At 40.1% G+C, this 144,179-nt stretch overlaps 1 long non-coding RNA gene across 1 annotated transcript; it reads right to left on the bottom strand.

Annotated features, from left to right (window-relative positions):
- Positions 1-36,282: 36,282 nt before the first annotated feature.
- Positions 36,283-138,299, bottom strand: LOC140574461 (uncharacterized). The gene is made up of 5 exons (XR_011980738.1): positions 138,254-138,299; positions 132,773-132,871; positions 132,315-132,409; positions 54,457-54,517; positions 36,283-36,772 (listed from the first exon to the last, which is right to left on the bottom strand). It is a non-coding gene; the product is annotated as an uncharacterized lncRNA (long non-coding RNA).
- Between the last annotated feature and the right edge of the window lie 5,880 nt (positions 138,300-144,179).

Genomic DNA, 144,179 nt, shown 5'->3' with positions numbered 1-144,179 from the left:
GTTGTGTATGGTACATATACCTCGGGTCATTCAAGTTTGTAGCAAACCTTAGGAGCAGTATGGTGTACAACATTCAAATCCAGAAGATGAGCCGAGGATTTCTCAGAGGCTCAATATTTCTATGTAGAGTAGCCTGTAGCCTACAAATGTGTTATGAACATGTAGCTCCTGTAGTAAACTTGCATTACTCCACCTCTCCATGTAAAACCAATCGAGCCCCATGCAAATGTTTGGGCCCTTTAAGTTCTCTATTTTGAAGCTTTCTGTGAAACTGCATGAAAGATAAAAAAAAATTCAAAACAAATCTCTGTTTGACTGCTAAGAAAAAGTGGTGATGCACTATTCTACTGTGCAGAAACACGTGCAGAAATAGAATATTCATTTAAGACAATCAAAATTTTTTCTTTGCTGCATTCTCACCACAAAATACAATGTATTTAAAAGAACACCTAATAAAATAAAAAACTAAAATGAAACTGAAAGAAGGGTGACTTTTACAGTAGGATAATGATCCAAAACACACCTTAATATCCACAACAGACTACCTGAAGAAGCGTTGCTGAAGCTTTTGCCACGGCCCTCACAGTCCTCTAACCAAAACATCATCAAAAAAACAATACATACAAGAAAGCCCAGGAATCTCACAGAACCAGAAACGTCTTGCAAAGAAGAATGAGGGAAAATCCCCCAAACAAGAACTGAATTCACATAAAGGAAAAAAAGATATGGACTTGGGTTGGTGTGACAGAAATGTATGTCCAGTTAACACTACATGTGTAACTAACCTGTTGTTAAACAGTGTCATTAACAGAGAAGATACTTAGCACTGGGTGATGTCAATGAATCACAGACTTTATGAGATATGCAGCAAAGTACTACACATGACTGCTTTAATTTGTCCATCACTGATATGTTACAAATACGATGCTCTAAAATGAACTGTGTAAAAACGTGTTTGTAATTTTAAAGTGGTAGAACCAAAACAAGCACCCTTAAATTCAAGTCTAGAATGCGCACTTCAATAATGTCTGATTGTTTTAATTTGAAATTCTAAATTGTGGAGTAGAGGGGCACATCAAGGAAAATATTTGTCCCAGAAATTTTAAAGTTAACAATATCATGCAAACATTAACATTAATGAAGCTGAATAGTTAAATAAGCCAGTCACAACACTGTCATGATGTGGGATTTTCATTTTTTGAATTCTAGATGAGAGCAAGACTTCTAATGCAACACTTGCTCATAAATCAAGGTAAAATCAAGGTGTTCAAAAATGTTTGCATACATTCTTAATGCTTATCTTATCAGGGTTGTAGAAGCAGTGTGAAAATTAAAAATGCAATCATAACCTGTGCCACTGACAAAAGAAGAGCAAACACACACTGACTGCTGTTTAATGCATCTTTACATGTATATAAGAATATTGCTGAAGAAATGCAAGCAGTGTTTTTTACGGAATCAGAAAACTCATTCCCTGCACTTGATCCCTGTGTGCCTGGGAATATGTTGTAGCTCATGTTGGATTTCTAAGTCACACGTCCAGCCCTGTGTGCCACTTCAAAAATAATTTCTTCAAACTCGGCCATGGAAGAATTTGGCAAGAGGCAATGCAGTTAGTGACGCATGCTGTTAAATGCAGCATGCCCTTTTTTTTCTTTGCAGAACCAGCCATGCATGTTGCGTTGCTTTCTCAGTCACTCTCAAAGCACTACCAGCCTGTTTCAGTTCAGTGCAACACCAACCCGCATGTAAGCCTAGCTTGGCCTTTGCTGGAAGCAGAAAAAGCATGGAGGACTAAACTAAGAGAAATGAGGACAGATCCGACCAATCTCTGGCTTGTTTTTTCTTTTTCTTTTTTTTTTTTTGCAGAGCAGAACAAAGCTTATCTTGTTCTCGTCAGGAGGACGGCAATAGTGCTTTGCAGCACAATGCCCATTGCGCTTAATTGTAGAGGCTGGATTCCCATGGTATTAGTTCCTCTGGAGTGTGTTGTTTGCCAGCGAAGGTCCTGTAGTGTGCCATCAGGCTGTGAGAGCTCCCCTCCCTCCGCTGAAGGACAAAGACGCAGGTCAGGGAGGCAGAGCGGCTGGGCCTTTCAGCAGGCTGAGCACCCTGGGACGCGCTGTCTTTCCCATGCCAAGACAAAAGCATTAAAGGCAGAGGTGCACATATCATTTACAATCTTAACCAGCGGCTTACAAGTAGAGCTTCGATCAGAAATGCTAAAGGCCGAGTTAGAGTTATGAAAACGAGATGATGCTAACTGACTCCGCTTCTTGGCCATGATAGAGGGTTGTGGTAAAGGCAGTGACGTTGTGGGAATGAGGCTCAAATGTTGAAACGCTTACTTGCAGATGACTTAAAAGCATCTTCATCTCCAGCAACATCTGTATATGAGAGCATCATCCAGTGAAAGATGGAGAGATGCTTGTATTCCTAGCATATGCTTAAAGATCCAACTGAGGTCTTGAGAAACTTGTAGGCCCCTATCTGCCTCTGGGCCTTGGCCGAGGACCCCCTGCAATCTGGCTGCAGAACAAAGTGAGACTCGGCTCCCTGGCGTCCTGTAATCATCCTGCATCACCGAGGCGGAACTGCTCAGTCCTCCCTGTTCAGCGAGCTGATAGCCACTCTGACCTAGAGATACCATCTCGTCCAAGAGATAGCATCTCATGCAGGCCCCACAAAACCTCTTCCACCAACAACCCTGCCTCCCTCCCCTTCAAAACAATGTGGCTAATTTGTCCGGAGCACGTTCTCTTCTACAGTTTCGTATGTAGTATGTCAAGTGTTTTGTCAGTGAGATGGCGGATACTGCAATTTGTTGTCAAACACCCTGCTCTTCCCTGTCCTCTGTCAGACGTCTTTATGTTGGAGAGACAAATTCAAGCTTTCCGGCATGTCTGTGTGGCTGTCATTGCTCTCTTGCAAGTAGCTCTAGGGTGCTGAACAGGAATTGTGTCTGTGTGTGTGTGTGTGTGTGTGTGTGTGTGCGGTGTGTTTAGCTGACAGATGTCTAAAAGGATGAGTAAGTGTAGATGAGCATGCAGCGCTCCAAAGTTGCCTATTATTAAAGAAAACATTCCAAGGTTGCCATAGAAACTCTGAGTGCTGACAGGTCTTTGTCAAGGCAGAATTCCTCCCTGCTGATCTCTCCTCTCTCTCACCTAGGACAGGTACCAGCAGGTAGGACAGCCTCAAGTTTCATGACCCGCCCTTGCCTCCCACTTCCTATTGCACGTACGCTTTACCTTCTATAAAACTTGTACCTGATCTGGTCTGTATAAACATTACCTACACAGAGCCTTATTCCACCTCATCTTCATGTTCATGTTAAAGCACAAGGATTTCATCCACCTCAGAAGAACTTGTTAACTTGACCTTTGATTGCTTTTCAAAAGGGCTGCGTGGGATTTCAACAAATCCTCTGTTTGTTCTTCTCATTTAGGAGAAGTGGATGCTGGGGCAGCCCCAGTTCCTGTTCCTTGATCAGGACTCCAGCGCAGTGACAAACAATCAACCTGACAACTGCAACTGTGCAGTAGCTTGTCCCTTTTGCTTCCGGCTCATGCTCTTGCATGATTTGCATGACTCAGATTTTCATATTAATGCGCACTGGGCACACAGATAGAGTACAATGTTCCCACAACCAAATAGGACATGGAAAAAATGCCAATGATGTCACGGAATAAAATAAAGATTTTCAGCGTGTGGCCTATTCCAAGAACCTGGATGACATCAGAGCATGGCAGTGTGCTCAAACTGTTTGCGCACTTGTGTTTTTGTGTGCTTTTGGAACTTCTCTCCAAAAAGCCGAAACCAAAACACCCTGCGAGAATATGCAGTCTACACTGTCATTTACATCACATTAATGGACTGGTCACTTCCAAGATTGCACCTAAATGCCAGTCTAATACAGGCTGTACCAGAGAGGGCAGAGAGAGAATAAGACTGGTCTCCTCTCCTTTCCTTGGAACACACTTTCTTGGAAAACATGACGTGGGCAGCGTAACATGTGGTTACAGTTAAGAATAATAAAAAAAAAAAACTGGATTAAGATTTGAACAGGAGTGGCAATGTGATATTAAAGGCCCTTGTCTTGGCAAGTGTCCATGGATGTTTGGGGCACTTTGTGGACTCTTGTAAATGTAGTGGGTACATGCGTAAGGCGGAGAACGTAGTAAAAGAACGTGCTGCACTGCCCATTTAGAACAAACTGTCCTGTCATACAGACATCATACAGACATCGACAGGAAAACGTACCCTCATAGTTCCAGTGGGGTATGAATATCTTTCCAAAAGTATTCAGACACCTCTTTAAACGTGCACTCACATCTTGTATAACCCCTATAGAAAACCACTGCCAATAGAAGGAGCAGCCGCTCATGAGCCAATGTCCGATGCCAGGCATTGGCTAGAAGGGTTTAAAGGTCATTGGGCTGTGGAGAAGTGAAGCTGTGTTGTCTGAAGTGGTGGGGCACCACTGAACCATTAAATACCTTTGGGTTGAGTTGGACTGAGGTTTGTGATCCAGAACTAAATCAATCATTCAACATCAGAATCAGACCTCACCAACACTTTTGTGCCTCAATGCAATCAAATCCTCACATCAGTGTCCCAACAATTAGTGTAAAGCCTTCCCAAAGGGGTAGGGGTTGTTGTGGTAAAAAAAGAGGGAGTGAATGATTGATGACAATGTGACAGTGAGAGAATGAACTACAGGCACACTGTAAATATACGTGCACAGCAAGAGAGCAAAAAGAGACTAAATATTTATTTCGCCTGGCTACACCACACATCCAAGATCAGTTTGGAACACCAGTACGACTGCTATGAGTGACACAGAGCAGGGCTACCATTCACAGAGCCAGAGTTGGTAAACACTGACACACCTCACAGACTCCCAGTGAAAGACATGGGTATGCCTATATTAATCGACCTGTTCCATGAACCAAGAACACGCCTGGCTCGCGAAACATATGTGTGTATTTAAACTTCTATGAGCACACGTGTTTCTCTTGGTTCAGTTTATTGTGGTTTATACGCATAGAATTATGATTATACGAATATGAGATGGCAGGACTGTTTCTATATTAGTACACATTGGTCCAAAACTTCAAATATCCCTTAACGGGACATTTCAGTAATCAAAATGGTTCCATGTTGGTCCCAATGACCGAAATAAAAAAATCAGGTATCATTTGATTTAAAGTTGTTTGCTTTGGAACTGAAGACAACTTTTTGACTTTTTAGCTTCTCCAATCAGAACTTTAAATCTCTCAAATTTATTTCTGTCTGGCCATGTGGAAGACTTACTCAGGTAGAACAACTGCCAATATTGCCCTTACTCTTAGAATCCTGCTGAGATTCTGTCAGGCATGGTAAGACTGCAATGCACCTTGTCCTGCAGACAGATGTTGATATACCAATAAAAGGAACTGCTTTAGAGGGTGCTGCTGAAGAGCCTCCCCAGACTGGTGGAAGGGGCAGGAGGGTGTTCACTGATTCATTTTCCAATGATGTGAAATCATCACCAATGTGCTTTTACAAGGAGAATATTACAATAAAAGAGAAGCTGGTCCAAGGCAAAGTCTTTCATCTAGATTTTGCTCCACTGCTTAATTTGGAATCTGTGCTGTAAAGTGGCTGGTAAGCACTGGAAAGAACTGAAAACCAACGACAGATTTATGGAGATTTTAGGAAGGTGGCTTTTGCGGCGCGCACAATGAAATCGTTACATTTGCGCGATGCACGTCTCCTGTTTGGAAGCGGAGTCAGGTCCAATCAGTTAACAAGCTTCAACTGTCAAAATACTCATGGAGATTGAGCAGCGCTGCTTGAGGCTCTGCCAGCAGCTGCTTGCACACTCTCCACTGCCATGCATTCACACACACGTGCACGTGCGCACAGGCATATAAACATACAAACCACTCACAGTCGACCAAAGCATAGCCACTTCGACCTCTCTTGTATATAGAGAGCCCTCATACTCATACACCCACACATCCATTACACGGTCACACAAATCAGTCAGTCAAAGTACAGTGCAGATATTCCTGATTCAAGCATAACGACAGCATTACCAGTGCCCCTGGAAAGATATGATGGCAAAATTGGAGGAAAGCAAACAAGCCTCTGCAGCACATAATGAAACACCTCTCATTATGCGCCGCCTGGGGCTGCACACATGGCAGGTAGCAGCTCGCTGGAAGGGGAAACCTGGGTTTGTGTGCCCAGTACGGTGGCAGGGCAGAAAACCACCTTGTACCCCTCCCTCCCCAAAGCACCTTCATTACTTCATACAAAGGCAATCTATCCACTGCAAAAACGAAATACATTCTTCTGAGAAGATCAGGTAATTAGTAAAATCATATTCTGCCAAATAGAGAGAACCAATGAGAATTACCAACGTCATCCAAAGCAAATCTTGTAAAATTACATTTACTGTTGATGCTGTATTTGTTAGATTGAAACTTGCAGAACAATCTAGATGAAGCCATTTACTTTATTTAAGGTACTCGGCTGATGCTCTTGCCCATAACATTATGTAGCATTAGGCGTCCTTCCCAGGACTTTGATTGGTGCAGATTGGTGCCCTAGTCGGACATGGAGGCAGTGTTGTTACCCGCCATGCTACACCAGCCACAACTGAAGCTGATGTCAAGAGAGAGATTTTGTTTTCAGAATCTTCTCTACCACCCCAAGGGCAGTAAAGGGCAAAAATTCTTTTAGCCTCAAACCAACAGTATGAAGTAATCACTACTGTGTACAGCTTGTTCATGCAGAAATGTGAGGTTTCCCTTGAGTGCACACATACCTGTAGCCCTTGGCTGCAGACACATAACTCACATAAAAATATTTTACACTATGCTCAAAAGAATTAAGACATCCTTCTAATTAGTGAACTTAAATACTTGAAGGGGCACCCATTGCTTCCAATGTATTAATAACTTATCTAATCTAAACAAATTAGCATTGCTGATAGAATAGGATGGTCTGAAGAAGTCATACATGAGCCTAATATCAAGTACTGGCTACATGGGTACAAAGCCTCTATATTTTGAGCTGTAAAGGAGTGAACTTCTTAGTCATCACAGCACATGTTCCAACGTATAGTGTAAAGCTTTCCCAGAAGAGTAGGGGCTGTTGCTGCAGCAAAGCAGGGGACAAACACCCTAATGATACCCTTGATTTAGAAAGAAATGTAAGATGAGCAGAACATGAGCAGTCTACAAACATTTGGATACAGTGCATGAATGTGTTAATCTCCTTGGCCTGGTGATGCAGTGCCCATTCAACCCCAGCACATGGATGTTAGCATCCATTTAAACGCTGTCCTCCATCTGAACCACAATCTTTGAGCTGACAAATCTGAGAGGGGGAGGAACGGCCCTCATGGCTCCAGGACAGGTAAAACTGCAGAGGGAGACAAGGTGCTGTTTGTTTAAGACAGAAACATAACACCTTTTAACACAGGAAGTCTTGTCTATCGAAATAAAGAATTAAAGCCACAAAAGGAGAAGCCTTAAAGAAAAAAACACTGGCACCTCTTTGTCTGGGTGTCAAAACTCTGGACTGACGAAGCGAAGACCAAGTATGAGCACACTAGCGAGCAAAAGTTTGGGCATCCCTGCTCAAAATCTCTGCTTTTGTGAGTAGAAGATGAACTGATCTCCGAAAGGCATTTTCATAATTTGAATCCTCTACGTAGCTGCACAGCACTATGAAAATTAATATAATTGATGTCCACAAAGCAGGAGGAGGATATAAGAGGACAACAAAGCGCATTCAGGTAGCAGTTTCCTAATTTCTTAATGTAATTAATTAATAGCAGTTAACAGGAATGTCAAGGGTCACATTGAGGTCTGGAGGACCAAATAAACTTTGGGAGAGCTGCTCGTTGGATTGCTAAAAAGGCAAATCTAAACCCCCGTTTAGATTAGCTGACACTGGGGCGGTGGTGCACTGTTCTACTGTGCAGCAACATCTACATATATGACCTTCATTACAAGAAATGTTTGTGTTTGTGCTAAGTGCACAGTAGGGATACATGCCCATTTGCTTGCTTTGTGAAGCACGTCAACGGCAAAAACTGTACTTCCCTTTGAACTTAATCCAGCTAATCCTGGAGCTTAGTGTTTTTTTTCCATCTGTGCACTGCAGATTGCACAAGAATCCCTATGCAAGATTTATTGCAACCAAGATTGCCACCAAGTTCCTGAAGCAAGGAATACCTTTGACTTGCTTCACATGGCTAAGAATAAATGGAAGTTTGTGGTGACCAGGTAGCAATTCACAGTGTTAGCATGACCTTCTGCTCCTTCATTTTTTAAATAAATATATATATTTTAGTTTACCAGTAATACACAGTATAAAGTAAGCAAGTGATTACAAGACCAGTAATTAGCAGCATCTGTATCATTTTACTTGGATGGTCCATTATAGATGCCTCATAGCTTAATGCCTTGGACAACTGAAAATGTATTAGACAGACTCTAAGATGAATGTAAATGATTGAATGTAACCCTGCCCCTAGCCCTAACCCTAATCTTACCCTTGAATCAACCCTAAACCTTAAATCTAACCCTAACCTTCACTTAAACCCTAAATCTAACCCTAAACTGTAGAGTCCAGTTGCATTTAAGAGACATTTAGTTGAATGTTAGTTGAATGAATGTCAGGTGAGCATCTATAATGGACCAAGTAAAGTAATACTGAAGTATCATATTTCCATACTTCCAGTCATTATTAGCAATGTCAGTGTTTTGAGTGCAATATTCCTTTAGTCAAGGCCGAACATCCTGAGGAAGAATTCTCACACATTATGCCCTGGTTGCTTTGGGCATAATGCCATGACCTTCGCCATGCTTGCCTGGAAAACTCTGGCACTGGCAATGGCATCACTTCACTATTGCGGTCTCTCGCTATGGACAGTCCAGGAAAGCCAAACGGAGGGCTGAGCATGTAGGTGGGCTGGCATCCCAGAAGCATGTGGTCTGGTTTCAAGTAGTTGTGGTTGTCTGACAAAATGAAAGAAACATACCTATATCTATTCAGGCGGATAACATGGGTTTTCATTGGAAATTATCACCTTTGCTCAGGGCCTGAATGACTAGTGTGTCTAAACTCAGTCACAAGTGAGCAGTCCTTACTCGACTAGAGGAGATGCAGAACAGAGAATGAGAGATTCAGCAGGTACCAATATGAGTAACCTTGTGGAAGCCATTCAAGGCAGGCTTCCCAAAAAGCTGCTAAGGAAGCTCTCTCAGACTAGGTCTGGTTTTCAGTCTCACTGTGCTGAATACCTATGCAGCTGATGAAGCAGACTGCAGCAGCCAAGCCTGCTAACTTATACCAGGTGCTCCTACCCAGGCTGTAAACAGCAGGCCCACCTAGACACCCCAGCCTCAGGTTTCACCCCAAAAACCACAGCCTCCCTTAGTGATCCATCCATTCATTTTAAGAACTTTCTGGAGTGGCTTCCAGAGATACACTCCACAAGAGCTCCAGGAGTGATTCTCATGATCACTCCTCTATATTTTATTCATAATGACCAAAGAGAGGGAAAAGGGAGAAGGCCCATGTTGTTTGGTTTTTAAGACTGCTGTAAGCTTCACAGAAAGAAACTTGCACAATGTCATCTGCCAACTGCTTGGACAGTAAACAGAAGATTAAGGGAGTGAAGCCAAACATGAAACCAAGCAGTCTTTTCGAAGCTATTAATCTCAGTTTTCCATTCATGTAGCATTTGAAGAGATTCACCCCCACTTTCATCTGTGAAATCGGCGAGATCAGATCTGTACTGTAACTAAACTCTGTTCTGTAAATACAGGGAAGGGATGATGGATGAACGATGAAACCATCTGTCAGCACAAACCATTACCACCAAATATGTATACAGTATTTAAGCATTGAGAATGAGGAACATAAAAAAGCCAAGAAGTGTCATGCATGAGTGCAGTCAATGACAAATCAAGTTTGGCCTTGATATGTATTTTTAATACATTTAAATTTTTTATGCAAGTTTTTAAAAAAAAAAAGTAATTAAAAAAAGAAGAACAAGAAAAAACAGGCTAGCCTAGTTCTGCTGGATCCCCCCACTGGCTGCATAAAATCGTCAATGGCATTTCAACAATGGGGAGTTTGGGACCAACATATCTGCTCTTTATTTTATTTTATGTGACCCTGTCTGGTAAATGTCACAATCCTCTCCCTCAGGTCCTGGAGATGTAGACCACATACTTATGAACACGGCTTGTAACTAACGCCATGTTAGTGATGCTGGCGAGGCCGACAGTTCGCAGTAGTGATGTTAAGCAAAGCAGGCGTTCACCATGATAGAAACAATATCACTGCTGCTGTAGCAATGCCAAAGCCACGGTACTCATGCTGGGCCAGCCAACGCCCTGCTAATGCTAAGACAACATGCTATCTCTACAGACTTTGACACACACATTAATGCCACAGTATGTTTTTGTACCACTTCCCTTTACAATAATATTTCAAGCAAGGAGACACAACCTTAGCTTACCTAATATTATATACATAATATTATAAAAATATAGCATCTTTTTTCAACTCTGAATCTAATAACACATATACTTAACTATTTAAAACATATTGGTCAATCTCAGGCAGCTTTATTTCATTATTTGCAAAGTTTCTTTCTTTCTTTATTTATTTATTTATTTTATTTTTTTAATAATCAGGTAACAGGAATATATATTAGGGCTTTGGGTTTGTTTCTTCAACAGAATCTGTAATTCTTGGATTTGCTTCTGAAGATTCTTTTGAAGGTTTTTTGTCTTCTTCTCTGCCCATGATTGTGTTGCCTTGAACACACATGTGTAGGTGCAACACATTAAAGTTGTTCAAATGTGCTGTTACATTATCCCTGTGACTTGATAAGCAAAAATACATACTGCAATGCAATCATGTCTATTCCTATTAGCTACTTTCTAAATACATTCTAACATTTGGTTGTTGCACAACTTAGGGTTGCAAAATTTAAAATTTAAAGTTCGGAACTTTCCACAGGAATTAACTGGAACAAACTAGAAATTTGCCAAGTTACAGATTAACCATTTAATGTAGTTTAATTCCTCCCCTGCAGTGTTCATTCCTCCATCACATGCACAGATCATTTATAATCAACTATAATCAGCTACAGTACAGATTATACTGTATAGTTACAGTAAAACCATGTAAAAATAGTTTTAAAAAGGTGAATAGTATTACACTGACTAATATTCACATGAATAGATCAATAAAGAATCTACCCACTCCTGTTACTGGCACTCATATAAAGAGTAACAGGACTGAGAATGAGCAAATGAGCAAGCATAGAATGAGCAAAAACATGATCTAACTACATGGCAGTAAATTTTGCATGTTAAAAATGAACATATATCATCTAAGAATTAATTTAGGTAACAAAATGTTGAGATTGACCTCCTCAGTCATAGTTACAACATGATCAAATATACAGAATAAAAAAGGAGGGAACTTACTTTTGGTCTTCCCATGGCCTTCAGAAGATCCAACTGATGCAACTTCCTGTCGAACAGTTAGATGGGGTAATGTGTTATTAAAAGGCTGTTAAATGGTAAAGTGGATAGTCAGAGAACAGGGCAGGTAACAAATGCTATTTTTCAGTGTTCTAGGTAGTTTCTATTAATGTTTTTAATTATATATCTTAAATTTGCAATTAGGCCAATGCACAAGACACTGTGCTTAATAATAAAATGTATTTTACAATTGTTTTTTATGCACATTTATGCATGTAATTTCCTAGGGACAGAAATGGCATTCAGCCAGTCATTCAGGCAGTCAGTAGGTCTCTTGTTTGCCGTAATACAGTTGTGTTCCTAAAAAGAACTATCAACAGAATGATGCAAAAATATTGGACAGCTACTGTAAGTCTATAGATAGACATTGAATTTTTTTTTTTTTAGAGATTATTGATTTTAGCAAAAGTTATCAAGAACACTTATGAGAAGTTCCATAAAAATTCCTTTTGACAGAACCTCTACGGCTGTTGGATTGTTGGATGTATGCCAGCAGGCTGTGCAGGAGGGACGTGAGGAAGGTGGCTGTACACACAGGCAGGTAAGGGACCAACTGGGTAGCTACGTGCCTGCTGAGAGGTAGCAAAAGGGGCCCAGGATGAGGGGAACAGTGGAGGAGAAGAAGAAGAAAAAGAAATAGAATGGAGGTATGCACCTTTAGGAAGCCTCCAAAAGGGGACCTCATGAAGCAGAGTCATGCTCCCATGCTTCACGTCTCTTTACCACACACTGTTCTGTACACTAGATCTAGATCACCCATCCCCCCTCCCTATAACTCTGCAATAACCCCCCACCTCCCCTCTCCAAAAGCCCCCTTATCAGCCTCCTTATCACCCCCCTGCTCAAAACCCAGCCAGAGGGTCCAGATTCTCTCTCCTCCTGCCCTATGACATAATTGTTTCCAACACAGCTATCGCCATTCTTACCCACAAGCCTTTGCGGCGAGGTGATTATCTAGGAATAATGCCTGTGATTAGTTGCGCCCAGGCTGCTCTTTCACAAACCTTCACCAGCAAGCTTAAGGGCCTCGAGGAAAGCACCATGTTCAGACATGCCCAGGCTCTTGGCAGCATGGCAAGGCTAGTCGAAATCAGCGTATACGGCGTGAATTTAACGAACATGTCACCTCATTTTCTGGAGCCAATTAAACATCATGAATAAAAAAGGGTGACCACTGTCAGTGCTATCAACAGCCACAGACAAAACGGTCTGCTAATGCTTTTTTCAATGCTCTTGTAAGTCAGGATGACCCTTGCCAACCTCTCACCACCCTTGTAAGCTCAAATGACCCACATAACTCACCACTGAGACACACATATGCACATTCAAACACCACAAAGTCCTCCGATTCAAACCTAGATACTTTTCCATGCATGAGCACAATTTCCGATCCTGACGTATGCTTATCGGAACATTGTAAAAACATCTGATCTAAGATCTCTTCCTTCCGTCTCGTTCTCTCCTTTAACTTCACGTTTTGCCTGACGAACAGGCTAGGGACTTGATGAAGTCATCTTGATCATAAGTTGAGATGTGTTTTTTCCCTCTTTTCTCTGCTTCAATGACCTCACTTTGTTACTCTACCAGTAGTTGCATTATTTATTCAGTGTTATTCTTTCAGACCTGAGAACCCACATGTAGACAAGATACTTGTCAGTGCAGGCAAATGACATCATAGCTGAAGATTTTACAACCTGTGGCTGCCGTACAGTAGAAAAAAACACAATGGTGGGCCCCTGCTTTGGAAACTGTACACTAAACTAAACTTTACACAAAACAGAGAAAAACAAACAAATGAAGAAACATAGAAGAACGGACATTTAAGTATTTGGACTAAACTATCCACAGTTCGTTGGTATGAGCTGGTCAAACAACTATTTGGACGCCGAACGTTCATTTGATCTCTATTGTAGAATGACAAGTCCATCACAATCTAAGGGAGACATCTTTTGTTTTTATGATAAAGTGAGACGAAACTGCCTGGTGATGTTGATGAAGCACAACAAGCACCAGACACTTTGATCTGCAAAAACCTGTTTAACAGAGGACAAATGTGTTGTTTTGTTGTTTTTGCAGCTTTTTATTGACCACATAAATAAAGAAATACATGCTTCTCAAAAACTCAAAAACTATTACTATAAATTCTATTTATTTGTATTACTTTTGCCTAATGCAAACATTTAGTCATCCCTGTTCAAATGACAAATGTGTCTCTGAAAATGTGAAATAAGTCAATACATTTTCTACAAGAACAAACTTAAATGAAAAACAAAAACTAAAATAAAATCTGTACATTTTATTCTATTTATCTATAGAATGCATTCTATTCTATTCTATTCTATTCTATTCTATTCTATTCTATTCTATGTACTTACAGTAACACACTCAAATGCTATTCCAAAGTCATTTTGTTTTTGAATGTGCAGGAGGGTTTTCTGTTGTGGACACAAACCAAAGCACATTTCCTCTTTGATCAGCAAACTTGATTTGTAGATGAATACAAACACAGTAAAAATAGTTACATGCAGATATTTTAGCACATTCAACAAATCTAAACATTATTTTACCAGGCTGCCCAAACTTTTGCATAAGACTGAATATCTTCTTACTGTGCAGCTGTACATGGAAACTTCCATAAGGACACCTATGCAAGAACATAGCTCTCACTATTAATTATATTTGTAATTGAGTAATATACTTATAGCCCTATCCACTTATAGTTCTATTCCTGTCTTGTGCTCAATGATTCCATGTGTACTTCGGAACCAGTGTCACCCTGACCAGGAAGAAGTGGATAAAAAGATAAATGACTGAATAAATATGTTGATTTATACGTACTTCAAATGCCAAACAAAAGAACTGATTGTGGGGTGACAGAAAATGGCTTTGTTATAAGCAAACAATGTATCTTATATTATATGCAAGCAAATATCTGATATTGTTTGTGTACATATCTGCCAATACGAAGCAGATCCAGGGGCCTGGGGTTGTGGGTCTGGTAAAAACACACTATAGGTGAATTGGCCACGCTAAATTGCCTTAGTAAATGTATATATGTGATACTCTGCAATGGACTAGTGCCCTGACAAGATGCATGGATGGATATCTGCCGATGTACAAACTGAGACTAAATCCACCTTAACCATTCACATTTATTTGTAGACAAAGGCAAATGTAGATTTTAAAATGGAGATACTTCAGTTGATTAGAAGATTGATGTGAACTATGGACCTATGAACTAGGTCTGATGTTGATTTAATAAGGTTAAGCAAATTCCTGTCAATATTACTATGATTCCAATATCATCATAAAGTCCTCATTTTTTACAATAGCATCGGAGAATGTGTGTGTGTGTGTGTGTTTACATACATGGACAAAATTGTTGGTACCCCTCAGTTAATGAAAGAAAAACCCAGTGACCAATGGTCACAGAAATACCTTGAATCTGACAAAAGTAATAATAAATACAAATTCCATGAAAATTCAAAATGAAATTTTGAATCATGCTTCAACAGAATTATTTTAAAAAGTAAACTCATTAAACAGACCTGGACAAAAATGATGGTACCCCATCATTGTCCCAAAGGGACATATTAAATAAGGTAAGGGTGCATGTATTTGTCACTGTACAGTGTACAGCGAAATGTGTCCTCCGCATTTAACCCATCTGGCAGTGAGTACACACACACACACACACACACACACACACACACACACACAGAGTGGGGGGCAGACAACTCCAGCACCCGGGGAGCAGAGAGGGTAAAGGGCCTTGCCAACAGTGGCAGCTTGCCAAGCCTGGGATTCGAACCCACAACCCTGTTATCAATATGCCGGCGCTCTAACCGCTGAGCCACCACTGCCCACTCAAGGTGTGTCCACTAATTAGCATCACAGTTGCCTACAATCTTGTAATCAGTCAGGGCTACAGGTAGTCACTGTGCTGTTTGGTGACATGGTGTGTACCACACTCAACATGGACCAGAGGAAGCGAAGGAAAGAGTTGTCTCAAGAGATTAGAAAGAAAATTATAGACAAGCATGTTAAAAGTAAAGGTTATAAGACCATATCCAAGCAGCTTGATGTTCCTGTGACTACAGTTGAACATATTATTCAGAAATTTAAGATCCATGGGACTGTATCCAACCTCCCTGGACATGACCGCAGGAGGAAAATTTTTGACAAATCAAAGACGGATAATACGAATGGTAACAAAAGAGCTCAGAAAAACTTCTAAAGAGATTAAAGGTGAACTTCAAGCTCAAGGGACATCAGTGTCAGATTGCACCATCCATCATTGTTTGAGCCAAAGTGGACTTCATGGGAGATGACCAAGGAGGACACCATTGTTGAAAACAAATCATAAAAAAGCCAGACTGGAATTTGCCAAACTACATGTTGACAAGCCCCAAAGCTTCTGAGAGAATCCTATGGACAGATGAGACACAAATATAACTTTTTGCCAAGGCACATCAGCTCTATGTTCACAGATGCAACAATGAAGCATATCAAGAAAAGAACACTGTCCCTACTGTGAAACATGGAGGAGGCTCTGTTATCTTCTGGGACTGCTTTGCTGCATCTGGCACAGGGTGTCTTGAATCTGTGCAGGGTACAATAAAATCTCAAGACTATCAAGGGATTCTAGAGAGAAATGTGCCGCCCAATGTCAGAGAGCTTGGTCTCACTCGCAAGTCATGGGTCTTGCAACAGCATAATGACCCAAAACACAACTAAAAACACCCAAGAATGACTAAGAGGAAACATTGGACTATTCTGAAGTGGCCTTCTACGAGCCCTGACCTAATTCCTATTGAGCATCATGTAAGGAGCTGAAACAGGCTGTCTGGAAAAGGCACCCTTCAAACCTGAGACAACTGGAGCAGTTTGCTCATGAGGAGTGGGCCAAAATACCTGCTGAGAGGTGCAGAAGTCTCATTGACAGTTACAGGATTCGTTTGATTGCAGTGATTGCCTCAAAAGGTTGTGCAACAAAATATTAAGTTATGGTACCATCATTTCTGTCCAGGCCTGTTTCATGAGTTTATTTTTTTAAATAATTCTGTCAAAGCATGGTTGAATAGCAATGTTTGACTTTCATTGGTTAATTTAATAGCATTTTTATTTATTATTACTTTTTTACCAGATTTTTTCTTTCTTTCATTAACCGAGGGGTACAGACAATTTTGTCCACATGTGTAGATCTGCAACAAGCGTTGCAGTGACAGTAGCTTACTCTTTCATGATGAGGTGAGTGCATTTTCTGACAGACCTGATATGAAGGCAAAGAATGAAACTGAACCCGAAAAACAAGCCACCTCACCCGCTGCGTGGCCCTTTCACCCTGCCTCAGCACTACGGTACTCTTCTCCTCGTAGGCCTTGGACAAACACACCTAGTGCCTCCCACACAGTTCAAAGGATGAGCGTGTGTGCTTGCTTCTTAGCATGTAAAGGGGCGTGTGTATGCTGTAAGCTAGCTGTATACAGAAATGAGCAAAGCAGGGTTGGCTGTTTGCTCACATAAAGTGTGTGTAAAGTGAATGCAAGTGTGAATAACTCAGGCATAGCTTACATACAGTGCGTATGTATCAGTGAGCACTAGTGAGGAAAGCTTGTCATCTGGACTTGTTCTTCTGTGTTTATGTGTCATCTCAAGTGTGTGCATAGGGACAATGTCCATTTACATTTGTAGGCATGTGTGTGTGTGTGTGCGGGAGGGTCTGCTGGTGTGCAGGTGCAGAAGTGATTGGAGAGGTGGAAGTGGAGGGCAGATAATCCTAGGCTTTAGCAGTAAGCTGGGCGCATGCTGGGGTTATGTGTGAGCGTGTGTCTGTATGGGGGGGGGGGGTATAGTGGTGCTTGCCTGTGGCAGTCTCCAGCCGGGAGCATGCCACCTGACTAGCCTGGAATGAGACTACAGCCAGTCCTGGCCACCCAGCCGTCTGAGGCTACAGCAGAAAGCTTAGTTTTGAGACCATTTCACCAACTGGTTCGCATTATACATTTTCACTACGGTCTAATGTGAATTTTACATCTAGCTGGGAGAAAGCATAAAGTAAAATTCTAGAAATTGTCCAGGCTATAGTTGCAGCTTTAACTCTTTAAAGCCCAGTAATTCATAAATAATACACATTTGTGTTGAGACCTCTGCAACATCAGTAGGGCTGCCACAATTAATCGGTGTAATAGAATAAAATGTAATAAAAATGCATCGACATCAATATTTTAAACAGATGCATTGTTTTATTATTATCATCATATTTTGTAACAAATTTAGCTTTTTTACGTTGTGAAATGCTTCAATTCAATTAAAAATGTTTCTTCTTAACACCATTAATTGCTGCATGTATGACTTCAGGCCCCAGGCATGGTCAACTTCATTTAAAGCTAATGGTGGCTGCAATAGAAGCTGACTCGGTTATGAAAGGGGTTTGTAAAATTTTCCAAAAGAACCAAGGTGTTGGACGTATGGGAGTGCTTAAGATTAGAGTGAAACAAAAAGGTAGTTGTACAAGTGTCGATGGCCTACCACAGCAGCACTAGTTTTTTGCACAGTCACCTAAGGAGAAAACACACAGGCGCTATTTTGGACAAAACCACTGTAAGTGTTGTCTAGTCATGTTTAGTAACCATTAGCATGGAAGCTTTTTAAAATCTCTTAAAATACACTCATTACATACACGCCAGTCTGCTATCTGAGAATGTTTATTGAAAAAGGCTAAAATCTGGGCTTCTTCATTGATTGACCAGTGTGTACCAGTGTGTGTGTGTGTTCATGTGCTTGATGGAACACGTAACTTATCTATCTTTATTTATTTCTGCCAATGATTTAAGTAAACATTGTGTGGGGAATGCCTTACATACAATGGATCACATATATATGGGGCATACACAGAAAATGCTTTATAATCAGTGTTCATCACGCATCATTTACGAGTTTAAACCTACAGTTTAGAATGTGTACATCATATGATGAACATACACTTTTAATTTTAATGTTCCTTTGACTTTTGGGAGTAAAAATGAATTGTTTAAAAATAATAGAAACGACAACTAACAGTAGAAAAAGTATTGTTTTTTGAGGCAACCCTAAACATCATTGTGATAATTAAGAGTATTATCTCATATCCTATGTCTTATTAAGACATTAATATTTAAATAAGACATAAATAAGAGAATAATAACTAAGATGCATGTTTTTGCATTCCTGGTGGATTATCTCTAACTATTAAATCATTTTAAAGGGTTAAACAAGCTAGTTGAAAAAGTGGATGTGTGAGATATGTGTGAGTGTGTGGGGTGTGTGATCAGTCTCTGAATGTTAAGAGGTGTAATGGCTTGGAAAAGAAGCTGCTGCAGAGTCTGGAACTGATGGCTCCGGTATTTTCTGCCAGACAGTCAAAAAGAGTTTTTGTGAAACATGGGTTGGGAAAGAAGAGAGACCCTGACAATTTCCAAAACAGACAGTGATGTAGCTAATCAGAGTGCTGTCTACAGTTCCTCTGTAAAACATGGTGAGGATGGGAAGGGTGAGATGAGCTTTCCTCAGTTTCCATAGGAGGTGGAGACACTGCTGGGTGTTCTTGGTTGTGTATCAGCATTACATGATTAGCTACCTATGGTAAAAACATTTTTCAGAATGGCTGAAAAATTGGACGATATTATCTCTTATTAGATTATTTCTATCGGTTGTTTCATCATTAAATTAAAGTTTGCAGACAATAACCAAGCTCCTCTAAGCTGCTGGCTGAGAAGCAGCGCCTACTAAACAGGAGCAGGCAAGAAAAAGATCAATAAGTTTCAAACAAATATGTTTCTGTTTCAGGTAAACATGTACATTCAAATTTTCCCTTTTTCAGTATATGTGTAAGTACACACTGAAATGATAGTAACAAAAGCTACAGTACACAAGAGTACACAAGAGATCTCTAAACTTACTAAAAGCCAGGCAGATACTCAACCCCAGATCCCAACATCTTTAACTAGTCATGTTTTTATGGACTATTTTAATAATAAAATAGAAAATATTAGACAACAAATCCAACCCTGCTTATTAAATCAAACATGGCCGTCACCTGATGTAGTTGCTTTAGAACAAAACTTAGTTGTAGAACAAAGGCCGGAAGCCTTCTACCCACTTCCACAGCCTGAACTAGAAAAAATTATATCCTCAGCTAATTGTACAACATGTACACTCGACCCGATTCCCTCTAAATTGCTAAAAGAAATTCTCCCAATTATAATCGGACCTCTTTTAACAATTGTAAATTCATCCCTTAGCCTTGGGCATGTACCCCAAACCCTTAAAATAGCAGTTATAAAACCTTTAATCAAAAAACCAAATCTTGATCCTAGCGTATTATCTAATTATAGACCCATCTCCAACTTAACATTCGTATCTAAGATATTAGAAAAAGCTGCGGCCCAACAACTCTGCTTATACCTGAGTAAGAATGACATGTATGAGAAATTCCAGTCTGGATTTAGACTCAATCACAGCACAGAGACAGCCCTAGTGAAGATTACGAATGATCTCCTTCTTGCCTCTGATCAAGGCTACGTATCTTTATTAGTCCTACTAGACCTTAGTGCAGCCTTTGATACAATAGATCATTCTATATTACTAGAAAGATTAGAGAAAATGGTTGGAATCACAGGGACAGCCCTATCATGGTTCCAATCATATCTAACGGGACGCTTCCAATTTGTAAAGATAAATGATTTATCTTCAAACTACGCAGAAGTAAGATATGGAGTTCCGCAAGGCTCCATTTTAGGACCACTATTATTTATACTATACATGTTACCACTGGGCTCAGTTATAAGCAGACATGGCGTTAATTTCCATTTCTATGCAGATGACACACAGCTCTATATATCAGCCAAACCTGACGATAAATTTAGACTACAGAAAATGGAGGACTGTGCAAAGGATATAAAACTCTGGATGTCACATAACTTCCTTCTCCTTAACAGTGACAAAACCGAAGTTCTCCTTTTAGGTCCAAAAGACTCTAGAAATAAACTATCAGACTTAATGTTAGACTTGGCAGATTCTCCCATCATTCCTGGTTTAGCAGCTAAAAATCTTGGCGTCACATTCGACTCAGATTTATCATTTGAGCAACATATAGCTAATATTAGTAGAACAGCCTTTATGCAGCTTAGGAACATCTCCAAACTAAGAAACTCCTTATCACTACAAGACGCAGAAAAGCTAGTACATGCTTTTATTACCTCAAGGCTAGATTACTGTAATGCATTACTGTCAGGTTGTTCCAGCAGGAACCTCAATAAACTTCAGCTGGTGCAAAATGCTGCAGCCAGGGTCCTTACTAAAACTAGAAAATTTGACCATATCAGTCCAGTTCTATCAGCACTTCATTGGCTCCCAGTTAAATTCCGTATTGAATACAAAATTCTTTTATTAACATATAAAGCCCTACATGGCCTCGCTCCTGAGTACCTGCAGGATCTTATAGTATATTACGAACCATCAAGACTACTTAGATCTCAGGGTGCTGGCCTCTTACGCGTTCCCAAAATTCAGAAAACCTCAGCAGGGGGAAGAGCCTTTTCATATAAAGCCCCCCAGCTCTGGAATAACCTTCCAGATAATGTTCGGGACTCAGACACAGTCTCAATCTTTAAATCTAAGCTGAAAACTTATATGTTTAGTTTAGCTTTTGGTAATTAATGTTTCTTAGATAAGGGCTGCAGGTCCAGGGGTTCGCGGACCCAGGGAATTGTAGTACTCTGAGATGCTGGAGCTGTCGTCTCGCTGCTTACACGCGATCACTCAGGTTTGTTGACGGTGGAGCAGATAGATGCTGGTGTTCTCAGGGTACGCCCGTGTCCGTGTTACCTTCTGGCTCTCTCCTTTTAATTATGCTGTGATAATCAGACCTGCCGGAGTCATCAGACATACCCAGATGCTGATGATCAACATTCTCTGCACTCCATAAAATTCCTCTTAGAACTAACTTCTCTCTCTTTACCTTCCCCGAGTAAATGGCCACCCAGCCCGATCTGCAGGAAGATTGCCCGCTGAGGTCCCCTCTACCTGCATCTAACCAGCTGCCACCTATCAGTCCGGCCAGCGGGTCCCCCCCAACCCGCCACCACCCATGGCTCTCCCGCCTGCCGCTGCTGCCTGTTTGGTGGCCGTGCTGAAACCTAGATGGACTCGTGCCTGTCTGACACTATTAATATTGCCACTATTAACTTTCTGTTGTATCTGCTTTGGTAATTTTTATCATTAATGTTTAAAACAGTCTGGCCAGAGGAGGATGGGTCCCCCTTGTGAGCCTTGGTTCCTCCTAAGGTTTCTTCCTTCAGCTCTGAGGGAGTTTTTCCTTGCCACTGTCGCCGTTGGCTTGCTCACGGGGGTCTTTGACGCTTCATGTTATTCCTTCTTTCTTCTCTGTCTCTGTTCTTTATTAAGTACTAATTATGTAAAGCTGCTTTGTGACGACAACAGTTGTAAAAAGCGCTATACAAATAAATTTGACTTGACTTGACTTGACACTTCCAGCTAAAAGCCATCAAAATTGTGTGTCAAACTGAGAATCAAAATGTTGAAATGAAGACACAAGAAGAAGGAAGAAGTGTGAAAGAATCAATATACAAAAAATAAGGTACTTTTTTAAAGAAGGTGCCATCTAAGTACTTTCCTCTTAGTTTTGGATTTAGTTCTGGTTTAAGAAAGCACATTAGATTTGGTGGGAAAAAGTCTTCAAAATTTAACTGAGAGGAACTCCAGACAACATAGATTTTTTTTAAGGAAATGACATTTGCTAACAAGGCTGACGTTTGGTGTATAAAGATTAACAGTTGTAACTCAAGTTTGACCTCTTTATAGTGTTTGAGAAACATATGTGCCTAAAAAGAAATTCCTAATTTTGCTATTTCTAAAATCTGTTACAATGAAGATGATTGATGATTAACACAGCTTGATAAATGACACACACTGAGATTATTCTTTAACAAAGACCCAGCATCTTAGTCAAACATGCCTAGAGTGTTAAGCGCAAATAAATGTGGTGAGTTAAACGTTAAGAGAGTTCAGTGTTGCAGGGGCTACTGAGGAGGATGAGGTTAGGCCTCTTAGGGGACTCATGGCATGTACAGTGGTATGAAAGTTGAGTTTGGGCCCCCCAATCACCCGTAACTGTGATAAGCAGGGGTGATGAAAAGTTGGCATGACACTGTATGTCTCGAAACACCCTTTAAATTTCCTCACTTTAATTGCTACCTCAGAAGCAGTTTTGTGCTTTGTCATTTTTGACACCCAACGAAACCTGTCCCGGGAATCGAACCCACAACCCTGTAATCGATAGCCCAGCTCTCTAACCGTTGAGCCACCACTGCCCCATTTATTATTATTAACGTTTAGCAAAAAAAAAAAAAGCACCAGTCCTTTTGAGTTCCCTGGTGCAGTTCACAAACAGGGTTGCAGCCTCATCTGCAGCAGCTGGAGCTGATCCATGCAGCACTGAGCTCTCCTCTTCAAATCAGTCAATGTACAACCACTGCTCCTATCCAACCAGATCTCACAGTCTCCTCACTCTCTCATGTTCAGTGCTACTGCATGAGACCAGATGTTTCCTGACCAGAAGGCTGAAAGGGACAGACAATGATGCAACTAGATCTCCTTGAATCATGCACTCATCAAAATGTGATCTTTTGGAAGTCTGAAGATCTGGTCATTTTATTTCATGATTGTTTTTGTTTTGGGTGATCTAACAAAGCTAGACCAGTTAACACAATTCAAAAGGATTAGTTTGTCTGCTGCTTTAATGTGTGTGGTGCTGGATCTCCAAAAGCAGATAGAACAGGGCTACATTATATGTCACCATGTTAGTGTCAATGCAGTGCTGAGAATGACCCACCAGCCAAATGATACCTGCTCTGTGGTGGTCCTGACTATTGAGGAACTGAAGGCTGAAAAACTACAGATGGGCTACAGTCTGTAATTACAGAACTACTAAAATATAAACCAGCGGTGGTCATAATATTTTAGATATGACTATATAATGCATTTACAACCTACATTTTGTTTTATTACACAGTGTAGTTTTTATTTTTGCCTCTCTTTCCCATACAGTTTTTGGTCTGGCGTTTCAACAGCAAGACGTTTTTTTTCATTCAGAAACAAAAATAGACCCATTTGAGTACCTAAAGTACCTCAATGACATTAAGAGGTGCCAATTGTTTTTTGAGATACTAAGTGAGCTTTATTTAGGCCACACCAAGCACCCAGAATTGCAGTCTCGCCCAAATCAGTCTCCCTGTTGCATGTTTCTGTTGTATATTAAAAATGAAATGACGGGCTTTATGCTGCCAACAGTAAGTGCACTGAAACCCTTAGATCCATCACTGCGGCTGTTAGTGGAACGCTAACGATTACACTTGGAGCATCTTGGAACACATTCAGAACCCATGACTTCACATAAAGTGATCGTGTCTTTTCCACCATCGCCACAGATGTCGTCAGCAGGGGCTCATGGTCGTAAACACGCAAACAAGAGCATGCATATTTGTCCGTCTTGATCGTCGCTCTCTAGACACCGCTTGGGCCGACTATCGCTTCTCTGTACTTGTGAACCTTCCCTGATGGGTCTGTTCAGCGTCTAGATGTTCTCCAGACTGCACCACAGCTCACTATCACTTCTCCCTTTCATATGAATCCGACAGGAGCCAGTGCTTTACTCTGTTCAGGCCCCTCTGGGGACTTTCCCCACTCAATTCCCCGACAAGAAAAAGAGGGGAATGTGATCTCCATGCAATACATGAAGAAGAGTACTGAGAGAGGCTTTATATTTTCATCTTGTGGAGTGGCTGCCAGTCCAAATCTTATTAAGAGATGGTGGTCAGGTGGTAGGTAAGTTTGAGGTCACTTTAAGCAAGTTCATGCTGGCCTTCAGTCTTTAAACCTCAAAATGCTATTGTTGATCATAGAGATGGTGTCAATTCAATACCCTGAGTACTTGATGAGTAGGATATGAGAGTAAAAATATATGATTCTGGAAAAAAATGGTTATATGTCTGTCAGGGTTGGTTTTATTATATATGGTATGTTTTATACTAGAATTAGATACTGTACTAGAAACCATAACTTTATGTGAAGCATTACTTTTGTGTGCATGTGTGTCAGGAGTGTGAACTCTTTAGACGAATGTCGGATAAAGATTACACTAAAAAAAACATCAGATTAGGCCACTATCTGCTGTGTGAACGTAGCCTTATTTTCTTCATTTAAGGGTCATGTATTTTTTGAGAAGTACAGAAAATGTATAGAAACAATTGTGTATGGAAATGGGTGTAACTGCAATCACTGATTATTCTCACAGGTATTAACCACTTATCTTAACAGGTGACACATTCAGATTACTTGTGGCCATAATCTTAAACCTTCCCACAAATTTAGTATTATAATGGATCAATAATGGAGTGTGTTAAGGTAAAGCACCAGCATGAGACGTTAAAAAGAAGATAATAATAATAATGAGTGCCCTAAAAAGTCTTATAGATTCTCACACATAGCTCTGTGCTATACTTCATTGTACTAGATTGGATTTACAGAATGTGATTTTAACCTTTATCACAGCACAGGCTAGACAGTTCCCATCCAAGACACTGTGCAGGTCTTTGCTGTGCGTGTCCTGCCAGAGCCGTCGTCCACTGAGCTCTGTCCAATAGTAGGAAACTGTTCTAGTACAGCCACGCACACACTCCTAGCTCTCCCACATAAAAAACAAGAAGTCTCTAGGGGCTGAATTTGCAGCACTGCCATACGGAAAATCTTGCAGGAGTCAAAACTGAGTCATTTCAGTCGTCCACACATCTCAAAGCACTTAATGTCACCAGTTAATATGCTCTCAGACCACCCCCTCCCCAATCAGCGCATGCTCCTGCATACAGGCCGCATTTATAAGTTGAAAAAAGAACATTCATATTCATAAAAGTGGTCCTCTGGGTGAATAAAAACTTTATTATACAGTAGTAATTTGTCAGTCAAACTGGTGCGACAAGCCATGTCCAGTGTGCTTCCTGTATTCTTGGCTTAGATTCGGTCCACGTTGCGTCCACGACGCATCACACATTTCTGCTGGCAAACGGTGGCATTCCTTCGAGCTTGTCTTCCTAACGTCTGGACAATGTCCGTGCCAATGCTTCTGTAGCACCCAAATCAAATTCAGTATAAGTGAATTCATACATGTGTCTCTGCACACTAAAATGCACCCAGGGGAGCAGGTTAGCGCAATTACCGTGTTGTTTTAGCAAATGGATTTGCTGAGCAAATGGATTCGCTGAGACTTGTCCAGCAGGCTTCTCCTTGTTCAGCACAGACCTGGCATTATGTTAATGCGCTCTAATGGAGTGTTCACAAAATGAATCATAATTTGGACTTTTGCAAAATTATCCTGCTTGGGTTATATTCCATGAACGTGCCACATTTGCACAGACCCCTAATTTGATACATCGTTTTCCTCTTCCTCAATAGCTGGTTATCCATATGAATAGGCTAATTTGACAGGGACCTAACTTGTAAATTGTTCTGGGTCCTCACTTCATTCCCATGGTGCTCTTGTCCCAAGGAGTATGTTTCTTTCTCAAAAGAAAATTGTACTGTTAAAAATATGATGCATCTTTAAGGCAAGGGGTACAAAATGTAGAGGATTGTGATCCATATGCCTTCATATGATGGTTTAAGAAATAATGAGTTTAACTGTAGAGTGAAAAAAACGAATTTATTTGACTTATAACTTCCATATCTCTCTTTCAGTTCTGTTTACAGCACTTTCATTTACCTAGATGGAAGTGTGCATATTTGCTTCCCTTGCCTTAAATAATGCCAATCTTAAAGCAAACAAGTCTGAGGGCGCAAAAGAAAAGACAAGACAGTCTCATAAGGTGGTCTAGAGAGTATCACTTTGAATACTCTTTTTAACAGATAAGATGATCTTCACAGTACAGTGTGTTTGGGGAAACAGGGCCTAGACTAGTTCAGCACTGGCGCAAAGCCCTCCATTGTCTTGCCCTTCTTGCCCATCATCATAATTACCTGTCAGGACAGCGATATCCGTTTCATCTAGTCATTTCAATATCATTTAACTGGAATACGTCTCACAGGGATGGGGGATGTGGTAAATAAGGTGAAAAAGTTGAAAGGTAGCTCTTAAAAAAAAGGAAAAAAATTATTAAACATTCAGTATAGCTCAGATTTCTAATAAGCAGCAAGCAGCGGAGAATTCAAGATGGAGAAACAACACAAACAGGGCAATTCTGGGGTTTGCTGATAACAATCGCACGGCATCAACTTTCTGGGCGACATTTCAAGTAGGTTGCACTGGAGGACAAAGATCCCTTTGAACACGGGCAGAGGGGGATGTGGTGGATGGCTGTGGGGGGGGAGAAAAAACCCTGAGTTGTCATTATTTTAATAAGGCTCTTCTGTGAGATAGAGGAGTTGCTAGAAGGATGTACTCAGTAGGATAGAACAAAAGTCATTGTCATAATAATGCTGTCATCACTGTTATTCAACTGCTATATCCAACTGGTCTTCCAGATCCTCACAATTAATCCACACAGTTGGCAGAATCATGTTGACCAAAGATTATCCCAAATGGCTCATTTGCACATTGCATCCTTTGGTAACATCAGTACTGCAAAGTCCTTACTTATACTGTAAAAGTGGTTCAATTCAGTATCAAAAAAATACATAATATAGACAAGTATTGGGACACATAATCATTAATCATTTAACTCAGGTGTTTCATTCAGTCTCATTGCCTCTAGTATATAAATTAAGCACCCAGCCACGTAGTCTATCTTTGCAAATATTTGTGAAAGAATGGATTGTTCTAAAGAGCGCAATGAATTCCAGTGTGGTGCTAAAAGAGGATGCTGTTGTTGCACAATAGTCAATTTGTGAAATTTCATCTCTCTGTTATTAAAAACTGGAACCACAGCAACTCGTAAAGGTGTAAAGCGGGGTCGCTAAGACTCATAGTGCATAAAAGTCTTTAACACTCTGCTGATTCACAAACCGCAGCATTACAAAGCTTGTACTGGAGAAATATTATAACACTAAAGAAAGAAAACACTGAAGACCAACCCGTACCCACCACAAGATCAACCTCTTAAACCCTATGCTTATAAACCAGTTACTAATGTTAAGTAAAAGTTGCTGCTATGAATTATCATGTAACTACTGGAACTTAATCAATTACGTTTAAAGTTGAATGATACTTAGAAAGCACAATGAACAAGCAAAGTTATTTTAGTCACTATATATTAATACCATATCCTCTGCCTGTACAAAGTTACGGTTGACGGGAACTAAGAGGAGGTAGGCAACAGAATTTGTCCTCTTCCTCCACAGCTGTGTGCAAAGTCACTGCTGTGTGCAAACATCATTAACCAACAGAGGCAGCTAGCAGGATGCTACATGTGAAACAGGAGGAAAAACAGCTCAATCAGATGGTGGGGAGCTGTCAGCCCAGCTGACCTGTGCAAACACGAACCAACGCTTATCCAGCGCAGATAAGAAGCTGGCTATCGACCGGCCGGCCCGAAACCCTGACACATGTTATCTCGGGATGGGAGCTACCGTGGGAGCCAGAGAGCATCTCCATGACCCCTGGGGATGTAGGGGGACACTCACTCCACTGGTGCTGTCATGGTTTCTGACTGATACATGAATTTGTCAGTGTTGGTGTGTTCCTCACCTCTTTGTCAGCTGAACACACAAGCTGACGAAATTCAAGTGCTATGTGTTAAAAAAAAGAGGGGAAAAAACCTTAGAAGAATCTGAGGCCAAGAAGTCAACATGATCAGTAAGCACAGGAGGTTTCTCCTAAAACGACAATGCATTGTAGCACAAACCCGAAACTCACACAGACACGTACACATATACACCAAGAATCATGTCCTTTCACTTCCAACACCGAAAGACACCTTGAAATGTGATAGAAGATAGCATCAGAGCCATACCAGCATATTCACATACAGCGGGGAAGAAAAAAAATCCCTTTACAGCATGAGTTCAGCTGCTGGGTCACGAGCATTACATAAACTCAGATTAAATGGTTTGTAACGTTTGGCTCCACGTCTGCGTTAATGACTCACCGGCTGGTACAGGTACAGGCAGAAGCCACAGACAAACTGTTTATCGGAGACGTGCTCAGAGCCCTATCACCCATCATGCTGCTGCTCCCTCAGTCAATTCCACAGACTGATAGTCATCTACTTGGGGGGCCCTCCTAAACCACAAGAGGCGACTGAGGCAGGGCAGGCTAAACAGGACAAGTGAATACTCTTTCACTGAAGGTCCGATTAAATTTAGCCCTGAACTATGGGGGATACGTTAACGTAGAACAATTGTGATGCAAATTCATCTATAGGCCTATAGACACAGGAAAAACAATCCCTAAACTAAAATACTTATAGAAACTGCCATTTGTGAAGCTCTTTACATATAGTCTAAAACAAGGATGACCAATTTTGATCTTGACCTATGGCCCCACAGAGTTTTGCTTTAATCCATATCTAACACACCTAGGCCAGGTAGTGAAAGTCTCAAGGTGCACCTTACTAGCCAGGTATGCTGGATTCATAACTTACAGGGTGGTAGACTTCCAGGACCAAGATTAAGCATCCAAGGTTTAAACAAAAGCACTTCATGAAGAAATATACTTTTAATAAGTATACATAGGCAGATGCTTGGCTGTGTCGAAAATGGCATTTCTAGAAATGAAGCCTAAAAACCCTAAAAAATAATTCAAAGGTAGTTACACATGCTGTCTGGAGGAGAGGAGCGCGACCATCATACATGCATCATACTCTGTCTAACCTCATACTTCCCACGTTCAGCCCGACCCTGGGTCATCTAAAGCCTACGCGCTACTGTGACCTTTGACATCACAGGCATAACCAGTCATGCATGGCACCTACAGTTTGACGAGTGAAATTCTCTAGTTCTTCCAGTCTGTCTGTGAGTGTTCCTCTTAGGCAGAAGGGAAAGGTCAGTTCAGTAAGGGAGCCTGCTGAGAGCTTCTTAACTATACAGAGTTAGTGTTATATAGAGAGGACAAGAAGGAGATAGAGAATCCCAAGGGACCTGAAACAACATTTGTCAGATTTCCCTGGAAAGTGGAAGCCACAGCTCACAGGTTCCAAGTTCCTTATGCAGCATGTTGATGGAATTATCAATATTTAATGCCTGGGAGTCCATGAATCCACTTTGGCATAAACTGTAAAGGCTAGTGGTGGCAGTAGTGATGGTGTGGGGAATGCTCTCCTGGCACAAATTAAGGCCTCCGATACCTACTAAAGAATATGTGAATGGCATGGGACATCTGAACATCACTGCTGACCACGTTCTTACTCGGACAGACACATATATATACCGATCTGGCAAAGATATAATATTACCATGGCTTTTTCTAGATACACAAAATATCTATTGATGTACAGTTGAAATCAAAATTATAGAGAATTATTCAACCTGTAAATTTCACACAAAATGCCACTTTTAATGACTACTGCAGTCTTAGTCTCATAATTATTTAACCTCTTAATAGAATCCCTCATAAGAGCACACACGATTTGGTGGCACCAGGCACTGAGGTTTTAGTTTAGGTTTCACAGTACCGGGCATACTGAGCACTGAATGCCTTCATGCCTGTGCACCTCTACTGACCCAAAAGCACAAGAAAGGTTTGTTTTGCTCAGAACCATTTTTGGGTAATGTTCTGCAGAGCACTGAAACAATCCGGAACCTTTTGGGCCTAGTCCACCAAGGCATGGTTTTAGAAGAAGTTCTGGAGTATATTGGAGAGGCCATCACAGTCGCCCAACATGAACCCCACAGAAATCCTTTTTTTTTTCAGGCTAAGATTCTGCTGCCAAAAACAGGTGTCTGGCTATGCGTCCTGTTTGCAGGAAATCTTAAAAGCAATATTTAAAATGTTCTTACTAAAAACTCTAAAGTACTAAATACACTTGCCATGAAGGGGTTGAATAATTCTGAGACTGCAGTAGTCATTAAAAGTGCCATTTTGTGTTGAATTTGAGCAAGAATTAACCCTTAGGTATATAATCTGGCACACCAGTACCGATATCTCACAACATAGCATGACCTTGTGTGAATTACTGCATAATTAGTAATCATATAATTGGTACATATGCATTGATAAATGTGTTCAGTTCAATAATTAACCATTTAATGATATTCCTAAAATATCTAAACCTTAATAATTAATTATTAATGATACTATAGTAAAAATTATGTTATAGAAAATAAATAGTTATTAATTTAATTTGAAGCATTTATTCATGCATATGTAACAACTATATAACTACAAAAAGTAATTAACAATATAATGCACTAAGGCTTATTATGGATCATAGGCTGTTGGATTACTAGATAATGCTTAATTTGCTATATATTCCTTTTATAATAAAATGTTACTGACTGCTTTCTGAAACTTGAGCCATTCTTTTTCATACAAACATTTCCATCTTCCTCCCATTCCTCTCCCCACCTTTTCCTGTGGCTGTCCAGAGCTGCCATCTTGGCCAGCCCTTTAGCCCCTCTCCCACACTCCTTTTGCCCCTCTTCACATCACTGCGTGTTGCTGGTGATAATTACAGCTGAATAGGTTTCCAGATTCCCATGGATGTCAGTCTAGCCCTTGGCCTACACCAACACCCCCCTCCAACACACACACACCCACCCTCCGCCCCCTCTCAATGGGGATTAGAAAGAGAATAAGGGATGCGACAAGGCCTGGAGTCGTGTGCATCAGTTCTTGCAGTTTATCAATCCCGGACTGCTTTCACTTTCCATATCCTAATGAATATGATCATGAGGTAAAAGTGGTCTCTTACTTCGCCACTTCATGCAAACAAGCCAGGACAAAGTTCTGGTTTGAACTGCAGTTTATCATTATGTGATCACTGCACCTGGTGCCTTCAGACTGCATTGCTGCAAAAGGAGAAATAATGGCAGCGAAAGAAAATCCTTGAGTATTGCACAGCCATTCCCTCCACAATGACGTCACTATGAGGCAGCAACAATGAAGCACTTCTCTTCTATATTAAAAGAGATTAACTTACTCCACAGGTTAAAAATAAAAGAAAATTAGTCATCCTTTTGGAAAGAGGAGAAAACTCTTAGAAAAGGTCAGAACAGATTAGGGCAGTGCTTTGGAAAGTGTTCCCACGCCCAGAAAGAGGCAGCGAAAAAAAATAAAAGAGTGAAGAAAGAGAAAGAGAGGGAGCGGGCAGGTTTCCGGCAGCCTGTCCTCCACTCCAGCTTGGCGGCATGGTACGTCATGCTCCCTGCACACCCACACACCCCTGTCCCTGCCAGCTGTAAACCAATCCATGTACTCCTCAGCCAAGCTGGCAGACCTCTCCCTTCAGTGGCTGTGCCCAGGAGCCAATCACATGCCCCTATCCAACCCCATTAGCCAATCGCTCTGCAGCTTACAGCAGCCCTTTAGCGGTAGTGGATCAACACTCTCCCTGCTAGAAGGAAGTACAGGCTGATGCAGCTTTCCCTGGGCGTCTCCAGTGAAGCACAATGAAGGCTTTTAATAAAGCCTATTAGGTCAAATCATTTGACGGCTCTATTAACGGAGAACATGCAGTGGCGAACCATCTGTCTCAGAGGCACCAAAAGACCTAGCTATAACTGTTCATTTGCCTGGCTTCAGGTATCAGATGGATGCTTGGGAGGTTATGAATGGGAAGTCGTCTTCACAGACGCGGTGAGTGCTCCCGTTGGGTGTGTCCTTGGCTGAAGGGCTCAAGAAGTTTAGCAGAAGCCTAGCTTTTTCTTCAGTGCTCTGAGATCTGGGGCCGGTCCACGAGTCATGGAGTAATTGTGGCCCTTTTTTTCCCCCTCATTTTCTTCTCTGGGAGGCAGGACCGTTTGAGGAAATGGTTTGGACCGCACTTAAAGCACGCTGTGTGCGCCTTTCGGGTCCAGCGAGGTTTGGCCGCCGGCCCCAAACTGGCTTTGGTCCCTGAAATTATTCTCATTAACGGCTCTTGTGAGGGGAAATGGTCGTTTGTCTGTGTGCAATACTTTTTGTCCATGTACCTAGGAGGCTGTTTTGAGCTCTAGGTCGAGCCAAGCGCGAAAAGTACATTTCATCGAACAGGGTCATAGGTCCGCAGTTGGAAACCCAGCACATCTAAACTGCCAAAAAAGTGCCCTGCACAACCTTAGAATGGCTCCGGTAGGAAAGCCCAGTGTTTAAACATTGACGTCACCCAGTCCATACAGACGGAGAAACAAATACTGTTAATAGAGCTCCCCTTACACAACCAGACCAGAGAGATTAACCACCGCCCCTTAATCACTGAAATAATTTTGAGCTTCCCTTTCATTTTTGCCATTGTCTCTGCTTAATTGCTTGAGAAACTTTCTTTACCTTTTTCAAAAAGAAGTAACAAACAAACAAGAATAGCCATTGTTTGAGGAGGGGTTTTGAATCATTATTTGAATCAAGAGCCCGAACTGATACAGAGCAGAATTTGCTGATGTGACTTAGAGATCCTCATGCCAGTCATGGGATTGGACACATACATGGGGAAACACAAAAGGGGAAGAGAAGGATGGAGAGAGAAAGAGGGATGGAGGAGAGAAAATCCCCTAGTGCAAACTCTTCTAATTAATGCAGGAAAAATGAATCACGGCAGGCCTTTCCAAACACATGCAGGCATCTTAATCACTTCGTAGCCTCCAAGAGACACAGTTAGCCCCCCCCTTCTTGAAACTCAAAAAAAGGGAAGAGAGAGGAAAAGAAAGACAGGCATGACCAACCTATTCAAAATGCCTCTAAATTTTTTTAAGAATGCATTTGTGGCTCTAGAAAGCAGTTAGCAAGTGTACCCAAGAAACAAAGCCACGAGTACCACTTTAAAAGCCCTGTGTGCCCTGCGCAAGCTTGTATCAGGAAGTTAGCCTATGAAAAAGAGAGGGGGAGGGGTTAACCCCTACATCCACAAGTCTGTTTCACTCCCCCTCATCGTTTCCCAGGATTGTTTACCAAAAACAACAGTCCAGCACTACCCACACTGATTATCAACAGCCAAACAGGCCACTGCCAAGGCCTGCCCGCCGTTGCCCTGGCAACGCAGCATCCAACTATGTGGGGGGAGACAGAGCTGGGCAGTGGGAATGATATCATTCCGGGGACACGGTGGGGGCCAATCAAAGCCTGAGAAAATTATGTCACCTTTTGTTCAGGCGGTCCATTGAGTTCTATAGAGGCACAGTGAATTGAAAGCTGCAGAGAGGTCATTTTTCCCCTGGGATGTGTGAGAAAAAAAGGAGGGGGGTAAAGTGAGTGAGTGAGTGAATGAAAGTGAGAGAGAGAAAGAGAGACAGAGAGAAATGCGGAGTAAAGAAGAGACAAATAATCAGAGAGCAGAATTGTAGCCATGCTAATTTTGTCAGGCAAAAATAATAAAACCATGAAGATGTCATGAAGTCCAACTTCTAGAGAAAAAAAAGCCTTTTTATCAATGGCAGAACTGAGAAGAATGCAATTAAAAAAGAACTGAGACGTTGGTCTGTTTGTTCCAAAGTTATCAACTTAGGATGGGGATGAAGCAGCAGCCGTGTTGCAGTGTATGCACCTCACACTATCTCTGCCCCCAAAACCCACCCCCTTCCATCTCCTACTGAGTTTGTACCTCCACCAGAGCCAGGCTTTATTGATTCAGGTCTTGAGGCCGACCATGAACGGCACTTGAATAGGAAATTACCACAGAAGGGTTCCATAAGCTTTGACAGAAGGCACAATATGCAATCTATCTCTCTCTGACATGCGCACAGACACACAGACAAATAACACAGCAACCATATTAAGAGACTCCTTTTAAAACTTAGTAGTAGAGAAGGGCTAATGGTGGCTTGGGCTTGATAAACTAGAATTTGTGTGTGTTACATTTAGAGCTGCTCTGCAAACATGGGAAGAGAGGAATATAATATAATATCCTGTTTTCCATTTTCCAGTTTGAAACTCTCTGCTTTGAAATTCCAGGCCAAGCAATGCTACAGTTGTGGTTGAGAGTTTACATACACATCATGGACAAGAATTTCATGGCAATTCAGTGATTTCTTTGAAATGTTCTTGTTTTGGGGAAGAATGAGTGCTGAGAATACGTTTACGTGTACGTTTAACATACAGCACACCTAAGTTCAACTAGGTTTGTTGGTTTCCTAGCACAGGCACAACGTATAGGTCCAGAAGACGTCAAAAGACAGGAGAGTCTGTAAGGCCATTGATCCAAGGCAGGATTAAAGTTTTCCGGCCACAGTGAGACACCTGGACAAGGATTTGACGATTTGGTTCATCATGTGCAAACACTTATCTCACATCAGCGTACAAACAACCCATGTCCCATGTTCGTCTAGCTGCGTTTAAAAGTACTGGCAAGGCCAGAAATACAATACTACCAAGCTGACCAATCACAGTTGTTGCGGTCTGTGTTGCTGCAGCGATATAGTTACATTTCTGAAGGGGTGCACGCCAGGCTACAGCGTAGGGTAAGTGGCTACGTCTAGGCTTCGCATATGCAACGGTGTAGTCTGCATAAGCATAAACTGGCCATTCATCTGCCTTATTTGTTCCCCAACTACCTTTGTTGTGTGTTTAGGGTCATAGGTCCTGTTAAAACACCCAAATGTGTGCACATTTCAACTTGATTAACTAATGGTTTGAGATTATGTTGAAGAATTATTAGACAGGAGGACTTTTTCTATATTCCATCTTTGTGCCAAAGAGCACAATGCTACCATCACCATGTTAAATTGTTGGTACAGTGTTCTTGGGGTTTAGTGGTCTCACATACCAAACATTATGGCCAAACTAAGAAATGTTGTGTGGTTCTTCTGTTATTCCTTATTATTATATATTTTTTTCATGTTAAGCATATATGTTTATGCTCGCTCTATTCGAGAAAACAAAACAAAACAAATCAGTTCAAATAAATCACTAAAAGCTCATGGTATACCTGACAATGTTCAGTGTATGTAAACCTTGAACCACAATTGTACAAATACAACATTGCTTAACATTGGCAAAATGATACAATCATAGGATGGCAACAAGGGTGGCATCTTCACAGAAACTCACCTGTATGATTTTTTCAAAGAATTAAAAGTCATAGCCTGAGAAAGTCCATGACAAAACGGATATGCCAAATCACCTTTACACAACACTGTGCTCCAGGAAGTAGCCATTGCCATGGCTTCAGTGGGCGTCACACACATGCACACATGCATCACAAGCTTAACTAAGGTGACTGTGAGCTGGCAACCTTTTTGCGGCCAAGCGTCAAATTAAAAGTAGACCTATGACAGCCGGTTATCAATAAATCTGGTCATGGCAGTGAAGTTGTGGCAGGATGTAAGCTGGATGAACCTGTCCTACCTGCCTCAGGTCTACTTCCTCTCTCTTTTTCTACACACATACACATACATATACACACACCACTTATCGACTGCAGTAAATCAACAGGAGATAAGGCAGTCTGACAGACCTAATTAGTCAATGTTTACAATCCAAGTTTGCTGGTACTTGTGTATATAGACATCGATACTTCTAGAAACAATAACCAAGGGAAAATACCCACCAAAGAGCATCCAGTGTAGATATCTAGGGCTGACACATGACAATAGAAACATCTTTGTCGTTTGTACAAGCTAAGTTATTTTATTCAGTGGCATAATGTTTTGAAGGCTACCCAAAGCACATACATGGATTCACAGTAACAAGGTCAGTGTTTAGTGAGAAAGGTAAAAGGTCGAGAACAAGGATTTGTCATTCCCATGCTGCCTGAATGGCAGAATGCTGTCTAAACAACGTTTTGATCCCATTTAAATCATGAAGAATATTTTCACAAATTGTGATTAAAATTCATTGTAGTCCAATCATGTGAGTGTCGAATCCATATTCATGATGCTAAGAAAAAAAAATGTTGCAATCCAGTCAAGATCAATCCAGTCAAGTGTCCCAGTAAAACAGATCCCAGGTAGGTGGTGAGAAATTCCAGTGTAATTCCATGCGACTTCATGGGGGATAGATCAACAGTGTACCTGTCCATCACTACTCATAGTCAGTTATATGTCTCCTGAGCACCTGTGTCCATGCTGAAGCATGCCAATTCATCCAGTGCCTGCAAAAACAAAGCAGAAATCACAAAATTATTTAAGTTAAAAATGCACTAAAATCTCCTGTTCAGTCGATCTGATTACTGTAATGTCTACTTCTAAAAATGAAAAGTGAAATGTATTCTTCTAAAAATGCCTGAGATGGCAATACCAAACAGCAAAGCAGGGTACAATTGCTCAAGAACATGCTAATACTGAAAACCCCAGTGTGTCAGATTGTCCTTGAGATTTCCATGCCTGAGTCTTAATACAAACTGACGTCAAGCCCGGGGATGAAATGGAGACTGGGGAAGCAATGCACCATTTAATTATCACTGTTCATGGATCAAGGTATCAGCAATACTGGGGCATTTCGGTCGCAAGCTTTCGGTCATATCTGCTGCAGATGCTGCTATTTCTGAAGAAGGTCTGCTTTAAACCCTGGAAAGAGTAATGCCAGTAAGTTTTCTAGGCCTCCAGAGTTGATGTGGGCCTAAAATTGTGTAAAAATAAAAATAATGCATATTTTTGAAGGTTTCTGTTTCTATAAATAGCTTGATAGATCTGTCTGTATGTTATTTAGACACAGTGTATTTCAGACATGAGGAAATGGTAGTTCACTGTTTACTTTTGGTTTCTAAAAATAACGAAGAAGGCTTTTGTTTTTAAGATATGTAGTATTGCTTCAGGTTAAAGGTGGGAATATTTTAAATGATCATTTTAAATGATATATAACACCGCTTTAAATGAGGTACATTTCATGTAACACAATAAATGAAAGCTAATAGTCAACCAGTCTGGTGTGCATGATCTCATTGGTAGAAAGAATGATAAACTGTTGATTCACTATAAGCAAAAGTACCATTTTCAGACATACTTAGTAACCCAACCTTTGACAGGTAACCCCTAAATGAGTTAGCAATTGACTGATTCAATTCAATCCAGAGCAGTCGTTCGTTTAAAATTCAGACTCCCTTCATTCATTTCAATGCCACTAAATGAGTGCTAAGCAAAAGCTCATTTCTTCAGTCCCAGGACCTTGAGGTGAGCCCAAAACAACTCAGGCACTCTGGAACCAAACTTAGCAGGCAGGCCTTGAAAACAGCAGAACGCATTAATGCTGTAGTGAAGCTCTAATGGCTCTTAAGGTGTTCAGGGACCTCTTTAGGCCTCAGGTTTCCCCCCTCTGCCGCCTGATACTGTGCTCTCCCACACTCCTCCAGTTGCCCTGCTTGGCCCCTCTTCACTGCTGTGACTCTGCCCTGTCTGAGGGACCACAGGTAGGTGGCCTTGGCATTATTTACTCATGGAAAGCCCCCTCCTTACCAAACATCCGCCTTACACCTTACATCTCTGGCCGACCCCTGGGATTGAAATTCATGTAGTGGCTGAGAAGAAAGCTAATCCCAGCCAAGAGGGAAGAAGGATGTGTCAAAATGGAGGTGAATCTGTCAGCGACACTCGCTGTTTGCAGCCACGCCGAGATCCGCCAGTAGTCAAGCTGAGTTCTCCAACAGTCTGCTGCCTGCGGCCTCGGCCATGGAGCAGCACAGGCAGGAATTGATGCCTGTCTCACCAGGCCCGAACCTGCCTGCCAGGCCTGCAGTCTTATCTCTTCATCAACACATCTCTCTGTCTGCTGGCTGCCTGCCCTACGCTGGGCATAGTACACACACACACATAAACACACATACAGAGTAGGGAGGGAGAGAGAGAGAAATAGAACCCGTAGGTAGATGGTGAGACAGAAGGAAAGTGCAAAAAGAAAGACAAAAACAAAAGAAAGAAAGAAAGAAAGAGCATCCTTTATTTAAAGTGCTTTTCTCTTCTGTACCATAAACCAGAGAAATACTGCACTCACATTCCTCTGTCTCTCCACCACATGCTTAGAGCTTTTTCACCATGTCATAACCTACCTAACCAGAATCATGATTATCATCAGCCCACACACCAACACCAAACCCAACACAACAAATGCCGACCACAGCGCCACACCTCAAACACCAATCAGCAGCTCTCCATGCGAGGCCATCTTTCTGAGGTGGGCAATCAAAGCATATCTTCATATGATCCGTCGGCGGAATCTGAGGTCGGTGAGAAAGAGAGCGTTTGAAGTGATATCTCTGAGCCACTGCGTTCCCCTCAGAGCTCGTCACACAGTGGCGTAAACCACTCTCGTCCACACCAACGCCAGCCTGACCACGTCTAAATGCTCCCGCAGAGAGCTACTGAGCCCATCTCTCTGTACACACCCCTGTGTCAATATTGAATTTCACTGCTATTAAACAATTACATGACACATCATAAATTAGACTTCAGCCTTGTTACTTCTCCCAGCACTATCAGACTATCTTCAGTCCAAGCTGGGACAGGTGAGGTTCTCAGGGACTTTTTTTTTTCAGTAGACTTTTTTCCATTGTCTTGTGAGCCTGGAAGCCTACGTGAGCTTTGGGCTGTAACAACTGCACTGCTTCAGTTGCACTGATGTGTATCGCGGAACCAGTGAACGCACAGTCTTGGTGCATAGCTGGATCATTACATCAGAACGAACGCGGTCACGGCTATAGATACACCCCAATTATGTCATATTTCAAAATGACAAGGTGTGGCATTCTGCTCTGTTAAAACTAGTATGGCGAGATGTTTACAGTGTTAGCTGGTGTTGCGCGCAAATCTCAGGGGAAATTGTGGGCAAGTCTTTTTTTCCCTCACTGGTTGCTTCTCTATTTTGGGTGACTTTTGTAAAAGTAGTTTTTAATCATATAATTTCGTCTCTCATGTGCATTTAAGCAATCGGTGAGTCAGTCGGTGAGTCAATTAGAGAAGCTGACTAATCTTGGCCCGCAGAGTGGTCCAAGAAAAATGTTTTATTTCCCAGAGAAAGAGAAGGAATGAAAAGGTGAAGTACTCAACTGCCTTCACATAAAGTGATAATGTGATGAATCAATAAAATAAGTGTTTGTTATTCTACCACTGAACTGGTGGCGAACTATGTAGTGAGTAATTTACTCCGAGTAACAGCAACGTTCATTATTCCAAGAGATGGGAAACAACCTGCAGTTGTTCTATGAGCTGAAATCACTGAACACAAACATACACACATGCACACACACACACACACACACACACACACACACACACACACACACACACACACACACAACACACACACACAAGGCAAACATCAACAAACAATATTAAAACAATATTGAAACAGGCAAAAAGTCAGGCTCTTTGGGGAAGTGGGCCAGGTCAGCAATGCAGGAGGGTTCCAATTATTTGATACAATTTCTGATGGTCCATTAGTTTAAAATAAGGCTCTTGTTATGAGACACGCGTAAACAGACATGTCGCAAGGAAACAAGCGCCAGAGTAAAAAAAAAAGAAAAAAGAAAAAAATCAGCCTTCACTTCTATGGTCAGCTGTCCGATTACTTGTGTGAGCAATGTTTCTTCCGTTTCAGGCAGCTCCTCTCAGCACAGAATGTGTTTGGGGTGTGTTACGTATTGCAACAGTTGGACTTACAGACACTCAGCAAAGTCACTTGAAAACCATTTCCTGACTAGAGTGTGCACACACACCCACGGTCTCATTCGCGCGCACACACATACATACAGGGACTTACTTCAGGGACACTGGCACAGCCTTGCGCCAGTCCAGTGTTAAACCAGTCATGTGAAACGACCCATTCCCTTCTGCAAATCAGATTAGAGCCATGAGCTGAGATCCACACACACTCCTGTTCCAGAGGACTAATCAGATTTAACCTCTGAAACACACACACGCACACATTCTTAAGGGCAAAACCATACCCAGAGCAAAAATTTGCATTTTTTCTCCCTATAATTCTAGAATCTGATAGCAGTTATGAATCTGAAACAGAGCCCTAAATAACTGATTGGTCAGATGTTTGTGAGTAAACAGGATATGATCCTTGTATTATCTGATGTACACCATTAGCCACAAGTGGCTTCATTTCCTATAGTCCACCACATTGGCCATGTCTATTGCTCACATCATGGATAAATAACCCTAGGAAATGTTAGGGCATTTTGAACAGTGATCACAGCTAGTTTTAGAAGAAGTAGGTCTGCAAAGATATCTGCACGGGAACCGCAGTAGGCCTGTGCTGGGAACAAAGTTCTCTTTTTCAGGTAACTGTGTCTTTTATTTGTATTTCCACAAAGCATTTACTCATTTTCAGATGGCCTCAAACACGGAATACAGACACAGGAGCACATAACATGATCTAAAGCTTAAGCAGAAGCATTTGTTAAATTAAAGAACATACAGTTGCTGTCGGTTTACAAATACTTATCATGGACATGAATGGCAGGGCAATATTGGGCTAAAGTGATTTCTTTAGAGTGTTTTTGTTCGGGGGCATATTGAGTGAACAATTCACATCTTTAATAGGAAAAACCAAGAGTTTGGTGCACAAGTTTGGGGGTATTCTAATATCAACACAGGGTAAAATGGGTGCATTTTTTTATTCTTATCAGTTCTTAGAAAGCTGCACCAGATGTTTTTGCTAGCCATCAACAAGCTTCTGGCAGAATTCTGGTTGCATAATTGAACACTCCGTTTGGTAGAATTGGTAAAATTCTATTCAATTCAAATTGAAATTAGATTAGCTGGTTTCCTGGCACAGACCTGACCACAGTTCACATGAGCAAGGCCCTCCCTGGTCCAGCAGTGCTGTAGCATGGCCCTGCCCTACCCTGCATGACCCAAGCTTCCCAAGCTTTCCAAGATTGTCCTTGTACTGTACATCTTTATTATATACAGGATCAAACAAATATGGCTTCTTGTTATTATGACTTCAGAACTGTGGGGCACCATTAGCCGTATAGTTATGATAAAATGACATGATATCAGCCTGCTGCAACGGCACCCATCACGTTCAACCAGTGTAGTTTGACGGCTAGTCATTAGTGCTGGTTTCAATCAATGTGGTATTAATGAAGGATATTGCACCACCCAGCATGTTCAAATACTAGTGTTCTGCTAGTGGTCCACTATAGTTTGAATATAATAATGAATATAATAAAAATTTAATATAATAAAACAGTGTTAGTTCCAATCAGTTACCAGATCAAATAACCATCCGTGCGCTGGGACCAGTTAGTGATTAGCAAACCACAAAAAGATCTTAATTCTGTTTGAATCATACAAAGGTGTATGTGTAGAAGCATTATGAAGATATACATATATTTTTTCAGTAGCTAAAGTGAAGCCATGACATTGTGTATGTCTGCCAAGTAGCATGTTATGTTTTTGCACCCAGCTTACTTTAGATACAACAACATGAAGTTACATAATTAAGGCAAGAAGTCTTTAACTATATATTTACGAACATGCAAGTACCCTAAAAGTACTGTGACCTTTTGTTGACTCTAGTGACATTGAGCAGTGTGATCTAACCAGTGTTTATTTCTCATAACCAGTCATTACACCATAATTGGTGTGTGCATGTATGTGTGGGCGCAGTGGGTGTGAGGAAGACGGCACAGTCACATGCAAACAGAGACATATACTGACAAACACACACACACAATGCTTTACAACATGCCTTGTCATAGAAAATGATAGTTTCACAGACTTTCTGCCACTTTATCGTCAGATTAAAAAAAAACGGAGAGGAGGAGACTGATGTTGGAACTGGGTTAATCAAAGCCAGCCGCCTGGAGAGCAGTCAAGACCACAGTCCTGTAGGCCTTTCCATTAAACTCCGCTGATAATCAGTTAGAACTCAGCAAGCCACAAATACTGTCCCAAATCAACACTGTGACTCACATGGTCAGATAGCATCGGCCCAAAAACACATTCACCATTCACTGTGCAAGTTTATGCTGGAAATATGTAGTATTCAAATGGTAAATTAAACTGGAAAAGCTGATCAGCCCTTCTTTTGGACTACACTTGTGCCTACTAGACACGGTCAACTTTAATCTAAATATGAAAACTCTGTCCTTACAACTGAGACAAATGTCACGGTGGGTCAGGAGCCTACCTTGAATTATTGAGCACATGGCAGGAATACTCCCTAGACAAGGTTAACTAATAGACAAGAATAAAAGGGGATTTCAATATTATTGTGCGTCCCTAGTATAGTATTATATTTGTCAGCTGAGCTATAGTTTAGGATGACCCGTGTTAACTTTGTCTACAATTGTTTGTAAATGCACTGTTTTTGTTCACTATAAATTATTTTATTTAATTAAAATTTAAATTAAAAACTTTACATTAAAGTTTTTGTAATCATAAGAAACAGTCTGACTGACTCACTATCAAGAGCTTACCCTCAAGACAAATGTGCTGCCATTAAAAGCCACTGCATACTATATCACTGCAATGTAGTTTTACCCAGACCTCATACTAACAGTAGCTCTGCAGACCCAAAAAGAAACTCTTCAAATGAAAAAAATAAAACAGAGATGGAAGCTGTTCTGCCTTTTCTTAGAGGCCAAATCCAGTATTTGAGTGGTCCAGTTTTAGGGAGCAATCACAGAGGTCACTTAGATCAGTCTGTCCCTGCAGAGTTCTGACACACACACTGACCCCTAAGTGGCCTGTGTAGCAAAGGGTCATATGAGAGGATGCAAGCTGAGGTTGCCAGTGCCGCACCCCTGGTTTGGGTTGCAGTGGGAGCTCTGATAAGCCCCCAGTCATTGACAGAGCGGTGGGATGGGAAGGGATCAGCGGAACCCCTCTGTCAACCCCCTTAGGCTCCGTTACTGTAGAGCGCTGAAAGAACTATGCGGCCGATAAAGAAATGACTTTCGAAACCCGTGAGGTCACATACCACAAACAACTCTTCAATTACATACTGCACTCTGTGGCTTCCGAGAGGAGGATAAGCCAGGAGAGCGAGAATTAGGGACGTTTGAGCAACTAATACTTGGGAGAGATTAGGAAAAATAAAGACTGCTGAAGGTCATTAACTGAGGCTAGCAAATTTCAAACCAGTGTTGAGAAGAGACAAGTACAAGGCCACTGCAATGACTGACTGTTTTTAAATACAAAGGCCCAAACCAGGCAAATCCTGGAATCACAGAGCAGAACGAAAACAGTATTTGCGTATCAAAGGTCCGAATGCAAGTATTTCCTGAGTTGTCGCATCGTTACAATGCTGTAATCTCGAAACTAAGCTCTTTATCTCGCAAAGATAAAGCACGGCCTCCGGCTTTGGCCACACAGCCAGCGGAACAGCAGGCAGGGAGGGAAGCCAGTAAAGCATCATCATCTGGAGTACATTACCTCTCCGCTGAGCTGGCGTGAACCCCGCTGTTGCTCCTTTACACTGCTCTGTCGCTTTTTGACAACACTCTCTAAGCCCAAACACAGCGGGCAATGCCGCACTTGCAACAAGCCGCATAGAGGTGGCACAGTAGTGCTCTTTCTGGGAGAGAGAGGGAGAGAAAAAGAGAGAAGGGGGACAGAAAATGATTTTGTCTGCCTATCCTTCACCCTGTGGTAAGAAGAGGCAGAGAGTTAATGATCCCAAACATCTGGAAGCATCTGCCATAGAGGATTATCTTGTTTTGGGGTTGGGCTTTTCCCAAGCCCAACCCTTCATTTTCTCCTCATCCCACTGCAATGGAGAAGATCATGGCAGTAATCGATGACAAACTGTGGTCTAGAACTCAGCAATGTGTGTAGAGACCAGGACAGCATGCAATAAGGTTAAAATAAAGAGGCTTAACGGAATACTTCACTCAAAAATACTACAATTTTCGAATAGCTAGTGTATTCTAAAAAGGGGATAGCTAGCAAATAATGTGCAACTGACATTTTAATAAGGCACAACTTCTTATTCATGGCCATCATTTATCATTTCCGGGTGTCTAGTGCTTAAAGAAAACAAATGGGTTCTAATCTACATGGGCAATAATGAGGGGTAAACCACAGTATATCACTGATTGAGCCATGATTAAAGACGTTTCGTAACATTCATGCAGAGCAGTTTTGTAAAAACTGTAAAAAAAAAAAAAAGAAAAAGAAAAGTACCCTCCCTAGCCTAGACATATGCTAGCTGAGCATCTCGCAGCTCCGTTCTAGCCCCGAGGGCAATGTGATGTGAGTTTTCAAGAGGTAAACGGCCTCTCTCATGGTGGGCTGCTACCCTGCCCGACATGAGCACATGGTTCCCATTGTGGTTGAAAGGCAGAGGGATTAGAAGCAGAGTAAGTAAGGAAGGGGAGCAAGCTGCAGTCTCTTGCCCCATGGTGTGATCTGAGAGCTTTCGGGTCCAGCCGAATACTGCTGATCCGCACACCCTGGATGCTGTTTATTGAGCAGCAGTGGGACGAATCAGAGGTAGGGGGCTGCTAAGGGTTAGCGGTACCCAGCCGTGTAGCAGAGGGCTAGGGCGAGAGGAGCAAACGTGACCCCCTGATGACAGAGAGGTCCGGTACTCGGGCCGCAGACGTCCAAGCAAACAACCGACACGTAAGGGATATGAAAAGGTGTTGAAATCAAGCGGATTTGGGGTTTTAGATTGTCTGACAACTGGAGGGGGAAAAAACACTTCAAAGCAGGGATTAGAGAAAAAAAAATGACAAAGTGAAGAAGAAGGTACAGTGGAAAAGCAAATGAGGTAGGAAGACATGTTGAAATACAGAGGAATAGTGAAGCACTTGAACTCTCGAAGGGCAGTTTTTTCCCCCCACCACTGTATGTGTGCAGCACTCTGGGATGGCAGTGGTGCTGTTTTGGCAATTCTGAAGAAACACCAATGTTCAATGTTTACTTCAGTTGCAACAACCCATACTTTTGTAGTAACAACTGCAGCAACTCCACTGCTCAACAGCATTACTCTGCCACATGTTCTCTTCTGTAAGTGAATATCTTAATTTACATTAAAATATAATACTGTTTAGCATTTATTTGTGTATTTGAACCAAACCTGTGTTCTTCTAAACAACATATCAATAATTGTACTGACCATTACTATACTGGTGTTTAGTTGTATGTACTGCACTGTTACAAGTGGAACATATGTGGAATAAGTCCATATACTATATGAAACAAGAATCTAGAATTTGGAAAATAATAATAATGATTAAAAAAAACTTATAATGGGGGCACAGCCATTTAAGACCTTAGCTCCATCATCGACATATATATAATGTATACAATAGTCACATTGCTGGATGTGTAATGTCATATAATGTACAGTATACTTTAAAAGTTACAACTTTTGTGCTGTTTGAGGAAAAGCGTACAATTTGCACAGTTCTCATTTCCCATATATCTACCAGTTGGAGTATCAGTCTGACTGCATCTGCCAAATAGCATTTATTTAACTCCAACCTTTGATACATGAAGTACATTATTAATATCAGGACATTACTATCAGGATCATTGACTTCTGGACATTTCTAAAGAAATGTGGTGAAAAATAATTCCTGTATTTATTTGTAATCTAGTGGTGTAATGATGCTCCATGGGTTGCAATTCAATAGTCCAATATAAAGAGCAGAAAGGCAGTTAATATTAATATTAATATTAATTAATATGCTGGAGTGGGTTGTGTCATTGTGTTGTTTTTTGTTTGTTTGTAAACTTTGGCATCATTAAGATTAGTAATGAATAACCTTTATGCTCTACTGTGGATTGTAACAATGCACACGGTAAAGGTTTTGCATAGTGATATCCCAATGTTTCAATGCATTATGACTCCCCTAATACACACACACACACACACACACACACTCACAGCAGGTGAATCAGTCAACCAAGAGGTGGTGTAAGGTACTTTTTCAGATGACAAAGAAAGGGCAAAATGTTCTGCTGACTGTGACAATATACGTCACAGCAATGGCTACAATTAAAGGCACGGTTCTGAGCGTTAACTGGATGGGGCCTATAAAAACGTCACGCACTACGGAGCATATCTGAACCAACTGAACAAACCAATTAAACTGCCCCCTGGACCCACTCTGTGCCATGCAAACAAAGAAGATGGTGAGTAATGTGGTTCTCCCAGCTATACAGATGTAGTGACATGGAATGGTGGGTACAGCAGTCATGCTCAAAAGATGTCTATTATGTCCTCTTAGTGAGAGTCAATGGGGAAATGATTTCATGTCCAAGTAATCTTCGCTTTTGAAGAAGAAAACACTGAAAGGTCAAATAGCCATATCGGAAGTCAAACAAAGACGATATATTTAATTCAGTCAACATGTTATTTAGGGAAAATCTAATTCCCCTTGTTAGTTTGCCAGACGAAGAATCCATAAAGCCTCGGCCCAGCTCAGAGCTGAACAAAGTCCTCCCACAAACACACCAACAAAACTATGCAATCAGAAATAGGTATCTGGTTTGTGACAAAGAGGGAGGTTGATGTAATGCCAGATACAGGAAAGTGATTCTTTGAAGGTTAGCTGAAGTTGGGGATAGTTCGAGGATGGTCTGAGAAGTCTGAGTTACCACTTATGCTAAGTGAAATAGAGCTGTCTTAGTTGACGGTTAAGGGCACCAAGGTCAAGCAGCATCATGACACTGTGTCTCCAGAGGTCAAAGAGATCCTCGTAGCTAAGGGCCATTGCTTCCACCTCTGCACCCCTTCCCCAGCTCCCGGACTAGCCCTGACAGCAAAGCTGTGTCTTTGATTAGACCCTTCCTAAAAGGATTTCACTGTTTTGAAAAGTGTCTGCATTGCAAATGAGTCACTCGGCCTAACAGCCACGGATCTGTATACAAAGTGTGCTGGCCAGAGATGAAACAAAGAGCCAATGGGCTCTGCATGATGCACAACCGTCTCCGAGTAGGCCGGAACAGTTGATTTTTTTAGGGGGCTAGGAAAGGTTTTCAATGCACGTCACCGCCCCCAAGCAGCTAGTCCAAAATGGCCAGCTCCAGGTAGGGTCAACATCTTGAAATAAACCATGATTAGACTGAAGCTGATTTCAGATCAGTTCAAAAGGGGGTTAATGGTATACAGTAATGTGAGTAGCATGGGACGTAAGTCCCAGCATGGATTAGGAGCAGGAAAACGTCACATATGAGTGAACGGTTAAGAAAGGTTGCAGTGGAAGGACGTGCAGTGGCCACGGTGATACCGCTGACATGCAGCAGCATCTGCTTCCAATTCCCATTGTTTGCCCTTGCCAGTGGAGGTAGCCTCTTCCAATACTCTTCATGGAGAAACCAATTCCGGACACGCCCCAAGTGCGTAACTCCCCAAACACTTTGCTTAGATTAATGCTAATGGCTTTGATCCGAGAAGCATCTTGAATCTTGGTTTCCAAGGAATTTTATTTGATTAGTGTGACATGGTCATTTAAAGAGGCCTGACTAAAACCTAAAATTATATGTAAAAAACATATTTCAATACACTTGAGTAAGTAATCTGTAGTAATCTGCAGACCACAGCAATCCCGACACTGTGGGGCAGATGAAATCAAAAACCACACTTAATCACGTCTCAAAGCAGTCAGAGGTGGCTGGTGGGATCTAGGGGTTTATTTGGGACAACAGCTGGGTTAGTCCAAATATGTGTCCGGAAGAGCGAAACCACTATGCTACCCTGCACATGGATGCTTGAACCCTTCCACCCTTTGTCTGTCTGCCTTTCTCTCTCATATGAAACAGCTGAGGCAGCCAATTTCTTGTTGCCTTCATTGCCACCTTTGATGATGGACAATGTGCCGCCAGTCGTCTTTTGAGCCAGACGCAGAGCTGTGGAAGACACCACAAAAACCACGTGGGGAGCAGCTGAGAGAGGACAGAGCCGACAGCTACAGAGGCATTTATCCTCCCTTTTTTTTTTTCTAAAGCGTGTGCACAGCAACACCCCAGGCTGCAGGCCCTCAGGTCTGCAGTCCCTCCACCTTTCCCTAGTTCTGGGCCTATGTTTTAATCCTCCCCTCCCGTGCCAGCTGAAAGCCCTGTAACGCCACAAGCACCACGAGCATCCAGGAGAAAAGAGGAGAAAAGAAAGAAAAGTCACAGCCATTGAGTTTGGCTGGACCACCTGCTCCGCCAACAAAATTGCAATGAGAGAGTGCGAGAGAGAGTGAAAAAAGAGAAAGTAAAAGTCGCAGGCCCTCTGTGATCCAGCCACACAAAAGAACAAATTGCATTTCTCTGTTCTTTCACAGGTCAAGAATCAGGACGGGCACTCCCTCCTTCAGGAGAGGGCATTTGTTTGTGATCACATGTAGGATCATGTAGGTACATATATATATATATATATATATATATATATATATAATATTTATATATTTTCCTTTCTCCACAGTCCCATCCACTTCTGCTTTCATCTCCATCTGCTTTTGTATTCCTACGCTCTTGCGTTTGTTCCACCACTTCTCGTCAAATTGAGTGTTATTATTCCAAACAGTGATGCCACTGTCGTATCTTTATTTATGGCCAGGAGGTCGGGGCAGCGGCGAGAGCTGCTGCACTTCTCCGCACTGGAGATTAAAGCTGCGGACAGAGTGAGAGTCAGAGAGAGGAGGAAGTGCTGCTTCGTTGTCCTCATCATCATCTTAATTGCTCACTTCAAGTACTCTGAAAGCTAGGCTACCTGGCCCTGGCTGGCTTTAATCTACAGCCTTACATAAACAAAGACGAGTACATACAGGGCTGCAAAACACATGAGCACATGAAGAAAGAATTGTGTGAATTCTACTGTCTGATCTTTAAACAGGCGCTGCAATGATTAGTTAACAAAGTTAAGTCAGTGTCAACAATGTTAATTGAAAAACAAAAGAACTCCATAACATTTACAGCATTGCCAGGTCATATGAAGAACACTGATTAGTGAATGGTCAGTTCTTGAAGTTGATGTGTTGGAAGCATTAGGATTTAAGCAACTTTGACAAGGGCCGGACTGTGATGGCCGAATGACTGGGTCAGAACATCTCCAAAACAGCAGGTCTTGTGGTTGTGTTTCCTTATTACAAAGAGCTCAAGGTGTTGAAGTGCAGGCCTCCAAATTCCCTGATCTCAAGCCAATCGAGAATCTGTGGGATGTACCGGATAAAAAAAAATCTGATTCATGGAGCTCAATCTTGCAACTTACAAGATTAGGGTCTACTGCTAATGTCTTGGTGCCAGATACCACAGACAGATACTTTCAGAGTTTTTGATGGCACTAGGGTGATTTACACAATATCTGGAAGGTGGTTTTAAAGCTGTGGCTGATCAGTTTGGCTTCAGTGCACCATAAAAGAAGACAATGGTTGTTGCACAAACCTCGATGGATTTTTTTCTAGAGTAACCTGTTGTGGGTGATGGGCAGGGATTTTTAAAGCAGGCTTTTAAGAGGCAGCCCAGGGGTGATCTGGCCTCTGGCCTCCCAGGCCTAGTGCTGATGGTCACACGGTGCCAGCTTCAGCATCGGACACTGATTTATGAGCCAGAGGATTACCGGCCAGTCAGCCTTGAGGACCACCCTGCTGGTGGCACACATCGGCAAGACAGCACACACACACACATGCAGGCATAAGCATGGACAGACACAGCATATACAGCATATTACGTCTGTTCTCTTTCAGAGAAGCCCACAACTTGTGTGTGTGTTACAGTGAGCTGTCCGATACAGACCAAATATTACACTGCTGTGTATTTTGACTATTATAAGCTATTACTTATATACTTATTATTACTAATGACGTCTCTTAAACTGTAATTTACTAAATTTACTAAATTTACTTTCTGGAAAAGGAAAACCATCCCATCCTACATTTTCCTATTATTCACAAAAGCCCTATACATCTGAACCAACTAGAAAGTACAAGCCAACTAAATTCGGGAAGTGTGGTAACTGGTCTGGATGCTCACAGAACATGATAAAACATTTAGTAATTTGTTTAAGGGCTTACTTGCATATTGCAAATCACACTACACTACCTCCATCACTTCTACATCAACAGAATATACTGTGCAGCCCTAGCATGGTAAAGGACTAAAAACGGGACCAGGCACAGAGATATTAATTGCACATGATCTCCTCCTTACACGCAATGACCAGCATTCCGCTCAATAAGCTGGAAGCATAGAGGATCAACTAAATCAGATTTCTGAAGGCCGGGCGGAGTTAAACAATAAAACCTGTGACCTCACTCGTGCAGTCTAGGACAGGTCACCATACCACTTTACTCATTTCAAAAGGGCCAAGAGAGCGAAAAAGTATGCTGGTTCAAAGCTATGTTTCTTCGTATAGTTTGGATTGTTTTCGAAAGCTGTGGGCAACAATTGCTGTTTCCATACAGCGGACACCTGCACCCTGTAGTCATCGGAATGGCTTGGTAGGCCTGTTTTGCACACCCTAACATTGCGTGCTGTGAGTGATATGAAGGGTGTTTCTTTGCATTTGAGCGCTGTTGTAAGGTTAGAGCATTCACACAGTGCAGTCACGCTGCCACAGCACTCATGGCTTACAGAGGCAGTGTGTGTGAAAAAAACTTTATTCATAATATACATGCTGTGTAGCTTGCCTTTCGTATTGAGTGATACATATATAAGGTATGGCACATACGAACAGTAAAACTAAGCAAATCTACTATTTTTTTATTTTGTATGTATTATGCAAACAATTATTATTATTATTATTATTATTATTATTATTAGAATGCAAAGCACTAATCCTGTTTTCATGTGTGTGTGTGTGTGTGCATTTTTTTCTCTTTGTTTAGTCTATTAAGTGTTTATTCTTACATGAAAGGTTTCAATTGTAGCATCTGCAATTTCCCTCCTGGGATTAATAAAGTATTTCTGATTCTGATTATGAATAGTTTGAAGCAAAACTTGGGTAGTTCTGAACTTTAATTGTCTATCTATAATTAATATGCTGTTGCAGTCACACATGTTGTCACACACTTCTCAAAAGTGATCCTAAAATTCATCAATATTTTAAACCGGTGCATTGTCTTATTGTCTCTAATATTTATTAATAGATTAGCTTTTCAGATTTCTGAAATGCTTCTTTTTTTTTTCTCTTCTCACCACATACGTAATTGCTGCATGCGTGACATCAGTTGTTTTTGGCTCAAGACATGGTCAACTCTATTCAAGGCTAATGGTGGCTGCAATAGAGGCTGACTCAGTTATGAAAGGGGTTTGTAAAAGTTTCCAAAAAACCAAAGGTGTGAAACGTATGGGAGTGCTTAAGATTAGAGTGAAACAAAAATGTGGTTTTATATTAAGCAAAGTGTTGATGGCCTACCACAGCAGCACTAGCGTGATGCATGGTCACCTGAGGAGAAAACACACGGGCGCTATTCTGAACAATGGGCCGCCAGTAACGACAAAATACCACTGTAATTGTTGTCTAGTCATAATTAGTAACCATTAGGGAAGCTTTTCAAAATCTGTTGCAAAATACACTCATTACATACACGTATACCTGCTACCGTAGCATGTTCATTGAATAAGAGAAATTTTAAAGACTAAAATCTGGGCTTCTTCATTGATTGACAATGCCAGTGTTCACCTGCTTAAAACTTGATGGAACATATACTTGATCTGATTATTTTATTTCCAATAAATAGGTAAATTGCCTTTTGTAGGGAATTCTATCAAATGAACGGATCACATATGTAAAGGGAACACACAGAAAGTAAAAACTAGATAGATTTTGGCATTGTACTGTAGACTTACCTTCTTTTTAGTGTTCAGCATGCAGGATTTGCCAATTTAAACTACTTTTATTTTTTTGCAAAAACAGACTATTTTTTTGCGTGACAACAACAATATACATACACACTCTTCCAGCACTGGTATCACAGTAAAACCCTGTCACAACAACAAAGTCTACTAAGCTTGTGACAACATGGAAGAATATTAATCACCTTTATTCATAATGAAGAGCTGAACAAATTACAACAAATAATTTCTACTCCATACTACTTCATACACATATGTACTGTGCAAATAGTAACATGTGCACACACACAAACACACGCTCTAGTAGACAGGGCTGATGCAGTGATGAGTAAAACATCTGGCAATGACGACTAATCATCCATAGTGCATTCCCAAAGAATCCAGTCACCTATCAACCTGGTCGTCAAAAACTTCAAGAATCATCTGCCCTCATCTAAAACGAGCATGAGCATGAGTATAAGCATACACACAGACACAGAATTCCACAAGTCTATATTCACTCCTTTGCTTTGCCTCTTATCAAACACTATCAAAGTTACAGACTGGTTTAGTCATAGGACAAAGATAAAGAGATAAAAACATCAAACACAACATCCCTCCTTGCTTAGTGGTTGGGAGTAGGGTCAGGGCCTGGTTTACAGGATCTCAGCAGGCCAAACCCTCAACGTTTAATGAAATGAGTTGTGCCATTTCCGCAAGGCCGAGACAAAGAAAAAGAAAGAACAACCTCAATGGACTGCACAGAAGGTGTCTGTGAAAAACTCCTCAGCCACTATGTGAAAGCCTAATATTTCCAACCAATCAACCACATTTTCCCCTCGTACCACTACTCTCAAAAACCTCACTGACAGTACTTATTTACCACTTTCATGTCACATGACTGGCGAGGAGTGAGGAGATGGGATGGACTTGGCAGTAGCCAATGCAAAAACAAAACAAAACAAAACAAAAAAAACACTTGCACGGTTGCCATAGCAATGAGTCAACAGCGGGTCAGTGGAGAGAGCTGGGGTGTGTAATGGTGGCTGACCCGAGTGAGTCCGCTATTCAGTGGTGTATCCGGCTCCTGCGGCACTCGGCAAACACAAGGCCTCCCCTTGGTCAAAAGGTCCTCGGAGAAGAGGAAGAGGGGCAGAACCCTAATGACACTTAACACACACGACATGCACACACAAACAGGCCTTACGCTTAACACACTCTGCTTCAGATCTGCAACGTTTAGAGAAGCTATAATGATCGTTTTACAGCCAAACTACACAAAAGCTAGACACAGCTGATTATCTGTCAATCATGTGATTTCCCCCAAAAAGAGAGGCTTGTGTTTATATTTTTATAAAGAACTTCAAGTGTGTTACAACATAGTCATGCTGAATTTATAAAAGAACACTTAAGTGCTTGAAAGTGGTCTTCATCCTAGATCTTCCATGAAAATAAGCTAGCGCACTCACTGTTTTACATTTTTAGGAAAAAAAAAACAAAAAAAACACAATGGCTTGGCTGATGGCTTTGGCCAGGGCCAACTTTGCGAAATAGTTAACAGTTAATAGTGCTCTGGCACATAAACATGCAAACAACAGGCGTATGAAGTTAGGCAGGAGGGCTGCATTTAATAGGCCTAGACCCCAGCATCCTGCTAACGCTTTGGATGCATGCCATTTCAAGCCTTGTGGGATCTTAACGCGGAAAACGGTAGCTGCTCCAACTATGCTGCAATATACAGCATATCACAACACTCTTTAAAACATAGCAAAACAATGTGCCCAAATCATAATGCCAAGGGCTGCATTTTAGCCAAAGCTATTCTCTTTTTCCCAAGATAGATGTGCCAAATGTCTAACTTAAAAAATGCTCTAACGAAAAATCCTAATGCAGCTAACAACAAATCAAAGTTAGTGGGGGTCAGCTAGCATGATCTCATTTGTGTAATGCTAGCTGACCCCTACAAGCTTATAGCCATTTTAAGCAACATTAGCTTTTCTGGTTGATGTGTTCCTTTTAAAGAAGCCTACGGCTGAGGTTTACGAGGCACAGTTGAGATGTTGGAACACCGCAAGTGCTTTTTGAAAACCTCTGGAAACATATATGCTCTCACCGCAAGAATCCGCGCGAAGCAAGCGATGGCTGTCTCCTTTCCCGGAATCAGACTTCCACATCTGCAAGGAAAAAAAGGAGAGAGTGAGTGAGAAACGAAGAGAGGGCAAGAGAAAGAGAGAGAGTAAAACAGCATCACTCATTTTATTCAGTAATACCTGACCGATGTGAAACACATTCGCGATATCATGTTACGTCAGTGTGTATAATGTAGGGACTAACCACTGGAGGACACAGAGGATTCATCACATATTCTAAGGCCAGTTGAGCTGGAGGTTAAATCACAAAGTATTTCATCAGCTGTAGAGGAAGGGTCTTTAATCAACCATCAACCATCATTTATATGTGAAATTCAACAGGGACGTCCTAGTCCCCCTTTCATCCCATTAACTATTAACTATTTAGAAATGAACAGTGAAACACTAACTTGTGTCCAAAATGGCAACTTTACAGTAGAAGGAAAAATATGTTTTGTAATGATTTAAACATGTTTATTGGTTTACAATGCACTGCATGGTACTGCAGTCCTACCTTTATAAAATACTTTTTTATAAAATATATAAAATATATAAAAATATACCTTTTTGACTTATGTTTTAGTCAACTGATTGTGAAGCACTTTGAATTTATAAATTCTTTGGTTTTTGGTTAATGTATGAATGTATGTTAAATGTTGTGCACTCATTCAGCCCTAGACAATGCAAAGAAATCAATGACAATGAAAAGCCTAATATTGCCATAACATTAATGTTCATGATGAGTGAATGAAAACTTTCAACCACAATCATACAGATATGGACCAGCAACGTTTGGATATGTTTACATCAACCATACATACAAAATAAACATAAATACAGTAAAAGGAATTAGTTGTTTTCAGTAACGTTATTAATATGTGGGTTTAGTCGTTACATGGATTTATTTAGTCCCACCAGCAGATCATCGTGTAGTGAAGGACTGATTGGACTGAAACTAGGTATTTAATGGGAACTGAATTGATATGTTTAAAAAAATTAAAAATGTAATTGTTAAGCAAACACTCTTTGTGTTTTTTGGGTGTTTAATTGATTATCATATTTACCCAGTTTACCCAAACAAATTAAACTGATAGTGACAGCCCTACTTCACAGCATCCCAAAAGTACCACACTGGGCACTGAACCACAGTCCACTAACGCTTCACATCCTCTGTCACCATAAAACACATAATAAACAAAGTGCTTGCTCACGCTCATCTATTTCATAACAGAAGGCTGTCTGTTGAAGCGAGAAGTCGAGCACGATTAGAGTAATAAACGCAGCAGATGTGGGGAGTGGCATTCCACATAGGTCGGTGGGGGAGCCAGCCTGCTATTTTAGGACCATTTTCCTAAAATAAATCCCTGAACTCAGACACTGGCACCAGGAATAGCGAAAACAATAAGTCCCCTCTACCCCTCCCGAATCCCTGTGACCTCAGTGGTACGGTCCGCGTCACTCTTGACGAAATGCTAACCTCATAAAACAATACTGCAATCGGACCTCCGGCAAGAGTTGGAGTAAACTCCAGCTCCAGCCAGAACCACCATCCAGAACTGAGTCATTTCATTAGGAAACTCGAATCCCAGCAGATCCAAGCCAGCTTTCCCCAATACTGCCACAAAGAGCATGAAAATACACAGAGCTGGACATCTGGATGATTATCCATGAAGAAAGCAATGAGGGCGAAAGTAATGTTATTGTTAGGCAAAGTTAAAGACATGTGCACACCTGTGTGTGAGGTAAGGACACCCACTGTTGAAATTCCGGCTGAGCGTTCTCACTCCTGTTTGTTAATGTAACTAAAACAGACTGATAAACACAGGTGATGTCAAGAAATATCTTTCAGGGCGGGGGTAACCACATTGATGATGCATTCCACTTCTTTGAGTGACATCTCGTCATCCTGTACCAGTTCCCTAAACCACTTCATGGCCAGAGCAGTAGGCTAGAGGACAGTGTGTGTATTTGTTTGTAACTGGGTGAGCAAACCTTTACATTATCTATCTGTAAACACACAGGTCAGGTTTTAACATATACTCCTAGCAGGTGCTGATAAGGAATGTTATCCTTACAATCATCTCTGTCAAATTCATTCTTAATAACAAAGTGATTAGGCTGTGGTGGAACTACTTGATGGATAGTTGATGGAGCTGGAGATGAGGAAGGGTACTGATCATCCAACACCCAGACCTCACTAAGGCTTCTGTCCCTGAATGCACTCAAATCCTCACAGCAATAGAGTAGAGACAGTAGACATAGAATCTACCCTTGATTTTGAAAGAAACAATGAATGAGTCTGTGTCCCAATACATTTGTCCATAAAGTGGATGCTCAGTTTGTAGGCAAACATGCAGTTAGTCTGTGTGATTCCCATTCAAAATAATTCATTTCTTTCTACAATATTCAGCAATCATGTATATTTCAATAAATAAAATCATTAATTATATATCTTTATTTATAATAAAAAAACCTAAATGTAAAAAGAGTAAAAGAGAGAGAGAGCGTGAGAGAGACAGTGTGAGTGAGAGTGCGAGCAAACAAGAGGGAGAGAGAGATGGTTTCCGATTTTAAGGTAACACAGCACCCTCTACAGCAAAGCACAATCTTTGGCCCTTTAACATGTCACCTCTGCCACAACATGTCAACTCACACCAACACTCGTTTATCCATTTTCACACTAGCTCACTTTTAATTCCAACTGAAATTAGTTTTTGCTCAGCTTTAATTCAGCTCAACAGCATATTTATGGAGGGCTTTTCCACTATTTATAGAAGAATATGAATATGAATTAATGAAGAATATAAAGAATATGAATATGAATTCATAGATAAACAAAGTCATATGCATATGAACAACTCATTCTGAACAGTAGTAACAGCGTTGTACTACTTGTACTGGTTTGGCAACACTGCACACTTTTGTTTATCACTGAGCTTCTGAATCACAGAAAAAAAAATCTCTCCTCTGCTCTTCCTCTCAGCTCAAGGCTACAACTCATAAGGGCGCTTTATCTGCACTGGAACGGTGCCATGGGGCAGAAGGGTCAATGGAGACAGAATGCCATGCAGGTGTGTTGATAGTGTCACCGGATACCAAGATACAGGTTTACAGTGGTTTAGTTAAATCTCTGCACTAAAGTTTGGATGCAGATTATCTAGCTAAGGAACAGATTATGTCCAGTTTACACTATTTCAAAATCCAGCACAGATCTGAAGACAAGGCCAGTTTATATGGTGTCTCACGTGAAAAATTAAACAACAAAAACGGAAAACCTCGACTTCTACTCTCTTTATCCAATAAAAAAGAAAATGTGTTGAATTTATTTGACTCAAAGTCTACAAAGACGCATAAAATGACATCAACAAAGTTCCAGCCAAAAGCAAGTAAACTGAAAGGCTAAACTGTGCTGATGTAACGGTGTTGATTTATGTGGAAATGTTGTAAACATTTGAATCAAGCAAATCCAACATGTCTTCATGCTGAGAACACACACAACCTTCTCCTACAGAACCTACCAGAAACGAGCAGAAACAAACAACTTGCTGCAGTAACACCTCCAGCAACTCATACTGAGGTACAGACTTGTGCAATCCTGACATTCAAACAGAAGGACACAAGTGTTTCTTCTTTCCTTTGGGCCCCATTCCCTCACACTTTCACCACGCAGCCAAATTTTACAAGCTCTAACGAGTGCTGGGTGTAATTACGGTGCAAATCAACCCTCTACAGAGTGACACAGTAGACTGGTTAATTACTGGTCATGATAAATCACAATCGTAAACTATTTGTCGGAACGCCATTGGGTAATTAAGAGATGTTTACAGTAGACAGCTGAGATTAAACATGGCTGTGCATGCTGACTGCTTGAGTACGATAAGATGGTGACCTAAAAAACGTGTGGCTTTAAATTAAACAAAAGGGGACAAGTGTGTGTGTGTGTGTGTGGGGGGGGGGGGGGTGCCTCGCCTTGACCCTCACCATTCCACAATGGCTGCTGAATTCCACAGCTATCAGACACAGATTAAGAGCAGGAGAAAGGCTACGAAAAGAAGACTTGTACATTTTTTGGAAATTGTGGAGAAAATGAGGAGGTGCATGGTTTCTTTTATGTGTCCAATACTAGTGCTGAAAATGTTGGTCTATTATAAAGATACACTGGTCACAAGTGCAGGCAGCTGTGCTACGAGACCAATTGCCTCCCAAGTGCACATGGGCTTCGCCAGCTAAGATGTTGTATTTGAAATTTTCCACAAGCATGTACAAGTGTTGGACATGGTGTTCAGCTGTTCATTGCTGAGAGAAAGGAATTAGAAAAGTACTTTTATGAGCCTTCAGGGATTTTTCTGTAAATTCTAATAACAGATTTTCCATGCTTGTGGTGCTAACACATTAAAATAACAATCATGGAAGCATTCATCAGGTCTTGAGCCAAGGTGGACCTGTGTAGAGTATTAAGGCGCGTTTTCCACTGAAATCTCCTAAAATCTCCTACCCTATTATTTTCATTACTCACTTAATATGCATGCACCTTGTGACACTCATTTTTATGGTCAGGTGAGAGTGGAATATGATTGCAAAAAAGAAACCACTGTGCAAAGGTCACAGCAGCAGGTGAATCTGATTAACATAGACTACCTAAACAACAGGTGGAGATGGTCAGTCTTGGGCAAATTCTATGAGCTACTTTGTTCCAAAAGTAGCAATATTTAGCTATGCTAAACACTACATTTACGGTTAATGGCATATGGCAGATGCTCTTATCCAGAGCTATTTACATTTGGGGAAGGCAGCTTTTTTATCCACCTCGCTATACCAACTGCTAGAATTCTAGAAGCTGCCTGCCAATTCTGTTCATTTCCAGATACCCTGGCACCTTAGTGAAGCTGTTTGCCATGGTTTGGTCTTGATTCAATCAGTTCCCTTAAGTTTTGTGTGGATATCCCAACTTATTTTCTCTCTTTATGGGGCAAATCTGGAGCAGAGCTACCGACTAACTGACAGCCAACACCATTTAGCATGACCTTTCTAACACATGCAGCATCCATGCTGGCTAAACACAAACCACAAGATCACAAATAACTGATGAAATCTATTTTTCACCTTTTAGTGGCATTTGCCCGACACTCTTCTCCACCGTTACATTTAGTCATGTTATGGTAAGAGGGGAATTTTGCATTAGAAGACTTGGCCAAACACTGGTATATATATTTGTGGAAAGAGGTTAAATGTGAACGCAAGCCATAAATGACTGGCAGTATAATCCCAATCCAATCCTTAGCAAAGAGGACCATTTCTGCAATTATTTAGTTTAACAGTTGAGTTTAGTCCCAGACAACATGTCCTGTATGGCATGCCCAACTGGGAACTAGAACATTTTGTCCATAGTTTCCATATTGGCCCCACATATGGCCACACATATTGGCCCCATTTGGGTAGTACACTGCACAAGGGGCCTAGATATGTGAGATCAGGGTGGGATGTAAAGATTGCGACCATTTGGGAAGCCCCGGTAACACTTGGAACCCACTTAGCCCATGTTCTACCTATGTGAGCATGTTGGCCGGGCCTTTAAAGAGTGAAAGAGAAGGTTACGTCTTTTATTTGACGTGTTCTTTCATAGGAAGTATAATTACATGTTTGTGGTTAAATAACACGTCAGGACTGCATATGTGAATAATGCAAAACCTGAACCTTATCGGTAAAAGTATCCTAGTAAAGCCCTGGGGTTCTAAGCGGAATAGAGGCAGAATAGAGGCTAAATCTATGGATTCCAATGATGTTATTTGCAACGCTGTACCATCCTTTAAGGGTGCATTGCATCTTACAGTATTTTCTGGTGTTTTGGAGAACAAACAACAGGATATGAGTACTCATCAGAATGAAAATGGGGAAAGAGTGTTGCCACTGTATGGCAGTAACCATACAAAACTACTTTATCCGTAAACGAAAACATTCCCAGCATGAATTCAATTCAAGTATAAAATCATTGCATTGCTACCTGTGTCTGCTTATGTCACATTCTAATAAACATTTGTGTGATGAGGATGTTTTGCTTTTACTGCAGTTTTAAAATGCCTTTTCTCCGACGCCTGCAGGCTGGCACAGCGAGAGATTGCTGCAATATTTGCTCTTCTCAAGTTTGAACAGTGACGTGGTGAAACAGTAAAAACAGGACATAGCGCTCTCCTGTTTGCTTAAGAACACACAAAGAATGGACAGGCTTAAACATAACAAAACAAAAAAGAAAAAAATCTTTCCTGAGCAGCATTCCTCCTGTCTGTCACAACCCCAAACCTGCATAACAGCCCACTATCCACCGTGGGGAAATGAGAGACAGCATCGGGAAATGCAAGTTCCTCTTGAAAAACGTCCAGAGAAAGGACTTGTTGGGTTTAGATATCAAATATGTTTTAAACTAAAAATCTTTTTAGATTCTGTCTTATTTTCTGGACTCAGGATGTATCCAGTGTTGGAATAATGAGGATTTAAAATTATGCAATACCATTTAATTACAATTTATTTAATGTTTGGAAAATGGCCCTGTGTTCAGTATGACACCTAGTTCCCAATACTTATGTACAGTATGATACAGTATGATTATTACTTCTGTTCTGCTTGTCTGTTTGCTCTTTGATCTTAAATCCGTAAAAGTACATTCTACAAGTTTTCCGTCAAGGGTGGGATTTGTTCACAGTTGGGCCTTAACGTTCTCCCAGTAAGTCAGTAAGTCAATAGAATTTGTAGACCTCCATGCTCTACAGAAGGATTTTATTGAATTGCTGGTGTGGATTAGAGAAGAACAGAGGCAAATTCTGAATGTTATTCTGAATTAAACAAATTCTTTAAAGCGACAGGTGGCTGGTGCAACAGGTGAATACAGGTGGCACCACATCCAATACGCCAATGGTCCTTTTACAGGACCTCCGGACATGGGTTCACCCGAGGTTTCTTCTGGAGAGCTGCTTACCTGCCAGGTGTGACGACCCTGACAGTTGAAGCTCTCCATTGTGAGGGAGGAATAGATTATTGGAAGTATAACTGGGTTAAAAATGTAGAAGTCATAAAGAAGTTAAGACCAAAACCATGTCAAATTGTAGTGGTGGAAAAGAACAGAACTGCTAAATATCTAGAGAACTGTCCACACATTTTCACATGTTGTCACCCTGACCAACCTCACGTCAAACAACTGACAAACTGTGAAAATAAAAGGTGAGGGAGGAATGGAAAATGTCGGTTTCCCGACAAAAATGCTTTCACTTCATACAGTACTTGGCTCTATACACAGTCACCCACATATGTCCATCAGCCTAGTCCATCACTGGAGAACGACAGGAGCATTTATTTGAAGAACAAAGTATGGATTGTTCAGTACTTCCTCAAAACTACTGAAGGAAATAAAACTCATCGTCTAAGTGCAGCTCTCATTTCTTGCCTCAAATGAGCACAACCACAAATGCATGCAGGTAATACGGTTAGAGGAACCCACTTCAACCCTGTGAGAGCTTCAGCTGTGAATGTCATTGCTGATGCAACCCAATAAGCATGTCAAGTATGACAACGTTTCGGTGGTGTTTGTCGCCAAAGAAAACTCTAGCTCCTGAGCAGACTCGGCCCGGTTTTCTCTTTGTCTATCTTAATGAGCCCCCGCCCTCTGGCAATTTTTAAATATTTACTGCTATTTTTGGTCCCCATTCCAACGTTCCTGCATAATCGTTCAGGTGTTTGCATCTTGAATTCATGAACCATAGGTAATGGGACAACTAAAAAACGTAGGTGTAGGGTTGCAGAGGTCTAAATGAGAGACAAATTTAATATAATCATTTAATAGCTAATCCTTTAGCTATGTGATTGTAATAATAAGACTGGTCATTTCCATTGTTGTATTGCACTTCATTTCACTTCAGCATAAGAGACAATTAAGTTGTTTGAGGGCTATTTTGCAGCTAAACCAGAGGGAAAAAAAATAAATATGGATGAGAAAATGGATAAAGACATGCAGGTACAACTCCACCCTCGACTTTGTACTCACCCTGCGTCTTGTGCTCTCACTGGTTTGCTGCAATATTAATATTAAATATTAAACCTGCTAGATATGTGTCAGGGCCTTGCAAGGCATCAGCTCGCTTTGTTGTTCATGACACGCAAATGTGCCTTTGATAGAACCTTTAACCCTGATGACTGGAGGGAAGGACACTGCAACTGGAAAAAAAGTCCATATTCATTTTAAAACTGAATGCAGGTCCTAAAGATAGGTATGGGTTAACATGAGCAACAAGTCTTGAAACATCAACAAAACGTAAGAGACTTGGACTTGTGCCACTAACGCTCCAACACATGGCGACAACAGGAGAGGCCTCACTGAGGGAGCCATGCGAGAAGACAGGGCCCGTGGTTGGAGGGGAGGTTTAGGGGTGGGTGCAGTCTGTGGCCCCCTGCACCACCACGACCCAGCCTTGGGAAGGAGGAACCAGAGGCGTCTGGAACGCACCCTCACAACCGCACCTTCCCGTTCCCAACGGCCATGCCACTCTCGCTTTCAGACAGGACTGGACCGCCGCGCCAGAGCCCGTCAGGGGCCGTGGCTGCAGTCAGTGGCAGGAAACACACACTTTGAGCCTTCAGGCAAATAAACAAGTACACAAGCAATTAATCAGTGCCATAAGATCAATGTCACAAAATACAAAATGAAATGATTTTAAATGATGTCATATAACATTTAGAAGATCATGCAATGAAGTTCATCAGCAACTACTCTGTAAAAAACTGGTTTGTCTGATCAACTCAAACAAACTTGTTACCACATACACAAGTAATTCCAAATTCTTTAGTTCAGCAACACTGTATATTCTCATCATGTTTCAATTTATTCCAGAAAATCAAACAAATCTGCACTAAAGTAATAACTTCAGGGTTATTCTTTATTCTCATATTGAACACATTGTACCAACATTAAGAAAATGGCACTATAATGGCAAGAACGCTGTGAAGCTGTGAAAGTAGACAAAAACACATCCTTCTAAAAAGCCTTGAGAAGAAAGCATATGCCATTTACATTTACGGCATTTAGCAGACACTCTTATCCAGGGCAACTCACAAAAGTACTTTGCTATTTATTCAAGAATTAAGTAAAAGAATTGATATTTACCAATTGCAGTTAATATACACTGATCATGGGCATACATGTCATGGAAATACAGGGCATGCAATGATTTCTATTGTTTGTTATTACATATGTAATAGAAAAAGTAAGTATTTTGGCATACAGGTTTTTATTTCTGGGTTTTTTCTAAAATTAAAATGTTACATACAGGGTCAAAAATACACATACAGCTCACTTAATACTCTAAATGTCCCCTAGCAAGTTGCACCTAGCAAAATTCTGGTTGAATATTTGATTTTTTATATGTATATAAAATATAATATTTGAAGTTTATTTTTTTGGGCACTTATGGGTTAAGGACAGTCACATATTTTCGATGGTGCTGCGGACAGAACTTTGGGAAGGTAATTAATGTTAGCTTGCTTTTGTGCAATTGAAAGCCCGATATTGTGATGCCATTCATGTGCATGATGAGTGTATGTAAGCTTCTGGCTACAACTGCATGTGTCTGTTTTTGGTGACCTCTGACAGCAGATGGTAATGCACCCAAAAAAACAAGACAGTTATTCCATTACAACAAACTTCACGTAGCATGGCATTAAAAGGAATGTTGCTCTGGAATGTGACCACAGTTTATAATTGAGACAGTCAATCAAATTAGGGTGTTTCCCGTTCAAGACATGCCACTACATTAGCCAGAAGGCAATTCCAGGGATTAACTGGAAATTAAAACTAAACAAAATGCGAGTTGTCTAAACAAACCACATTCACCTGAATGCTCCTTCTTCTCATGAAGCGCAGCGAGACGTAAAAGTGATTTAAAATGCATCTGTGTAATGCAAACACATACTGACAAGTGCAGAGCTCATCAACAAGCCAATGCTTCCACAGAGATGATTATTCAGGACAATGATTACACCGGGGGAGGTTTGTGTGAAGATATGCCATCTTGTAAATTGTAGTTTGCAATGTATCATGGGAAAAACAGACAAGTGTGACATAATGAATGTGGATCATTCCTCAGACAATATAGCCCATATCTGGAACACAAGCTGCAAAAACAGCTTATTTGAACAGTTTTGAACTGATCTGTAGCTTTTGTTTTTGTGATGTCAGAAAACCAACAATTAATTCTAATGTAATTACTGTCCAAATAAATAAATAAATAAATAAATGTCAGTGGAAGTCAACGTAAAAATATTTTATTTCAATTTTTTTTTTTTAGTCATATATGATGAAAAGACCAATAAACATGCTCAAAAATGAATTGAAATAAAGTCTTTTTACGTTGACTTCCTCTGAAAGTTAAGGTTTTACCTTATCCTGTAAAGTTGCCATTTTGGAGATGCAAGGTTTTTTTGGTAATGATCTATTCCTATTCATTTAGTGTCTTAACACAGACTGTATATGAAGTAACTCGATACAGGACAGCCAACTGGGGATCATTTACGTACACTAAGTTTTGAAGGCATAGTTCTTTTTCATTCTTACACTTGTAATAAAATATAAACCTATTCAAAGTGGACACACATGGCCCTTTACTGGTGAAGTGTTTCTGTAGTTTTCAAAGTAGAATGTACTACATAATTTAATTTTGTAACTACCTTACCATATTTAAACAATGTAACAAAACATTATATTTAGATTGCTACAGATTAAGGGCTATCAACAAATAATGACCCCTTCGTAAAGCTTTTTTTTTTGTACATGAAGAAATAAATCGGGCTGACTGTACAGGCAACACAACCACAGTCTCCCCACTGTTAGTTCCTCCATGACGTCACTTACGGCGTTCGTCTCGCCTTAGGCGAGTGATGCAGCACCAGCTCCACAGACAGTGACTGTAGCACTGACATCCCTCAGCCCCCTCATTTAGCTCACAATGCCCCTCAGTTACAGCTACACTATAAAGACAAAAGTATTGAGACACCTGCTCATTCATTGTTTCTTCTGAAATCAAGAGTATTAAAAGGGTTTATTCTGTTTTTGTTGGAGTAACTGTCTCTACTGTCCAGGGAAGGCTTGATTTTGAAGCACTACAGTGAGAATTTGATATACTTAAGCGATAAGAGCTTGGATGTTGTATGTCACCACCCCACCACATCCCCAACTCCCTTAGCTCTTCCCAAAATTTTGATGGAACACCATAATTCTAGAGAACAAAATTCCACTGCTCCACAGCTCTACAATGCTGGGGGCTTTATTACTCTCTAGCCCACGGCAGATAATAGGCATCAGTGTTTCCATTATAGAGTTTTTCAATAAACATTTCCACCTCATCCAAATGTACATTTTAATCATGTTCAGGTATTCAAATATGTTATTGCCTTTAGTGCTTATTTTCACCCCCTTCAAGAACTTTGCCACCCCGTTCTACTATTTCTCTTCTGTTGGTCTGCTGCTCTGCTTTCAAATGGATGTTACGCAGACAGCAAGGAGACTGGAAAATAAGCTCAGAATTTGTGTTTTGTGGCTGAGTTTCCCAACTCAGTTCTCAGAACCACCAGACTTTTAAGCTCTGTGTGCACTCCTAACTCACCTGAAGCAAGTCATTAAGAACAGGTACAGGTGGCCTAGCATCTACATTAAGGGACAACTGTGGCCAATCTCTTTTTACTACTGTTTGTACTACTGTTGGCAGTTGCTGGAAATATGATGAAATTCAGCATTCTTTTTTGTAAATGAGAGAGTTAAGCTCCATTTAAAAAGCTTCAACAATCAGCAAACCTCTTCAGACCGCTTCAGACACAGGTATCGGTAAACAACTAAAGAGTACCTACTTTCCCCCAGCACAGTTAGACACTATGCTGAAGACAATAGGGCATGTGAAAAGATGCAGTCAAGACTTTCTAATTTTGTTAGCATTAGCGCCATCCCACTGACGCGCTGTACTGAGACACCTGTAGAGCAGAGACAGCGACACACGTAGTCTGAGCAGCTTAAGAAGTGCTGCTGCCGTGTCAGCTGAGGAATTGGGGTGTAGACTTCAAGTTGGCTTTCAACCGTCCAGCTGTTTCCCAGTGCCACACACTCCTCAGGCCCCAAATCCAGCTCACCCTGCTCCTTTGAACACACTCCCCTCTGCCGGCTTTCCATTCAGAATGAGCGGCGAGAGAAAGCGAACCCTTTCTCTGGTGGAATCTCATGACAATGACCTCATATCTGGTCCAACAATAGGAGATAAGCCGCTAGCAGTGGGACAGTCTAGCATCGCCGAGACACAATGTCGGTCTATCCGCATGGTTAAGACGCAGGATACCGTGCACATGATTCATGTGAACGGGTGTATATCTGTCTTCGAGCTCTTCTAAAGCACATGAAGCACTATGCGGCATGCAACAGCGTTTAGCCTGAGACCGCCGAGCATCCAGTCAAGATGGCTGCATGGTTTGGCATTCCACAAAGCAGTGTTTCAGGAACAATGCCACAAGTCGTCGTTTGTCTAGACTCCCCGTAGTCCACTGAGGAGGTGCATCAAGACAATGGTTCATCTGTGCGGCAGGTGAAAGAGCGCAGAGCGGACATGGAAACTCAACAGGGAAGCGAGCGAGGGAGTGAGGCCGGCGTGGTCAGCCCATAGTGGGATCTAGAGAGCCCTGTCTCCCTCTTTATTGTGTGTTACGGTTCACCACATGCTCAGTTCTTCTTTCCTAAGCCAGGAGGACTGGAAGCCCAGACAATTGCTTGCATTGTTGTGCCACTCTCAGGTACCCTGAGGCATCTGAGGGTGGGTGGATGTGTGTGTGTGTGTGCCTAAGCGTACCCTACCAGTGACAAGCCAGTGACAAAGACTCTCCTTTTTAACCTTCAGTAATATTACCTTTGAATTGCACTTAACTATAAATGCCTTTTCAGAACATTAAAAAGTCTTTGTAGCTGTCATATGATCTAACTTCTCCCACATTGGCCAGATTGGCCAGATTAAACTTGACCAAGATCTCCACATCGTCACACCACAAAATAAGGACCCATGAAGAGGGGTGAATCCTACAGACTGCTGACCATGGATACATCAGAAGCTTGTTGATGTGTTACTTCTCACATTCTTTAAAACAGGCCTTCAGGTAATGGTGTGGACTGACACCCCTTCTGTAAAGCCCCTTACTAAATTGGTGCTCTCTTGCTCATCCCTCTTTCCTCTCTGTAATTGGCTGAGCTGTAGAAGAGATGTCAGATTTATTGCTTATTGTTTTGTGTGAGAGAAGTGTGTGTCAGCGCATGCCTGGGGCGAGCGCGCCGTCATGTCCTCACCTGCAGCAGCCAATCATTATGCCCGGCACGTAGCTGTCCCTGCCGCCCTACCAGCAAACCCCAAACTACGCCTCCATCTACCTGGAGGCCGAACATGCTGTTCCCAGTGCCCGGATGCTTGAGTAAACAGTAATGCCTTCTTTGCTGACTGCCATAGCCATAGCCTTGAACCCACAGCCCTTTCCCCACCACCCCACTGAAGTCAGCTAATTGCAAATACTGTCCCGTGATTATGAGTTTCTTTCTCTTTAGGTTTTGTTCCTCCTGCTTGAACAGTGCCTATTGAACCTAGTCAGTGCCAGCTAGTGCAGGTGTGCTGCTTCTGTGGGCCAAAAACAATAGTGAGAGAGAAAGAGAGAGCGTACTTCTTGCAGCATTTACATTTGGCGCTTTAAGAAGACGACCTTTCAGCCACAAAAAACTTGCCTTGTAATTTAACTCAATGTTAATAAACACGTTTCAAACTTCACCTCTAGGACTCATTCTCAAGAGGCTGCAGGATCAATCATGTCATGTTTGCACACTGTAAATCTGGGGAAGTAGAGAGGCCGCTGAATAAGCACTCTGCTTCAGGCAGCCACAAAAGAACCCGCAGAGCAAATATCCTCTCTGCTTTATTCTCCTTTTTTACAAGAATCCGCGGAATGACGAGTGAGGATTGTCCCACGATTAACTTGGACGGAAGGCTCTGTTCTATTTCTCTGTTCCATTGAGTCAACGCTCTTAATGTACGCGTGTTGACATAGCAAGTGGCAGCCTTTGGGAAAACCTTCAGAAGTGTGAGGTGAGGCAGGTGAGGTTACTACACTCACTCAGGTGCACACTGCTTTAATCGTTTGTTCTCTTTTGACCTTTTTTTTCCCCTACACATAGAAAACACTAAGCATCCATGCACACACACACATGCACAACTCAGGTGACCCTGCTGAGGGTGAGATGAACTTGGTTTAAGGTCTTGGAAGCTCAAACATTGGAAATACCTCCAGAGACAAAGACAAGCCTTGCAGTTTAACTGTGTGCCAAGTTTAAGCTAATGCAAGAATAAAAAAGCCCAGCATCTTTTTTCAGATGTGTTTCCTCCAGTGACTGTGTCACTGTGACTGTGACCGTGCAATTGTTGTTTCAATACAGATAGCAGAAAGGGTCACAGCATGTGGTGGTCTTTCTTCAGCACAAATGGCAGGATTTGACAGGATTATGCTGTAATCAATCAGAGATCAATATTAAACTTTAATTAAATGGGTTAACAAATGCTCAAATCACCTTCACACTGTTTACTCCAACAATGTCCCCTGTTGCTTCTTTTAACAAGCCAATGTCTTTTTGATGTTCTACAGAGAACCATATGGGCAAATGCACCCTAGCTGCCAGCCTCTAGAGAGAAAAAACTAAACAAAACACAACACAGTAGGAGTGGGTTCCCTCACATAACCCCAAATCTCAGCACCACCCACATGGACAGACAGGGAGAAAAGCAAGTGTTTCTGCGGCACAGGTCTGTAAGGAGATCTGGGATGAAGTTGTGGTAAGGGCTGCTCAGCTGTCCTTGAGAATGACCAGCCCACGCACAGAAACTGACCAAAAAATACAGACAGTGGTTTAGCGGCGACAGTGGTTTCGCAATTCAAGCTTAACTGACTTCTACTGAGTTTTAGCTGTGAATCTATACAGGCAGTGTCTTACAGAAAGTATCATTATTCTGCCCACCAATCCCAACAAAATGGGGGAAGACTGAGTATCTTTGTTTGTCTATAAATAATCCATAATGAATTTACTTCCAAAATATGTTATTAATAAAACTCATGGAAGCATCGTATTGAGTCAACTGGCCTTGACACAGTGGGCAACTTGAGCACTAGCTGAGAGGCCAGGTTTAGAGTGCGGGCATAGCATTTCGCATGGAATTTATCCAATTCAGCAGCAACAAATATGTTGGAGCGTTATCAGTAACCAAGTGATCTTCCGTTCTTTTGCTACATTCTTTAACAGCTCAGACATTTGGAGCTCTTGTTTGGAGCACATGAGACGTTAGCTGCCACTCATCTGTGATAAAATCCCTGTTTCTTGGCTCTAAAGTGTGCAACACAGTGTGAAAGACCTAGTTCTCAACAACTAAATACGGATGTAAATTTTTGCAATAAAACTTACGATAGAGTTTTACAATTACTTCACCCTTATCTGAGTTGGGTAGAAATTTTGACATTGCTTGCTCGAAGGTCCTTTGGTTTGTAGCAACTAAAAAAGAATGGTTTATAGTTGCTGCCAACCTGAGCCAGCTTTTAATGCAGAGGGTGCCGGTTAGATTTCTTGCTCATTCATCTTGTGTCTCTGTAATGTAATGCACACAGATTGTCTAATGCTGCACTTCCATGCTTCCATATGTTGCCTTCTGCAATCAGTAAACATTACGTTATCCATTAAAACATTTTTTTGAACTTTTTTTGTCAGCATAACTGAGAATCACATTTTTTCCCCAGCCGTAGGATTCAGTGTTGTGAATGTGCTATGATTTAGATTTCTTTAACGTGCATGCCTTAGTCATGCTGTATGAACTGCTGGTTCCTTACTGCTGTGGGCTGTGAATTATGTTAGTTAAAGCCGTCTACAGGACACCAAAGAGTGTTCTGATAGAGAACTAAAAACAAAAGGATCAGAACTGGATTGTGCTAATAGCAATCCATTAAAATATGCCTTTTTCGTCCCTGACCCTGATCCACTGGACGATATTGGGACATCTCTAATTAGAATCCATCAAATGAAACAACAATGTAAACACATGTATTTAATGTTGGTTATTGTTGATTAAACTGCCTGCAAGCACTTGCTATCTTTCTCTGCTTGAGATGTTCTTACGAACCTGAGGCTTTTGGCCGGGCGTAGCCAATGACTTCATTGTTTCGTCGGGTGAATACACAGGCTAGGAGTCTGCGGAACATCAGGAGCGGGGTGAGCTGCATGGCTGCTGACGCCAGCTCCCCGCTTCATCTACATATAACAATATACAACTGGCAGGTCTTTGCACACATACACACACACCACACACTAAATTCAGTCTTGCTCAAGAGCCAGTCTGACAGCACATAGGGGATTTTTGAGCGCAGGAAGGGCGAGGTCTGACGAGCCTCATGTGCAGGCCTTTGGGGGACAGCCATCACAAAAAGCCTGAGGTACATTTTGACAATGGCTCAGACTGTCTTAGTACAATTAACTCTATTTGGTTTTTTTTTTCTTTCTTGATACTGTACTGCAGAATGTACAGAAACCACAGGGGAGACATACATTGCCTGTCAAACATCATGCAGTATACAACAACCCTCCAACGGTTAACAGGGTACCCCAGATTCTGCACACAACCCAAAGTAAAAAATATTTGTGATCAGGAATGTATCAGGAATAATGTCCCACTAATTTGCTGCCTAATCTAAGACACCCAATCCAGTTAACCAAGAGCTTGAAATCAAGTGTGGCTTAAAAGAAGACTAGAGAAGAAGTAAAGTGAAGATCATGTTGAAAGTGCACTATACACTATATGGTGGGAGGCTTTCTCAAGGAAGTAGTAAGTCAAGGCAAATGGACTGGTGGTGCAACCTTGAAGACATTTTGCCAACCTATTCCACAAATGGAAAACTCAGACACCACAGGTTCACAGCTGTCTCCTGTTGTTACCAGCTTGTACTGCATATGGAAGTAAAAAGAAAACCCTAATACACCATCCCAGGTACAGGACCTGTCAACTCTCAAAACTATTAAGTCTGCAAAGCACATTTAAAGCTACAGATTTTCAACATGTGCTTTTATTAAGAGTTTGGAGGAAAAATGTCAAATTTAGTAGGCAAAGCCTTTATTTCAAAGACAATTTGCATGTTGATGGTCATGAAGCTGTATGTCAATCTTTTTATTTGTTTTACTTGACTAAAAACTGTGTGACAGTGAGCTGGGGTGAACATCATGGGAAAAATGCATGGTTGTCTTGTGGAGTGGTGCCATAATGGATGAAGCTACTCAGGGGCAGATGGGGGGGGTGTAATGGGGTTGAAATGAAGGCATGATCTAACAAAGCATGCAGGTATGCCAGTTGTGCCCTCCCACTACCCACCCCAGCCTTCAACCTTGCTCTGCACTTGATGAGAAGAAAAGATTCCTTGTCTACAGGTCTAATCCCTCCCCATTTAGTCAACACATCTCGATTAAGCAGCGGCAATCATAACAGCACCTCCCCCCCCCACACACGTACATACACCCACGCGCACACCCTGCAGCGATGGCCCACAGGTGTGCAGACAGCACTCGAGACACTAACAAAAGAATGACTTTTCATATAGAGGTGTTAGGGGGGCCTGGGGGGGTTAAGAGACGAGTCAGAGCCATGCTCCAATCACCCCTAACAGCAGCAGCACTAGAGCAGCTTAATCAGCTTCTGTTGGGACAGCTTGGGACTGACTCCGGTTTTGTGGTACATGAGCACTCACAGCACAGTTGGTTAGGAAGTGGACGTGCACAACAAAGAAGACATTTGAAATGTTACTGTCTAACCAAATTAAATGATCTCTTTAAACTCTTAATACAGTTGGTGAGTCCCCAATTTAACTAAAGGCTATGAGAAGGCAGTCAAGTGTTTTTAGCTTGCGGTTACTACAGTACAATATGTCATTAAGAAATTAAAGCAGTTAAGGGGAACTAAGGAAGACAAGTTGAGATCTGAAAAACCATGAAAACTCTCAGAGAGAACCGTTAGTATACTAGTAAGAAAGGCAAATTAAATCTCTTAATGTCTGAAGCTGAAAAGAGAATGGCTTCTTCTACAGAATAAAAATATATCTCAAATTTCACCATCATTTACCTGATGATAAACAATCAGCTTTTAGAAATGCCCCCCACAGTTCGCTGACCTAAACATCATTGAAAATTTGTGAATAGAACCTAAACAAGCTGCATGCAGAGCAACTCGCTACAAAAAGTAAGCTGTGCTGAAATGGGAGAAAGTACCGAAAGTACTAACTGTAGGGCGAGTAAACTTTTGTACAAGCCACACTGATACCTTTGATTTTTTATTTAAGCAATTGCATTAGGACTTTTTATATGTGATTAGGTTTACTACCAGTCATTAACAAAAGGGAAAATGCATTATTTGGCCATAGGTTTCCAAACTTTTCCATAAGACTGAATATATAGCTCCACACATTGGAACTATGTTTCATTGTTGTTGTATAAAAAAACCTTGTATAGCCTTTTTTTCCTGTTTTTTTGTGTGTTTGTTGAGTTTTTTCTGTTGTGTCATGATATTTTACGATGAATGGACCAATAGAAATGCTTCAAATTTACTTTGGAATGGAACATTTTTATATAGATCTCTAACTGAAAGTTAAGGATGTCCTGCCAACCCCCACCCCATACAATTTAGCTGCAATTAATTCACTTTTGACCAGCAAACTCTTAAAAAACACTAATACCAATCTGCACAATAGAGCATCTTTAGTAGTTACTACATCATTTATAGTAGTTACTGGATAATCAGTCTAAAGCCCTAGCTATAGCTCTACAGTTTTACATTGAGTGATGGGGTAATGTAATTATTAGCAGATTTTCTCTGTGATTTTAGTCCCTGGTGCCTTTTACTTTCTGTAAAACGAAGGTGAATACATATTCTGTTGTCACATTTTTTCTATGGAGAAGCTCAAGTTTCGCCGTCTGAGGCAAATCTCAGTCAAATCCAGAAGATTAGCCAAAGGACTCCTCAGAGGCGCGACTCTTTTAGCAGCTTTAGTTAAGTCCTTGTGTTGCATAGCCTATAGTCTACATGCATGTTATGAACATTATTTGCTATTTTTCAAACTAAAATGTTATTATTAAAAAGTTTTAAAATCACTTTTTTAAAGGTGGATGGTAGTGTGTAATTTGAGAAGCCACTTCCATCTCTATCATTCTTATCCCGTGCAAACTGGTCATACGTTTTACAGACGTCCTGAAGTATAATTACATTACTCCACTAGTCCCATCCAAATAGAACTTTAGATTAATAACTGAATTAGAAACCTAGAATTTAGGACATAAATAGAGACATAACTGTATTATTTTAATCAAACAAAGCAGATACTAGAAACTGATAATAGACTAGCATTGTTATTCTGAAGAATTATGCATTTTAGATTAGCAACTTGGTTTGTACTCAATCTGAAGTGACACATAACAGGCTTAAACAAAAATACACACCTGATAATAATACAAATAAAACACACCAAATCTTTGGCACATTACAAAATGTTCCTTAGGAAAAGCTAAATTTAACAACACATGCATATTTAAGTAAAGTGTGCATTTAAGATTAAACATGTAATTAAGAAAAACAAAATCTGATTGAGAACAAAAAAGGGTGGAGCCACAGGAAAGTCACAGGGCTCATCACTGTCCCACAGGGCATTGTTGTCTCCAATAAGAAAATGTGCAGTGTGGAGTTTTGCCAAGTGAAGAGTGATGACTGGCATGTCCCTGCCGGCTCGTTATCCTCATTCTACATCCACTGACACTCATTTACACAAAGACGTCTCTAAACAGCACAGCTCCGCCTCAACCACTTAATACCTGCCATTTCATTTATCAAAAGCTTTTTGTCATTTGTCGTAAGTTATTTCCATTCACAAACAAAAACCACTATGAACGTGAAGGACAAATAAAAGCATAAGATGATGCAACCAAATAGCAATGCAGAAATTACCTTGCATACTGTATTTGTGCAATCTTCACTTCACAGTGACCTCCTTTTCTATAAGAAGGCAGGTCTGTTAATTAAGGCAGATGAATAGTCTGAGCAGGTACTTAGACACACTAATTGAAACAGTGTCAGTGACAGAAAACATTCACTTATCGAGACAATCCCCAAGGCAAGCTAATACACGAGGTTTAATACCAAAGGTTGCAATAAGGTGAATTAAAAGAGAGAGTTTGTGAGTTGTCATACCTGCTTTGGACAAGCAATAACTCCCAACAACAGGAGCCTGGGTTTTTACTGCTCCAGCCCTCTCTCTCGCCTGCTTGCCATTCAAAAATAAATAAATCTGTCAAGAGTCAAGTGCTGACAGATTAGGATTTTAGTGTGCATTCAACAGTAGCACAAGTTTCAGCATTTCAAAGTTTTTGAGTGCAAAATTCATCCATGCAAATTACTGATCAGTTACATTGAGCACTTTTAATTTGCACAAGCAGAAATATAAAGCAGAGGGAGAGAGGAAGTGAGGTGGAGAGAGGGAAGGAGAGAGTGCAATGAGACAAGACTGTTCTAAACCAGCAGGGACACAGAGCTAGAATTTTGCAATTCAGAACAGGAAATCACCTTTAACCTCGGAGGCGGGCTACTGTACATACCCAATTGTGCAAAGCCTGATTTTAACCCTTTCTGAGGGCCCTTCAAGGGTACCAGCTGTCTTTAGAGACCGGACATCGGAAAGACAGCCAATTCAAAAGGGAGTCCCCCAGAGAGGCTGGGCAAAGGGGTTTGCAAACAATATAAGGAGGCAGTAGCAAAATGGATCCCTTCACCGCTGCTGGAAGTGGGCAGAAGCCACAGCCGCAGCAGCCGAGCACCAGTCCACGCGGCAAGCGGACACATGGTTTGTGTTTGGGACCATGTCGCACTAGGAGGAAAGAGGGCCAACAGGAACCTTCCAATTCTTGCTTCCTACTTGTGGAGAAAGGTGAACCACCCACTGCTTTTTCAAGCCACACAGAACAGTGGTTAAGCCCCTGTTACCCGTTCAGAGATCCTTGTGCCTTCGGGACCCTTTGCCACTAGGAGTAGCCAGACAGGCATTGGCTGTGCAATTATATTTAATCAGCGTGTCATAGGCTAAAACAGAGTGGCCATTCAGGATGACAAGTGAAGGGAGAAATTGGTCTCCAACCATTCTGACAGCTTTGGTGATCAGAGCTTTTCGTTTCAATGGTCCAAGTCATGCCAAGTGGGCAATGGCTGAATAGAGTGCCGGGGGGAAAAAGTAAGAGACTCATTGCCATTCTCTCTGGGGAGGTTACCTGGGAATGTAGAAGAGAAACAAACCCTTGCCCAGAGATATTTTTACAACTATTTGACCAATCCACAATCGTTGTGCACCAACGATTCCACAATCGTTTTATTGTAGAACCTACAAACTAATCCAGTACTGCCCTGAGAAAATGTTATATGTGACATATGTTATATGTATTATTAATATTATTTTGTATGTGAATGGCCACATGTTTAGACCAAGTGTATCTTTTTTTAACACTCTAATCTCCCCGGGGCATTGCAGAGATAGCGGCCCACTGCACTGGGCATGTGTGCTTACAGTCCACCATGTGTGATCACTGCGTGGAAGGGTTAAAGGCAGAGGCCAAATTTCATTTGTGTCCAAATGGTGAATATGGTCTTTGTGAAATGTTATTATCCGGTGTCGACCAGAGGAGGATGGGTTCCTCTTTTGAGTCTTGGTTCCTCTCAAGGCTTCTTCTTCTCAAGCCAAGGGAGTTTTTCCTTGTCACTGTTGCACTGTCTTAGGGTATCACCCTGACAGAGCAGGGTGCAGTAATTCTTCACCACACAGTCAGATGGAGAGACAGGATGAAAATCTGAGGACAAAATCTTGCTTATTCTCCACTGTCTAGGCCAATGCTGACCGTTGTTGATATAGACGACTATGATACACAAATAAAACCTCTAATAAATGAAGGTTTTTGTACTATATGCTGTATGTCTCCTAATTGATCCAGATGTTCCAATGTTTCATGTACTGTGGGTGTTTTGACAAACATAACTAATTTTGGTCAAAGTAGTGCAATAATGGTCACATCAGATCACTAATGCATGATATAAATTGATAGATAGATAGATAACTTTATCCCATGGGGAAAGTTTTTACAGCAGCAAAATTGCATAGCAGACTGCAATAAAAAAGAAAATAGCAACATAGTGATAACATGATTTTTAAGAAGTGTAGGTCAAGCAATAGGAATGGATCCATTACAGAAACACTAAACACTATATGCCAACTCAAACCACAAAATGAAAATGATGGTGGAATGAGTTCCTGTGGCACTTGCAGCCTGACATCTACACATGAAATATTTAAGTATTCTGAGTTTTATTCTTCCTCCAAGCATTCAGAAAGAACAAAACAGAAATCCTTTGGCTTACCAAAATGTGCAGAAGCTGCACGACTACTTGCAGGAAAAGAAATAGGTTGCTGTGAGAACAGGTACAGGCCGGTTGGATTTGAGGTATACCTGACACCAACAACTAACCAACAAGCTAAATCTAACTTTTACATTTGAAGCCTGGTAGCACACAACCGGTTTCTCAGTCTATATTTCACTGCCTGATGTCTTTAAACAAGACAGAGCAGGCTCGCTAAAAGCCTCCAAGCAGGGCAGGGGGGTGTGGACTAAGATTAACTTTATTTTGAATTCCTTTGCCTTAATACACCAATTACATTCCCCCACCACCCATCCACCCTCCCTTTTCACCTCTCGCTCCCCCTCTCCAACAGCATGGGGCCTGTTCCCAGCGTTTGCAGTATTTGTTTTGTACACAGAAAGCATTTCATGCTCGCCCGGCAAAAATCCCAAACTTCAGAGCAACGCAGGTCTGCTACTCATTCCAGAAGTCAGTGCAAAGATTTGCTGACGGTACAGTCCAAAGGCCCTACATCACCCAAAGGCACATGGAGAAGGCTTGAATGCTTTGATTAAAACAATGCGTCACAATGAGAATTAAAACAACATTTCCTCTAACTCCATCTCATGGGTGCCCAATCTTGCTCTTGTAAGTAGGTCTTGCTGACTTCAATTACAACCCTTATCAAGTATAACTGAACCTAGCTGAGCTTAACATACTTTTAGCTAATTAAGGTCTCAATAAGAGTCTGAAGGCAGTTTGTGGAGAACTAGGGAACGACCAAGACTGTTCTTGTTCTCACCTTTTATTTGGTCTCAAACCTGGCTATCCACAGGCCACACAGGTAAATATAGCTTATATTTTTATCTTCATATTTACCAGTACATACGAATGTGAATCAAAGTGAAAAAGGGTGGCTAAGAAAAGTTCATGTTACTCCCATACTCGGTTAACCATTCAAGGTGTCACTCTCAAAACCGCTGTGTTGTTTTTTTCTTTTTATACCCAAATGCTGGGTTGAGTCTGTTGTGTAACTTTAGGGGTCATTTCCACAGTGCTGGGTAGGTTTTAGATGGCTTATGTATATCCCAGTGGCTGGGCCACTGACTACAGCACAATAACAATCCAGCCGAAGGGTTCATTATCACCGTCAATTAACAGCACCTGAAGAATTTAGCACCTGGAGAAAGCTGATTTTAACAGAGTTGGGTTAACCAGCAACACTAGGTCAATTTAACCCGTAGTGTGTTCTGTGGAAATGACTCAAATTGGGTTGTTCTAACCCAGACTTTTCTGTGTAGCATTCTGAATATTATATTATTTATGCATCAATTACTTTTATTCAAGCAGCCTCTCACTGTTTCACTAGGTTGAAACGCTATATTACTGACATACTCCCAATATAAATAGATAAATAAATAAATAAATAAATAAATTCTCTTGTGAGTCCAGGTTAAGAGTAACTATTTTGTAACGCCTCAGCTTTTGGGGATGCTTGCTATTTAGACGCACCCAGTGATGGATTTAGGACAAATAAAAAAACATCTTTGACAAAACTGCATTTACTGCAGTTATGTTATCTCCTTAAAAATAAAAAGGTATATATTGCTTGTTTGGAGATACAATTCGAATGACAAAGTACTGATCAGCACACCATTCAGTAGTTGCTGTTTTTTTTTTTTATCAGCCCTTTATTTGTGTGATATCCAGAACAACTCCAGCATCTGTGCCAGCTGTGCCCAGCTGGAGGATCTGTTCCAGATCTCAATTCTGTAATACTTTGATTTTAGGTCTGATGCATATGCCCATCTGCCCAAATTTCTGAACATGTTTTATGTGCAGCTAAAAACATGTTTCAACTACATAAGCGGTTTAATGATGGGTCATTGCAACTTGCTAGAGATTAACTGTCTACAGGTCACAAAAAAGGAGAAAAGAAAAAAAACAAGGAAAGAAATGAGCTGTTTGGGGATCTGTTGGATGGCTTGGACACTTCGGACTACCTTCCTGTCATCTGGATATAAATACCCCTTCAGATGTGAGATGAGGAGAAAGAGAGAGTCTTTGAGCAGGCTCCAACACAAACCCTGCCTTATCTGGCACTATCGGAGAACGTTTCCCATGAGTCCAAGCGCAGGAAGAACCCCACAGAGAAGAACCTCAACTTCCTCCAGAACTGACCTGACTTCATTTATAACCACTGAGTGCTCGCACATGCACACATGCAAACACACACACGCACACACACACGGAACAGTATGCAATAAGGTCTGGTGCCAGCATCCTGCTCTGGGTTTCTTACAGAACTCTAAACACTGTGTACTTAGCAAACAGAGAGAGAGGATACAAAACTAAACACTTTACATGAACATAGCTGCACCATTTAACTGAATTTAATTTTAAACATCAGGGATATAAACCAACTGTACACCAAGCAAAGCAGACACAGGGTTTGCTATCAAATGAAAGAGGCATTATGGACTTCCAGGTGTGGTGTGACATGTTTTATAATACATTTCTGATTTCTGTCCCAAAAAATAAAAATGGGAAACTTTGAATTATGGCAATGACCTAGATTTTATCAGGGTAATTGTATGCTTGTGCCGCTCAAGTGAGATTTCTCCAATAACCATTTTCAGCGCAACAAGTAATGAGGAAACGCCAACAAAGAAGCCTGATACAAATGAACTCAAATAACATGCACCCATTTCTACTCAAAGACCTGCTGAATAGATACACTAACTGCTCTAATTTTCTCATCTTTCTTTAGTGTGGTTTGGTAAAAAACTCTTACATACTATATGTCACTTTTTGACAGTTCTTTTTTTAGACTTCTACTGATGCTACAGATTACCAAGTCAAGTTACATTTATGCTACTGTTAATGGCAGCTTACAAGACAGTTTTTTGTGACTATGAAATCAACATTTAAAATAATCAGTAATTTTTTGAGTCTTTTTGTTGTTTGTTTGTTTTGTTTTGTTTTTCCGCATAACTTAGGCTACGGTGCTCCTGGAACAGAGAGGGTTAAGGGTCTTGCTCAAGGACCCAACAGTGGCAGCTGGACCTACAACCCCGTGATCAATAACCTCTACCACTGTGTAACCACTGTTCCCCACATGCCATTGTGATAGGTGCAAAGTATTGACGATTCTTGATACTACGGTCAGTCAGCTCCCAGCACATTTATTTTTTTACTGATAGACTGCACCAGTGTAAAAAAGTCTAAGAAATTCACCAATGTCCACAGTTAATGCTGTCTGTCCCAAACTGAGCGACAGTTCTCACACAGTCTGCAATATAACGTTTTTTTATACGCTTCCTCTTTTATCCCTGTCAATCTCTGTTCACCTTTTTGGGCCCTGTTGTGTCAGAAGCTGCTCTCTTTTACTGTATACCTTCTCCCTCTGTCTTTACCCTCAGTCCCAGAGGAGGCCACATGCTTCAAACAAAGGTGCCATTAAGGGGTAATGCACTGGAAATATCTAATTAGGTTAAAACAGAGCAGAAATGGCAGACTCCAATTCCAGGGAAATTCCAGTAAGGGGGAGGGGGAGTAGATGAAAGTTGAGCCACATCCATTTTTGACAGATTGGTACAGACAGGGTAACCCAACACACTGTTTATTTGACCACGCTTTCCGTACGCACATATCATATTCAAAACCACCAGCATCAGAAGAAAGGACTCTTTCCTTCTCACAACAATGACAGAGCTGTTCAGAGAACTTTATGTAATACAAAGGGCTCTGCAGGGGGAGCACACACACTTTAATATGCTATTCACCAGCTCGCTTTCCCAGCACAAAACACCCGCACACACCACTGACACATCCCAGCAGGGTCCGGTTTACTACGGGCCAGTCAGGCACCTGTTTGGAGTCCAAGGGCAAAACAACCTTCTGAAACCTCACAAAAACATTCAACCGACCAAGGATTTGGTTTTGGAGATACAAAGTGAGATAGGTCCAAAATCCTTTGAGCAGAAGTGCTGTCCTTGAAAAAGACAGAACTGGCAGTAAATGAACTCGCTAATAAAATATGAATTAAATATCTTTCCCTGATGACCCTGCTTTTTGTTTTACCACAGAGGTCCAAATCCACACAGATCCAGACCAAAGTTAACAGCTCAATCTCCTCAAAAATGTATTAGCAAAGCTTTTATAAACATTACATATCAACTCACAGGCTACAGGGAACCTATTACAGCACCAACGGTGCAGCACAGCGTTATCTGGGGTGACAAATGGAGAGATGGCACAGACGAGTGGCGCTAGTTTACACTAGCCGCTTTGGGTTTCGCTAATGCTAGCCTTAGTGTAAACAAGGAAAGCGCTGAATCAGCCAGCTGTAGTGCCATAGAAGAGAGCCTCCTGCTGCCTCTACTAGCCGGGAGCCCAGCGCTGTAGCTTCTTTTCTCAGAAATAAAAACACCTTATTAGGGATGTCGAGAAAGTTTAATGTCAAAAAACATCAGACAACTTCAAATGGTGGCAGAGGGACCGACCCCCCTTTATTCTGCTCACATTTGCAAAGCAGATGTCTTGATCAGAGCAAATCAGAATGTTTTATTCCAGCCAAAGGCTATAGAATGGGCAGCCAGAGCATCGTCTTTCTGAACTTTGGGGAAACTAAGCAACAAAACATTTGAAGCTTGTGACTAATAGTTCTAGAGGCTGCATTTTGGGAAAAGTATTTTCATAATTCCACAACACTCATCTGACACCTTGACATCTTTTTATTTATCCTCTTCCTCCAAGTGTTAATACAGAGTAGACCACCCATATCTCAGGACATGCCTATGAAAGATCTCCATGGGGCATTCATGGGTCCGATTATATTTACAACAAAGCCAGTAAAGGCCCATGCAAAGGTTGTGTTATTTTACTGTTCCAAGGTGCTTGAGGAATCTGAACAGATTCAAACAAACAGAATAAATAAGCCTTTTTCATTTATTTTTTTTTCACTTGCACATGCAAGAAATAAAGTATGTTAATACGTGTTCATTAGCTTTAATGGCCTGGCTCCCATATGAGAAGAGGATAGATAGAAGAAAAGACCACATTGAAGAAAAGTAAACAAACCCACGTCTCACTCTTCCTTGCCTGAATATGCATTTGGCCAGCAGACGGGAGAGGTGAGAGGATGGAGGAGGGAAAATGGAGACAAGGCCAAAAAGCACACGTTGTATTTTTTTCTGATTAGCAATTTGCTAACTTACACCAATGATAGCCTAAAGTTTAGATCACAATTCATGTGTAGATGATTAGCTTAAGGTTTAAGAGACAGGAAACTCAAAAAGAAAGAGAGAAAGTGGAAGGTCTGCACAAACAGAACAGCTTTCCGAGCCTCATTCAGACCTACGAACATCTGGAGGATAGGATGTGGTGATAATGGCTTATGGATGCATAGTACAGACACAAACTCTACCAGTACCCACAAACACATCTTGGACCCATCTGAGAAAGAGGCGGACTGAGAAAGACCAAGAGAAAGGGGAATACAGCGCAAGAGAAACAGACAGCACAGATGGACAGAGGGACCTCCACTGGCCTGGAACATAAACACACAGGAGCCATCTCTGAGGGGCAGAGCCAGCAACACGTTTATTTATGAACACGTCTGAGTCTGGGCCTAACTTCTCATTCTGCCACAAAGACACAGGCACAAAGAAAAAGCAATGCACGTTAGCTAGTACAATAGCCACCAAACTGAACAAAACAAAGTATCCCAGTCATTGTCCTCAGAAAGGGACAATGACTGGAATATAAAAATGAATGTGTCAAACAAAAATAAATGATAGCTGACAGGTTCATTGATGGTAAATTGATGGTCATCAGGTCATGTACATTTCCTTAATACCAGAATTGATGAACAGTGCAACCGAACATCTTCTGTCCTCCTCATCTGCCTGTCAGACTAGACAATTTATGCCACACACATTCAGCAGAGAAAATGCCCAAAATAGTTCAAAAATAGTTCAAAATTGTTTACAATGATGAAGTTGTTTAAAGTTTTAACTATACTACAGTGTTTGTTCCACCAAAAAACATACGGTTCCATTCCTTTAAGGGTAATTGTAACTGATGATAACATTGTGAAATAATTGTGAAATACTACATATCGTGATACTGTGAAACTGTAATATCTGTAACAAATCTCATACCATTGCAACCCAAGTTTCATAAAATTCATATATATAAGTGCACACCAAAAATTCTGTGACATTTGCAAAATATTGGAGCTCCCGTCCAATATTTCGTACAATTTGTTTTTACAATTCATGAAGAGCCGTAAAATTCAACCATCCAATTGTGGTACTGTTTTAACAAATACACATAACCCTGCCTGTCATGTCATTGAAGAAGAATTCAGAAAACAGCATTCTGCTTTTCTCCATTATGGAGTTTTTAAACAGGATTTACTGGATGGAAACATCTGCAGAAAAGCACACTTCACATTCTACAACGGTTATGTTTCAGGTTAGGGTTAGGTTAAGTTTAGGTAGAGGTATAAGTTAATAATAAATAAATAATAAAATCATGCTGATTGCTTTATTAATTATGAATTATCTGTTTAAATAATTTGATTTCTGTTTGACTGGCTAGCTCAGGATTACTAAACCTGTCGAAAACAAGTGCACAAGGCAAAAGTACAAGTCTTGCTTCCCAGAGGCTTCCCTCTCCTCTCAACAAAGGAGCTAACAAGCAATAACTAAAATCATAACTTTCTAGCCAAAGACGAAGGAAACACACAAATCACTCAAGGAATCTAATTGAACTGTTTGTGACGTCAAACTCATACCACAAACGAGCCAGAAGCCTTGGCCATGGGCTGGGCCAGCAGAAACAGAGAGTGCATGTGTGTGTGTGTGTACAAGGAAACTTTGTGGCATTTAACTGGAGGAACGCAGAAGCTGCTAAGGCATGTTTGCAGAAGCAGAACTCCAGAAGCAAGTTTATGAATGTACAGCGAGCAAGCCGTCTAAATTTCTTCTGCTGCCTCTGTGATTGTACCTTGACATTCGAGGGCAATACTGCAGTTTATGGCTTAATGGCTGTGGTACAGGGGCCCAGACATCGAAAGGTGTTTTTATGACTTTGTTGAGCTTTTATGCTTGTCGCACTTTATGACAGTGTACAAGCCAAATGCAGTGTCTGGAGGCTGGTCTAAAATATGACCAACTTTCATTCTTGGCTATTGGTGTACCCACGTGACTCCACAAGGACCAACGGATGGTACCAATTCACCCCAACTAATTTTAAAGGACACTTTAAACTTTTTCTCAGATGCAACTCATGTGTTTTCTGTTGAGTTTCACAAGAACTTGAACAATAACAAACATGTGGTACAAATGCCAAGTTATACATTCAACAAGTCAGAGGGAAGGCTTTGACATCCATCCCTTACAATGTTTCTTCATTGTGTGTTTTGAGAAAATAATCCATTCTGATGTGCTGTCTTTATTTCTGGGCTTTGTTTTCTGTGTTTTTTTTTTTACATCAGGCCAAATCAGAAAGACTGTTGTTCCATGATGAAGCCAATAGCGTATTTGCCAATTCGTCATAGCACTGGAGGCTCTTAATTAGCGCTTAATCTCATTGCAACAGGCGCCTACTTTGTTCTGTGCTTCTCACCAACATGTGAACGTTCTCGTGCCAGTGTCGTTAAGTGATGGTGTAGAGCTGTAAAAATTTGAGCTGGGTGATTAGCAAACTGGCCCTGTACGATAACACACTTGCATACATACTCGCATATTCACACACTGCATCACCTAATTAGGAGCTTGCTGTTTTGCGCTACCCGTTTCGGCTGAACTCGTTAATGAGCGCTGAACGCTCCAGAACAGCTAAGACAGCCAGAGATGGTTGGAGGCTAAATTCATGAACAAGTACCTCAAATCTATTAAACAGAAAAGGAATCACAGACTACGTATCAGCATGTTTTAAAACGCAGAACTTTCAGGAACAAGGCTGATTCAAATTCCATGCTCTAGCACAACAATAACTAGGGGGCTAGTTAAGGAATAATATCTGCTTGCACACAAAGTAGGGACCTCCTCTAAATATGCAGCCATGAGAACGGAATTTTGCTTTAAGCTCCCATATTGATCTTTTGGGCCTTAGAGATGACACTGTGAACTAAACGCTTAACCTAGGCCCAGAGAACAGAGCAGAAATCACTGGCCTTTATTACTGGAGCAAAACTTCACAAGCAAGCCGGCCTCTCTCTCACAATCAGAACCATGTGCGCTTTACTGGCCCACTATTCCCGCCTCTTCCAACTTGGCGTTGCGGTGGAGGACACGGAGACCCCAGGGTGAAGGGATTGGCGATCATTTGTTCGCATCGTTAAAGCTCGATAAGTGTGAGCGGCCCGAACAGAACACGTTTGGGCCACTCGGTTTTTCCAAACATCCACTACCGACACAAAGATCCAGATCCGGACGGGAACACAAACTGAGCTCTAGGGGCCAGCCCATTGCCAGTCTTGCCCAGTCACGGCGCCACACTTCTGGACTAGGGGCCTGGACAGGAGAGCCTTACCTGCAACCTTTTCCTTCTAATCCTCAATGGCCCCAGACACATTTAAAGCAAAGCCAGAAAATGACAATCTTCCATTCTCACGCAAGATTTCCCCTGACTGCTCTCAGACTATACCTCCAAGTTATCCACAACCAGTGCACCCAACAAATGGTATAGCCATCTTCTATGACAGATGATCCAGAGTAGAACCTGCTTTTAGGCTCATGTTTTCATCAGAAGCCAAGCACCAGTGCCAACTCATAGGTGGGTGTTTAAATTATGTCACTTCATTAGTTCGGGCAGCTTTCTTGGGCTCTGCCTTTCCACTGCAATAGTACTCCTTATAAAATGTGTCCACGTACTCTATTTGGGTTTCAGCTGCTAAGCTTAATGAGGAAAGAAATAAGGCCTGTGAAGGCAAATATGATAGTCTAGTAGGTTTAGCAATGCTTGCTGTCTTTGCAGATGGATAGGTCTTCCCAGGGAGAAGCAACATGTGGTTGTGGTGGAATCAAACTTGCAGCATCGCAATCATAGAGGGCAAAGAGCCAACAGGTTACGAGTAACTGTGTTTAGGTACTATTGCTCGCTAGGAGTATGCCTGCAAAAGTAGGCAGCAGGTGTACTGCAGATAAAAGGATGCTAAATCTAACTCATCTTATTCAACAGGATGCATGTACATAATAAAGCAATATCACCTACAATAGCTTAAAAGTTACTTATGCACAGACAAACCCATAAGTACAAAGACATCAAACCAGATAGATGAAGACAATGATGCCAGAGGTTTAACGTGGGTCAGCACAAGCACTAGCCCATGTCAATATGGGCAGTTTGGCTGGGCATAACATATATAAAGCTGGCAGGTGTGGGCAGGAGCGACGCTGGAATTTGCAGGTGTAAGCAGGTGTGACAAGTAATTGAAGCGAGCAGATATGGATATTAAAAATCAAGCCTGTGTAGATCTCAACCCACCAGTTTCATTCTTGCTTCTACTTCCTCATTTGATTCGACTCCAACACATTAGTTCATATACATTTTTGGATGTTTTCAACTTTTGCAAAGTGTCTGTCCATGGCTATGATGACTGCATCTTCCTCCGTCTCTCGCTGGTGAAGGGCGTCTCAAAGTTTATCCAGATATTTAAAGCGCACTCCACAGCTGTGAGTGTAACTTCATATAGAGTGACACTCCATAATGAAGTGTCAGTGGGGAGGGACCGGTTTGGGAAAGAATTCATGTTTGAATGTGTGTGTATGTGTGGGTAGGGCTGAACCCATGAAAAAGAGTCTAGCAGAAAGAGCAGTCAAGCCTGCTAAAAACTCCCATCAAAGATCTACCGCTCCTGACAGTAGTCCATTAACCTGAGATGAGTGTTTCTGTGTAAGAAAGAAAACAGAAACTGCCAATAACAGAACTCTACATTTTTGCACAGGCTTTACACAAAGCAGGCCTGACGTACTGATGTGGGCACGTGCAGTAGCACTTTCAGCTCCTAACTTCGTGACTTTCATGGAAACCTTCCATCTGGAAGCACGGTCCATTGCATGGAGCTACACTTGAAATCTGGCATTCTCTGGCAAACTGGAACCTAGCAACCTGTCATAGCAGCAAAATGTTTTGAGTGAGCATGGATCTGTACTGTAAAGTACAGTAGTAGCTCCAGGTTAGCCCGTCATAGCTCTGGTGTCAGATTGTTTAAAGATTAACCTGCAGAGCACAAAGACAGACTTCAGCCACATCTGAACACATACACACACACACACACACAACCATGCTTGGTCAAACAAGCAATACCACCCCACAGCTGTACCAACTTGCCCACATAGAAATCCTCAAACGTGGTCGACATATTTTACACCATGTGAACTATGGTGGCATGATTCATGCATTCTAATGCTCAGACCACTGAGTGGGGTTCAGGTATGTATTACCTAATATGTTTAAGGTGATAGGTTAAGATGTTTATTTCCACTTTATTAAATACAGCAGAAACTAAATAGGTTTCTTTCTGGTCTAATAAAGAAGGAATCTCTATAAGGGACAGTGTCAGCTGACTCATAATGTACTATTTACCATCAGATTTGCAAGTAATTAAATGATAAGCTTTCATTTGAGAGGACTTTGATAAACCTGTCTAGTGACGACAGCACAGCAAGCTTGGGCCCTGTGAGCTGATTGGCTTGGGCCCACAGAGCAAACAGTCTAACATGTGCGCCATGCTCCGATTGGCTGCAGTCCACCTAGGTGATAGATTGAGAGCTGTGATAGGTCCACTGGGACATTTTGTTGCCGTACCCCTGCAGATACTTGGCACTGTTATAGCGCTGACGCCTACTGTAACACACGTACAGCAGGGCTTGCTGGCATAACCCAAAACACAAAACATGTCGCAAAGCATTATAAGAACCTTTTCACTCTTATTTCTTCTTCCCCTCTCTCTCTTGCCCCATAATCCCTGAAGGCAGGAACCTGCATAACTAAGCGTTTTAAATCACACCAAATCTGATTTGTTGAAAGCAAATTTGGTCGCCGTTCAAGTATGCAGAGCTCCAAGAGCCGGTCGGTGTTTACTTACAGTGGCCCCCGAAACGAAAATCAGTTCCTCTCCCTTCGCGCCCCTCCAGAGAAAAATCATTCGATAGCTGTAGTTAGAGTTTCAATTCAAAACAGATAATGACGCTCCACTCAAGGACGATCAGCGAAGGAGGCGGAATTGCTGGGTGAAACTGCAGGAGGGTTCTGCTCAGAAGCCAACACAAAGAGTTGCTCTTGTTGGTGAAGCTACACTTCACACATGAGAATGACACAGATTTATGATGTGTTTTTAGACCGCAGCATTGTTAACAGCTATGCTCTTATTAATGATGGATCACATCCCATTGTCCTCGTAAATGAAACACATTCCACCCAAGAAAACACTGGTGAATGTCAGAACCTTCATGAACACTGCGTAAGAAAGAGAAATTTCTTCTCAAGAATGGTTGGTAATGAGGTAAATGAACATTCTGGTGACAACAGTCGGATAAAATAAATGGATTATTGGATTATTGGACTACACTTCTAAAAAGTAAAAACAAGACGAAGTTCTTTCTATTTACTGATTTGATGTGTTAATTGCACACTGAAACTGCTTGTTCTAAAGAGCTAAGTGTCCTCAAACTTCTGCATGTACATGGGTTCAAAACCACTCATGTTCTTGTTCGTACTCTCCCTCTCTCTCACACACACACACACACACACACACACACACACACACACACACACACACACACACCAAAGTCCAGTACCACACCTGTGAGAGCAGTGAGCATTGTTTAGGCCCAGGTTAGTACAGTCACCCAATCGCAATCTGCCCCACCTGCTTGTAGAGCAGGCCACCTGTGCTGCAGCCAGCCCCTCCCTTTTTAGCCCGAGAGCTGGCGATGCTCCAACTGAGAGCCCGCTTTTTTCAGAGTTTCCGCATGTCTTCAGCTTTACGGAGAATACACACAACATCCTGGAATGAACAAAACTTTGCCAATCCTGACTTTGTTTTAAAAAAACTGAAAATGAACAGCCCATACTGTCGGAAAGCCTTCGACTGTTGGAAACACCTAAAGGAACATACAGAAATTGTATCCAATGTGATGCACGACTACAAAACCACTTATAATGAAACTCTGTATGTACAGGTTGTGTAACAGCAGGTGCTATCGGTTCTAGCAAGCAGGGAGGATGGTGTATGGTCGCAGAGGCCAGCAGATGCACGCCGCGCACAGTTGTCCTAATTGAAGTTCACATTAAAGTTATCTGTGGCGGTGCTCAAAAAGCCAGATGGGCCACTTTGATCTTCAAAGGCAGATGAGTTCCAATGACAGGGGCAATAAGAAGATAATAGCACCAATCTACAGTCATTACTCCATACTGCAAGAGCAGGGTCCGACTAACCCTTCAAGGCACTTAAACCTTGTGCAAGTACCCTGTTTGCATGGAGCTACAGTGCCACCTGGTGGTCACTCTTGCGTAAGATTTCTTTTTTTCAACAAGTGTTCTACCATGCATTGACTACTCGATTCATTTCCAATAAAACCATTTTAGGCTACTGTGTCAGTGAATTATGTTGCATGTTACAAGTTATGCAAGTTATACATTCGCCCACAGAAAAGCATAGATATAAACTGTTCTGGGTTATACGTGTTCACCTTTTTCAGGGCAGTGGTTTTCCTTACCACACAGAAGTTTCAATTAGGCAAAATTGTGAAATCCTTAAGGACTAATCTATGTGCTTAGCAGCTTACACAAAAGCTTTCTGCTCTGTCTCAACAAGTTGGCTTTCTAGGGCAAGGGGGAAAATCCCGGCTGTACTGCTTGTTTGAGACAGAAAGAAAAACAGCACCACCATGTGGCTATAGTCATTCTGAGCTCTCTGAAGCATAAAGCTTTCTACAACACAGTGGGAGTTACTGAGCAAAAGTGCTGGATGTCAGACAGACAGGTAAAGCTCTTGGTCTGTTTCTATTATAATACACAAATCATAATTGGGGATGGTAGTTCACAAGTTCTAACATGTAACACTGGGCAACAAAAGAGCAGTAAATCTAAATAAAAAGACAAGAAGAGACAATGAGACAAAATGAAATGCATCAGTTTTCACCTCAGCTCATCTTTTAGCTTGAGAACAGCAAGTTTGTGAATTTGTAGATGGCAGATATCAAATGTGATATATTCATACAAAGTTTTACTCCATCAAACATGAGTAAAGTAGTAGAACTAGGATCTTGATGTTTTTTGTCTAAGCTTCCTGCGTGGTGAAGGCCTATCTGCAGAGCATAGTTTGATGGCTTTCCTGCTCAAACAGGCCAAATTCAACACATTAGTCAATGGTCAGGTGTTTTTTTTTAGAGTGTTAAATACCTCTTCATTGGACTAAAACATAGGTTCTAGTAGCGGTAGGTAATATGACAATATTTTATCATTACTGTGATTATTTTGATACTGCGATACACAAAGATTCGTATGCATATCATTGTCAGTGCCGACCAGGTGTGTCTCATTATAAATAGTGTATGATGTAGAATGTAAAGCAGAAAATGATATTAAATTACATATTAATTATATATTTAATAATATAAAAATTAAATGCTATCAACATAGTAGTTGTCCTCTGAACTTCACTCTGTTTACAGTTCCAAAAGTTTTAATGTTAATGGTTATCAGAATTTTTTTGCTTGATTATTAAAATTATAAAATTATTCAAATTTAACATCTGAATTATTTTTTCTTGATATACTATGGGCACTGTGGTGTACTGTGAACAAATGAGAATACATAAAAAGCAGCAAGACAGCATTGATAATAAAACAGTACTGACATATAAAGGTTATAAAAAAAAGTAGAATGATCAATTCGGTATACTGTTCAGAATTCATTTTATGGTCTTATGGAGTTTCTTACTAATAACCTACAAATACAAGTTTACTGTTTTACTGTAGGTTTCTAGTCTTACAAAGTCAGTTCAATAGTCAGTTTTCTGCCATATGATTTTTGCCCATTGGGAGAACCAAAGGAATTGTGACTGATCAACAACCATTTCAATACTTAGCCACAAATATTTCTGCAATGCAAACTGAAATAAAATAAAAAACAAAAAAGTAAAATACAGTGATGCACCACCCAAACGTACCAGATCATATTGCCCAGCTGGGCTCTCTGGAATGATGGTTCTCCAGTCAATGCTTTTAGGATGATTTTGGGAGTTGAGGATGATGTTGGGTGGTGAGCATCCAATATCCATTTACTAATGCTCTTGTCTTGTTGTTGTCTTGCTATTAGAAAGCCTCTCCTGGACATTAGAAACCGTTTAATACCCCTGAATGAGCAATGCTTTTATAAATATGTAATACTTCATGTAAAATGGTTTTCTTCATTTAAAGGTTTAACCTTCCCCCTCCCATTCATTAATCTTGGAGGTCCTATTTCATGAGAATGACTGAGCAGGAAGATTATGACTTTGGGAAATCATTTCTGTTCACTGACACTGTATCTAATTAAGCCTTTGCCCTGATAGAGCTCAGTCTATTTGTCTACCACAAGATGGTGCTGTGGTCCTTAACTTGTAATTAGAGCAGGCTGTAGAGATTTATCATCCCCTTCGCTTTAGAAGTCATCCAGTTTTTTTATAAAAATAATAGCATTAATATAAAGTAGGTGTACTGATAACTCTGTGTTTAATACTGCCAGAGATTCAGAGGTCTAGATGTCCACGTGATTAGTAGACAATCCACATGTTAACAGAGTCCTGCTGTCTGAGGAGTTTTCCATGGAAGCCTCACTTCTAATGACTCTAATCAGATTTTGAACTCCAAAAGCATCACATAAATGAACAGTGTAACTGCTCCTCCAGCAAATTCACAACACTATAAAATAGACATTTCACATTAGCAGTCGAACAAAAACCTAAATACATCAGCATAGAGTGTGTACCACTATACTCATATGATACATGAAGTGATTTCAGTAATTGGGAGCTGAATAGTCAGGAAGGTTAGTCATAATATATAAGATATTATAAGATTATAAATTATAAGATAAACACATTCTATATTGATGGTTTAAAAAACACAGTCCATAATGCCACACTATGGATATAATTTAAAAGTATTTTACTTCATTATTACTACAGCACATCTTACTTAAATTGTGTGGCTGTATAATGTAAACACACATAACAACTGGATCGTTATCAGCCAATACTCATTTAGGTACTTGGTTTGGACAGAGGAAAAAACTGTATCTGGATATCCAAACAAAGGAGCTGCCGTGAAACATAATCCCTAACAGCACCAGAGAGACAGAAACTAGATGAAATCAAAGTACACAGTTCATCGTCTATAGCATAAGAAAAAACGTGAAAAAGCCATCACCTACCTCGACATGTACTAAAACATGAAGAGCTGTGAATGTCCCCACCAGGGGGAGCTAAATGTTTCTCACACATGTCTGAAAAAGACCCTGTGTATCACTGTAACAGAAAGTCCTGTGCTTTATATATATATATATATATATATATATATATATATATATATATATAAACTCTTCTTCTGTGCCTGATCTGGAGTGTATGATTGATTAAGAAACAGTGGTGTATCAACAGCAATATTATAATGTTCTAGATTTTTTGTGTCTGTGTGAGGCAGTGTAGCTGTAGATTTTACTGCATCCTGTTCAGTCTTTATTAGGGCTAGGTCTTTTAATGTCAAGATTCGACTATTCATTCATATTTGTGAGCATTTAAAAATCAGTTCAATATTGCAAGATTGCAGACTCATACATAAAACTAAATTAACACATTTAATTAGTCAAAATATTAATTATTTTTAGAATATTATTTTTAGAACGGATAGAATAAATCATCAGTAATCAACTAAACACTTGTGATTTAGATTCTGAAATATTTAAGATGAAAAGGATTATTAAGGATTATTGCCTGAATTAAATCTGACCAGATAATTGGAGATAATGGCCGCCAATTCCAACTTGCCCATTTTAAGTGCTTTGCCGTGTTCAATGTTGAATGATGTTGAATGTCTTGACATTGCACGCTCTGCGATATAACTACTGCGCATGTGTACACTGCGACCGCGCTGCTTAAACAATATATTGTGCAGCCCTATTTGGGAGCAAGTATCTGCCTTTCTTGATTTGTTTTCTAAAATACTAAATATGTAAACAAAACAGTGGTGAGTCAGTTATTCTTCTCCACGAATTAACTGTCAAATATTTTAAATATTTTCCTATTGATTGATTGAGGATGATTGAGGATTGATTGATTAATAAGAGTGAAATAAAATTCACATGCAATGTATATTTTTTATATAGGTATTATTGGTTAAATCTGTCAAAATCTGGTAGTTGGCTTATAATCAATGAATAATAAGCCCATCCTGTCCAGCAAGCCAGTGAGTCTATATCCTCCCAGAGAAAATTTAAGAGAAAACTGAACTGAAGTGCACTGGTTACCTTTTTACCTGTTGTTTGAAATAAGTAGGACAATTCATTCACTGTTACAGACATACATATGCAAACTTTGATTCTGTAAGAACCATCCAATACAACTGTTAATCACTGCCTGGGATGAGAACAAGTTCACTGTGTGCATCTCTAAAGAACTGCAGTTTGTGGAACTGCCACTAGATGGGGTAATTTAATATCTGACAAACCAGGAGCACAAGATGGTGTTGTCCACTGGATGGCAGCAAGGACCACATAATCAGTGACCTGTCTTGCCATACATACCCCACCTTTCCTTGTTTGATGGAGATGAACTGAATGATGTTACAAACAACTGAACAATAGTAATTTAGAAAAAGAGCATGAACAATTCTGTTCTTTTCCAAAGAGCACAGAGTTTCCAATAATGTCAGCAGTAAAACAATGTCGCAAAGTGTGAGCTTTACATTTCCTTAAGCAAAGGTTCTCTTTAGGTCTGCATTGACCAGGGCTCTGGTCGGGGATGTTGTAAGTCATGTCTGTTGGGAATTACAGACCCAGAAGAACTGCCCCTAATTGACAAAGAAAAGAAAGGCAACTGACAATGAAAGAGTGAAAAAGAAGAGAAATCCCAGCATGCGGATAGACATTTGATAGCAGCTTTTAAGGTAAAGTGGTACTGCGTAACTGGAGCAAGTAGCATGCTGCAGGACACAACATCAGTCTTCACTCTCTTACATACAAACAAACAAGTACAAACAAAGGAAGAGTTCTGAAAGAGAGGTCACACAAATGCCAAAGGCAGGAGGACTGAAGCACTGGGTAACAATAGAGAGATTCCAAAACCTTTATCTGCTTGTTTTTCCTTAATACATTTTAGGAAGGTCAACCCCACAAGGTTTAGGGAATAGTTCAATAAAGACAGCTAATGCTGCTAACAATGACTGAAATTGCATAGCTACAAATTATTTTTATGAAAACCCAGACATACTTATTGGTAGCTACTAGCTTCTATTCACTTGAGCGTATTAGCATGTTTGAGATATTTCTTTCATTACATAATGAGACCCAGGCACAGCACAAAATGGAAAGGTCCCTGCTTATACACACAACTCTACTCTTATTTTCTTGTTACAAAAACTATGCCATGGCTGATCTAAAGCGCATGTCTGACAGATGACATGTCGTCATGCAGTCAGTGAAATGCAGTCAGTGCTGTCAGTGTTTCCTCCACTTAGAATAAGAGGTCATGCATACTAGCCTGAATGCTACCTGTATAAAATGGCAGACGGTGTGTACGTGTTTAGGCAATGAGGATGCAGGTATGTGTGTATTTGAGCTCTGCAGAGAAAGTGGTCCCTGTACTGACTGACAGACACAGGTCTGTATCGGCCTCAAGCTAAGCGCTCCAGGCCTTTTTGGAGTCCATCCATGCATGGTGTTTGCTGAGAGAGAGACAGCACTACAGACACAATACGGGGCTTAGAGAGATGGTGGAAAACAGGCCATGATCTGTAAATAAACCACCTAATTGCATTGTCCAGTGTCTTTACTGTCACAGTAAGAGTTTAAGCAGAGGAACAAGAATTCAGATCTAATAGTCCACTAAGTAGAACACTTATTAGCGTCCACAACAATTCAGACTACTGCAATCAACTCTGACGAGCAGCCCTAAATCTCAGCTCTACGCTTCAACCGAAGGAAAAGCCTAATCCTGCTCCTCCCTACAGTTCTTCAACAATACCTCCCTCGTGTGCCACACTAACGAGACAATTGGTGTTGCCCCAAGGGGGGCAGAGCGCCTCCATGGATCTGGCATGCAGCCAAGGTCAACACAGAGCTGCTAAAGAGCTGAGTAATATGACATTTTACACACAGAGGAGGCTTAGGCTGGTTCTCGGGCAGTAAGGTACATTACAAGGTTGTCAATTTCATTGCTGTTCTACTGGTGATTTGAATTGAGCAGTAAGGAACATCAGGCTGCTTAAAAAGGTGCTTTGAAGCATTTTGTGTTGCTGTCAGCACTATCCCAGATAGCTTTGGCTTATCCTGGACTGAGGAACCAAGATAAGCTGGCACATTTATTGTCGGAGTATGGAGATTGTCTGTTAATGAAATGACATTGTCTTTTATACAGATAATTATAAATATGCTGTTGAGAGTAAAAGTGCACTTCCTAAATTATGGGTCTTACTAAGCCAACAGTATCAGTATTTCTAAGTTGGATCTCAATACATAAATGCACCCATTATTTAGGCCTTATTTAGCAAGAAACTGCACAAAAAAGGCAAGAGAGCCAAAAAAACTCTTTTGGCCTTACCCTCCTGCAATCCCCCCCCCTCCCTTCCTTGTGCACCGTCTTACACACACGTTCCCACACACTAGCACAAACACATACACCTCTGAACAAAGGTGCCATTTTCCTCAGGAAGGGTCAGCAGTTCCCTCCGTCAGACAGGCGCTTGTTCTTGGTCGGAGGCTGCCCAATCTCAGGCCGCCCTCCCTTGGTTCGGCTGCTCCAGCACCTACACCCCCTGCCCCACCCCCCCCCCCCCCCCGCGCGCCTTCCCCCGGCCCCCACCACCTTGGAGACAAGCTCCCCATTGTTCCCACACCACTAATAAATGACAACTCTCCTGTTCCGACTAACTTTAGAGCCATTCTAAACAAACACAAGAAAAAGAGAGGAGAGCAAGACTGAGCAATGTGAATGTGAATCAAACAAATGGACCATTTGATGGTAAATGTATTCCTTCTCCATATGCTGGACTTAACAAGCTGCTTGTTCACAGTTGCATGTTAAGGGTTTTCTGGTTTGCCATCAATGGGAATTAAGTTTTACTGGTGTGTCATGCACTTTCTTAAAACTGATTTATTATGATACATCTGCATCATGAATATGTCTTTTAAGTATAGCAATATTAAGTTTTTGCCAAATCTCATAAAATAAATGTAACTCTGTAGACCACCCAGCTCCTTGAATAAACATAATGATGTAGTCTTTCAGTCAACCAGAAGTTTCAGATCTATGCCCTGGTTGAGTCCTTGAAGCTCCAGATCTGACTACGGGTCACCATAAGGTTAGACTTCCCAAGCCTCCTTCATTTATATATATATATATATATATATATATATATATATATATATATATATATATATATATATATGTGTGTGTGTATATGTATCCACATACATGTGCCCACGACAGCTCAAGGAAGTTGAGAAACATTTCAAATCAGCACCTTGCACCAAGTGTGTAAACACACCATTAACACTCCACCACCTCTGCTGTGTGAAACCTTCCTCTTCATGCTCTGGGGAGAGTCAGAGGCCAGGAAAGTCCAGCAGTCGAAACTTTGTGGTTTGCTAGGCTTCACAATGAGAAGAAACCATGTTCACCTATTTAAAAAATGTAATACGTTAATAACTGACATTTGCTATTACTAGCAAATATGTAATTTCTTATGAAATTAGGTATTTCTTACATAATATGCTGCATGTAAGGACTGTCATTTATTGAGCATCTATAAAATATGGGTAACATGTGTACTCCAGTAATACTTCATTTAAGAAGATGAGCTATAGCTATAACGGTTTTCCAAAAAGAAAAAAACAGTCCAGCAGCTGCTGGTTGATTGAGCCGTGGGTAGTCTTTGGTGGCAAAGGCAACAGCAGTGGATGCATGTCTGAGCCCCCATCCATAACTGTGCTGCGGCTTACCACAGCTGTATCACATAACACCACAGTTGACTCCTTCAGAATGGCCCCACCACACATTCTGCCCTCGACAAGGCCCTTTTCAGACCTTTACGGGCCACTTAACCACCCAAACCACCCAAAAATCACATTTCCGGAACATTTTCCGCCCACTAAAGCCTTTGACAGCTAGGACTACGAGCTCAGAGTACTGCAGGCTCGTTAAGGGGATCCAATCCTGCCCAGACCCTTTACTCAATCAGACAGATGTTCTACACCCCCACAAACACTTCGCGCTCCTGGTTTAAAGTGACACCAGAGGATGGGGAAGAAGAGGAGCTATGGAGTGGGATTTAGGAGGGTGGGGGTGCATAAAAAAAGCCTTGGTGTTTTGTCAAGGCTCGCTTGCGGACACAAAGTCCGTCTTTGTCTCACCCCCGGGGCGGCAGATAAAGGAATTCTTGTGTGTCGGGGGGCTCTGACCGAGTTTATTTGACACTTCAGCTCCTTTTGTGTGAGCAAGTGTCCCACCGTCAATACCCACCATGAGAGTCACTTGGCGTTAGACAGAGGGTCCCTCTTCAGTGGAGAAAGGGGGTCTTGTTCAGAGAGGATTTTAATGGGGGGGTTGTAGGGGGGGGGAGCAGAGTGCCCTGCGCTGTATACAGGCGCATAGTGGGGTCTCTGTCCACGGCCTTGACAATAGAATGAATTCTTTACTGCTAAGGAACTACAGGAAGGAGGAGAGGAGGCCAAGTCGGGTTCTTAGGACATGTCCTTTTCCTCTACACCCGCATCCAGCTCTGCATCTCGTTCCTGGTCCATTGCATGTCCCAAAAAACACTGTAATCCATCACCTGCCTCAGGCATTCAGGCTTCAAGCAACAATTTGTGAGGTGGTTAGTGAGAATCAGCCACCACATTGCTAACTGACATCTATTACTTCCTATTCATTACTACCAACATCAGCAATCCTAAGTACTAAATATCATTACTGACCATCGTCCAATAGTCAAATGGACTTGACCAATTTGATGCTTTCTACCCCAAATGTATTTATTTTTATATATGCCTTTGCTTATGAGCTCCTCTCTCTTCATGAGGCCATTCTACTACCTTGTGTTGGTAAAGAATGAGGAGGGAGTAGACCATTCCCACTCCTCAACGCCTAAATCCTCTTAAGCCAGGTGGAAAGAGGTCTAATAGTGTATACTTAGGAGTTCAGTGAAGAGCGGGGGTGGGCTTCCAGCAGCAGTACTGATCTCTCTCTTATGAGAACTGTCACTGTCCAACAAAAGCGGCAGTGTTGCCTACCAAAACAGCGGCATCATTGTCTGCGTAACTCAAAAATGCACAGTGCATGATCTACTGGAGCTAAGGGACTACGGATAAAACAATCGCACTTCCACCAAGTCCTGGCACTGCTTTGGAGAAACCACCTCTCTGGTACGTCTAGCCTCAAGAGAAGGCCGGTGTCTACTGCTCTCTCACTCCACGTTCTCTCTGATAAACTGGCAGTGTTAACAGGCGCCTTGTGTCTTGCATTTCACCAAGTATCAGCAGGAACCACACTGTGTTACCTTAGTCTCACCTGAGTGGTGTAACCATAGACGAGGTGCCAAGCTTTAATGACAGGGGAAAAGCCTTCCCCGCCACAACTCCAGACATACAGTGCAGAACCCTTACAGAGCAGCTCTCTGTAACACATCTCTAAAGGTTCTTCACACTAAGGTACTGTTGGGTGGCCTGTGGCAAGTCTACCGCGCTGTCAGTGAAGCACACCTGTTACTTGCTAACTACTACTACGATGCAATAAAAGATGCACAAAAAAAGTTACGGAAACCGTATCAACCACAAAAAAAAAAAAAAAAAATCAATCCAAAGGTTTATTAAGCAGCATTTATGCAGAATTTGTTCAATCATAATAGCTACATCCTTGGTTGGCGCTGTTTCACTAAGGTACGCTAAAAGTGGAAGTAACGGTATGAGAGCACCGGCTTTGCCAAACAGGTGAATCCGTTTTTGAGGCGCAAACTGACCAAATAAACCTGCTCAGTTAACGTGTGTACGCACAGATACTTACAAACATTACTAAAACGGTCCATTCGCTGAAAAGCTCCAAAGTTGAGAGGGGCTGACATTACCTGCTCGTTTTAGCAGCTCTAAACGGGAGTGTCGTGGTTTCAGTCTGTCAGCGGTTACAGCGGTTACTCCAAACTCCACACGCGCAGTACGTCAACGTTCAACGCTGCTGAAGTAAGATCCATTTCTGAGGCGGCTGCCTAAACCTGAGGCACAAAATCCAAAAATGAAGGTGCATTTGTATCCCGAAAGAGCCACGGAATTCCACACAGGGAGCGGGCTTCGCCAGACAGAGAGAGAGAGAGAGAGAGCAGCAGAGCCGAGTACCCAGCGGGCTGGAAATCCAGAAGAGACAAGGGCATCCTCAGTTCGTAAGAGTGAGCCGTAATCTTAACATAGACATCCACCAAGTCAGAATCCACAGAAGGACGTGACTTAAACGAAGGCATTCGTAAAAACAGCAACATGGTATCCACGTGTGAACCTCCTCCTGTAGTAAAACAGCTTTAAAGAATATCCACTTAACGTCTACGAGGAAAGCAAAAACAACAAAGGACAAAATCTTGGGGCGCAGAACACGAAAAAATAGCGTGAAAACTTGCTGTAAATCTCAAATGTCCTGGAGGTAGTGAAGCTCTCAGTTCCACACTGACAGAGTCGTAGCTCGCGCTCGAGCTCAGCGCTCGGAATCCCACTCATTCGAATCTGAGAAGCTGCACGTGAAGCCATCTGCCCAGGTCACCTGACTCATACACGCGCAAGGGGACGCTGGGAAATGTGGTCTTTCTAGGTGCGTGCCAGACGATTACAGCACTTTTTTGTCGTACTAACATTTAAATAGAAATATTGACAATCAGTTGTAAACACTTTGTTTTTTGGTTGTAAATACATTTTGCAGTGTTTTATCACTTGCTGATGATAACTGTGGAAGTTTGAGTGCTACCCCACCAAATAATTCAGATTTTTTTATAGTATAGTACATTATGGTTTACTCTTTTTACATAAACTGTAATGCAAATGTAACATTATCTGATATTTGTTCTGTTATGTAGATCATTAGAGAGTATTTGCATTTGATAGTATTTCTCCCTTACCGTTCCTTACCCTTACCCTTACCCGTTTTTAAGTATTTGTAAATATTTGCTGCTTACACATTTTTTAAACACTTTAGACCTCTTAGTGTGTGTGTGTGTGTGTATCTACATTTGTGTATATCATTTCACATTAGCCATGTAGCCATTAGCCTCATGCCAGCTCCTCCATAGCGTGTGAGCTCCTCGCCAAAACAGCTTGAGTAAGATAATGATCTGCTGTCGTAACAGGGAGACAGAAGGGTGTCGGTGCTTTGAATCACATTCTCATGAATGCTCTGCTTGTTCCTCTTACCTCACTCGGTCTCGCTCACCTCCAGGCTCGCTTTTATTTCTGGAATCTGAAAGAGTTCAAGCCACAGTGAAGGAAAACACGGCGTGGCATCAGGAATGGATTCCAGAGGTGCAAAAAAAAGTCTGATTAGCAAGGCATGTATTTGGCTACTATTTCCACTGTTACATTGATACAATGTGACAATGTGATGTAATTATGCTATGATAACTCTTACTAATAAACAGGCGTTTTGGTCAATAGTTCTTTCAAACTCATTTTACATTTGCATGTCCACTATAACTGCAGTTTATTTTAACGGATACCACGGAATGCATGGATATGACTTACCTATGTTCAGTGTTTCAATTCAGTATGTGTACTTAAGCAGAAAAAAAGTTTTTTTGACCAGATTTAAAATTTGCCTTTGATCCAGAGTTGAAATGCTGTGCAAGGATATCTTTTAAATACTAACAACACCAATGTCGCCTTTACTACTGAAACAATGTTGGCGGTTAGTGTCTTGTCTGCAACTAAGACTTCCCAATATAACTTGTAATATAAGTAATATTGGCCATCCCACATATTTGTGGATGAGCAATTTAGATGCAACATGTTCAAATCCTGGTCTTGGAGAGCCAAACTGTATAGTTTTGTTCTTCCTATTCTCAGAGACGCACTTCACGGCCTAGCAATGAACTGATGTTCCTTTTGTATATGCTGGACAATCACTGACTGTTAATATAAAGGTGAACTACTGGATAAAACTATCTCTCCCATTTTAACTAAAAAAAACATTCCACTTCTTTGCCCTGAGAAGCTTTTGGGTTGCTTTCTTCATATGTTTTTGGTGATTATCTATCTGTAGAGTGAAACACCATCCTATAAGTTTTAGTACAGTGGTATACACTTTAGATTGTGCCCTCATACTTTAATCAGCAATCACACCATCATTAAATACCTAGTTCTGTTGGTAGCCAAGCATGCATGTGCCATAAGAGTACCTCCATCATGTTTGACAGATGCCAACTTTTCTTCTCTATAATAAAGTTAATCTTGGTTTTATTTGTCCAAAGAATATTGTTCCAGAACTGGGCAGGGTTTTTAGATGTTTAGATGTTGCCAGTGGTTTGCTTTTTAAGGTAAACCAACTGTATTAACATTCACAGCATCTCATGATTGTGGACTTGGTGACAGGTCTATACCTTGCCAAGAGTGTTACACCAAGGAAAAAAAGTCTAAGATGATCAACTTTACTTATCTTCCATGTTCTTCCAGTTGTTGCTGAGCTTGCCAGTGCATTTCTGGAGGGAGTTTGGTGTATAGATCACAAAATAGTCAGTTAATAAAATCACTGTGTGCCATATACACAACTGTTCACTATTTGTCATATGCGTCATACAAAGAAGCTTTAAAAAAATTCACCCCCTTTGTATTTCTACACTCTTGAAACATCTTAAAGTACAATTGTGTCATGTCTTTCCTCTCATCACCACGCAGGCCTAAACTTAAATCCATTCCCTGATCCAGGTCTTCTTTTAGGAAGCGCCCTTCTTGGCACTTTTCCACTGCAATCCAGGGGTACCTGAATTGCACGCGATTCTGTCAATTGCAGGTACTTGATCGTGTGTGGGTTGAGAAGTTGACAGAGGTTTCTGCGCATAGCATTGCGTGACTAGAGCCCCGGACGAAAACACAAAGACATTGTGTTCAGCAATCATACCCCCTTAATGGTAACTCAACAGCATTCCTAGCTCACATTCCTCAGGCACCACTGCTGTTTTTTCCCCCTTCTCTTTTAAGGAAGAAAGTTTGATGTCTTGCAGGTTTTTGTGCCCTCTTAACTAATTTTAGCTGATTATTAATTCTGAACCAAAGCAGGATTAATAATTTCACAATCCATATTCAGTCAATAATCATTTTATTAGATATGAATTAACCTCTTAAACTCTTTAGAACCATTGCTGGTTACTGGCTTCCCCTCCCTTACACTTATGAACAATTCCAGCCAGTTGTAGTTACTGAGTAATAATCCTTAGGAAAAAAGTTACGAAGCATAAGGGGTTACGTTTAGCTAAGTTTGCATCTAAACAATGAAATGCATATTATAATTACATGTTTAAATTGTACTATGTTTATGCTAACAAGTTCTAAAATAATTAATCTCTTGCTCTAGGGCTAATTAAAGGGGACAGCAGGGAACACCCTTTTCATCTGTTGCCTCAGTCATGTATGTAGGACTGAATGTGTGTACGTGTCACAGAATGCTAGAGGAAGAAGAAAAAGAAAGAAAAAGAATGCAGGTCCTAAAGGATGTGGGTTTAACACCTGCAACTTCATTTTGCTCTGTGAATGTTTTCAAGTCCTTGCCTTACGTAAGTATAATATGGTTTAGGTATGTGTGAGTGTGGGAGCGCCAATATACACACAAATGCTTTCCAGATTGGGGCCGTGGATGCAGTAATCATAACCAGAGAACCCACCCTGGTGCACATCGGCACAAAAATAACGAGAAGTGGAACAAGGAGGAATGCGTCAAGGAGACCAGTAGAAATTGATTTGACTCGGAGGGAAAGAAACAATCGAGCATAAAGCCAGGCACACAATTTGCCAGACACTGCCAGACCAGTACAGCAAAAGATGACTGAGAGGACTAGACATGGTACCAAACTAATACCCAGCAAAAATGTTGTTTTAGGTATCAGAAGAAGGAACGAATCTAGCTTAAAGTGTCACAGAATGCTTTGTAACACAAGATAATGTAAAGGAAGTAAACCAAAGCAGGCTCATGCAGCCCGTCATTAGTATTAGCATGATGAGCGGCTAAACACTGAACATTTTTGTTATTTGACATAGTCTAATTGTGGGTATTTTTGGCAAAAGCGACAATTCTGCCTTTCTGTCCCCCTTTGGAAGAGCTGAACTAAACAAAAGGGGTTCAAAGAGCAGGCAAAGATGTCTGTGATGTCCTACACATTATGTAAAGTAAAATATAAAACATAAAATGGATTTAGTGGCAACAGTCATGACAAGATGGCTTTGATGTGTGATTTAAAATTGCAAGCTGAAAAAAATGATTGAAAATGTTTCACTGCTGTGATGAGAAGAGTGAGGTTTTGCATAGGGGCCGCACAAAAAATTTTAGATCCTTCGTTTCAAAATAATATTCACAATCACAATTCACATTTTTTAATGGCATAACTTCACATTATGAAAGGCTACTTGCTTAAAAGCATTCTCTGTTAATACGTTTATATTTTGTCTTTTAATATGTTTTCATTGTACAGTGTAACTTCTTGTTTCTGCTGTCCATATGACAATAAACTCTTGAATCTTGAATCTATATGCTCAAGCATGAATCTATAATTTTCTCTAGCATGATGTTAACAACAACCAGCCAATCACACGAGAGCAAGAAATCATACTGTGTAAATATGAAGAAGGTAAAGCAATTCTAACAGCCTAATGTAAAATGTTCCACTGTCACTGTGCTGAATTTTGCTATGAGAATTGCTTGGGACCCTTTATAGTTCTATACCATAATTTCTTGCTCTGGAGCAAGTTAACTTAAAGTTAGCTGGCTATACAGCAGATCCTGCTTCATGAGACAAGCCCAAGGGACAGCCCTCCAGTGAACAAGAGCAACACTCAGAAGTGAGCTGAGAAAGATCTTTGAGAGTGATCAGGGCTCTATAACACTGATTACAGTCTCGTACAGAGAGGGTTTAGAGGAGGCCTCAATGCATCCGTCTCCTCAGATGTCCCCGTCCACGTTATCTCTAACACAGGGTTCCATTCAGCAGAGCTGGACACAAACGTTTCCTTATGTGAGCTTGAGATCCAGCCTCAGTGATGAGTTAAGCAGGAGGTGGCTGAGATTTCGGCAATTACTAACCAAACTCTTGAATATTTTTTAGGACCCCAACTAACAGATAAAAGAGTCTGGAGGCTGGAAAGTGGAGTGTTTGATTACCTATAAAAATTACCTATAAAGCATATACATTTTTCGTTTTTCAATCAGTTTCCCTTTCTTTCATCCGCCATGTTTTTGTTTCCTATTTGTCTCGCAATCGTTTCATAAACAGCAGCCAAGTAACCTGAAGTTAAACTGCCATGTTGGCAGGCCATGTGAAAGGTCAGCACAGGGCTAACACATTAATTTCCTCTGAGATTCCGGTACTTTCTCTGGGAAACAGAGCAACTAAACTGGACATAAAATTGCTGTAGTTCAAAGCTGAGTCTGGCTAAAAATGAGCTAAATGAAATTAAGATGAATTGAAAACTGCAGCTGCAGCTGAGTTCACCTCTGAAGTCTTTTTTGCATGTGAGTACTTGGTGGGTTTTGACCCCTTGGCTTCAGAGGACTGCCCTGGCATGCTCTTTGCTGCTGGGAACAGTCAAAATGCTATAATTAATGAACTCTGACCGGTGGCTTTGCTAACCACATTTAAAAAAACCCGACCACACAGTTTAACCTTAAAAGTTTCCTCTTTGCTAACATGCTAAGAGGTCAACAAAAAACCCATTCACACTCCATTTATGATTTTTTGGGTAAAACTTTAGCCATAAATTTCTAGATGACCTGGATAATGTTTTTCAAAATGTAGGAAAGGGAAAGTGTTTCAGGCACAAGTAATTTTACTCTAGTGAATGAAATAACCACAGGCATGACAAGGCTGGGCTTACTTCTTGAATGATGTGTGGGCAACAAATTGGGTTTGCTCCACTCAACTGTGCTGTGACACTGTATTGAATCAAGCAGACGTTCCTTACTGCTACTTTAGCCATAAACTAGATTTAAGAAAACAGCACTTGGGCTAGCCCTGCAGCCAAAACATTATAGCCAGTATAGCCAGAGTAAACCTTCTTAAAAAACAGCATAGACCTGTACAACTGATCACCAGAAAAAATACAGCATTTGTTTGTGTTGTGAACACTGCTATGCTGGTCACAAGTAATGGAAGTTGCAGTTCTGATCACCAGAAAAAACATCATACAGCACAATCAAGTTGTTGAAAACACTGAAATACTGGTCAATTAAAATTACTGGCTTAAGGAGCATAAACCAGCTTACATTAGCTAACAGCATGTAATTCATGCTGGTTTAACCTCTGTTTCCAGCTCTGAAAAACTAAGCTAAGCTAGTGATAAGAAAATATGTACAGAACCTCTATATGTACAGAACCTAAATATATGCTATGTGCCAATAACATCTTTAAATATTATAAATATATGACTAAATATAAATGCAACAAATGTAAAGGCTGCCAGAGAAACCTAGAAGCTGCATAAGAGAATTTGTGCCTAATGTGATTATTTATTGCCATCTCAATTAATTTACTGCAAATGCAATCTATATTGTATTTACATTGAAACAGTTAAATAGACCACTGATGTTAAACTAGCCACTGGTGACAGCTGTGAACTGCATGTTAAGACAATTCATCATTAAAATTATAGCTTTTACAAAATGTCATTATGAATGGACCAATAGAAAATCTCCCCAAAGTTACGTAAAAATAACTAAACCTAAATGAATTTTACACTTGTGAAATATTTTTTTCTTAAAATAAAGAAAATTAAGGAAATTAAAAAACAATATTAAATTAGATAATAAATAATGAATTACATTTCTTCTTAATTTTTAATTGCAATAATAAATACAATGTAATTAGTAATTAAATAAAACCTTAACAATTCTTTACAGATAAGCAGAGCTGGCCTTGCTTCAGGCAGTTGCTGTGCAAGGTTTGCTTCAGCGATGCAGGCTGAGCTGCAGAGTGTTGGCAAAGTGGCTATGCGTGACTAGAAGGAATACACCTGTCTGCGTGTGCAGGTAGAGGAGGGAGTGTGAGGGAGTGTGAGCACGCAGGGGCCTGCCTCCAGAACAATGCCTCCCATTGTGCCTCCACACACACTGCCGACACTCTACACAGGAGGACAGCCCAGGCCGGGTGCGAGTGTATCAGCACCTCTCTCACACACACACGTAAAGGCATGTACACACAAACCGAAACACTCAGAGTTGCTCAAACACACACACACACACACACACAGACACATCATATAGTAAGCTGACTGATCTAGCCATAAGCACCTCAGGTCACAGAGCAGAATCTGTTCTTAACACGCTATGTGGTAGTCAGCTTTATGCCTCATCGCAGCCAGTAAATGAAAACAAAGTTCATGACCTAGGTCTGCTATGCTTTATATATATATATATAATATATATTACCTTTAAGGTCACATTCAAAAATCACATTTGTAAAAGATTTTGACAAGGATCATACATTGTTTGCCCTGATTTTGCACTGATTTCACATATATAGCACATATATAGTATAGAAAATAAACATAATCACTATCCAAAATACAAAGGTAACTTTAAAGGAGAAACTTTCAATGAAAGTTACCAAAAAGTCATTCATTATAAAAGGGCCAAAACAAATGTCCTCACAGGCCACACTTTAGGTAGCCCTGATCTAAAGAACCTCTTTCTGAGTGTAACGTAAAGCTGAAGTACTGTATTCTATATAATATAATTTTTGCTTGTTACAGAGACCGAGTGACCCCTTCTATAATGTGTACTAATGTTAAATAAGTTGTATTTAATTGTTATGAATAAATGCTGATTATTATTGATTGTTATAGCATTGAAATGAGTATTTGTGTTAGTAGCTATAAAAGGAAACATTATTTTAATAATATAAATAATATTTTGCGTAAGGTGCAAGGCTAGCTTACTGCTGACAGTGGGTGACTATATATTTTTTTTATATTGAACCAATTATTATAAATTAATATGTGAACCTTCAATTACTCCTTACCCAGTGTTGGTGGAAGTTGGTGGAAGAATTTTATTAATGATCATAGTGTAGGTCTTTGTCCTTTAATGAGTAAAATCACATTAATATGTGCCAGAAGCTGTTTTTTCGACCTTTAAGACAGTATATGTTTTGTGTTAAAGCTAGGAGAGATGCAAAGGGTGTTAAAAAAGAAGAAAAAACAATCAACTGATTTCACAATGTGACCTATTGCTTGAGATAAGGGAATTCTACCATTGGAATTCCACTGACAATGAAGTACTGGCTTTTTCCCTGCATGTGTGTTAGCGTGCGTGTGTGTGTGTGTGCTCACCTACTAACGCAATACAGCATTCATAAAGGTTGTATTGTTAAGTTGCGTGCGAAGCTCATGCTTTTGGCTTTGGGTCCCCGCCCACTCCTGTAAACCACAGCCGTTTTTTTTCTCTCTCCTTTTTTCCCGGCCTCACCTTCCCCTCTCTTTTTCTTACAGGTAAACATTTGATGTCCGCACGCAATCCCCAGAGAGTCTCCACCCCCCCTCCCTCTCCGGCTTACTCACTCTGGCTCGTATCTCTCTACACACACATACTCATGCTATCATGCCCTCCCCATTCTTCTAGCATTCCTTCAGTGCTCTGACTCAGCACCTGCTGAAGGCTTCGCCCTGGTTCTTGCTGAGCTACTACAAGTGTGGGGAAGGAACCCTTTTTTCACATTCATCTTTTATAAAATGGGAACTTTAACCACTATAAGAGAATTGGAAAATAGTTGTTAGTAAACAACTATTGGTGATACAGAAACAAATGATGAATACAAATGCACTAGACAAACTGCCACAATTAAAACATGGGGGTTGTGGTTTCGATTTGCGCACTAGTCACTGGCTGTGAGGAGTGTTTTTCTCATGTCTGCTTGGGTAAACTCCAGAACCACTGTGATCTTGATCAGAAAGAAGATGCATGACTACATTTTTTATTAAGATTGATAATTTCTAAATATATGAACATTTCTGAATATATGAGAGGATACGAAATTCTCACATTATGTCAAGTCAAGTCAAATTTACTTGTATAGCGCTTTTTACAACTGTTGTCATCACAAAGCAGCTTTACATAATGGTGGTCCTGGTGGTATTCCTGCCTTGCACCCAATGATTCTGGGTGGGCTCGAGACCCACCCTGACCAAGAAGAAGCAGATAATAAGATGGATGGTACAAAAGCAGTCATTTGGGAAATCTGCCTGATTGATGTTGCTATGGAAAAAGGAGATGACAAAAAGCCTGATCTATTCAAGTTAAATATTACAGACAGATGACGAAATCCTACACCTTAACAACTATGGTTACACAGAGAACCCAGTCCACCCGCCCACCCCCAAAACCTCAGTCCTTACTACTCACAATCACGAGTAGATCTTTCTCCTACTTCTGGCAATTCCTTCATGGCTGCCTGTGGCCTCTGAATCTGAATACAACCACCCATGCTCTTTCACCTCTAAATCAGCATATCTACACCAATATAAATGAAATGTCCCACACGATTTTTATTTAACATCTCACACACAGCACTGTACAGCATTATGTTCGATTAACCAGAATTCAATTATGCTTTCATTGTAAACATGTAGTTATGGAAGTACTGAGGATATCCACAGTACAAATAGCACAATACAATAGTACAATAACATATTGTGATGTAATTTATCACAATAGTGATTCATATAAAGATATTGGGCAGCCCTATGTTGCCTTAGTGGCAGTTAAAAAATATTTCTTCGTGTTCCTTAAATGCTAGCCATCATTTGTCCTAGCCACAAATGCTAGCCATCACCCTACCAGCTTGATTGCATTGTGTGTGATGGTAAATATCTCTCTAGTGGACTGCAAACCAGAACTTCATTTATACTAACCATGCATCAAAAGACTTATTTGATTATTTTAATATTTTCAATAGACTAAAGTCTGACACTTCCTCACATCAAAAGGCCATCTGTCATTACTCACAGAAGACACAGAAGAAATCACCCCCTAAAAAAGACTGCAGAATGTGGACACGACCCTGGTTTATTAACCTTCTACATTACAAAACCTCTTTTACATCTTCTATGTCTTTTACAATGTACTGCACTAGTGTACTGACCAGCCCAATGTGCCAAATGAGTGTGAAAAAGCAACTTTCACTGAGTCAAGCTATCCTCTTTCTATATCCATACACTTGTACAGCAAGCATTTAAACAACTGTGCTGTTTATGTCTGTGTACAAGCACATTTCTCCTCTGTCACAAGAACCCTCAATGTCCTCAATGTCCCTCAGCTTCATATAAATAGACCTACTAATTCTACTTAATCCCCAACACATAAATTATGCACTCTAACTATTCAGTGTCTTACTGCGTGTTATCTCTTTCTCCTCCTGTGGATTTATTCATGTAACCAAATGGTTTCTTCACATTATGTAATCATATTCCCACTAATTCCTCTACATTCACTGAGACTACTTCACCTCATCTACCCTTCCTCATACTCAGCAGGTCCTCTGCCCTCCTTTGTAATCATACTTACTCTGTAACCTAACCCTTCAGACCAGGCTCAGGGCCTCTGACTCATGCAGTATTTAGATAATTAAACCAAATTAAGCTGTGGTTCCACCAAGAGAAAAAAATGCAAATGCTTAATACGTAGATGCGTCTGAGAGTGAAAGCTAATGAGAGAGAGCATTTAGGAGTAGAAAATAAGGCGGTTTGTTGTGTTGAGTTAGTGATAAGAAGCTCAAAACAAACGTCTGCTGCTCAAAACATCCACAATCAGTGTACCTTCCACCTTAAATTGTCACCCGTATGTTTCTGTTTCTCTGTGGTTCTACCAGTCCTTTACTGATGATCTGCTGGTGCTCTGTAAATCAACCTTGAGTTTGAACAAGGTAAAACATAAAAAAGCACCAATATTATTGTTATTATTGTTTTTAAATTAACAATACACTGGAGAATAACTGGAGAGTCTCTGTCTCTTGACAACTGACATTTCTATCATGTAGCTTCTATGTTCTGCATTCATAATTAAGCTTTGTATTATTTTAAAAATAAATTACAACAAGGTACGTTAGCATTTCTGACCAAAACATAATTTGTAAGATTATGTAGGCTACATTTTCCTTTCTATTTATAATTCTTCATACATTTGAAAACTGTAGCCAGTCATCTTGCAGAGTTGTTATTAATTGCAGGTTAATTATTTATAACATCCCTACTAGCAAAGCTGAGTGGGGATTCTGAGTAAATATTGTTTTATTAAATTATTTGTTTTAAATGGCTGTATCATGGACCATCTAATTACTCCTCAATTGAAATAAAAGAGATTAATCTAATACAGGGGTTAGGTACTGAAGGACCAGCACAGTTTGCTGATTTCCCTGCTCTAACACACCTACTAAACCTTAGCAATTAACGGATGAGCTGAATCAGTTGTGCTTGGCCAGTAAAGGCAAAAAAATGTAACTTAGAAGCAATAAAAATATACATTTTTTATTTACAGCAGCCGTAACCTTTTTTGGACACGTTTCAGTGTGTTAGCTGTAAAGGAATGGGACATCTGTCACAAAGCTTAACATTTATTCAGAAATGAGCAAAAACATTACCAAAGCATGTTTTCACATACTTTTTGATACTGACGAACGTTTATCTACTAAAGTTGAATGGTTGAAAAAAATGGTTTGTCCTTTATTGACCTTGAGTTTTTGTTTCCACAACATACAACCCTCTGAAGTGTTAAAGCAGCAGTATGTGAGAACTGGCATTTCTTGCTTCTGGGCCCGCTCTACAGTCAGAAAGTATAATTTACCCTTTCAGTAACCACTAAAAGGTTTCTTACGCATTTCTGGACAAGCTGAAAGATACAGTGAAAGACAAGTGAAGTGAAAGTAAAGTGAAAAAAGCATGTGGACTGATGCGGTATAGTAATATTACATAATGTTACATAAATATGACTCAGATTATGCCGTGTCATGTAGTTCCCATGAGTGTTGTCCTGCCCACTCCACCAGAGTTACACAGAGCAGTTTCTTGAGCAGTGTTGAGCCAATTGAGCATCAATAGAGGTGCTCTCTATTCATGTAAAAGGTCAGTGGAGCATTACAATGCTTTTGTGAATTTTCTGTAGTTTTCACAGCATTACTCTGTAAAATGAACAAATTCTTACTGTGGAAACTAAATACAGCATATTACTGTAGATACTGTAGACCATACTGTAAAGCTTCATAGTCAACATTCATTGTCGGGTGAATTCTACAGTAGAGATTTTATCCTGTAACTCACAATATGGTAATTTTCTTCATTTTTCTTCATTTATCTTTTCTAATGGTACCTTTTTTATTATTTTCATCCCAGATAATAGTTTGTATATTAAGTGTATATTAGTGTATATTAATGTATATTAAGTCTTTAGAATCTCCATGTTTATAAACACAGGAAGCTACAGTAAGTTTGATGATATGTAGCTTAAATGTTCACAGAGACCCAGTCACTATGCTATTGGTCTGTTACGTCATCTTGCTAACATTGCTAGCCAAGCCTTTTTTTTTTACTTGCATCTTTCAGCTGGTAGTCATTCTGTGAAGATGTAAAAAATGATACCAAGTGTAAATACAAGTAGAGATATACAGTTTATATGAGTAGAGAGTAATTAGGAATGTGAACACGACTCTCCCTGCCGCTATTTAATGGTACTGCATTGCTACATAGCACTAGCACTAAAAGAGAAACATTGTTGGTAAGCATTACAAAATTTGGATAGATTTTGTTATCTGGTGACAATTAATTAATGACATTGTTAGTTTGGTGTAGAAGTAACAATTACAGTGCTGAGATTACTGCTGTAATAACAGTTACAGTACTATAATTGTTACTGTAATAATTATAGTAATCATTAAAAAACTGTAATAATTACAGTATTTCATAGGTACTGTGATTGAATGTACAGTGTGCATACTGAGAAATCTACTATAACACAATCTACTATACTAGCTAATTGCTACCAGGAAGTTTCGGTACATTTTACATGTTCTTTTTACAGAGTTATGTTGCTTCAAAAGTTTTGTCATACAAAAAAGACAATTTATGGTTATGGGTGTTCAGCAGTTTTGTGACATCACAAAAACAACATATTTAAATAAATCTGTTCAGTCTACAGTAATCTAGCCCCACTCATGCTTAAGTTATTTCAGCCTTGCTTTTTGAATGGGTAAAGTGTGGGCAGCCCGCATCATAGCTTTCATTCCTGGATGGCTGTGTGAAAGGGGGAACACACAGTGTTAGTGAACCCTGATGAGTACAGATCGCTGAGGGAACTGAAACAGTATCAAACTCTCCCTCAGCCACTGACAATGAACCAGGAGATGTCAAAATCACTCATTTCCAGCTCCCTCACTTGGGTAAAAGGATCCTTCAGCTGCAGTAAGACATGTAAGGTATTCAAAGCATCTTTCAAAACAACCCGGGGATTCCACGCCATGCCCCATGCCTCTTGGATACATGACGTTGCATAATTAAATCAATAATAATCAACGTTTTTTGCTATGGACACAAACTGTCAGATTCAATTTCAGTGGCAGGGCTTGAATGTGAGCCTACAACGATATCATGATTCATTCTGAGAAGTCACATAGTGGTTAGAATGCTTATGAATAAGCAAAGCACAGCAATGTGATTCTTTAGTTTGCCAAAACAATGCTTAAAAAGCCTAATGTGGTACATTGCTATTTTATGCAGATCATTTCAACAGATTTACATTGGCAAAGAAGGTAGCTCTGCTGTAGTCGTCCAGATAATGTTCAGGACAATCTTCAAGTCTATGCTGAAAATTAGTTTTGTTTAGTTTTTTGTAATGTTAATTACATGTTAATAAATGTTAATAATGTTAATGAATTCCTTTAGAGTATGGTTGCAGAATCATGGTTTCATGGATATAGGTTCATTTGTGGTGAACTGAGATGTTGGTGCTGATGCCCCATAACTTACACACAGTCACGCAGGTTTGTGGACAGTGGAGTGGATGGATGCCAGTGTTTCAGGATAGTTCTCTGTCTGTGTTACCTTCTGGCTCTCTTCTTTTACTTGCTGACTAGTTGCCCCCTGTCCAGCTATTGCTACCAGTTTCAGACCAGTTGCCCATCCCAAGCTAGTTGCCCACTATTCATTACCGACTACACTGAAGTTTAAATGGACTTACTATTAATCTTTAAATTGTTGTTATCATTATTATTATGAACAATCATCATTACTTTTATTATTCATACTTTCAGTACTGCTGAGCATGACTATGATTGTATCAACACTGCCGAGCATTATGTGTTTTAGTTCCCCCCAAGGTTTCTTCGTCTAGCTTTTTGGGAGTTGCCACTGTCGCCATTGGCTTGCTCACTTGCGGTTACATGTTGTAAGTGTTGTTGCTCTTTTGTCTTATTACTGGATTTCTGTACAGCTACTTTGTGACAACACCAGTTGTACAAAGGGCTATACAAATAAAGTTTCTTTAATTTTATTTGAAAATAATTTCTATGTGAGCTTGTGTGACAGAACCTTAACCAAATATTACATTTTGATCATTCAACACCAAGTATTAGTTAACGATATGTATGAAATACGCTATTTGTAACAGTTTGTGAGTTTTTCACAATATTAATATTTGTACAATACACCGTTTAGCCCTGCTCAGTAATTTTTCTATTTTCTTTAAATGCATTTACAATCACAGTAAAACATATACTGTTTATTGTAGATGGTACATCAGAGGAGGCACCAATTACTTGCCTTACAAAACACAAGGTTCCTCAGGAATCCTTTGGTATGAAACTATGCCAAATGAATATTGGGCTTGTTTCATGTACAACAAGTTCACTATTGTTTGGGCACCCTCTTAATGGTCTGGAAAAGCCATTCCAATAACATAATCTGTCTGCGGTGAGTCAATGCGCCATACTGTTCCCTTCCCTCGGACCAAAGGCTGAGACAATGGAGTTGTTTGATTGAGAGTATGAAGTGATTGGCGAGAGAGAATAAAGAGACAGTTTATTCAAGCTTGCTGTTTTTATTTCAAGTGGTCTGTTGCTACAGGGACAAACAGCCTTGTTCTTAATGTGAATAACAGTCTCCCTCTCCCTCTCTCTCTCTCTCTCTCTCTCTCTCTCTCTCTCTCTTTCTCTGTGTTACTGTGAAATCGCAGACCACCAAGAACAATGCTCATTGTCCAGGCAGCCAATGGCCTCCCTCAGCATGGCACACCAGTTAGGGACACAAGTCTGAATAGACCCCATTGTCCTATGTTAAAATATAAGGTGCTTTTCAGCTTGCTACTGTATGACAGGACTCATTTTAAAACAGAGAACATGTTTTTAAGATCATGAAACATGAAATGGTTAATACAATAAAGTGTATGTCATTACCGACCGGTTTGCCAGGTATGGATTAAACATATTTTTTGGACTAGGTTACACTATCACTGCAACCTGATCTCATACAATTCATAGGAAATTAAATGAACAAGGATGATTTACTTTTATTTCTAACGAATGGCCACTACCTCTATTGTTGACCCAACTTGCAATGACTGTTTTACATTGCTGTGGAGGAATTTTGGCCCACTCGTCTTTGTAGGACTGCTTTAATGTGGCTATTTTGGAGAGTTTTTAAGCATTAACTGTTCTTTTAAGCTCTTGCCACAATATCTTAATGCGATCCAAGTCTGGACCTTGACTTGGCCACTCTAAACCCTTAATTTTGCATCCTTAGAGACATTCAGAGGTAGACTTGCTTGTGTGCTTCGAATTGTTGTTCTGCTGTGTGACCTAACTGCTCTTGAGCTGATGGGCAGACATTCACCACTGTCACTGTGTTTCTTACTGTGGTTTGCTGGAGTCCAAAAGCCTTAACAATGGCTTTGTAACCCCATTCCAGATTGGTTTGTTTTGTTTTGCATCTGTATTTGAATCTCTTTAAAACATGGATTCACATGCTGCTTTTTGAGACATTTTAGCCTGTTTCATATTCTATTTAAATAACGCTTTGATTCGATACGTCTGGCAGTAATCATGCCTGGGTGTGGATACTAAAGAAATTGTCAGTTGAATTTGGTTAACTGGTTGATTTAGTAGCTGAGGGGTCAATTAATTTTTGACATGGGAAAAAGTAGGTTCAAAAGATGTAATAATTATGGAAAAGCTGCATTCTGTGTTTACTCACATTGTCTTTATATTATATTACAATTAGATGTTTTAAAACCTGTGACAAATATGCAAAAACAGAAGAAATGGGAAAGGGGTTAAATACGTTGTGCAGCACTGTGTCCAAAAACAAGAGGCCTAAACTTGACAAGTACAGCAAGTAAAGCAAGTACAACATGTCTTTCACTGCAAACTAAAAGCTAACTTAGCCTCTAGTCCGTTGCAGCCACTGTGTTTTCCTTCCCATGTGGAAGCTGAGAGGGTGTGTGGATGTTGACAGACAAGTGTTTGTAAACAATGCTGCTCTACCCACACTCCAGACAATAGTGGGTCGAAACGGGCTCACAATGAGGACAGCACTGGCACGTTGCCCATGCTGAGAGAAAGAGCAGCATGCAGAGAGCGGTGCACAAGGCCTGTCAGCACTTCAGCCTCTGCCCCAGCCCTTTGAAATGAACACCACCGCTTACCCGGGGCTGAGAAAACCCTGACAGTCCCAGAGCAGCAATCACGCGCCTAATCTCCACCCTGAGGTGTGAACCATTCGAGGAGAGGCCTGTCAGACTTACACACAAAGCATTTAGTATGAATGCTTATGTTCATACTAAAATATACACACAGACCAGTCGATTAAGTCTGCTTTACACTACAGACTGCATTACTAACTGTACATCATTTACCCTAAAAGAGGTAAATGATTTCTGTCCTTTTGCAGTAGTAATTTAAATGTAACTGCATAACAGGCATAGTCAGGTCCTTAAAAATTGCTGGTTTCAGTCTGCATTTTTGAAGCTTTATATACAATTCAACTTAAACATGTAACACAATAACTTTCCATTAAATTCGAATGCCAAATTATAGCAGGCTTCACATTAATTTTCAATAAATACACCTTTAAGTACATTTTTAAAGAGAGTGTGAAGCCCATCTTAGTGAGCAAGGCCAATAATGCCTGCGGGGACTCCTAGCCACAGGAGATCAAACCAACAATCTCCCAATCATAGGGCCAATGTTTAGACAGCTGTGCCACTTATGAGTGTCCGACTCATTTCTACACACTTTTGATGACTGAAATACGGGGGATCAAACACTTCACAGTGTGTAAGAGGTTGCTGATCTGAACTAACACACTTCACACAAACATACAATCTGCAGATAAAGGCCAAACAGCCTTGAAGGTCTATAAGCTTGCTGCTATTGTTATAACTGAAACAGTGAAGAAAGATTTAGCTGAGAGGCGTGGATGTGCCATTGGTGTCATAGACTGTAAGGGCAGCATACAATATACTGTGGTACTGCATGTTACACTGTATGTCCAAAAATTTGTGGACACCCCTTCTAATGGATGCGTTTAGCTGCTTTAAGTTGCACCCATTTCTGACACAGATTTGCAAATGCACACACATCTTATTTAGTCCCTGTAAAGTCATATTGCCAATAAAATAGGACTCTCTGGAGCAGGTAAACATGAAACTTTTGGCACCATGCCGATAGTAATGCAGTGAAACTGTGTTCTTTAGAATTATGGTGCTCCATAATACATACTTTTGGGATTGGTTGAGGAGTTGGGAATGAGGTAGGGTGGTCATCATACAACATCCTACCCCTAACACTAAATTCAATCAAATCAACACAGCAACACTCCAAAATCTAGTAGAAAGCCTTTCCTGGACAGCAGAAACAGTTACTCCAACAAAAGCAGAATTAGGCCTTGATTTAGAACAAACAATGCATGAGCAAGTGTCTTTGAGCAAGTACTCCATATAGTGTATATTTGGTGCAACTAAATGCATGTGTTTCTACACTATAGTTCACTTGAGGTTAATTTTAAGTTATCTCAATGATTAAGCTGAGCATTCTCAACTTCATAAGTCAGTGCCTCTTGCACACAACTCAATTTTCACTCCCAATCATCAACTCTGACTGGCCAAAAATCTATGGATCACAGCCAACCAATACATATTTTGCTAGACTGAGAATTAAGGCTTAAAACTGGCTAGGATTAAAACTTGACATGATGTTAGAATGAAAATTACATGCTAATATATTCATAATTCTTCCATTCTCTCTAATAGTACCCATGCATTAGTCTCATTTTCAGAAGAGTTTGTCAAAACACGAACATTGTATAGAGTCAGTGTAATTTTACTGTGTAACTAAGTGAACTGAGCTTTAGTGGATATAAAAACAGCCAGTAAATGTTTCAAACTTTCAAAGTAGTTCCTAAATACTATGTTATATATACACAGTGGGGCAAAAAAGTATTTAGTGAGCCACTTATTATGCAAGTTCTCCTACTTAGAAAGATGAGAGAGGTCTGTAATTTTCATCATAGGTACACTTCAACTATGAAAGACAAAATGAGAAAAAACAATTCAGGAAATCACATTGTAGGATTTATAAAGAATTTATTTGTAAATTATGGTGGAAAATAAGTATTTGGTCAATAACAAAAGTTCAATTCAGTACTTTGTAACATACCTTTGTTGGCAATGACAGAGGTCAAACGTTTCCTGTAAGTCCTCACCAGGTTTACACACACTGTAGCTGGTATTTTGGCCCATTCCTCCATGCAGATCTTCTCTAGAGCAGTGATGTGTTTGGGCTGTCACTGGGCAACACAGACGTTCAACTCCCCTCACAAATTTTCTATGGGGTTGAGGTCTGGAGACTGGCTAGGCCACTCCAGGACCCTGAAATGCTTTTTACAGAGCCACTCCTTCGTTGCCCGAGCGGTGTGTTTGGGATTATTGTTATGCTGGAAGGCCCAGCCACATTCCATCTTCAATGCTCTCACCGATGGAAGGAGGTTTTGGCTTAAAATCTCACGATACATGACCCTGTTCATTCTTCCCTTAATCAGTCCCTTTTGCAGAAAAACAGCCCCAAAGCATAAAGTTTTCACCCCCATGCTTCACAGTAGGTATGGTGTTCTTGGGATGCAATTCAGTATTCTTTCTCCTCCAAACATGATGAGTTGAGTTTTTACCAAAAGGTTCTATTTTGGTTTCATCTGACCACATAATATTCTCCCAATCCTCTTCTAGTTCATCCATATACTCTCTGGCAAACTTCAGACGGGCCTTGACATGTGCTGGCTTAAGAAGGGGGGCACGCCTGGCACTGCAGGATTTGAGTCCCTCTCGGCATAGTGTGTAGCCTTTGTTAATTTGGTCCCAGCTCTCTGCAGGTCATTCATCAGGTCCCTCTGTGAAGTTGTGGGATTTTTGTTCACCGTTCTCATGATCATTTTGACCCCACGGGATGAGATCTTGTGTGGGGTCCCAGATCAAGGGAGATTGACTAGATTCACTCTTCCCAGCCTGGTGCAGGTCTACAATTTTCTTCATGGTGTCCTTTGACAGCTCTTTGGTCTTGGCCATGGTTAAGTTTGGAGTCTGACTGTTTAAGACTGTGGACAGGTGTCTTTTATACAGATAACAAGGTCAAACAGGTGCCATTAAAACAGGGTAAAGGACAGAAGAGCATCTTAAAGAAGTTACAGATCTGTGAGAGCCAGAAGTCTTGCTTGTTTTTGGGTGACCAAATACTTATTCTCCACCATAATTTACAAATAAATTCTTTAAAAATTCTACAATGTGATTTCCTGGATTTTTTCTTTTCATTTTGTCTCTCATAGTTGAAGTGTACATATGATAAATATTACAGACCTCTCTCATCTTCCTAAGTAGGAGAACTTGCACAATCAGTGGTTGACTAAATACTTTTTTGCCCCACTGTGTATATATACACACACACATGGACAGAATTTTTGGTACTCCTCGGTTAATGAAAGAAAAACAAAAACCCACAATGGTCACAGAAATAACTTGAATCTGACCAAAGTAATAATAAATAACAATTCTATAAAAATGAACAAATGAAAGTCTGACATTTATTTTAATTTTCTTTAAAAAGTAAACTCATTAAACAGGTCTGGACAAAAATGATGGTACCCCTGAAAATAATGTGACCAAAAGGACATGTTAAATTAAGGTGTGTCCACTAATTAGCATCACAGATGTCTTGTCAATCTTGTAATCAGATTGCAATCAACTCCAATAAGCCAGACTGGAATTTGCCGAACTACATGTTGACAAGCCCCAAAGCTTCTGGGAGAATGTCCTATGGACAGAACTTTTTGCCAAGGCACATCAGCTCTATGTTCACAGATGGAAAAATGAAGCATATCAAGAAAAGAACACTGTCCCTACTGTGAAACATGGAGGAGGCTCTGTTATGTTCTGGGGCTGGTTTGCTGCATCTGGCACAGGGTGTCTTGAATCTGTGCAGGGTACAATGAAATCTCAAGACTATCAAGGGATTCTAGAGAGTCAGAAAGCTTGGTCTCAGTCGCAGGTCATGGATCTTGCAACAGGATAATGACCCAAAACATACAGCTAAAAACACCCAAGAATGGCTAAAAGGAAATATTGGACTATTCTGAAGTGGCCTTCTGTGAGCCCTGACCTAAATCCTATTGAGCATCTTTGGAATGAAGGCACTCTTCAAACCTGAGACAACTGGAGCAGTTTGCTCATGAGGAGTGGGCCAAAATACCTACTGAGAGGTGCAGAAGTTTCATTGACAGTTACAGAAATCGTCTGATTGCAGTGATTGCCTCAAAGGGTTGTGCAACAAAATATCAAGTTAAGGGTACCATCATTTCTGTCCAGGCCTGTTTCATAATTTTTTTTTTAAATAATTCTTTTGAAGCATGGTTGAAAAGCAATGTCTGACTTTTATTGTTTTATTCTCATTTAAATTTTATTTATTATTACTTTTGTCTGATTCAAGTTATTTCTTTCATTAACTGACGGTAACAACAATTTTTCCCACTTGTATATATATATATATATATATATATATATATATATATATATATATATATATATATATATATATATATATATATATATATATATATATATTCACATGCCAACATTTAAAACAGAATCTCAGATGCACACCTTCCTTTCAATACTTGTTCTCTTGTTCTCCTTGATTAAGCCCATTCATAAAACCCTAGTTACCATCGGTATCAGATAAAAGAATAAGTACAGGTCAGCAGTATGCCTCAAACAGGACTGCTTCCTTGGCTTCCATATAGTGATCTACAATGGTTTTAAATTGCAGAGAGGTGGCCACTTTGGGATGAGTGAAAAAGAACAACTCCCACTGGCCAAGCAAAACTGCAACCCAGCTGAGGAATCATAAATGATGTGAGCTCAGGGTTTTCCAGTGACTAATACGCAGGAAGAACTATGTGTACAACTTCTCTTTGATCAGGCATTAAAGTGATGGTTCGAACATTCAGTTCCTACAATTTGACTCATTTCTGTTAGAGGAGTGTGGTACATAACTTATCATAGATTTTAAATAGATGGCTCAAGTAGAACATATAGTGTATATTTGGTGCAACTAAATGCATGTGTTTCTACACTATAGTTCACTTGAGGTTAATTTTAAGTTATCTCAATGATTAAGCTGAGCATTCTCAACTTCATAAGTCAGTGCCTCTTGCACACAACTCAATTTTCACTCCCAATCATCAACTCTGACTGGCCAAAAATCTATGGATCACAGCCAACCAATACATATTTTGCTAGACTGAGAATTAAGGCTTAAAACTGGCTAGGATTAAAACTTGACATGATGTTAGAATGAAAATTACATGCTAATATATTCATAATTCTTCCATTCTCTCTAATAGTACCCATGCATTAGTCTCATTTTCAGAAGAGTTTGTCAAAACACGAACATTGTATAGAGTCAGTGTAATTTTACTGTGTAACTAAGTGAACTGAGCTTTAGTGGATATAAAAACAGCCAGTAAATGTTTCAAACTTTCAAAGTAGTTCCTAAATACTATGTTATATATACACAGTGGGGCAAAAAAGTATTTAGTGAGCCACTTATTATGCAAGTTCTCCTACTTAGAAAGATGAGAGAGGTCTGTAATTTTCATCATAGGTACACTTCAACTATGAAAGACAAAATGAGAAAAAACAATTCAGGAAATCACATTGTAGGATTTATAAAGAATTTATTTGTAAATTATGGTGGAAAATAAGTATTTGGTCAATAACAAAAGTTCAATTCAGTACTTTGTAACATACCTTTGTTGGCAATGACAGAGGTCAAACGTTTCCTGTAAGTCCTCACCAGGTTTACACACACTGTAGCTGGTATTTTGGCCCATTCCTCCATGCAGATCTTCTCTAGAGCAGTGATGTGTTTGGGCTGTCACTGGGCAACACAGACGTTCAACTCCCCTCACAAATTTTCTATGGGGTTGAGGTCTGGAGACTGGCTAGGCCACTCCAGGACCCTGAAATGCTTTTTACAGAGCCACTCCTTCGTTGCCCGAGCGGTGTGTTTGGGATTATTGTTATGCTGGAAGGCCCAGCCACATTCCATCTTCAATGCTCTCACCGATGGAAGGAGGTTTTGGCTTAAAATCTCACGATACATGACCCTGTTCATTCTTCCCTTAATCAGTCCCTTTTGCAGAAAAACAGCCCCAAAGCATAAAGTTTTCACCCCCATGCTTCACAGTAGGTATGGTGTTCTTGGGATGCAATTCAGTATTCTTTCTCCTCCAAACATGATGAGTTGAGTTTTTACCAAAAGGTTCTATTTTGGTTTCATCTGACCACATAATATTCTCCCAATCCTCTTCTAGTTCATCCATATACTCTCTGGCAAACTTCAGACGGGCCTTGACATGTGCTGGCTTAAGAAGGGGGGCACGCCTGGCACTGCAGGATTTGAGTCCCTCTCGGCATAGTGTGTAGCCTTTGTTAATTTGGTCCCAGCTCTCTGCAGGTCATTCATCAGGTCCCTCTGTGAAGTTGTGGGATTTTTGTTCACCGTTCTCATGATCATTTTGACCCCACGGGATGAGATCTTGTGTGGGGTCCCAGATCAAGGGAGATTGACTAGATTCACTCTTCCCAGCCTGGTGCAGGTCTACAATTTTCTTCATGGTGTCCTTTGACAGCTCTTTGGTCTTGGCCATGGTTAAGTTTGGAGTCTGACTGTTTAAGACTGTGGACAGGTGTCTTTTATACAGATAACAAGGTCAAACAGGTGCCATTAAAACAGGGTAAAGGACAGAAGAGCATCTTAAAGAAGTTACAGATCTGTGAGAGCCAGAAGTCTTGCTTGTTTTTGGGTGACCAAATACTTATTCTCCACCATAATTTACAAATAAATTCTTTAAAAATTCTACAATGTGATTTCCTGGATTTTTTCTTTTCATTTTGTCTCTCATAGTTGAAGTGTACATATGATAAATATTACAGACCTCTCTCATCTTCCTAAGTAGGAGAACTTGCACAATCAGTGGTTGACTAAATACTTTTTTGCCCCACTGTGTATATATACACACACACATGGACAGAATTTTTGGTACTCCTCGGTTAATGAAAGAAAAACAAAAACCCACAATGGTCACAGAAATAACTTGAATCTGACCAAAGTAATAATAAATAACAATTCTATAAAAATGAACAAATGAAAGTCTGACATTTATTTTAATTTTCTTTAAAAAGTAAACTCATTAAACAGGTCTGGACAAAAATGATGGTACCCCTGAAAATAATGTGACCAAAAGGACATGTTAAATTAAGGTGTGTCCACTAATTAGCATCACAGATGTCTTGTCAATCTTGTAATCAGATTGCAATCAACTCCAATAAGCCAGACTGGAATTTGCCGAACTACATGTTGACAAGCCCCAAAGCTTCTGGGAGAATGTCCTATGGACAGAACTTTTTGCCAAGGCACATCAGCTCTATGTTCACAGATGGAAAAATGAAGCATATCAAGAAAAGAACACTGTCCCTACTGTGAAACATGGAGGAGGCTCTGTTATGTTCTGGGGCTGGTTTGCTGCATCTGGCACAGGGTGTCTTGAATCTGTGCAGGGTACAATGAAATCTCAAGACTATCAAGGGATTCTAGAGAGTCAGAAAGCTTGGTCTCAGTCGCAGGTCATGGATCTTGCAACAGGATAATGACCCAAAACATACAGCTAAAAACACCCAAGAATGGCTAAAAGGAAATATTGGACTATTCTGAAGTGGCCTTCTGTGAGCCCTGACCTAAATCCTATTGAGCATCTTTGGAATGAAGGCACTCTTCAAACCTGAGACAACTGGAGCAGTTTGCTCATGAGGAGTGGGCCAAAATACCTACTGAGAGGTGCAGAAGTTTCATTGACAGTTACAGAAATCGTCTGATTGCAGTGATTGCCTCAAAGGGTTGTGCAACAAAATATCAAGTTAAGGGTACCATCATTTCTGTCCAGGCCTGTTTCATAATTTTTTTTTTAAATAATTCTTTTGAAGCATGGTTGAAAAGCAATGTCTGACTTTTATTGTTTTATTCTCATTTAAATTTTATTTATTATTACTTTTGTCTGATTCAAGTTATTTCTTTCATTAACTGACGGTAACAACAATTTTTCCCACTTGTATATATATATATATATATATATATATATATATATATATATATATATATATATATATATATATATATATATTCACATGCCAACATTTAAAACAGAATCTCAGATGCACACCTTCCTTTCAATACTTGTTCTCTTGTTCTCCTTGATTAAGCCCATTCATAAAACCCTAGTTACCATCGGTATCAGATAAAAGAATAAGTACAGGTCAGCAGTATGCCTCAAACAGGACTGCTTCCTTGGCTTCCATATAGTGATCTACAATGGTTTTAAATTGCAGAGAGGTGGCCACTTTGGGATGAGTGAAAAAGAACAACTCCCACTGGCCAAGCAAAACTGCAACCCAGCTGAGGAATCATAAATGATGTGAGCTCAGGGTTTTCCAGTGACTAATACGCAGGAAGAACTATGTGTACAACTTCTCTTTGATCAGGCATTAAAGTGATGGTTCGAACATTCAGTTCCTACAATTTGACTCATTTCTGTTAGAGGAGTGTGGTACATAACTTATCATAGATTTTAAATAGATGGCTCAAGTAGAACATATAGTGTATATTTGGTGCAACTAAATGCATGTGTTTCTACACTATAGTTCACTTGAGGTTAATTTTAAGTTATCTCAATGATTAAGCTGAGCATTCTCAACTTCACAAGTCAGTGCCTCTTGCACACAACTCAATTTTCACTCCCAATCATCAACTCTGACTGGCCAAAAATCTATGGATCACAGCCAACCAATACATATTTTGCTAGACTGAGAATTAAGGCTTAAAACTGGCTAGGATTAAAACTTGACATGATGTTAGAATGAAAATTACATGCTAATATATTCATAATTCTTCCATTCTCTCTAATAGTACCCATGCATTAGTCTCATTTTCAGAAGAGTTTGTCAAAACACAAACATTGTATAGAGTCAGTGTAATTTTACTGTGTAACTAAGTGAACTGAGCTTCAGTGGATATAAAAACAGCCAGTAAATGTCTCAAACTTTCAAAGTAGTTCCTAAATACTATGTTTTTTTTTATTACATTGATAGCAGGCCTCACCAGTCATAAATGTGTGTATATATATATATATATATATATATATATATATATATATACAGTGGGGCAAAAACGTATTTAGTGAGCCACTTATTATGCAAATTCTCCTACTTAGAAAGATGAGAGAGGGCTGTAATTTTCATCATAGGTACACTTCAACTATGAAAGACAAAATGAGAAAAAACAATTCAGGAAATCACATTGTAGGAGTTAGAGTGTGGTATGTTAGAGGAGTGTGGTACATAACTTATCATAGATTTTAAATAGATGGCTCAAGTAGAACATATAGAACATATAGAGCAGAGACATTTCTAGACCTGATCTTGTACTACAGAAAACAAATCATCATAAGGTTGATTATTTCTTTACTGAAGTATGTATATAATAATGTATTTTTTTTTTTTTTTTTTTTTTTACAAATTATGCATATACCCTTTATATTATCACCATATGTCCAAAAGTTTTAATCCCCCACCTCCACCCTCTAGAGACTTTACTTTAGATGGTCAAAGACTTCTGTGAGGATTTGATTCATAAGGTTTGATTGCATAATAAGGCCATGTTTTTTGAGGAGATTAATTCTGCTGGTTAATTATATTTTGTCATGTGTATTGTGCAGTATTAAATCATTATAAAATCATTCCTTCTTTTTTCTTTTCCAAATGATCAGATTTTAGAAAAAAACAAATATTGTCAATTAAAATTGTAAATACACCTCTGTACACCTTAAAGTAGCTGAATTCAGCAATTAGAAGGACCCTCTGTATGTGGCTGGACAGATAATATAACCCTGTTTTGAAGCATATAAGCAACTAACATAAATGTAACCTTTCAGAGCACCTGCTGACAGATGGTGGAGAGAATACCTTACCATTCCACTCAAATCCTACTTACTAAGAGTTATTTTAATTAACATTTTAATGGGACTCCTGGCCATGACTTAGTGATGGAACCAATGCTTAGATGACATGCCACTTGGGAGCACCCTGGCAAGGTTTTCAAGCAAACGTTAGAACTAGCCTGCAGAATATGTTTGTTGTATGAAATCAAAGAGTCTTCTCAAAGACCTAATAGTATGGCACAACAATAGCATTGGTAATGTGTCCACTGTGACAGAGCAGTGTATGTATAGTAATTTATTCCTTATCAAGCAACTTTTCTGTTCTTTTGTTAGCATGAATGGAGTCTAAGCTTTATGGTGAGGAAAATATGTCTCTTGCACACACTGTTGTTGCCGCTAGGCATTCATTGAGAAAAAAAAAAACACTTGCACAAGTTCCTCTTAAGAAGTAGAATCCCTTGTAAGTGTGCAGCAATTATGCTCCATGTAGCTGTTAAGTGCACCCTCCTTGGCAATGCATAAACAAAGATATTATTATAAAATAAAGATAGTTATTAATTAAAGTGAAGAAATTATTAAGAATTTTCTGTTAACAGCGGCAGGGTTCCATTTTAGGTTCTATAAAACTATTTATAATTATCACAGTAATGTAGTTATGAGATTAAATAACTATATAGTATATACACACCTTTATTTGCAATGCTCCACTTTGTTTTACAATTGAACTATGTTAATTAACATAAATTTATGATATTTACCTATTGAAAGTTAAGAATCTTGTTTTGAAGTTATAAGGTTTTGACAGAAATGATATGCTACATGAACACATGTTTTAGGACACCTGCTCACTTATTGTTTTTTTCCCCCAAATAAAAGGCATTTAAGTGAGCATTGCTGTGATGAGATTATTATATTCAATGACATTCAGTGGTCAGGATGTTAGATGATCACTACCCCATCTCATCAACAACTCTCCAAATTTCTGTCAGTATTAGATAGATCACCATCATGTAACATCCACTCCAGAGGGGGTTGGGGGCTTTGTACTTGTCTAGCTCACACAATGTTCTGCTCCAAAGAGACATATAGTATTGTCTATACTACCCTACAGGGACTATGTACAAATTAAATGAGCTAAATGCATTTATGAGAAGGGAGGTCCACAAACATTTGGACTATATACTATATGCATACTATGTACAAACTGGTGGGACTATTCTTTGAAAATTGAAGTTTGTAATGATGTGTTCAGATAACAGATAAACAGCCATAGGCTGTTGAACTTTTGGTAAACTTTTGTTTTTGAACAACATGACTACAGTCACAGCTCTATCATAGCAAAACACTGAGATTTAGTCTGCACTACTGATGTTGGTTCGAAAGGCATTTATCTAAAATGACCAGTCATTAAAACATTGAAATACTTTATTTTGCAAGTAGTCAACATGATCCAAAATGCAGATGTTTAATGAAAGGCTGACATGAAGACAAATCATTTTTTCCACCTGAAACATTTTCTTAAGGCATAAACACTCTCTGTTAAGCTGAGATGACCTGGACAGACATATTTATACAGCCAAACACATACACACTCACACACACACACACAGAAAGACATGCTCATGCTTAGTCATTCGTCTACACCCACACACTGTGTCTCTCTCTCTCTTTCAGTTTGAGTCAAACAAAAACATTCTTAGTCATTGCAGGTTTGAAAGCCAATGAGCCTACACCTATACAAACATACACACACATTCCTCAAAGAAAGCCTCCCTGTAAGGGATTTCCCTGTTTTCTCGATTAGAATTTGACTAGCTTAATTTAACTACAAAAAGCAAAGCACTGAATTTAATTGATTCAAAGGTGTGCATCATTTCTAAAAAAAGTGAAAAAATGTGTTTATTTTAAATGATAAAATCATGCAGATTACACATTATACATACTTGATTATCATTTAGTAAGTAGTGTTTATAAATAATATAAAATAATATTAAAATAAAATAATGAATAAACTCATTGTGTATTTTTGTAGAAGCTCTTTCAAAAGTCAGTAGCCTATACAAAAAAAAAAAAAGAATGTTCTGTGGCTTAGTTTTGTTTTGTGTTTATTAGGAACAAAAAGCATATTATGATGTTGCAATAAAATTGTACAATGACTTCCAAATAATTTCAGAAGAAAATAATTTGTTTGGAAATAGACCATGTCAAAAATTAAACAGGACAAATGGCATTGGTTTTCTTTAGGAACAAGACTAAACCACTAGATAAATGTACAAATCACTACTGCACAGTTTTTTTTTTATGTTTTGTTGTTGTTGTTGTTGCATTTCTTATGTCAGTATGCACAAAACAGTTCATCTAGATTGTTCCTCACAAAAAAAGCTCTAGGAAAATGGTTACAGGGGTATGAAGGACTGGTTTTATAACAGCTTTGTCTCACGGAAATTGGACAGGTGGGGAGTTTCTGCAGTGCAGAAAATTTTTTCAGTCCTGTTTCAGATTTCATCACAGCTTCCTTTCTCATTAGCTTCTTTCTTACAGGTGATGTTTCACACAAATCCTTTGTAGTTTAATAACAGCAAAGAGAACTATGCAATATCCTTCTCCATAATACCAGTGTCAGAAAAAAACATTGTATCTCCATTTATTCATACTTTATGTTAATTTCACAGTCAGTGGACCAATTGATAAACTCCAAAATGGCTGAACATTTTTACATTGCATTTTACATTCAAAAAAGTTATTTTCAACAAGATTACATTTTGTGGCTGCTGCGTTTTTAAATGTATATTCTCTTGACTCTGGACATTTCCATTCTGTCTGAAGTTTTAACCAGTAATGGATTTGGAAAACTGATTAGGTCTTTTTTCTATGCATGGGTTTAATTTTAGATTTTATCTCCCAATTAAATAGTGTGGCTCTGGTTGCAGTGTGAGCTAGGAGGGGAAAGTTTGAACAAACTTTAAGTTGGCTTGACAATGCCAGCCATGATGCTATAAATAAAAAGGTTTAGTCAATAGCTGTTGATTTTTAGATCATTGTTTAATACGTTGCTTGTATGGTTCACATTCCAAAAACTTTTTTGTAGTTTTTAGGCTATTTAACCCAGTAAAGCTCATTACACACTTTTATTTAGTGACTACAGGAGTTTTTGTACAAGCTGATGGAGCTATTCTTGAGTAACAGAGGTTTGTATTCAACCTTTTGGCCTGCCAGCAGGCCATAGGCTTTTTAATGTATTAATGTCAGAGATTATGTTTGTTGATGGTTTGTTTAAACATGGATTGTTTTGGTTGTTCAAATTATAATTCATATGATACCCTAGGTGGTTGCTATAGTATTGCTAGTTTGTTGCTAAGTGGTTGCTAAGGTGTTGCTAAGCAGTTTCTGTGTCATTTCTGATTGCTACTGGGCGCTCAGATGTTGCAATGATATGTGTAGGCAGTTGCTATGATATTTTATAATAGTTGGAGTTCAATGTAAACTTAAAGGGGCATTTGTTTTGCTCTGAGGGTGTATTTGTTTCTGTCCAGTGGATTTATGGATTTGTGGATTTAAAGTAGGATTTCTGAATGCTTGTGTTCAATTGGTCTGATACAGACTGTTTGTTATTACTCAATGATCAATTATATTCTTGTGGGGGAGGGGACACTGCATTTGCATGTTTGTACTGTTTGCACAAATTAGGCATTGTGTGTTTCCATTCCAAATATAAGAGCGGTATTCCATTTGAATTCAATAATACTTAAAAAAAAAAAAAGAAAACTACTGTAAAAGTATTCTTTAAGAGTTGTTTTCCATAAATTAAAATAGAAAATGGCATAAGTGCCCCCCCCCCCACACATATATCTCAATAGGACTTCAAGTAAAGGCATGGCAATATACAGTGAACATCACGAGAACCAGGGACTTCTACATGAATCTCTATAATTCTGCACTAATGCATCTGTATGATTTGTTTTATCCAGTTCAAAATATGATTACTGGCTTTCCCTTAAGTGGTAATCGGATCCCTATAGTTTAAGCAGAGTCAAAAAGTTTGTGAGGCCTCCAGATTCATATCAGAGCTATGTTTATTTAACAGGAAATGTAGTTCATGCTCACTTCATGCCAGTGTTTGTATTTCATTTAAAGAGGAAAAGTCTACTTGGGGAAGAGTATGGTGGTCTGATAAGGGACATATGTATGTGTGCATGTTTGTATGCATGTGCTAAGGGGTCCCAGAGGCCCACAGCTGCATTGGTGGCCTCTTCAAAAGATCATCAGATGTGTTCATCCAAAAAAAGCTGCAGCTTGAGACAACACAAAAAAAGGAAAAGAGGATAAGAGGAGGAGAAAGAGAAGTTAAGAGCCCTGATAAGGGCACAGATAAAGAGCCCACCTGCACTGACGATGCAGAGCATATTTAATCCACAGTACAAGCCTCTAGGCAGCACAGACAGCCTGAGTGACCAGTTTCAACTTAACTGACATTTATGGCAGTCACTAAACCTAACTGCAGCAGTTTATGAGTATGCAGGAGGCTGTTTGTTAGGAAGCTGCTGTTTGAGCTTTCGCCTCGATGTGGCTGGAGGATGACACCAAAGTCCAGAGTCTACTGCCAACAAGAGACCGATGACGCTGAGTTCTAAAGCAGGGTAAAGAACACAGTACCTACGAGCCTGCATTGGAACTAGGAGATACTGTACACTCTTAAAAAACAGTTTTTGAGTGATGTCCTGGAAGAACCATTTTTGGTTTGATAAGAGAAAAGAGGTAATAGAGATGTGAGTGTGAAGAACCTTTAAATTGGTAAAGAATGTCTTCTTTGTCTCTTTTATAAAATTGTTCTTTATATACCCCAAGCTTTTTTTTTTAGCACTTTTAAATCTGAGTTGATATGAAGAGATACAAATAAGAACAAATAAAGAGGACAGAACAAACGATAAAAAATAGACTAATTGAGTCATTGTAAATGTCTGTCTAATTACAGAATGTGTGTGTGTGTACTACTGCACTCTACACTGCACAGCAGAGTGAGCATTGTGTTGAGGTGTTGCTGGAGGTGTACAGAATGAGAGGGAAAAAGAGAAAGAGAGAGAGAGAGCGAGAGAGAGAGAGAGAGAGAGAGAGAGAGAGAGAGAGAGAGAGAGAGAGAGAGAGAGAATTCCAGCGATTTGGCTTCAGGTGCTGTAGTGACTAAGCCTTCATTAGCCTGTCAGAAATGGTTTTCTGTAATTTATGGTGCTATTTTGACCAAAGACAGTTTGTGCCATTTGGAAAATCATTACAGTTCAGAGGTAATGAATTGTGAAGCCATTTAGGATTTATATTATAATCTTCTCTTTACATGACAGTTTAGGTATATATAAAAATATCTTAAACTAAAGTGCAAGTTTTTTATCACACCTGATAAACTTGTAAGCTCAGTTAGCTTACAGTTTCTAAAATGACTATAAAATCCCAAGTGCACACAAATTAATAGTATTGAGTAGTTTTTTAATATGTAGTATATATAAAACAGTCAAAGGTGAGTGTTCCTCAACAATCCACAATGAATATTTAGAACCGGATAGTTTTTGACACTTCGATGGACACTGTTGTCACTGAAGATAAAAAGTTAAAAAATGAAAAAGAAAATGGTAGACAATGGTGCAAGTTCAGCAGCAATGGCAGCAGGAGAGCATCACATATTGGCATAGCAATGCTTTTCACGTCCTGTTAGTACAAAATTCCCTATTAGTTAGTTAGTCCATTAATATTTTGTGTACTAACCCACCAAACCCTGACTACTGATATTAGTATATAGTATATGTCTTAGTGTACTACACAATTAGCAAGCACTCCATGCATTTACCTCTTTGGAAGGAACCAAATGTCTGCATTACATTGCAATATGAAGCAAAACAGTGCATCTTTCATATTGTGGGCAGATTTGGTTTATCTCCATGAGAAAATAAAATTCACTTCCAATTTATCAGCTAAATTCTATGGGATTACATGGTTTTAATGTCTCTCCAGAGTAGCATAGCAATATTCAGCAGGAATAAGACAGGAGGCAGTGGAATTAGGCCAAATAGATAATAATACATAGAACCCTTGTACGTGTGTATAGACGAGACAAAGAAGGTGGGGTTCCACAATCTAACGCCTCACCACTGCTCTTCCATAACACCACATCATGACACACTTGTATGTGATGTCAGAGTTTATGGCTGTGTGTGTGTGTGTGATGCGGCCAGACAAACACACCAGTAAAGCAGCTAAAGCTCTCCGAATCCATACTAGGCTCTGAAAGAAGGATCTCACTTCTCTCTCTCTCTCACTCTCTTTGCTTTTTTTCTTTGACTTACCCCAAGCTCTTGTTGGCATGCTGCCAGGATCCTGCCCCCAGAGAAGTAAGATTAATGACAGCTAGTCACGGAAAGACTGCATGGCCACAATCCAGCTGGGGAAAGAGAGAAAGAGAAAGAGAGAGAGAGTGAGCGAGCAAAGAGCTCTGCTTTGATGGTATGGTATGTTTTATCCTATGCACATTTAGTCATGACTATACATAGACTATGTATAACTCACATATCCAACATAATCAACTCACATTTCAAACTTATAATTCGTGGGAGACTAAATAGATAGTGCTGCTTCCTCTTAACTTTAATGTATCCATAGCATTCTGTAGACAGTCTAAATATCAGATTATGCAGTCTTCTCCTATTCCCAAGATGTACTCTCAAAAAGAAGAAGATCCCAAGTGGCACCCAAGCTCCCAAGTGGCACAGCCATCTAAGCATTGACACTATTACTGGAAGCTCACCAAATCCCGGCTGATGCCAATGACATCTAGACAGCACAACTGGCATCTGGGCGGGCAGGATGGCCCTCCCTCTCCTCCCATCACTCAATGCAATGGAAGCTGTTGTAACAGAATTGACAGTTAGCATTCACCTCCAAGCAAGTTCAGCTGTCCCTTCATGTTGCATTAGTTGATGCAGAGGTTGAGACACATGGCAGCCTTCACCCTCCTTAGCTTTTGCACTGGTTAAATCATGTAATGGGGAGTTCTACCTACTTTTGATACCTTACCTTCTACTGTCTATTTTAATGAACATTAGCATATCATACACATTTTCAGACAGAAATATAGTTTTTAAGAAGCAAACAAGAAAAAGTAAGTGAACCCTTTGGACTTACCTACATTTCTATATAACTTTAAAATTTGTTAAAATGTGGTCTAATCATTATCTAAGTCACAATTATGGACAAACACAATCAAGTAATCTAACAACACACAAACAGCTGTGCTGGTCATGTTTTTATGCACATTGAGTAAACATCAACAGTGTAAGCTGCAAAAAGTAAGTGAACCTCTAAAACAGAGACTTCCCATAAGCTAACTGTCAAAGGGTGTTTCTATTAAGGAAAGTTTGGGAGGTGCTTTGCCCATTACATAAAGACAAAACCTGATTACTGACAAATCTGTTCTCAAGAAAGATATTACAGAAAGCTGTCAGACGCATTTTTGAAAACATGGGTGTACATCAATCAACAATTATTATCTGTAAATGGAGACAATGTTGCTACCCTTCCTAGAGTAGGGCAGTCTTAAAAGAGGCGAGACAAAAAACAAGGGTCACAGCAAAAGACCTACAGAGGACTTCACTTCAACTGCAAAAAAACTCATTGATTCGTGTGTCCATTATTAAAAAAAACCTGATGATATTTATAGAAATACAATATGAAAAAACAAAACAAACAAAAGCAATGCAACCAGTCTCAAGTTTGCCCAGGACTTGGATATACTGATGGTAAAGAGTTGAAAGACTAAAAACTGAATGGTATTCAGTTCAGTGGTATTCAATACTGAATGGTTTTCATTTGTTGAGGCTTCTGTGTGATTTTCTTATTAACTGGATATGAATACTTTAATTTAAGTATGTGAAATGCACACATAATGCATGATAAATACATATAAGTCCATATACAAATGCCAAAGCCTAAACATTTAACATTAAAGTTATCTCAAAGTTCTATAAATTGAAAATCTGTAAAAAGCCTTTTTTACTGCCTTTTTTAGGCTTGTTAATAGATACATCTTTTCTTCATTATTTGCACCGTAAATCTGCCCACATACTTGCAGAATGGCTGCTTTATTTTGGTTGTCCTTTAAAAGTTAGAAATCTTATACAGACAATCAGTTTTCTAAGCTTAATTTACTTTGACAGCTACAGACCAGCTGCTGTGTTTGAGTTTTTGGTTCACTTTTTTCTCTCAATAGCCCTGGCAGCTTTGAGATCACTGGATTTTGTAGCATTTCAGGTTAATAACTGGACTTGAACTTCTTGAAAATTGATAAACACAGAAAATGTGGGTAGTAGTGATAAATAAATGTGGAAATAGGCTGAATAATCTTATTCTATTCACATCTCATCTCACAATATCAATAAATCTCAATGCTAAACCTAAATTACTAAGAGATCACTTCATGCAGTGGTCAGTGGAAGGGGCAATAGACAAACAAACTGCAATAAATGGGCAGCGTATAAAGCTGTGGAAACCGCAGGATAAAATAAAATGACTAAAGTGTCAGAAAGAGAGAAAGAGGCAGAATAAGAGCGAGAATAAGAACAGGCTTCTGGAATGAACTCTTTCCTCTACTTTCTCTCTCTCTCTCTCTCTCTCTCTCTCTCTCTCTCTCTCTCTCTCTCTCTCTCTCCTTCTCTCTCTCTTTTTGCTTGGCTGTTAAGGAAATTACCTCACTGATCTTGGATTTTTCTAATGAACATATTTTCCTATATCATACCAAAGAAAGCAATGTTTGTTTAGCTGGAGCCGCTCGTTCGCAGAGCACAACCTCCCTCTCTCACTCTCTCTGGCTCACCCAGATGCCGTGCCAGTGCTAAAGCCTCATAGGGAACGCTTCATTCCCAAATGCCAAGCTGCTGTGACGACGAGAGCAGAAGAAAGGGGCCTTTAAAAGGCAATTTGAGTCTCTGTGCAAAAAAACAAAAGGCTTTATACGAGATAGCGTTACTAAACGCTTCGACTGACAATGCGCAGAGAGCCTCCAAATTCAAACCAGATGCTGCGGATTTATGATGTCAAAATACAGCTCATGAAGTAAAATGAATCAATTTCTGGCATTGTTGAGAGTGACAGGCCGGGCTGCAATGAAATGTTTTTTAATGAAAGTGATTTAATGGATTTGTAAAAATAAATGGCTTTCATTGCATATTGTTATGCTGTGTTATTTCACAGGGCTTTGTTCATTCTTTATATGCTTCATTGTCCTTCTTCATAACACCACATTGCTGCATATCCTTACTTATTATTTCCTCACATTTGGTGTAAACATAGAAAAAAACCCAAAGCATAAAGAAAGAGAACACATCACTATTGCAGTGGAGTAGTTGCAAACTCAATGCTTTAAGTTTGAGTGAGAAGAATGATTGATATTTTACATGAAGACCAATTTTGTGGATAGTTGATACATGTGCCCAAAAATACAATAAAGTGCCATATTCATTATTAACTTTATAAGGGAAAAACATTCTCTGTTATTTAATGTTTTCACAGTTTTGTACCATTTATGTAGGTCTATTCATGTTGGTGGAATATGGAAAAAAAGAAATGTGAGGTATTGATAATGACAGCAATGTTTTTTTGTATAAAAAGGACCTTCTTTCTACTCTCTGTTTAACGTGATCACTATTATAAATCAACTACTTTCTGTGACCTCTGGAATTCTGGACCATTTTTTTGTCAACTTCTTTGGATCAACTTCTTCTCCCAACTGCTGTAATGAGATTTCCTATTCATTAAGGTTCTTTAACCAACAATCGAATAATCCATCATTGCCATCTTCTATCAATTTCTCTTTTACCACCTATGAACAGGGAGGTTAGCTACAGTGCCAATGGCTGTAAACTTATTATTGACATTGCACACAGTGGACACAGGAACATCTCTGGAGATGTATTTGTAGATTTATCATTTTCCACAATTTTGTTTCTCATATTTTTAGATAATTCTTTGCTGAGCGTGGTACACAGACCTAAAGTCAACTTTTCTCCATTAAAACTGGTTGAACATGTGATTTTAGATGATTAGTTCATCTAAATCTAGATTAATCTAGAATCCAGTAAGCAATGTGGGTTAGGGAGGCGTGTCCATTCATACCATCCCTACCTGATTCTGCACCCATGCGTTTGTATGCTAGTTTCTCCAATATTTGAAAAGAAAGTCAGACAGAGGTATATGTTCTAAGCTATTCTAAAAATATTCTATGTACATTCATGACTACACATGTTACTTAACTTAAACTTACATAAAAATGCACTACATTCTTAATCTTTTATTTTATCCACTTGGTCAATGTCAACCAATTTGGCACATTGGAAACCATGGTAAAGTTGGCAGATTATTTGAAAAATCATAAGGTGAAACAAGCCATAAATAAAACCCACAAGCTCAGTTAGACTAGAGTACAGCAAGGTTTAGAAAGTTTGATGGTAATTTTTGCCAAGTACATTTTTTATCTATATGACTCCAGAACTAAAATCCAACAATGTATAATTTCCTGCTTCAGATCAAGAGAACCAAACTACAAGTATAATTACACTCAGAGTCTGTGTTCACACTGCAGGCCATGGGTATTTTTAGTAGATTTAGATAGCTAACAGGTGGTGCTCCACTAAAAACACAGCTCATAAATGCCATATTCTTCACATTAAAATTAACACAACACACATGTCCTAGAGAAAAACATGCATTTGTTTTATATAAAAGATTTTTTTTTTTTTGAACAGCAGCAACAAGAACACCCTTATTCTGGGTCCATATTATGTTATTTTTAACTAGATTTTACCCCTGATTAATTTATTACTGACAACTCTGATGTAATTGTCTAGGTCTGGCAGTGTAGCAAATGAAGGCGGAGATGATCTGGTACTATGAGAGAAGAAACAAGTTAATCTTAAGCCCTCCAAGTGAGCTCTGAAGTTTCCCTGAATTGATTGAGAATGCTCAAAATGTTCACAAGTTCTCTAGTATGAGAAAAGTAAAAAAATATAAGAGGTGCACAGTGACTGAGTGAGTTAAGTGGACTGCATAGTTGGACTGGCTGTCAAACTTCCAAAAAGTGGACTAAGCTACTATACTCATTACTACTTGTACAGTTTAACATGAGTAACATGACATATGTGATGCTGTTTATAAACACCAGGCAACATATTACACCTGAACATACTGTACTCTCCCATTCATATGCACAAACACTCAATTTTAATTGGTGCACAGCTTATAGTCTTATAGTTTATTAAATAGCATAGTAACATGGTTTGCAGCTTGAATCACACTTCTGCCTTCATGTACATTTGCACATGCACATATGTTTATTTATTGTGTATTTATTTATCATCAATTGTGTATTGTACTTGTCTTGTATTTTGTCTATTGTGCTAGCACTCATGTCCCATGTTCTTTGCCTATTATTGCACTGGAGATGGAGGTTAACAGTGATGCCTTGTATAAAGTATAATGACAACATTGAATTGAATTGACTTTATTTGCTAGGATATCATTTTTCTGAGTGATAAATGTCAAGCGACTGTGAGGTGAAAATTGTGCATTGTTCTTCACAGGCAATACATAAATGTTTTTATTCAGAAGTCTACATTTTAATACTCTTGTCTTCTTAAAAATAACTTGCTTAAGAAGAAAACATGAGGAATGGGATGACTGGGCCTCACCTCCCTGCATATGAACAATCATATATATATATATATATATATATATATATATATATATATATATATATATATATTGCAATTTAAATGCATACACGAACAAGAACAACATATGGGAGGCAAACATTGTATGCCAAATATAAAATGGACCTTAATTCTCAGTGTCTGTTAAAGTCGATTGTTCATATACAGGGAGGTGAGGCCCAGTCATCCCATTCCTGATTACAAACAGCTTTCAAAGTAGTCTAGCCAGGTCCTGAAGTACTCCTTTCCTGAGTTGAGGTGGGTGTGTTACAGCAGGAAAAACACTATAGAGGCACTCCAGGACCGGTGCTAGGAACAACTCAACTAAATCCATGGACATCTTCATGCGCAGGCACCTGACAGAGGCCCTAAGAACAGGGGAGGAGGGTAGGAAACTGGACTAGAGAAAATTCATTACTTCTCCCCCAGTCAGCTGAGGGCATGCGGGCAGAGTGACATTACAAACATACTTTGCATCTTTATGTGAAGCTTTACACCGAAAAAGTACAAAAAGAATGGCTACATACCATGGGAGCAGAGGAGAGTAGAGAGGAGTTCTGCCTGGCATGCAGGGGCTGGCCGAAGTAGTCACGTTTGAGTGGAGAGCAGATTTGAGGCGTTGGCTTGTTAATGATTAAGTCCTGGTCATCTAAACAAACATGTAGCATGTTCATCTTATGCTGACTGAGCCCTCATTATGCAGCCATTGTACCACTGCATGCTTCCTCTGCTTCCACACTACGGTTTGCCATTGAGATGAAGTAGACTGACATCACATAGCACGCAGAGAGGGCTCAGAAATGGAATGCTGGAGCTCAGTGAGGAGATCAGTATGATACTGCATTGATGCTGACAGTTAAAAACCTCAGCAACACCACTGCGAACACACACATTACCATACTGATACTTGAAGGCTACAGTAATCACATGGATACTTTAGTATTTCATATATATACATATCTGCATTGGGGATCTTTATTATGTTAGATTTTAACACAGTGTGGTATTATCGAAAGATGAGTAAACCAGCCAGTATAACAATGTCAATTATTAGGTTTAACTTCACACCCTCCAGTTTTCTGAAGTGGAAACATTGTAATTCTATGTGACCCCCACTCTATCCAACCAACACAGTATTCTGCAGCATTCGATTCACAATGTGTGTTTTTATACTATCAAAAAACTTATAAAAAAGTATACTTTAGGTTCATATCTAGAAAACCTTTACATATTTTTCAACAAAATATTTTCATACATTCAATCTCTTCAGTCACAAGGTTGCAAATGCTGTAAATTCCCTAAATGACCCAATGAAGGGCAAACTATATAAAACATCTTAAAACATACTTAAATAAAAGTAAAATTACATATTTTAAAAATGACTCAGTTACTTACACCTCTGGTCTTTACTCAAGTATGTGAACATTGCCTTGACATAATTAAAATATTTTCCCCCCTAAAGGTTAAGAGCCCCAATTGAAGAACCACCCATTAATAAGGTAAGACAGAGTCATGGCTCACAGTCGTCATATGTAGACATGATTTCAGCAGCTAGTAACACTCATACACACATGTTTTTCCATGAAGTGCTTTGGGTGTGAGATGTGGGAAAGTGAGGAGAACAGTCTGATGTATTTTTAATGTGCTACAGTCCAGTCAAGCTTCTGTCAATTCTGCCCCAGCAGTGATAAATACTACTCTGAGGCAGTTTCCCCACAATCTTTCATTCCGCTTAATCATCCTCTACAGTACTGAGCGTCAAACCATGAACACTTTCTCATAGTTATCCTGAATTGAGCTATTTGAGCTGTTTCATTTTATCTCATTCAGCCACCCACACACACACAAAATCCTATGAAATAAAACCATAGATCTGATCCAAATGCACTACAAGTATCCCATTGTTCCTTTTCTTGCTGCACCAACCCACTGCTCGGCCTGTGCTGGGAAAGCTTGTTCTCTCTACACACATGCGCACACACATACACAGCAGTGATGTGGGAACTACTGAGAGGGACTCCACTGTCTCCCACTGAGAGTGTATGTGGGAATGAGTGAGTGAGCGAGTGCGGGAAAGAAATGGGTGAGGAGAAAGAGCAGCACTGTCGGAGGGAGGGTGAAAAGGACAGGCTGGACAGAGGGAAAGAGGGGGAGAAACTGAAGGGGGGAAAAAAGAAGAGTGAAGACACAAGCAAGCCTTCTGTATGTGTGTGTGTGTGTTTGTGTGTATTTCACAGTACAGTTCTCACCCACCTCCCTTCTCTGTGCAGCAGGGTGTGTGGGGATGGCCCTAACACACTGTTTTGATTGTTATCACATGTGGTGAAGGGGCTGATTGTGAAACGACTGTGTAGTTTCACTCACTTCTGTCTGCTACCTGGGTTACAGGTGGGGGAGCTCTGTTCTTACATTCCATCGCACACACACACTCACATACACAGAATTCTACAGTATATTTCAATATTTCAAAGCTAAACCTAGCAACCCCATTTACTGCAGCCAGTAGAGCTTACTGCTTGTCAACAAGCTGCACAAAATGCACAATATTTTGCGCTGTTCCACTAACAACAATATGATATTGCAATTACAAAAATGTATATTAGCAATGTTACAATACAGTGTATAGTTTTGGGGTCAATGGCATGTTTTGGGGCCAATGAAATGCTGGCATTTGGGTGTTAACAATATATGAACAATATTTTGGTATGTCATATCACCCATTGCACATGCATCAAATTTCACATCACATTTACTTATTTACAATATGTATTTACATTAAATTATTACTGTTATTTTTGTATTTTTATTTTTATTTGTTTATTTGAACATTCCTAGTCTAGCCTGCATGCAAAGTCCATTTAGTAAGTTACCTGTTAAATAAGTGCATTCACCAAGACAAACTCCTCGTAACCAACCTGTAGAAATACAACTGACCATTTGGAACTATCTGAATTTCTGCACTGATCATTAATAAAATGTGGCCGGATTGTATCATCTAACTAAACTAATAATGTTCAAACAGTTGTACTCTTCATGTATTTTAGTTATCAAATTGAGAAAATATACACAGTGCAGGCTAGAAAAAGTAAGTTAACTTCTGTGTAAAGACTTCAGCAGTTAATTTGCAGAAAGAATGTTCCACAATATGTTGTACAAATATTTTAGGGAGAAATGAGACAAAAGTGAAACATTTTAGTACAAATACACAATGCTGTGTTTAAAGAAAAAAGAACACTACACACCAGCAAAACAAATCCCAACTGTAATCCCAACTGTAAAGCACGGTGGAGTGGCCTCATTGCTTGGGTCCGCACTGTTGCCTCATGGCTTGGACACCTTGCAATTACTGAAAGAACAATGAATTCCATATATGACTTAAAGCTGAAATGACATTGGTGGATGTAACAACAAGAACAGAAAGGTGCAATGCAAGGAGGAATGTTCCTCCTCAATATTTTCCAAAGCTTATTTGCAACTGCAGGAAACATTTGCAGAGGTGTCAACAAAACCTTCAAACAATTTGCTTTTCAAACAATTTGAAGATCTTTCAGAAACTACATGCAATAAACGTGGTGTTAGCCGGAAAGTAGGAAAAACACTTGGAAACATCATACTAGTATGTACACTGTCTAGCTGGTGTCATAAACTAACCCAGCAAGTTTTAAAGAATTATTGTTTGTATCTGACAACTTCAGATAAATTGTTTTTTGTTCTAGTTAGCTTACATGCTTGCTAGCAAACATTTTCTATTTTACCATAACCCCTTACACCTTGAATGTAAGCCCACATTTTATCTCATAACGACCTGCATTAGGATTAATAACTGAATAACACATCCAAGGTTCTAGGGGTTAAACACCACATTTACTGCTTGAAGCACTTTGGTCATAACTACATAAACAGACTAAAGATTTCTCTTTAATGAAAGACTTATTATTTGAAGCTATGTCACAACCGAGGGCCGTGGGAGAGTGGCATTGAGGTAATTACTAGGGTTGCAAAACTGACAGTCGTGATCCTTATTTTAATCTGGTTTGTAAGTTTTATTTTCTCTCTGGCTAAAATTTCACAAGTTTTAATCAAGTAACAAGTAATTTAAGAGTAGGTCTGAATTCTGTAGCTGGGTACATATGGTAGTGTGTTTTATTTGCATGTTTTTTAAATAAACTGTAACTCTAGTTCATCTATGCAGTTACTTGCACAACATATGCTGGATGAATGACAAACATCACCCTGTTATTTTAAATATACGCACCACTTTGGCATTCTGTGTAACCTTAGCTGCAATATCAGATGTTTGTGGCTCCTCTGTGGTTCTACACTGTCACACAAGGTCACAGTTTGAAGTCTGTGTAAAGCAGCTAATTTGCAAAAAGAATGTTTCACAATATGATGGACAAAAATTTGTCAAAACTAAGGAATAAATTCTGTCCAAAAGATGGGCCTGAGAGGCTGCCCTACAAAATTGCAATTACAAAAATGTATATTAGCAATGTTACAATACAGTGTATAGTTTTGGGGTCAATGGCATGTTTTGGGGTCAATGGCATGTTTTGGGGCCAATGAAATGCTGGCATTTGCATGTTAACAATATATAAACAATATTTTGGTATGTCATATCACCCATTGCACATGCATCAAATTCACACTTACTTATTTACAATATGTATTTACATTAAATTATTACTGTTATTTTTGTATTTTTATTTTTATTTGTTTATTTGAACATTCCTAGTCTAGCCTGCATGCAAAGTCCATTTAGTAAGTTACCTGTTAAATAAGTGCATTCACCAAGACAAACTCCTCGTAACCAACCTGTAGAAATACAACTGACCATTTGGAACTATCTGAATTTCTGCATTGAAATTTGTCAAAACTAAGGAATAAATTCTGTCCAAAAGATGGACCTAAGAGGCTTCCCTACAAATAACATATTTAATGCTAGTTTTATGTTGGCAAGCCCCACAAAGCGGGGTATATAAATGACCACTGGGCTTGTATAGCCACGCCCATCCCTATCCATCACCCTTTGCTCCTCTTGCACCTTTTGCCCCCATCTTCCTCCCCGACGGCCCTCTCCGGCCAGGGGAGCTAAAGACCGTCTTTGTGTGTCGCTCCCCAGGAGACGTTTACCCCGGTCCCTGAACGCAAACTCCATACAAAGGAAGCACTTACTAACCGCTAAAGGCTTAACAAACAGTGCCTTTCAAACAGAACCCGTCCTGAACGGCCAGACACTGGGTGCAGGGGTGGGGGGGCAGAATGCCACTCGTCTGTTCACATAGATTACAGTTAAGCTGTTCAAGCTTCACTTAGCTGATGATTCTGCTTATTATGTGCAATTCAGGACAGTCAGGAGACATGGACTTATACAAACATACTCCCACACATGAGATTATTTAATACTGTGTCACCTAGTGCTGTAATACTCAGGCTTGCCTTAATTTCAGACAGCTCACCAAATGTAGTATCAACATTATGTGGCATTTTTAACAGCTTCAAAATCATTGTGATGCTCCACTGTAATAAGAAAAACAGGGTCTCTATCATTGTTACGCTTGGCATGCTGCTAACTGCCCTGTATGAAGTGGGCAGGAGAACTTTCTCAAGAACTGTTTAAGGCTATGTAACTTGAGTTGTATTTGTGTAAAATCCTGTTACATTGCTCTACCATGTCAGTCCACATGCTTTTTTCACGTTGTATGACAGTTCTGTTTCTCTCAGCTTGTCCACAAATGTATGTATACAGTGTGTCCTTGGACACCATGCTGCTTTAACCGAGATCAGCTACTGTTTAAAAAATATATTTTAAATCAGCTTATTTCATCTGTTTGTGTTTGATTTTGCCAACTGGATTGACTTGTGCACTGGTGCTATGAGGCTACCGTGATAAAAGTCTGTGTCTTCAGCAATATAGAATTTCATTACTAGTCAGCTATGTTAGCCTTGTAGCTGTAGTGCAAAACTAAAGATGTAACAGAAAATGCATCTTTGCTAATTAAGTATGTTTGGGGAAAGGGGATAATTGTGTAGATTAGATTTTTTGTAAACCATTTCATTAAAAAGCTTGTTCTTAAATATGATAATAATCCTGACTTGGCCCTACTTTCTATAGGCCATACCCCTGGACTCAACAAAAATGGTTTGCACTACAATTGGTGGTCTTGAGCATTTAAAAAAAATCTAGAATTCTAATAATCTCTTAACGTTGTGGAAAGGGCACACAATGTAAAGGGTAGTTAACATTTCATAATGGTGAAAATGAAAAAATACAAAATGCAACAGCAACATTGTTGTATATGTACTGAGAGGTTTTGGAAAGATTTGGTAGCACATGATATCATGTGACAAACTGTCATGACATCAGAGATATCAGTCCATATAGTTTTGTAAGCAGCATTTTGTGGCTCCTGAGGAGTTTACCCCTTTTATTTTGGTACATGATCAAAAATA

Source organism: Salminus brasiliensis, chromosome 12, assembly GCF_030463535.1.
Source record: "Salminus brasiliensis chromosome 12, fSalBra1.hap2, whole genome shotgun sequence".
Lineage (NCBI taxonomy): Eukaryota > Metazoa > Chordata > Actinopteri > Characiformes > Bryconidae > Salminus > Salminus brasiliensis.
The sequence above is the reverse complement of the archived record's forward strand: the minus strand, read 5'-3'. Positions and strand labels throughout refer to the sequence as shown.